Here is a 113,883-nt window from a genome sequence, read left to right as displayed (position 1 = left end):
GACCCACTACAACTGAGAAATTCTACTTTCACATACATCGGTACTTATATTATAATACCATGATATGTATATAAATAATATAGTGTTCAAATCACAGGGGCTATTCTTCAGTTTTTACTGCTTTTAGTTGAATTACTTTATGTACATGTATTTGTCTTGTGATACTACATACATATTTTTAATTAATATCTATTTTCAATGCAGGACTTTCACATTTAACGTTTTTACATTGTGGTCTTGCTACTTTTACTGAGAAATAGGATCTGATTAAGTATCAAAAGTAAAACAGACTAGCACTTATGCAGAATGGCCCCATGCTCTCTCTAAGCCTGTAATATTGTTTTATCGTAACTGATGCCTTCATTTATGAGCAGCATTTTAATGCTGGAGCTATTTTTAAAATATACTATTAGGAGTGGTTGATGAACCCATGCAGCCCACCTCTCACACTCTATGCGTTGTGTACAGCATTCCTATCTTAAAATATTGCCAAAGTCCATGTGCATACAAACTGCTGTTATCTTGTTAGAGTTTTCATCTTCTGAACACCCACAAATTCTCCGATGATAAACTGTGCTTTTATGCTGAAGCAAAGCATACATTTCCTGTACCAGACTTGTTCTTTCGGGCTAGCTTGACCTGCGCGGTAATTAAAGGACCATTGCTATTTCGTTTCCTCTGCGCATGTTCCCGACTCAGCATTCAGAAGAGTGAAGGGTTCAAGCATTTCAGCATAAAGGCAATAAGAATGATCGGTATGTTTTTAAAACAAATGTGGCCAGTAGGTATAAATCAATGCAAATTGTGTTTCCTAACATATCATATACCATGGGTATAATTTATTTATAAAATACATGTATAAAGAGATCATATCATTATTTTATCACTAGCATACTTTATAATTCCAAGAAAGTCGGAGGTGTTACTTTATTGATTATATAAATCTTAGGTTAGAATAATGTCCTATATTCAGATGTAATTATAGAGCCAAATCATTATGTCTGAGTGTGCAATGCATCACTGATGTTTTTAACCATTAGGGTCTTCTCAAAACAGTCAAAAATTCAGACCACAGACATTTTTCAGCATTCCAACTCTTCAAACATCACAACACTGTAGGTCCATATGGGCCCACACACAGGAGCTTTCTGTAGCCTACACCGACCTACTTCAGTATAGTGTACTTAAGATATTGTATTTAAATTCAGTGCTTTATCCTTCATCAATTGCTCCACTACATCTACTTCTTACTCCAGTAGGCTACACCGACACTTTTAGTTACTCGTTAGCCAACTTTGCAATTTGTTGATAAGATAAGATAAGATAAGATAGACTTTATTGTCCCGAAGGAAATTTGTCTTGGAAACATACATACAGTGTCTGCTGTTAAAACAATACAAATAACATATTGCATACTGTTACGTATGGTTCTATGTCCTGCTGTGAATGTTTGTGCTTGGGTGTGTGTGTGTGTACATTACATACACAGACTGTCGCCAGTCCACATACCCGCACACACAGTAGCCTACCTACAGTACATGCAAAAGACTGCCACCAGCCAACAAATACATTTCACATTGCCCGTTGTACAACGCACCAGTAGTGTATAGTTAAGATAATAAAAATAAATTTAAATCGGTGTTACAGGGGTTAAGCTCTGGCTAGCTTGCCATTTTGGGCTTTGATGGACAAGGGGACAAAGGAGTTCTTAAAGCGGTTGAGCCTGCACTGGGGGACTCTGAAGCGTCTGCCTGAGGGAAGAAGCTGATATTCAGGGTGGAGGACATGGGTGGGGTCTGAAATAATCTTCTGGGCCTGTCTGATGATAGTTTCATCAAAGACGGCCTGGAGTGTGGGATGCTGTCTGACTCCCATGATTTTCATGGCTCTTTGTGTTAGCCGGGTGATCTGGGCTTTCAGCTGTACACTGAGGTTGCCAAACCAGGCTGAGATGCCAAACTGCAGGACGCTCCTCAACTATGGCGTGGTAGAAGAGGAGCAAGACTTTCTGGTTGATACCAAAGATGCCAAATATAATCAACAAATAGGCTAAATTATGACGTATTGACAAAGATGAAGCTGTCTAGCAGTACATAAGGCTTAGTTCAGCACAATAGTGCACCAATATTTATCATTAAAAATAAAATATGTTATTCTGAAATGGTCCCTGGTACTTTTGGAATACGTATATTTAGTTACCAACTAACTAACTAACTAACTAACTAACTACCTAACTAACTAACTAACTACCTACATAATTAATTAACTAACTAACTACTTACCTAACTACCTACCTACCCACTTAACTAACTATCTACCTATTTACCTACCTACCCAACTACCCACCTAACTAACTACCTACCTACCTATTTACCTACCTACCTACCTACCCACCTAACTAACTAACTAACTAACTAACTAACTAACTAACTACCTACCTACCTACCCACCTACCTACCTAACAGTGACGTCTATATTTCTTCTTCTACTCCTCACATCAGAGCAGCAGTTGAGCTCGAGGCCGCACATACAAACCGTTTCCACGGTAACGCCAGTCAGAAGTTCCAAACAGAGTCTCCGTTCATCTCGCTCGGCAACTAAAATGTATTCAGAGTGAGTTTTACTGAACTTTAATCATCATAGTCACCGTCATTGCTGTGTTTTAAAACCCCTTTCCCTGCAGACTTATTAGCGCCGTCATTTACAATTTGTATTTAATTTGAGGACTGGATAAATTAGTCAGCTAGTTAGCTTAACCTATGCTAACGTTAATGACGATGCTGTAAGGTAAGTGTTACAAACTGTCGTCGAAGAGGTTGACAGTGTTCCGGGTTTTTGTCTCTATTTCCAATAGAAATGTCTCAGGTGTCACGTGCACCGATCTTCCATCGACTGGCAAGTACAACTGTTTATGCTGACTTAGTTTAGTTACTACGTTGTATGCTACAGAGATCATTAATAATGAGCTACACTTCACTGTGTGTGTGTGTGTGTGTGTGTGTGTGTGTGCGTGTGTGTGTGTGTGTGTGTGTGTGTTTTAACATTACAGGTGTGAAACCAGGGTATCAAGGAATAAATGCCCAGATCTCCCAGATTCCAGGACTGTCCCAAACCATCATCCCTCCTCCTGACGAGAAGGCCCGAGGGCGGAGGTCCGGAGTCCTAGAGAGTGACTCTGACTTTGTCAAGCTTTCCAAACAAGGCGGCCATAAGGGTAGAGCCATCCCGCACCCTTCTCTAGACACACCCCTCTCGCTGGTTGATGCATATTACCTATACTTATTTTTGCCCTTTTACCCAAACAGGACTTTTATGGCACGAGGAAATAATGGCTTCTAAACCCGAGCCATACAAAGCTCCAGGCTGGTTCTGCACTGCACCCGGGCACGAACCGAGGTAACATTTGTCTTGTTTTTTTATCATGCACAAGGACTTGTAGTTAGTTTATGAATAAAAAATACTTTCACCTCTATTACTAACAATACTACCTGCTGCTCATAGCAGCCAAAAAAACAATACAAACAGTAACAATCAACCGCAATAATAACTGATATCTGCTGTTAATCTTCATCATATATTCCAGCTATCAGGATACATGTCATATCTCTATACTGTCTAATTAACAGTGAGGAGGAGAAAAACCCTGGAGCTTTTCAACCAGCAGAGCCCCCTTTTGGGACTGACAACATGTCAACCTGGGAGAGGGATGATAGCAGCAGCAATGGCAAAGAGAAGGTAAACAAAGAAACGCCAGAGTCATTTAGAAAGTTATTCAGCCACACACGCCTCCACAATAAACAATTCATTCTGTGTTGTTTTCTGCCTGATTCAAGGGAGAAATGGGGAAGAGTATCCTCGCTTATGTTGACTCTGCTTTGTGTTCTGCAGAACAACAACGTCCACTACATCCCAACTGCGAGAGAGAGTGAGAACCCGCAGCCATCCAATCAATATTATGAGAAAAAACAATTCAAGAGGATGTAAGTTCACGTGGTCACAAGATGGTGCTGTTGTTCCGTATTGTATCCAGTACAAGCGGCTGCTGTCTCACAATGCCGCCACAACTCCCAGCAACCGGATTACACTGAGTGGAATAGATTTATTATAGAGCAGTGATCTTATTGTGTCAGAGCATATCAGTCATTTTAAGAGGAAGTGATAGCAAACAACACTTAAAGGATTGGTTAGTTAAAGTAGCAACGGATCTCTTAATGGCTAGTATGAACAGGAGGAAAGATTACAGCAAACAAAACCTGTTTTGATAAATATAGGGCACCTATTTTATGACTGACTTGAAAAACCGTGAACTTATGATGAATAAGCAATTTCATGTTTGTTAGCTTTTCCGTCTCATCGTTATTAGCATAACACATATGATATATGGCTGAATTCTTTGTATTTCAGAGCATATTGTCAGTAAAGTCTACAGCATGTGTATACACATTGCTGTGGTGATTAGGCAGGTATGCTCATGGGAGCCCACTCAGGTCAAACGAACAACCTCCAAACACCAGCTGTTTGCTTTGGCTCACTGCTCGTCTGTGCCGTGTGTTCCTTGTACCCGCATGAAAACACCGATGACTTGTCAAAACCCCAAAGTTACCTCACCTCGGAGCTACTGAGACAAAACCCGGTGAGAACTGTGGTTATAGTTCAGATGAGGTTATAGCCCTCAAAGGATCCAGTAAATCCTGTTTTCATCATCGCAGTGAAGTAATAATCTAAACAGTCTTGGTGCAAAATATTGACTTTGAGAGTGTAGAAATGTCCTGGAACAAGCGTGACTGGTCGAATAAAAATGATAATTCAATACCTTCTATTCTTTATTTTAAGGAAGATTAAGTAGGTTAAATCTGAGATTAAATTACTTGTTTCGATGGATAGTTTTGAGGATTGGTGGTTTTGTATAAACTCAACAGTATTTGACTCAGTGCGCTTTACTGGAAGAGATGTTTTGCAATGAGTAGCACAATGTTTAAAGGGTAGGGTCCAGATTGAATGTGTGCACTGTGCCAGCTGTCGTCCCTCATTTGAATCTGATAGACATTTTGTGGGGATGACAAACATTTACAACACATTGGCGACTACACAAAGCACCATTTGGTTTCATTTTGATGAAAAAGTTATCCAATAACTGCATTTCCGTGATATTTGAACATTTTGTCTTTGGTGTTCTCAGAACATTTGGCAAGAATGAATCTCCCGTCGACATGTCTAAGCTGTTGAGCTTTGGTTATGCGGAAGACAACAAACCAACAGACAACATTGATTTGTCAAGTAAGTAGCTCAGCGTTTCTGACAGCTGGAGCTACAAATCTTCCAGGTCACCCTCAATCATCTCCTCTCTTCATCATGCTATCAAAGTTCACCTCACGATAACTACAGGAAATGAAGCCAAAGGGTGTGAACTTGGAAGATTTCAGTCATGAAGAGTTTAAGATGCTTCTTGACAGTATAATGTGGAGAGTATTAGTGAACTGTGATTAGGTGAATGACTTGTGCTTGTACACATTTCCATGTCAACAGATTAGAAGACTGCGAGTGCCGTGGGAAAAGGATGCAGAAACTCCAATGCTTCCAACAGGAATAGTTGCCATCCCTCCATTTATTAACCCTTTCATACTGAGCGACATCAAGTGTTTTACTTAGTTCCAAGTGATCTGTTCTGTCAGATGTTATTACTTAAGTGTGGAAGTGCTTCATTGAATTAAAGCTATAGACCTTTTATTTATTGTGCGTGTTAGTGGTGCCTCATTAATAACTGACTTCCTTCAGTAAAGAAGGCACCAGTCAGTCTTTTGTTGTTTTGCTGTATCTGTAACTCTGTAAAGGGAAGTTTTGATTATTCAAATAAAATTAAAAGTGATTTAAAGTGTTTCACAATCTTTTTTTTTTTTTTGCTTTGGTCTTATATACATATATAAATTGTATTTTCTTTCTTGGGCGGACATTTGAACGTTATGAATTTGGCACATAACACTGTAACATTACAGCAAATAACGGTCCATTTTCTCGGATCAACAATGTAACATTACCGTTAAAACAACCCATAAAATACAGGATTTGATGTAGTTGATTTTTGCAGGGAAAATATTCACTGCAGTGCAGTTGGCTGTACATGAAATTAGCTCTGTGTGTGTGCGTGTGTGTGTGCGTGCGTGTCTTAGTTTCACCACAACAAAGTATGACATGTCAATGTCAGAGATTATCTCAGTGTTCTTTGGGAAAGCTGTGTGTCATCTGGCCACCCTATTCCAATCTGATGTTCCCAAATACTCACTTGGTATAATCTTTGTGGTCACTCCCCATACGGGAGAGCTGTGTGAAAGCTGTGGGAAATCAGACGCTTTTACACTGACGCTCCGGAACTGAGGCAACACATTTCCCCGTGATCTCGCTCCGTTTGTTTGGGTGTGGTGGATGTTTTTGCGAGGGCAAGGACGGGTGCTACCCCTCTTTCGGGAACCAATCAGTGGGAGGGTCAGACGTCACCGCTATATTAGCTCTGTAGCCAGACACAACTTTTATTCAAAAACAGGCGCAACGAGAATTTGGAGGTTTTTTTTTTTGCAGAAGAACAACTTTTGAAGAGATTTTAACCTGGATTTCAAAGCGTCTCCTGGAGTCATGGATCCAATTTCACTCAACCGTATGGGGAGTGACCACAAAGATTATACCAAGTAAGTATTTGGGAACATCAGATTGGAATAGGGTGGCCAGATCCATAACACCAAAAAGGAGGACACTCTGCGGTATTTAGTGAAGCTGTGAATAATTGCATAGGACTCTGGCGTGCTCCCCTCTACAATACAACTTTGTGTGATTGCTACATGATGTATGTGTAACAGAATAGGAAACAAATTAAAGAGTCTTAAAGAGTCAAAAAGTGTTTGTTCACAGTATTTGTATTTATTCAATACATTGTGGTGTTCAAAAACTGACCACTGTGCTGAGTCCAACAAAGCATAACATTTGTGGACTTAAAATGTACAAATTAAATCACAGGTCACATAAATAATAAATAATAAACAGATAAATGAATGTTTTAAAAGCATAAAGAAAACCAAACAAATTTGGTTAACATTTAACGGCTCAAAAAGTAAAGTATTGGGGACTTGTGTGAAGTGTCTTCATCCGTGTATGTGTGCAGCAGTCCACTTGTATTCAAGCAAACTCCACCTTCACTCTGTTCCCGCATGTCTTTCAATGGCAGCTTTACCCTGACTGCTTATGTCAACATCACAGCGACAGAGAGTGCAGAAGCCATGAAAGGAGTCTCGACTGCTTTTTGAAATAAAACCATGTTCTTTGGTCCATTCTGGGTTGAACGACGTCTGACGTGGCATGTTTTCTTCTTATGGGTGCGTCCCAAATCGGAGGAGCCACGAGCACGCTGGACACGCCCCCTCACTGTTTATTTGTTATTTGATTGGACGCTGCAGCTGAGCGGTCTGACGCTGGAGTTTCATACCACAGTGAAGACGATCACAGATTAAACTCAAGTTATATATTAGATCTGTTTTCAAAAAACTTTCTTCATTTATAAAAAATATTTGATCTGTTGTTTCCCTAAATAACTTGTATTATGTAATTAAAATCATAGAGCTGGAGAGAGGAAACACTTTTTACAACATGTAATGAAGAGAAACCATAATCATTGTGGGTTATTTTATAATGACGTCACAATCAGAATCTAAAAACATACCGACGTAAGTAATTAATAAATAAGACGCATTCCGCCGGTAGAAACGATGCTGCGCGTATAAGCAGGACACAGAACACAGTATAAATACACACACTGTGTATAAATACCACGCACGTATAAAAACACTCGATGCAGTTTGTTTAACAGGTAACAGACTACAGAGAAAACATCTCCACTCTGACAGTGATGATAACTGTGTCTTTATTAATATAAGTAGTAGTTTATTAACACCATTAAATCAACTGAAAACATACGATCTTTTTTTTTTATCAATATTTAAAGTGCATCTTTATTGGAATGTTCGCTGAAAACGGCCCTGACCAGAAAAGAACTCTGTACAGTGATCATGTACGGACACAAATGGAGAGGAGAGAAGACGCGAGGAGATATGTTTTAACAGACATGAGACGTCCTTTCCTCTGAAGCGTCACGTGAAGCGACGTCGGTTTCTGATGATTGAGGTCAGTCGGCCTCAGTGCGTAGATATGACGTAGCCAGCACACGGAGCCTTGTTTACGTTTTTAACCAATGATATAGGGCTAGAACCTAACCTAAGCCTATCAGATATTTATTTGACAACGCTTTTAACCAATCATTTGTTAGACTGCGTTCCAGCAAAAATATTCTATCGCGCGGCTCTTTAGGCCCAGTGGAACTCCAAAAAGGAGGACAAATACGCGTCCGGCCAAGATTGGAATTGACTATTGCTTCTTGTTGCTCTTCAAAAGCCATTGTAATATTTTTGGTAATCCATTGGGAGCACTGATTGACCCTTTGTTAATGTGCCGTACTATATTTCCCGTAGACAACGAGTCCAAGTGAAGAATCCCTACTTGGCCACCATGGAGGAGGATATTCTCTACCACCTCAGCTTGAGCACCAAGACTCACAATCTTCCAGAAATGTTTGGAGATGTTAAGGTTTGTGAAATGCTAAAATAAAAAAAACTAAATCACAATTTTGGGGTTTACAATTTCAAAAGCAAGAAAACGGAATTCACTCGTCCTCTTTCTCTTATTTCGCACAGTTTGTGTGTGTTGGAGGCAGCTCGAATCGAATGAAGGATTTCGCCCAGTTCATCCACCAGGAACTGGAACTGCCTGGAAACCCAGAGGAAGTCACAGATATCTGCGAGGCGACTGATCGTTACTGCATGTATAAAGTGGGACCAGTGCTCTCTATTAGTGTAAGTATTACAGAACTAAGGCATGTACTGTCCTAGTAGGCTTTACTTCAGCTGCCAAGTGCTTCAAATATTGCATTACTGGTTAAATACGTTGACTGTTTTGAAAGTAATTTCTATGCTGATCTTGTTTCTATCACAGCATGGAATGGGCGTCCCTTCCATCTCTATAATGCTGCATGAGCTCATCAAACTGCTGCACCACGCTCAGTGCTGTGGCGTGGTCCTGTTTCGCCTTGGAACATCTGGTGGTCTTGGTAAGCACATTGCATTTTGTTTTGAAAGTGTTGGAAAACCTTTTTCAAAAGGGTGCCTTCCCTGAATTTCTCCTCCATCCTGGTTCATCAGGCAGGGCCTTTAAAATAAATCGTATTTAAAATGTCTGCCCGGTGCCGTCTCTAGGTCTGGCTCCTGGGACAGTGGTGGTCACGGATAAAGCAGTGGACTCCTCCTTCCTCCCCCAGTTTGAGCAGATGGTTCTGGGTAAAGTTATCACCAGGAGCACTGAGCTGGACCAGGGAGTGGCCAATGAGCTTCTGCAGTGCTCCTCTGAGCTTCAACACATCCCCACAGTGATTGCAAACACCATGTGCACCGATGACTTTTATGAAGGTAAACACCTCATGCTCTGGTTGTTTTGTGATCATATTCACAGAGAACTTCATCAGAACACAACCAGTGGTCGGATAGTGACAGATCTTGTGCTGCGTCTCTCTAGGTCAAGGCCGACTTGACGGAGCTCTTTGCTCCTTCTCTCATGAAGACAAACTGGAGTATCTGAGGAAAGCTTACGAGGCCGGAGTGAGGAATATTGAAATGGAGTCCTCCGTATTTGCGGCCATGTGCAGTGTCTGTGGACTCAAAGGTATTAGTGTATATAGTGTTTGCGTTACGAAATGTATTCTGTACATTCTGTACAGTGGCACAGATTATTTATGGCTTTGAAGATAACATCTTGCCTCTGCAACACCTCTATATTGATCATAAACTGTACGGAATACAGAGCCTCAATTGATTTATGATTTGACCCAATGAAGTGAGGACCAAAGAAATTAGAAAATAGTTGCACTATATGACCAATAATCTCCCTTTTCTCTCCAGGGGCTGTGGTCTGTGTTGCATTGCTGAACCGCTTTGAGGGAGACCAGATCACCGCCTCGCATGATGTTCTGGCGGAGTATCAGCAGAGACCTCAAGTCCTGGTGTCCCACTTTATCAAGAAACGCCTGGGGCATGTCGCATAAAATCCCTACATCTGCCATCCCAACCCCAGCATCCCAAATAGAGTATATAGCTGATATGTTTACATGTATGTATATATATATATACCGTATTTTAACATGTTAATGTGTAGACAGTTCGATATGAAAGTAGGCTAAAGGGACACAAAGCATATAATTAAGTAAAGGATGAAATCTAATAATCATTTTAAAGCAAGTATGTATTACATAAGAATAATGAAGTGATTTAACAAATGTAAAACTGATAATAATAATGTATGTGTATCTGAGTAAAGTGAAGTCTGTGTGTGTGTGGAAAGAGCTGATGTAAGCAGGGTGGGGGCCTTAAAGGCTGAGATCATAACAGATGTTGGGGTGTTGTCTGAACACATCCACAGGTGTAACCTCGAACATTGAGGAAGTGAGAACATCCACGAGGGAAGTTAGGTGTGTCCAGCACACACACACACACACACAGAAAGTTAGGGTGTTGTTCGCAGCACACACACATAATCAATGATGTCATTGAGTCGTTTGTGCCACACAAGCTTGTTTATGCAAATGCACTATTCCTGAAAGTAACATAAACGGTCAATAAATATTGATAAATGTGCAGAGATGTCATCATCATCTGTTAGAGGTGCATGTTTATTGTCACTCAGTGCTACTGTATGATAATGTATTACTCATGAGGTGAGTATAAAACTTTCAATAAAAGTCAATAACGGTAATTGCTCTGTGTCACTTGGTCACACTAAACTGTGTGATCTGTCCAACTGTAAATATGATTCTTACACGTGCAGCTTATTAAAATGCATACATTTACATTTGATAAAAGCAGAACAAGGGTTGGACTTAATAACGTGACCCCAAACAAGCCCCCGGTCAGAATTTGAGTATGGATTTGGTATCTCGTCTCGGTGGTTTAGGGGGCTTGATAACAGAGAGGAGGTCTTTGGCATACTGGCTGTGGTGCAGACCAGCCTCCCGTAGAGCCTGCTCAACCCGCACTCTTGGATCAGACACAATCTGGAAAACAGAAGTAAAAAGGAAATCCACAATAAATAATACGTATCCGGCTGTTTCACACTAAATCAGCCCGCTGCGATACCATTGTTTGTTTTTATGGTTTACTCTGCATTTAATACCTACAACAAGATTAATCACTAATCCTTCACAGTTTGGTATTAGAGGAGAAGATTTGAATGAGTGACAATCATTAGTCACTGCTTGTGTTACACAATAAGCAAACTCGAACCATGGTGACAAAACCACACGCACACACACACACACACACACACACATTGAGATCAAGGCTGTGTATACTGTACAAGTTTTTTGACATGTGGTAAAACATTGATTGACCAGCCAACCAGCTTACACAATTGTCCTGCCCTGCATGGGCCACTGGTCAGTTTCACCTCAGATGAAACTAAACATTCTGTAAACGGTGGAATATTCAAGGAAACTGGGGAAAGAGTCATACTGTGTGGGAGCTAGGGGCAAAGGACCATGTAGCTGTAGAGCTTTTGTAATAATTCAAACAGAAACTAAAGGTTTCAGGAGGGTAGATGCTATCATGCATTACCTGTGTGTCTGTGTACGTGTTGATGCTATAGAGAGGCCTTTGGAGCTGAAACTCCTCTACATTCAAGAGTCGACCCCTCCAAGCCTCTGTATCTGCCATCATCCTCTCTGGGTCTGCCTCTGCCACCACCCTAACCTGAGGTTATGAGGGGAAAAAAGCATTTAACATCGAGATAATTTTATTTTTATTTACTGCCATAGGGTGGCAGTGATCTCTCAACTCAGATAAGGATGAGTCCAAGTCTTCCCTTTGGGTCATTTCAACCGAGGCAACTAGAGTGGTTAAAAGGGTTAACAAGCGTATATAAAGACCCACCTGGTTTCTGAGAACTTCCAGATGATTCTGTTTCTCTTCTTCTTCTCTCAGCCGCTCAAGCTCCCGCGCCTCTCTCTCCTCCCTTCGCCGCTGCAACATATCGGCCCGAAACAGGGCCCTAAAGGGAGCACAGAGGGTGTGGACATCAGACCCGAACAGCCCCTCTCCTCCTCTGCCACTGCCATGACCTACCTATCGCTCCTGACACAGCAGGCCTCCGGGCGGTGGAGGGTTTTATGGAGCTGCCAGAGTGCAGCTCCTCTCCCATCGTCTTTTTTTTTTTTAATCTGTTCCTCAGCCCCACCATGATTGCTGTTCTCATTCCTGCCAAGTTCATTCTCACAGCCAAAGTCAGCATCATTATCTGGTTTTAATGCCAGACTCTGTGAGTGTCTGCAGAGAAATGCTAAGCAAATTGCACCAAACAGGGTGTTTTAAACTATATAATGCAGTTTTGTCACTGCTCCCTCTGGGCAAAAGTTTCAAGTGCAAGGCGCAGCTTATTAAGGGGTTAAAGGTCAAATCCACCCACAGTCTTAAAATGTATTACAATCATCAAATTCATACAGCTACATACATGCAATTTAATCTCTGCATTTAACCCATCCTAAGCATTTGAGGAGCAGTGGGCTGCTGTAAAGCCCCCAGAAGCAACTTGGAGTAGGAACTGCCATCCTTGTGGTCAGAGGATGACCCGCTCTACCCATTGAGCCAAAGCCTCCCCGTCTGTGACATTCAATCCAGGAGTTATATTGACACGAGGTGCTGTTTATCAGTCTCCTAGTCTCTCTTTCAGTTAAAGGGATAGTCCAGCAATTTTGCATTGCACATCCATAAAGTTGGGTGACTCTACTCTACTGACTTTAACCTCCAAAAACGCCCGGTCCTTTACTACATAGCTGTTACATAAAGAAGAGTAAAGTTAGCTTGATATTGGAAGTGTAGATGAAGTAGTAGTATATTTGATAATAATAATGTATTCTATATAGGCTTATATATAAGCAACTCTTTTAGCATCTCTTTGAAAACTCAAGGTCCCATGGTGCAACACTCACCTTTCTTTATCTCGCCTTGCCTGTTCTTCCATGACGCTCCTCAGATTAGCGAGTCTCTCTTGATCCCTCGCCTCCAGCATCTCCCTCCTCGTCTGCTGCTGTAAATGAAACTGCCTGACCTTGGGGGAAAAAACAACAATTTACAAAGAAAAACAAGAAAAAGTTAACAACAGCCGCCAGAATAGAAGCCACATTTCCACTAATTTGACTCCTACAGAACTCTTTAAGATCGTCATGTCCTATTGATTGTGACAGAGCAGGAATCAGATAAGTTTAAATAGAAAGAATGAGATGATATTTCAATGCCCGGCAGACTATTGTGCTAAATGATATGGAATCCAATGCAGCCTAAATGCTCTCATTAATCAGAGTGTCTCAGGTTGCCCACGTTCTCCAAGCAGACCCCTGAGGAGCAAAATAATTAAACAGTCACACACACAGATTGTGGAGCAGTTGTACCTGTGAGGACAACAACTAAATTAAATGATCAAAATGCCCAGATAATTGTAATAATGTATGCTTTTAATTTGATCTCCATGGGTGCCCGTAAATAAAAAAAACTTTAACGTAGCAACAACTGGGAGGCAATTTAAAGCTAGTCTAATTTTATCTAATGGAAAACATTAATTGAAAACCTTATGACATAGTATGGTAATATGTTTTGTATCTATAGAGAGCTCCAATTGTCCCAAAAGATGCAAACAAGTTATTTAAAAGTGTCTACAAGTGAAATTATAGGGAAATATCTTGTTATTTTTTGCTTAAGATAAACTAGGTAAACAAGGTAATAGGTTGTGCACACAACATATGAATGGTGTGGGCACAGGATAAAAAATACCACCTGCTATAGTATCTACAAAGAATATTTACCGTAAAATACCTATGACGATTGCTTTTTCACCACTTTTTAAATTGTACGTGGTTTGATCATAATACATGTTTTTACAAATATTGTGAAATCATAAAAAAGGACAGTAAAATGTGATATAAACACTCAAATGCACACATTTTGATATGGAGCAAAAATGCTGCAGGAAAACAACCGATACATTCAGTGTGATGGGTGTTATGATGTTTACCTTCTCTTTGTGCTGCGATCTGACAGCAGCCTCCTTCTCCTGCTCCCTCTTTAGCCTCGCCTCTTCGTCCTCTTGTTGTCTAGAAGCTATAGCTGCCTCTAGCTTTGCCACCTCCTCCTGCTGGGCCCGCCACTGCTGCAGCTACGTCGACACATGCAAACACGCACCAGGGAGAAACAAAAAAAAAAAAAAGCAGGTTATAGTCCGTTAACAGCCGTCTTGAAAGAATCACTCACAGGGGGGGGGACCACCAGCTGAGCCCCACTGCCACGGTGCCAACGTGTGGCATGGACTTAGGAGGAGGTGTCAAAGCTTCCTTTCACACTTTGTGTGAGATCACCTCAGGACACGTCAAAACACTGAATAATAAAGAAAACCCTTGCGTTTAAGCTCTATAGCAAATAGAACATATTCTAGTTATAATGCTTATTCTGTCCTCATGCGGCAATTCAGGAAAGGTGTCATAGTTCAAAAAAGTCAAACAAAACTGTCACCTATGCCCATCCAACTTTTAAACTTTAAAGATTCTTACCAGTAACTTTTAGTTTAAAGCTATTAGGCAACAATGGAGATCTGAAATATCAGATTTTAATAACCAAAGGAATGCAACTTTATGACTATGGTTTTTTGTCATTATCCAGTTTGAAAGGCTTTTATGAAACTACGAGAGTGTGCAAACTTCCAGTAATCACCAAACATGGAGATACATTTGCCTTGACAGGAAAGTTGACAAATATTTCTCTTCTAAAATTGTGTTCACGTGCTTCAATGCTTGCAGAGAAAGCAATCTTCACTCACCCAGCTAGACATCTGGAAACAGACAGTCTAAACTTATCACACGTTCACACATTCAGTCCAACATTTGCTGGGGGGGGGGGGGGGGGGGGGGGGGGGGGGATGAGTGACAGGTTCGTTATGCAGCAGCCTCTCTGCGGCATGCTGGGTATTAGAGTGTTGCATTCCGATCGGGCAGACAGATTCACAGATCTATCAGTGGAGAGCTTAGGAATCCCCGAAGGATTGAACTGCAAATTAACAAGGTCTCACACACATTAGCACAAGTGGTATCATCAAGTCAATCACACTTGATGTCCACCTGAGAAAAAGCAGCAGCTGTGTGTTTGAGAGAGGGGACTTTAAAACAATCCAGCCTCTAATCCACCTCCATCTGACAGTGTTGAAGCTGGAGCGGCAACAAGTTTCTTCATTAGAAATCAAAATGTTCCCTCATGCAGACATTTAGGGCTATCATTTCCTGGAACTGGGTTCAATATGCAATCCAGAGAGCAGTGACTGAGTAACACATACCATAACTGTTTTCCAGTAGTCGTGCACCGTCCACTGCTTTTGTCCTTTGTACTGTGTGTTGATATGTAATGTTCACCTTTTGGTGTTAGCGTTGATTCCAATATTGCCTTGTGTAATACAATCTTGTGAATGCGAAAGGTCACAGTAATGACTCCAATAACTACTATTGGTGCCCCGAGCAAAACACCACTCCTTTACAAAACCTAAATAGCACATTCAGGTTTCAAGTAAAAGTAATGCCTATTATAGTATCTTAACTTGCAACACCATGTTTGGGTGTATAACACAAGCCATAACAAGCAATGTTAACATTATGATCCACGAGTGTCGACCTTATGTATAGCAAATACTGCACAGCTCTGTGATGTTTTCCATATCATGCATAAAAAGGGTTTAAACTATCCATAATTTGAGGCGTCCTGTTGGGCTGGGGCTCTAACGCAGAAGCTGAACACCTGCAGTAACAGCCCTGATTCGAGGCCACCTGGAGGCCTTTGTTGCATGTCATTCCTCGACTTTCTCTCCTTCTCTCCCTCTGAAAATGAAATTAAAGAACCTTTGCTTTTAGATAAAAAAAAAAAAGAAGAAACCAGAAAAACTAGCGTCCATAATTAAACCATCCATCAAACTCCAGCCTGGCCCCGATAAGAGATAGCTGTTTGATGTTTGGAACATTGAGAGATGAGGTGTGTAAACAACCTGGTGGGTCTGGAAAACATATTTGTTTTGAGACATACAGACTAAAAAAAACAAAGATTTGTGCACATGACAGCACTATCTTTGTCATAAAGCAAGAATCTAAAGTTCAATTGCACTGGTCACTGAAGGTCACAGAACAATCTGAAATGTATCTTTATAGCCATAGACCCACAGACACAGAAGAAAGCACATTGGTTGAATGCATTTTGTCTGTCTTCCTTGTTTAGGCAGAGATGAAAAGGCATTTTAGGCGGCACAAAGAGAATAAAATGGTCATTATGTTCAGTCTACAGCAATTTGTCACCGGAATCTCATTTTCTGTGAATTCAAAGGGAAACGGGACGCCATCCTTTTTCATGGCAGCACAAAAAAATGACTCCAGAGATGTCAGAATAACAAAAAAATGACAGCCTTTTTATCTGCACACGGCAGCCTGCTCAAAGCCTTTCTTAATATAACTGTACAGTTATCGTGATGTCTTCTATCAGGGGGAGTAGCAGCAGCCTTTATTGTAACTCACCATTGCAGGTCATTTAATGACAAACTTTAAATAGATAACAGATGAGGGAAACAGAATGGGTATGAACTCATACTGATCTTGCACCAATATCAATGCTGTGAATTAAAGCAGCAAACTGAAGACAATGTGTGGTGTATATATATATATATATATATATATATATATGAACAGCACCACTGCTTCATATGTGGCACCACTCTACAGAGTGACACTGACGCATGAGATATATACCGAATCTTTAAAGGGACAAGAACTAGCGTCCATTAAGACATGAGAAAAATGAGACTATGCAATTATCTTTGTATTTCCACAGCTGGCACAATAAGAATGTTCCTGAGGTCCGTAACAGGTACATGATTTTGCAGAGGAACATTTATACACATTTGAGCAATTAACTCCTCCAAGTTGTCAGCTGAAACACTATGTGGCCCACGCATGGTGTCAATCACTGAGACTCTACCTTGTCCCTTCCACCACCAGAGAATGAAGAGTTGTGCTTGTTAGTCACCAACACTCAGTGACAGCCGGGGATCTGCTAACCCACAGTGGCTACAAAACACATAGATTACTGCAGGAAGGACACAGATCATCCAGGTTCACTGACGTTCAGAAGTTTGGAACCTCCTGCTACAAACGCTTGATTTGTTACAGTCAGATGTGGGAGGACTGTACTCAGTAGAAAGGCCTCTTTACAAATAGATGTTATATTGTAGGAAAAAAGTAATGTTTTGTACATGGGGAACAAAACACTGTACAATGGTTCAACCAGACTGATAATTGAAATGGCAGTAAAAGACAAAATACCTCTGAGCCACATTTGAATATGAATAGAAGAAAAGTCACTGGTATTGTGTTTGAGTGCACAGTAATGCCTAAAACAAGCTGAAATTAACCCGGTGCACTAAACATATTATGGACTGACAGTTCACACTAATCTAACCACTGGGTAGAGTGCAGAGGGCCCAAAGAAACACAGGTTTCCAAAATATTTAAAGCCCAATTGCACCGCTGTGGTTCAATAATGATCAAGTGTCACTTACGCTTTTCTGGACTGGAAGACAAATTCAAAATCGAAGGGTATTCGGGGGGGAAAAACAGTATTCTCCCCTGTCATGCAACACTGTAGGACATCGACTAAACAGAAGCATTTAATGATTCATCTTTTGGGGCCAAAATGATCTGAAATGTAAATAAAATACTTGGTATCTAACTCATACTGTTTATTATCTATATGCTCAAATAGCAATTTTTGAAGGAAAGAAGAAAAACATCGATATAACAGGTGATTCCCAACTTGTGAATGGCAGTATATGTTAATCTGTAACGGAGCTTTTTATATTGTAAAGTACTTTGAAGAGCAGGAAATGAAAAAAAAACTAGATTATGCAAAAAAAGACCAAAACCTTTTCTTCTTTCAATTGTTGTGTTGCTTTTCCTGCTGCTGCTGCTGCTGCTCATCGTTTCCCCCCCTGAGCATGTTGCAACAATCTGTCATCCCTCAAGCTCTATTTACTAATGTGAAAAACACAATTGCTCCTCAAAGATGCCTCTTGGTAAGATGTAAGTAGGAGGCAAAAAGAAAGCAAGGACAGCATAAGGCTTGAATGAACAGTAACACCAAGAACAATGCCAGCTAATTACAGCAGCCAGAACACTGCAGAACCAACAGCTGATGTCTTTCAGTGACAAATATGAAAAATTCAATGCATGCAGTGTTGCTAGTTATCTTATTTGAATGTATTTTATTGTACTTTCCACAACACGTATATCACATCTGGATCTGGTGAGCAACTGTTTTTTGATCAATAATGTCGTCTGTGTCCATGACACATGAATCTAGCCAGCCATCTTTGCATGGCCAATCTTTGGTTCTCAGGAAGAAGTGGTTGTCTGTGTGACAGCCTTGCCCTTTCCAAAGTAGAAGGCTACAAGCTCACTCAGAAATCAATTACCCTGGATTTCCTCCCACTGCATGTTCCTCAGCAGAGAGCTGGCAGCACACGCCTTGCTCCCAATCGCGAGGTCAGAAGAACCAGACCAGCACTGACCAAAAACCGTCCAATATACACTCTCATCTGAACCCGTGGAGGCACAGAGAAGACGAGATGTGGAGTGTTTATTTGCATAATCACAGCTAGAAAATATAACAAGGAAACAATTTACTACTTCAGCCGACAGGTACCATCACAGCAGTCCTTTTTGTGTATGTATTACTTTTCACAGATCACTTTTACAGTCAAGATTCACCCCCCTTAAGTTACTTTCCACCAATCAAACCAGTCCGTTGAACCAAAAACAAAGCACATCTGGCCTCATTATGTAAAGTTCTCATGACTTTGTTTGGCTCAAGGTAACCTTTGGCAGAACACATGACTCTTTTACGGGAAATGTTTTGCTAAGTTTGGAGAGATTTATTACAATTTGTCTGGCGCTTCCTCATCACTTCCTAAGAATGTTTCTATGAGCCAGAATGTGTTATATATGCTGTTTACTTGTGAAGCCAAAATGTGTTCAGTTCAATCCTAAATTATATGATGATTTTCTTCAACAATATATATGCTGTGCTGGGATGATAAAGGCAGTGGAAAAAAATAGATTGGATGCAAACAGGCATCCATCTGAGCCTCCACACAAACTCAAATACGTGAACATGCACTGCATAAACAAAAAACAGGTGGAAAAAATCATGGGAATGAAAACATCTGGGTGATTTTATTTTTCTTATTGCCTCACAGAGCCATGAAAACAAAACTCAGAAATGTGTTTGCAATAGTCAGAGGCGTTTAGTTTGTGTTCTGCTTCAGATTTACCCAAACTGAAAGTCAAAGGACCCTGTTGTTTCCAAAAATACAGAAAAAATGAGCTTGCATGTACATGTCACTGTCTTAAATAACATATTACTTCCTTTTAGAAACCTGTGATGTCTTTTCTCCCCAACACAACTTTATTATGCCACGGTTGTTGCAGCTGTATTTAAGGTAGAACTGAATGTGAAGTGTCCTTGAATTTGCGTTGCTATACTTACACCAGTAGAAAATGGCAGAGCACAGTGAAGGATAAAGTGAACACAGTCCATTTAAATGTAATCATCAGCTACATAATAAAAGCAAGTTAGGAGAAAAACTACCTGTCCAACATAATGCATTATGCTAGTCAAAGTGAAAGAATCTGCAAGCTGCTGCTTGATAGAAACTGTAGGAGTATATGAATTCCATGAAATTTGGGGTTAAGTGTCTTGTCCAAGGACACATCGACGTGGACTAGCGGTCTTGGGATCGGGGATCGAACCACCAATCCTCTGATTAAAGGACGACCCACTGTATCACTGGGCCACAGTCGACCCTACGTTAAGCAGAGTAATGCCAGTGATTGCATATACTTCAGCATCTTTCTGCTGGAAGATGAGGCAGGAAATATATATATGACACAAAACATCAATTGGCAACCTCTTTTGAAATGGTCCTTCCAGCCCAACCTTTGTTTTAGGTTTAGCGAGAGAGATTTTGGTGTCAGGCATCAGGTGCGCTGCAACTAATCAGAGTGCTGTTGGCTTTATCTTAAGTGTTTGTTGCACAAGTTGCACATTTACACGCAGCGTGTGAAATGAAGAGACAGTTTTTATGCCACAATTTTGCAGCCGAACTATAAAATTAAATGATAACCCTAAAATAAAAGACGAGGGGAAAATCGAAATGGGGAAAAGATGTAATTGTGACAGAAGGGAAAAATCCACTGTAACAGGCTCCCTGCTACCCGGTGGGTCTGATGAGCACAATGACGCCAGCACACGGTTAAATGACGGTTTGCAATGTTCTTTATTGGTAAGGAATCGGACTAGCTTGGCCGTGTGCTCTCCTGCCTTGCCTCCGAGCACACGCCGCGGGAGGTTTCCAGTCCTCTCCCGTTCTGTCCGTTCCCGTGTCTCTCTGTGCTCGTCCCGAGCTGTCCCTCTCGCCTCCGTCGCTACTGTTGATTAAATACAGCTGTAAGAGAGACTTAATCAGGATCAGTTTCAGCTGCGCCTAATTAAGTCTCTTCCCGGCACCGTTCCCTGAACCACTCCCACCCTCCGTCCCCTCCACAGCTGAGCCACCCACGCCCGCCACCACATACCCCCACCGCCCGACTTAGGCCGGGGAGCCATCCGGCCTGACCTACTCCCCCCCCCCATGAGAGCGGGAGAGGAAGTCGGCCACGGTCATCTGCGCCCCCGGCCTATGGACTACTTTGAAATTAAATGGCTGTAAGGCCAGATACCACCGAGTGATCCGGGCGTTGGTATCTTTCATGCGGTGGAGCCATTGCAGCGGGGCGTGGTCCGACCAGAGGGTGAATGAGCGCCCCAGGAGGTAATAGCGCAGGTAGTCGACCGCCCACCGGATGGCCAGGCACTCCTTCTCCACCGTACTGTACCTGGCCTCCCTCTCGGAAAGTTTTCGGCTGATATACAGCACGGGGCGGTCAACCCCCCGTACCTGCTGGGACAAAACGGCCCCCAGCCCTCTGTTCGACGCGTCAGTCTGCAGAGTAAAAGGAAGAGAGAAGTTAGGAGTATGAAGGAGCGGTTCCCCACAGAGAGCCTGTTTCACCCTCTCAAACGCCAACCGGCACTGCTCCGACCACTGGACCGGATCTGAGGCACCTTTCCGGGTCAGGTCGGTCAAGGGGCTGGTCAGCTCTGCAAAGTCCGGGATGAACCGCCTGTAATAACCCGCCAGCCCCAAAAACCCCCTCACCTCTTTTTTGGTCTTGGGCCGCGGGCAGGCTGCGATAGCAGCAGTTTTGTCCACCTGAGGGCGCACCTGTCTGCCGCCCAAGTGGTACCCCAAATACCGTACCTCCCTCCGTCCAACTGCACACTTCCCTGGGTTGGCGGTGAGCCCCGCCTGCCTCAGGGACTCCAGCACCGCGGCCACCCGCTGCACATGCTCCGCCCAGGTGGTGCTGTGGATGATCACATCATCCAAATAGGCGGCCGCATATGCAGCGTGTGGACGCAGCACCCGGTCCATGAGGCGTTGGAACGTGGCTGGGGCCCCGAACAGCCCAAAGGGAAGTGTGGTAAATTGGTACAAACCAAACGGAGTGGAGAAGGCCGATTTTTCCTTGGACTCTGGCGACAGAGGAATCTGCCAGTAGCCTTTGGTCAAATCCAGTGTCGTAAAGAAACGTGCAGTGCCCAGTCGGTCCAGGAGGTCGTCGACCCGGGGCATTGGGTACGCATCGAATCGTGACACATCGTTCACCCTGCGATAGTCCACACAGAACCGTATAGACCCGTCCTTCTTGACTACAAGAACAATGGGGCTACACCAGGCACTGTTGGACTCTTCTATTACCCCCATCTCCAGCATAGCGCCAATTCCTTCTGAACCACTTTTCTTTTGTGTTCAGGTAACCTGTAGGGTCGTAACCTCACCGTCACGCCCGGGGGAGTCTCAATTTGGTGCTCTATGAGGTTTGTGCGTCCTGGCCGGAGGGAGAACACGTCAGCAAACTGCTTTTGCAACTGGGCAATGTCGGTTCTCTGGGTGTCGGAGAGATGGGCTTCACAAAGGAGCGAGGTGGGATTAGTGGATTTTGACACCTCCGGCCCCAGCTCCTCTCTCTCGGATACCGCGGACACCAGAGAAACAGACTCCGCCTCTCTCCATGCTTTCAGGAGGTTGAGGTGATAGATCTGTGTAGCCCCACCCCTGTCAGAACGCACAACCTCATAGTCGACATCCCCCACTCGCCATGTGACCACAAAGGGCCCTTGCCACTTGGCGAGGAGTTTAGAGCTGGAAGACGGAAGCAATACAAGTACCTTTTCTCCCGGCGTGAATTGTCTCAGCCTGGCCCCTCTGTTGTACAGCCGTTGTTGACGTTCCTGGGCCTGGAGCAAATTCTCACGTGACATCCGACCCAGTGTGTGGAGTTTTGCTCGCAGGTCCAGGACGTATTGAATCTCATTTTTTCCCGGTGCTCGGACCTTCCGCCCAGTTTTCTTTAATCAGGTCGAGCACCCCCCGTGGTGTCCTGCCAAACAGTAGTTCGAAGGGAGAAAATCCCGTGGAGGCCTGGGGAACCTCCCGCACTGCAAACAACAGAGGATCAAGCCATTTATCCCAATTGCGTACATCTTCGTTAATAAATTTACGGATCATGGACTTTAAAGTTTTATTCAGACGCTCCACCAGACCGTCGGTCTGGGGATGGTAAACACTGGTCCGAATAGATTTAATGCCCAGTAAACCGTAAAGTTCTCTCAGTGTGCGTGACATAAACGAGGTGCCCTGGTCAGTCAGAATCTCTTTCGGGATTCCGACTCGGGAGATGACCTGAAACAGTGCCTGCGCGACACTCTTTGCAGAAATGTTGCGCAATGGCACTGCCTCGGGCGGGATATCGTGTTGCGTAATCCACTAGGACTAACACGTACGCGTGCTACGCGTACGACTAACACATACTACGCACGTCCGCGTAGCTGTGCCTCGCTGCCGGTGTCAGTCCCAGGGCCGCTGTTTGTGCCTCCCCAGTGAGGAGAGGCAGAAGCCGGGCCAGCCGCACGCCTCCGCCGTCGCCTCGAATGTGTCGGGATATCGTGTTGCGTAATCCACTAGGACTAACACAAAGCGATATCCACGTGCACTCCGGTGAAATGGCCCGATGAGGTCCATGCCGATTCGCTCGAATGGGACCTCCATTAATGGCAGAGGACGTAAAGGCGCCCTCGGAATGGCCGGCTGATTTACCAATTGACACTCCGGGCAGGATGCACACCATCGGCGCACATCCCCCCGGATACCTGGCCAATAAAATCGGGTCATTATCCGGTCCAGTGTTTTTTCATATCCCATGTGGCCAGCCATCGGGTTATAGTGAGCCGCCTGGAAAATACTTCCCCGACGGCTTTTCGGCACCAGCAACTGGGTGTTTTCCTGACCTGACTGAGTGTCACGACTCACTCTATACAACCTGTCCCTAATCAATGAAAAGTGCGGGTATGACTGTGCTGCGTCAGGGCGCACCAGCTGACCATCAATGCGTATCACTTGGTCAAAGGCTGAGCGTAGAGTATCATCCCGAGACTGCTCAAGTGGAAAATCTTCCATGGAGTGTATTTCGGGACCCGGTGGAGTCTCCACGGGAGGCTCCGCCGGTTCCCCCTCCCCGTCTGCAGCGTCGGACAACCTCGCGTCACCGCTGAGCACAGCACACATACCGCATGACCCTGTCTGTCGTGAACGCACCCCCGCACCCAGCCCCATTAATTTATTAAACCCTGGCCAATCTGTTCCCAAGATTAGGGGGTGCGTAAGGCGGGAGCTAACCGCAACCTGTAGACTATGTTTTTTCCCCATGTATCTAATTTCTACTGGCACCACGGGATATTCGTGAACATCCCCATGCACACACTTAATTTTCACCCACAATGCCTCCACCAATGCCCCGGGCCGAACCAGGCTCTGGTGAATCATAGACTGGGTACAGCCAGTATCCACCATTTCCTGATGTACACCCCCCTGAATCCTTACCGGAATGCGGTACGTCGACCCTGGACCGGGGGAGGGTGTTGGAGGGCCGGCAACCCGAATCACCTGGCCCACCTCCATCAGCGGACATTCCCTCCGGAAGTGACCGGGCTGCCCACACCTCCAACACTCCAGCCCTGGCGCTTGAGGAGCCCCCTGTGGGTTGGGAAGAGTGCCGGCGGATGCGGAGGTAGGTGCCTCGGTAGAGGGGAGGAAGGGGACCGACCGCGGATGCAGCCCCCTCCGAGGTGCTGGCGTCGGCCGGGCCGGCGCCGGCGGGCGGCCACTGTCTCCCGGGCCGCTGGAATGAACCGCCAGATGGTCTTCTGCCAGGGAGATGGCGGTCCCCAGGGTCGTGGGCCGGTGATATCGGACCCAAGCTGACGTCCGAGCAGGCAGCGCCCCGACGAACTGCTCCAGGACCACCTTCTCCACGACTCCCTGCGCCCCCCCTGGACTCTCTGGTTGCAGCCACCTGGCTGCGTCGTCCCTCAGCCGCTGAGCGAACGCGAAGGGCCGGTCATCGGGTCCCAGTCTGGCCTCACGAAATCTCCGCCGGTGGTCCTCCGGAGACAGGCCCAGGCGATCGGTGACAGCTTTACGCACGTCCGCGTAGCTGTGCCTCGCTGCCGGTGGCAGTCCCAGGGCCGCTGTTTGTGCCTCCCCAGTGAGGAGAGGCAGAAGCCGGACCCCCCACTCTGCCGCGGGCCAGCCGCACGCCTCCGCCGTCGCCTCGAATGTGTCCAGAAATGACTGCACGTCGTCGGCGGCACTCATCTTGTGTAGGACCACCCCGGCCAATGGAGGGGGGGGGGGGGGGCGTCACCGGCGGGGCTGCCGCTGCCCGGGCTGCGAGCTGCTCCAGGGCGCGGGCCTGCCGCTCCGCCTGAGCCTGTAGCGCCCCCAGGAACTGCCGGTTCGTCTCGGCCTGGTCCCGCTGCATGGCCGCGATCCCTCCCAGCATCTGGCCCAGCACCATAATCGGCTGCGTCGGCAGCCGATTATCAGTTTCAGCTGCGCCTAATTAAGTCTCTTCCCGGCACCGTTCCCGGAACCACTCCCACACTCCGTCCCCTCCACAGCTGAGCCACCCACGCCCGCCACCACATCCACTATTGCACAAGGCAAGTGGTACAGGGAGGGGGGTGCCCCCTATGACTAATAGAGAGATTGTTATGTTGTGTTCCTATTTTCCCAACACATAAAATATCCCTACAGTAGGCTTGTTGGATTGTTAGTTCACAACATAACTGGTTTTACCTCCCATGATGTAAATATGTATATTGTTTTTAAACTGTAACTTTGGCTGGCATGCCCACAAGAGACGTTTGGGGGCATTTGAGGTTACAAAACACTGAAAAAAGAGAGATTAGTAAATAAAGCAAAGGGGGTGAGCGCAAGCAAACAGATTGGAAGGAAGCAAACCTAGGTCCTTGTTCCTGTAAACAGTGCAAAAAACTAAACCAGCGTTCTGCCTCCCGCTTTGGTGATATGTCGTGTTATTTGACAAAACTAGGCTCAGTGGTGACGGCCCACACAAACCCTCTCAGTACATCAGACTCTTCTTATCTAATCAGCCATAGGACATCAGCACTATTTTTTTTTCTTCAAACTGGCAGGCAAAGCAAATTCAATTTGCACAGCACTGCATCAACAACACATGGATTTGTTCACATGAGTCCTTTTTCTACTCTGTTTCTTAAAGCAGTTAGACAACAGCCCCTTGCCCACTTCCTACCCGCATACTCCTGGTACCCTTGCTTAGACCTTTGAACTCTGCCTACATTTTAGTCTCTACTTCACACTCGTAAAGTATCGTGACAACGTCTATCGCAGTGACAAATTCTCTCCTCAGACAGACAGAAATGAAAACACCTGCCGGTACTCAAAACCGCTTGGTCCTGCTATAGGAGGTGTCTCCAGGACCACATTTTGCCATGATGATAAACACAGACTCACACGGGGGAAATAAAACCAGCGTTGCTGTTGCAGCTGGCAAATACATCAATACTTTATATTAAGCTATTTTTACTGTTTGTCCTTTGCTTTCAGCTGACTATTTCGACTGTTTTCCATTTTCATCCAACAATGTTATCCGACGATCTCAAATGCATATCCGTTACTTTTAAGTTTTATTTAACTAAATAAACTGGCCGTCCAACACTTTTAGCCATGTCACCTATACTCATTATTTACTAATAGCTAACTATTTCAAATGTTTATCCAGATGTGGCTCAGAAGATTGGCCTTTTGGACCTTGGCTCCTCCAGTCCATGTTGATGTAGATTTGGGCAAGACCCCAAATTGCTCCCGAAGAATGTGCCTATGGTGTTTGACTGGGTGGGCATGGTTAGTTTGTCCTGATTGGCAGGTGAGACCTTGGTAGCCCCTGACATCAGTGTATGATTGGGTGTGGATGGGTGAATGACGTGTAGTGTGCTCCGAGTGGTCGGCAGACTATAGGTGCAATACAAGTACAAGTCCGTCTACCATTACTTTGAACTTGTTCAGCTCTGCTTATAGTCCCATTTTAGCAAGTAATGAAGAAATAAGTCATTTGTAAAACACATTGGCCCTTAGAATTTTAATCTATGCATGTAATAAATAAAATATTTAATCTGGAAAAAACTGTCATGATATTAGACATGGAATTGCAATTTTTCGGTTTTATTTTTCTTATAGCCCTTTTCTGTTTTTTATTTTTTTATTTTGCACATGAAAAGTGTTCGATAAGCAAGTTTAAACAAATTTGCAAAAATAAATGTTTACCTGTATATGCATGGTGACCTGTTGGCCCAAGTTAAGTTTACTGTGGCACCAAGATGGCATATATTGAGTGAATTAGACAAAGAAAAATGATGGCAACAAAGTGACAATCAATATTATTGAATAGATTTAAAGTTAGAATAGCAGTGGGAATGTGTTGAATTAAGTAACAATGTGCTAAAATGTGAGTTGATATAATCTATTTTATTTAGTGAATCCAACTCAATTTTACCCAAATAATTAATAAATATGAATCAATTTCATCCAAATATTTAGTAAATGTAAATCAATTTCTACAAAATCATAGCACACTATAAAGCACACACAGTAAAATAGGGATCAAATTTAGATTGTAGAAAGGGAGTTGATCTCAAGAGGGGTAATGACTCACAGTAGAGTCGGTAGAGTTGTTTAGTCAGAGGGAGCAGCTGCAGAAAAGAAAGCGTTAAAGAAGCAGCTGCTACAGGAGGAGAATATTGTTGTGGCAAAAGGACGAGAAGAGACGGCGAACTGAAGTCTGCAACCAGCGGGAAGTGTTTTAATAAGACCAAGCCAACATCAACCAGTTCAGCATATTGAAACAAATCCAAATGTATTACTTTTCACAGATCACTTTTATAGTCAAGATTCACCCCCCTTAAGTTACTTTCCACCAATCAAACCAGTCCGTTGAACCAAAAACAAAGCACATCTGGCCTCATTATGTCATGTTCGCATGACTTTGTTTGGCTCAGGGTAACCTTTGGCAGAACACATGACTCTTTTACAGGAAATGTTTGTGTAAGTTTGGAGAGATTTATTATAATTTGTCTGGCGCGCCCTGATCACTTCCTAAGAATGTTTCTATGAGCCAGAATGTGTTATATAAGCTGTTTACTTGTGAAGCCAAAATGTGTTCAGTTCAATCCTAAGTTATATGATGATTTTCTTCAACAATATATATCTTGTCTCACCGCTGTGCTGGGATGATAAAGGCAGTGGAAAAAAATAGATTGGATGCAAACAGGCATCCATCTGAGCCTCCACACAAACTCAAATACGTGAACATGCACTGCATAAACAAAAAACAGGTGGAAAAAATCATGGGAATGAAAACGTCTGGGTGATTTTATTTTTCTTATTGCCTCACAGAGCCATGAAAACAAAACTCAGAAATGTGTTTGCAATAGTCAGAGGCGTTTAGTTTGTTTTCTGTTTCAGATTTACCCAAACTGAAAGTCAAAGGGAAAAATCCACTATTGCACAAGGCAAGTGGTACAGGGAGGGGGGTGCCCCCTATGACTAATAGAGAGATTGTTATGTTGTGTTCCTATTTTCCCAACACATAAAATATCCCTACAGTAGGCTTGTTGGATTGTTAGTTCACAACATAACTGGTTTTACCTCCCATGATGTAAATATGTATATTGTTTTTAAACTGTAACTTTGGCTGGCATGCCCACAAGAGACGTTTGGGGGCATTTGAGGTTACAAAACACTGAAAAAAGAGAGATTGGTAAATAAAGCAAAGGGGGTGAGCGCAAGCAAACAGATTGGAAGGAAGCAAACCTAGGACCTTGTTCCTGTAAACAGTGCAAAAAACTAAACCAGCGTTCTGCCTTCCGCTTTGGTGATATGTCGTGTTATTTGACAAAACTAGGCTCAGTGGTGTCGGCCAACACAAACCCTCTCAGTACATCAGACTCTTCTTATCTAATCAGCCATAGGACATCAGCACTATTTTTTTCTTCAAACTGGCAGGCAAAGCAAATTCAATTTGCACAGCACTGCATCAACAACACGTGGATTTGTTCACATGAGTAACCCGTTTGTTGTGTGAATGTGAACCAGCACCCCTCAGAGACAGCAACATCATGTTTGCAAGACCATCCTTATTAGCTTGTTTGCATTCACAGCCCATCCCAAGTGGCAGCTAAAGCGAGAGATGCTGTCAGGCAGCCTGGAGTAATATGCAGCCTCGTCAGCAGATATACTGTACACAAGAAGGCAGTCAGACACTATTGCCTGTCTGGACCCTCACAACTACCACATCCACACATGGAAAAGGTTGTTAAATATATACGGGTCCACTCCAGCAGTCAATGAGAGTGAGTGTGCCTTAAAAAATAAGAAGTAGATCACAGAGAGCTCATATTGGATTAGCTGCAGAAGAAAACTATCAAAGTTATGCATCCACTTCCTGCGCATATTACATATGGGACGGAGGCACAGAACTTTAGCATAAATTCTAACATAAAAAGTGCCGTCTCATGAAGATAGAAATGTTCCTGAGGTTTGACAGCCCCTGGTGGGAAGGTATACAAGACCCTAACCTTCTCTCTGAGATGCGAGCAGATGTCCTGCTGGTGCTGGTGGCTTCTGTGGAGCTCCAGCTCCTCCTGGTGGGCATGTCCCGCCTCCTGCAGGGTGAACAGGGCTCTGGCCAGCAGCTCTTCCTGGTCTCGCTGACATTGCTGGGTCACCACTCTCAGCTGTGCCTGGGTGAAGCGCAGCCAGTCCCACACACGTTCATGTTCCACCTGGAAGAAGAACATGGCATGGAGAAGGCAGTGTTTGCACATGTGATGGGGTCAAGTGTGTTATTTATTCTTATAAGCATTGAACAAAAAACATCACCTAAAACACAAAAATGGATATGAGGAACACGGTGTGCAAGAGGGACTGACACCCAAAGGGCAACACTGCTGTATTATTCATAGTGATGGTCACAATTGATGACACACAAACAGAAATCAACACCACTACATGATATACTGTCTATAATAATGGCAGCAGGACCACAGGGGAAACTCTGTGTCAGATCTGGCTCTGCTGGTGTATAAAATGGTCCCTCTCTCCTGGCTGTGAAATGCCCTGGAGGAAAACAGTTCCTTTCTGTGTGAGGGCTGCCTGTAACAATTCATCATTGTGTCAGCAGTCACAGTGGCTGCATCACTTGGCTGCTTCATTGGAACAGAGGGAATGATACTCATCTACGGGCTAATAGCGGCTAACTGACGGTGGGAAGGCATTAGACGGCTGACTGGTTTTATTGAAAATGAGTGAGCTGACAGAACTGCCAACGGAACAGAAGTGCCAGAAGCAGTCAAGCAAATCCTGTTTATTAATGCACAACTTTAGAACTTGAGATCCACCCTTTGTTATTTACTACCCTTGTCCTCTCCTTCACTACCCTTGCCTTCCTTGTGATGTTGCGAGTGGGCAAGAACACAGTATGTGTTCATGCCTGCTGTATGTGTTCGCACATATTCAATTCAATTCATTTTTGTGTAGTCCAAAATCACAAATTACAAATTTACCTCAGAGGGCTATGTGCATGTGCACATGTGCAGGCATGCACCTTAGCCAACACATTAGATCCAGTATGTACGTGGAACCATCCACCGCGCTGTGTCTGCAGTGCACACTTAAAGTGGCACGACATCTAGTTTAGCTGCTGCATCCACATTCCCTCTGCGGAGTGCTGTCTCCTCGAGGACTGAGCCACACAAAGGGGAAAATAAGAGTGGCTGCCCAGACACAGTCAGAAAAGGTAAGAGGTATAAATTATTTCCACTTTTGCCATGGAACATTATGAGGACATCGCTATGAAATGGCCTACTTGATATTAGAGAACATCAAGGAGTATGTCATAATAGAACCAGAAAAAGACCCCCATCCAGCAGAGGGAGATGTCCACTTTGGGTGGAGTACCACCATCTGATAGTAAAACTGAGAAACTAGTTCTACTTTAGGTCAGCACAAAGAACACAGAAAATGTCCACATACTTCTACATACTGTATAAAGAGCCTCTTTGCTGAGAGAGTGATATACACTGGGATTGCAGCTGTAAGTTTCATGTAAGAAAAACTGCAATAAGAAAGTATTTTGTTGGAGAAAAGTAAGTAAATGTCACTAATTCTCTAAACCCTATGCTTCTGCTCTATATTCCTTTGGATATACAAAAGAAGGTTCTCTCTCAAACTATTCTTCTTAATCCTACCCCTCACCCCCACAAACAAAAATGTTTTTAAAAGAATACAGGAGCAGATTTATCACCAAGGCTCTTACATTTTTACACAGCACAAAGGCGTCAACTGTGATTTTATGTCACACCTGCTATCTAGCTAAAAGCAGAGCTGCTGTATCGTGCATTAGAATTTAAAGCAGACTGACAGCAGCAACGGTAAATAATGTTATCATTCTGAAATGATTGAACGCGGATGGAACTAAATGGCAGGTGAGGAAAATATTAAGGCTCAAGCAGGAGAAGCCTTCAACGCTCTGAGGTTGAAAAACCAAAATAAGAACGGCTGAAAGCACAGACATTGACTTCATAGAAACAAATTTTGCCATTACAGTGCTAACTTTAGGATTGCCAATCGACCCATAATGTCTGCAAGAGCAATGGGAATAATTTTCATCTCAACGAATACGAAGGATATATCTGCCCAGAGCAGACTACTGCTACTGCAGACATGATTCTTTTTTCATTTTATTTAAAGATAAAAATGTGCAGGTGCAGTCAGAGGACCATCCTTTGAGCATACTGGATACCGATGTCACAGTTGTTCACTTAAGATGCAGAAAAAAAGCCTGTAAAAAAAAAAATACACTGGTATCAGCCTGGCTGAATGATCTCAGCTGTCAATGCAGCACCCAGCTGGAACTAATGTGAGGACAGGTCTCTGGGTGCGGGTGAGGAGGGAGCGCGGTTGGCGGTTGTCATGACAATGCAAGGTGGTGGCATTAACTAGTGGTCCACAGTGGGCGACACGGCACATCCTGCCGCGTTTTGAGTGGCTCAGTGTCCAGGCTTATCTGTGCGCCTCTCTGCTCAGATCCGATCTACTGAGCTACATTGATCAGGGAGTCTGGGAGTCACACTGCAGGGGGGTGGTTCAGAATGGGGGGTTACATTTTTAGATGGGTGCGAGTGGAGGTGCATCGATATACAATATGTGAATGTGTGTTCCCATCCATCAAGGGGAGCATATATATATATGTGTGTGTGTTTTTTATGTGCACTAATGTTATGGAGAAATATCCAAAAGGGCAGCAGGGCCCAGGATAAATACACATAACCTCCAAATGCTCAGTGGTCAGCAGATCAGATCAATTTGTTCGGCAGCTTCAAGGTGTTAATGAAACTGTGTCAGTGTGAACAGGACTCCCCCAAAAAAAAGAGCATTTCCCCAGCGACACTTCCCTAGATAAACAATTATTTTCATCATCAAATAATCTTCCCAAAACATAAGAGGGCCTTGAACAAGCTTTGGCGTGAAATATACCAATAATTGATTGTCAAAATTGTTTTTATTCAAAAAAAATTCGAAAGTATATCAACAACTATCAGTATTTTACTATACGTGCTCAGTGCGTTTTGCCAAAGTACTAACCAGCTCTTGTCTAGTTTTCTCAGGGAAGAGTCTTTGCAGCATGTCCATGTAGAGCGCCCTGTGGTTGGGTATGTCATGAGTGTACTGTGACAAAGTGAACTGGAAGCGTTGGTGGTCATCTGCACACCAGCCACAGAACCTGAAACAGATTCCAACCCAGACAACATATGACCATATCGAAAAATAGATAACACAATGACACTAGAGGCTGCACTCTCGGCGGCTCAGTCGATGTGATGTATCTTCCACTGCTCAGAGGATTGTGGGCTTGCATACTGCAAAAGAAACGCGACCAGATGCAGTCGGACATCCTGGTGTTTTTGGCGTACTACATTTGACATATTATATATTGGGGCATACAAAATAGTATGGTAGTATGGTTATTGGAACGCATCCTATGTTCACCGTCCTTTGTTTCACTTCACTTAACTTCCAAAGGATTATGTATTGATAAATTGCAAACTACTTATAGGAGCCAACATAGAGCGACCATATGGAAATACAAATCAATGGCTGAAAATGATTAAAAGCAGCAAAAATCACTACAATTTTCTTGTTCAATCAATATGCACGCACTTAGAATTATTAAAATAAGCAAAGCTGAACTTCAGTTATACCTGTCAGTTGTTTGCAGTTGATCTTGGAGATTGTGCAGCCTGCTCTGGTACCTTTCTGACAGGGAGTGGAAGGCCTGGATCAGGGAGTCCTTCAGCTCTGGGTAAGGGCAGTCTGAATTCAAAACCTCCTCTGGAATGTTTTCTATGCTCACCAGATCATCTGAAGTACTCGTAAGATATTTCTGCGGAGGACAATATGACCAACTTTGAGATATAATAATGAAATGTTTAGACTTTTGCTTTTGTGACACACAGTAGCAAGTTCTTCTTAAGCTCAAGTGTGAGCTATGATACAGAATGGGAATTGGTCAGAAGGAGGATAACAGCAGTGAAAAAAAAACTTACTTCTAAACCAAGGCCAATGATCTCCCCCTCCAGGGACAGGTACTCTGCTTGAAGTTTTGCAGTTATGTCATCTTGCTGGTCCTTCACAAAGTGTATCTGGTGATCAAAGGATAAAAAAAAACATTAAAAATGTATCCTAAATACAAGCTTAGAAACAAACAAACATGGCTGTGGCACAGTTTGAAGGGGAATAAAACTGGCAAGTATGAACTGTCACTTTAGTATCACATGGACTAAATTGTTCCACCTCTTGCCCTGACCAGGAAATCCTTTTATATCAATAATGCTTCGAGAAAACTCTCCTTCTGCAGACTGGGACTGCAGACTCAAGAGATCACAGCTATCAACTGTAGCACTCTTTCCCTCTTATGCCATGTCTGCTCAAATCAACAGGACTGATTGAACTGAGGTCCAGCCTGGTCTTGCAGATGTCTAGATACAGAAACGTTTATCATGAGAATGATATAGTAAGAGCAAGTTATCAGAAACTGCTTATTTTGCAAGATGCTAGATATCACAAGGAGGAAAACAGCGGAAAAAAAAAATTCTAATTCATAGATATGCTCCATGTTCTGGCTAAATTTCACTCTTATGGTACCTTTTGAATTCCCTTTTATAAAGTAGCGCTTAACATAGTGCCACTTTTCTTCAGACTCTGGTTTTCATTTAACACTCGGGGATGAGAGTGTAATTATATTGCACCTGAAAAGGATCTCTCTTTGATTTGTTGTGAGTCAGACAGTTGAGTAACCTGGTGAAATAAGAAATAGAAAAAATTGACATGAAAAAAAAAGATAGAGGCACCGTGGCTGTGTGTGTGTGTGGGTGTGTGTGGGTGTGTGTGTGTGGATGGGTTGGTTGTCCTACTGTGCCCATGCAATCAGTTGGCTAGGGGTTTTGGGCCAGCAAGAGTAGAGGGGGGGGGGGGGGTCATGGGAAAGAAACAAGCATGAGTGAGCCGCACAGAGGTGACAAAACGTCTGGCAGACGGTTCATTCCAAGTTTGGTCTGTCTTTAAAGACCCCTGCTTACTCCTTAATCTCACCATTCATATCTAGAGCTTGCAAAACGCTTCTGAGAGTCAAAGGCAGGCTGGGTGACTTCTAGGGACTGTGGATAACTAACAAACAAGAGATTCGTGGACAATGAACACGTCTCTGTGTGCAAGCTGAGATCATTGTGTGGACACGCAGGACAGCTTACATTTCTGTTAGATGTACCGGACCGACTGTGTGGTTCGGTACCTGCGGGGAGTGAGCACAGCTAAGATCCATCGTTGATCGCTGTGAGTATACTGACGGGATAGAATGCTCCCAAATGGTTCGCTACCAGCCACGGACAAAGTACTCTCAAAGGCTGAACCACTGCATTTTTTCAAACCAGGTGCAGCAAAAGACTATTTTTCTGAGATAGATTTAGAAATCTTGCATTTCTGCTAGTTTTTTTTTCACACTAAAGCTCTTTTGTGAAAATCACTGTGGACATCCAGACACGTCTTTATTTCGTATAACACAGATACCTGTGGTATTACTTGTTCCCAGTTTGATCGATGGGCAGTGAGCTGCTGATGTTGAAGTTCACTCAGTCTGAAGCGCAGGTCATCCTTGAGCTGATGAACAGGCTCCACCGTGGCCATCCTGAATGCCTCCTGCTCTCTCTCTAGAAGCTGCCCTGAACCCGAACACAGACATGCAAGGACACGTATTAGTACAGTACTCGTAAACAAAAGAGACTGATGAAGATACAGCTGCTGATACAATCAACAAAATTAGTGTTGCTTACCATAGTCTTGAAGAGAGAAGATGGCAGTATCTGTTCTACCATTTGGCCGGATCTGTTCTAGAAAATCCTGGATGTCATTCTCAGCCTTCTCCCTGTTCCATGAGAGAAAGAGAAAGCGGTGTTAAATACAACCGCATTAGTTCATTTAGCCAACAGTTTACATAATACAACATATAACCTGCATATACAGCAAGATAATGTCAATTGTTTGCTGGGGAGAATAGAGAAAAAAAACCTCATAATTCTGGGCACATATATAGCTAAATAAATTATTGACATGTACACTGGTAAAGGTGGAGATAATTTGAAATACTGCTACGAAGCTAAATCCACAATTATCCATCCTGACTAAAACTGTGAAATAAATGTAGTGAAGTAAAAGTATGAAGTAGCATTGAATTGAATAGATAAAATAAAGTATGAGTCCCTCAAAATTGTTCAGTATTGAAATACGTTTATTTTGTTATTTTCAACCACTGCTGCTATGATTAGTTTTTGGAGATATAGGGGTGGCATGGGGACCAGATCTATCCTTCAACCTGACTATCACACACAAGAATCTCTCCAAAAAATGTGATTATGATGTGGGCAGCATCACACTAACAAGCCGACGGAGGATGCTACAGTGACGGTTTACCCTTTCCTTACTGGTCATGGGGTTGATTGTGAATAAAGGGAGTATAAACCATATAGATATACCTGCCTGTTTTACCATTTGACAAGGTGGCTTTTGAATCCCATGATATTCTTACTGGATATGTTGAGAGTTGCAAGCTGTGACACATCTTTATGATTGGGCTCATTACTGGGGCTCACGCTTGTGTACATCATTAACCTTGGGTGGCTCAGACACAGTCATTACGCAGCCAAACAAGCTGCACCCCAGAGCTAGCGCTGCCCTTCTCACTTCAGAAGGCATGACACCGCTGGGGCCCCAGCCCCACACTTCTGCCTCCTCAGCACGCAGAGGGAGAGTTTTCCTTCCATTCGGTACACTCCTCTGCCCACACATAGCTCAAACCATCCACTTCTCTCTGTTTCTCACCCTTTAATTCAATGGCATCACTGCAAGAAAATCAGCTTAAATGCCCCCCCCCCCCCCCCCCCCCCCCTCTTTACACCCTATTTTTTTTCATGCAGAGTCCTGTCTGGGCTCAATGGAGCTTAAGTGGAACGGCTGCATGGTGTAATAGCAGATCCAGAAAACTGCAGCAGATAATGACAGGGAGTAATAGGGGGCTCTTACTCAGCCTTTTGCTGCCTGGGGCACTCTCTGCTCCACACCTGTCTGTGCTGCCGTAATATGGAGCTCTCCTTGGTTGCCTTGGCTGCACAACGAGTCTTCTGAACCTATAGGACAAGGTTTAATGCACAGCAGGAATAAACCCAACAACTAGAATGAGCACTGAGTGAAAAAAAAAAAAAATTTGCCGGAGTGTTGCTTTTAAATGCACTTTAGCCATGACATTTATTTCCTCCTACAAATAATTGACTTCATCTGGACAGACCTGAGTCTGGAGTACTTTAATGCATCAATTATCTGGAGCATTTTATAACACAGGAAAAGCATAAGAACTATAAATGGAATTAATTATGATGTTGCAAGGACGGTAAAACATAGAAAAGGTGATTTTTGTATCCTATAGTGAAGGATAAATTCCCTTCCTCTCTTTGCCTCAGCCTTTGTTAGCATTTTGTGTCTTTGAGAGCCTCATAAATGTAGGTAATTCAACCGAAACAGTATCACTGTTAAAGCATGAAAGCAAAGTAAACAGCGGCAAATTAAAATAATCAAGTAGAAAGATGCGTGACATGCATGTCGTTAGGAGACGAGGGGGAGGCAGAGGTCTTAATCTACTCTCATTTGTTTTCCTTTTTCACCGTGAAAGAACAAGGGCCCTCCTTCAGAAATGTCTCCATGAAGCGAATTATTGTCCTCCATCAGTGTTTTAATACACAGTCCACTGGCTCAGAAAATTGTACAAAAGAATACTTCAACTAACTAATATGTGGGTACAATCAATTTCATATTAATAGGAAATCTAAAGGAGTAAGGGTGTTGATTTATGTTGCAGACTGTCTATCTGCATTTAAAGTTGCTACTGCTTTTGTTGCGTTTACCCTCGGGGAGACGTCCATCTTACAGTGAAGGGAATCTACGATGTTCAATCTGAAACTAGTGCTGCTCTGAAAGACAAAGGCTAAATCGAGGTCACCCCATGCCTCCTTCAGGCCATGTATCGTAGGTGATGTTAATTTGCATTGGCTGTCTAATAAGCTCAGCTGGAGAACAAAAACTGTGCCTGAAGCTAAACTTACATCAGCGGATTTCTAGTCTTACTTAGTCAAATAAAACTAATCTATTAACATCCAACCTTATCTATTTTATATTGGCTATTAAACCACACGTCCACCCTTTTAATGGGCATTACTTTTTATTTGTATAAAACCCCCAATCCCCAGTGTAATGCACATTTTCATGCATACAACACCATTTTACACCTCTTTTTTTATGTAATCTTGCAGATTTAAGGTCAGATGATGGTGCCTTTCAGATATCTCTTATCAGAAATCGGCACATTGCATTGTGGGATTGTCGCAGAGAGTAGTGCACCTGCCATGGACACAGAAAAAACAATCTTGTCGATAGGCAAACTTTTTAAGGTTTTTAGTAACGTTGCCGGTCCCTTCCTGAACAAAAAACGATCCTGCTTGAGGTGACTCGTGGTCATTTATTCACCAATGGGAGGTGCTCAGAAAGCCTTTCAGCAGGGCAACCCAACGTGAACATAGCAGGTCTTATCTAGCTTATGCAGAGTGCTGGGTTGGAGGGAGCCACCGGCAACCATAATGATACTAAAAGACTTCTGCCACAGTTTACCAATTAAAGCACCGCAGGTCTCACAGCCTTATCTCCATCGCCCCTAGCATTAACTTCTTGCTCTTCTCAGAGTGAGACGACGATGAACTTCAAACAAGTTTATAGAAACCCCGTGCAACCAAATGAATATTCATGAATCTGGCAATGCTATTGCGTATGGCAGTGATATTGTTGCTCTGTTTCATGTTGTTAGACAAACTCCAAAGCTCATGCAATGCCTGTTTTCATATGGAATGAAATCCCTTTACAGTATGTGGTGTGTAAAAGAGAGGAAAGAAAGGTAGACAAACAGAAGCAAATTGCACTGTTTACCACTATTGCAGACATGCTGTTTTATCACCTCACATTAAAATCAGGTTTTTGTCAGTTCAAGCTCTTCCTGTGGTGGATAATGAGCACTGTTTGCTCTCTGAAAAAACAAACACATTTTCCGTCCCTGTGTCGTTCTTCTTCATTTGCTGTTGAATCACCTTGTTATGAAATGTAATAAGAATGGATTTTATAATAACGTTGCTGTTTTAGGCACAGGCACAATATTGATAACAACTCAAATGTACCTTTATTCCAATTAGATCAGACTCCAGGCGTTTGGCATCAACAATGGCTTGAAGTCTTTTGTATTCAGCCGGTTTGTACTTTGAGCTGCCAAGACCATATTTCATCCGCAGTGTCAGTTGCTCTGCATGGATGGAAGCAAATGATACGGCTGTATTAGGATCATTTGAATCGTCGAAAACCCCGTCACTCTCAACGTCTGAAGTAAAGTATTTATGCTGACTTCAGCAAAGAAAGGAATAGACAGTAAAGACAGTGTTTTTTTTGAGTAGTTCAGCTGTGACTCAACGAGGCAGGTGAATAAACACAGGCAAGGCTGCCTCTAACAAAAGCATCAAAGGCTTGACACCAATTCAACTTGGGGACTAAAGGTCAAATCTGTTCAACAGATCAATGGGCAACCGTGTCACGAGTGAGTAATGTTTCAGACCTAGTTGCTGCTGACTTACCCACGTCTTCTGCTCTGTAGTTTGTAACGAACGTACGCAGATCCCTTCCACTCATCACTGTAGAGCCCTATTTGGACGCATTAGTGCCTGCAAAATAAAAGACAAAAATACTGAGGTTGCATGACATAATCAGTGGACTCTTAACAAGTTTTAGTGTTTGGGAGGGGACGGGTGGTGAACCCGGTGTGATCAGATATTCTTCTGCAACACTAAGGGTTAGTGAGAAGTATGCAGGCCAGGATTTAATCCACGACTAAAATGAAACTGAGTTCTGGATCAATTGATGACAATTGCTATTTCTTGTTCATGTCAGTAGCAGACATAAAGGCCTCTTTTCTTTAAAAAAAGACCTATATTATTATTTTGTAGATATTAACACAAAATGACAAGCTAATGTAAGGATTCAGAATATAAAAGCAGCCTTACATTTGCTTTTGCTTTAGCTTACTTCAGGATGATTGTCCATACCTGAGAGGGACATGTAAATACCCAAAACAGCTTTTCAAATGTGAACATATTATATTACAATATATTAGCTGGTCCTCTATGATAGCAAAGTGAAAGCCCTACCTTTGAATATCTCACTGTTGTTTGGACAAATTGAGCAAGTCACGTTAAAACAACAGAAATGTTACTCAACTAAGAAGGGAAAAAATCCATAATAATCATGATAATAGCAGATAGCTGCAGCATTGTTATAGTTCGACAATAATACTGCAGCACACAAACTTATGCACACAAATACAAAAAGGCAGGTGAGCTGGAGAGAGTCGAAATATGACGAATATTGTGAAGTTTACCAGAGCCTCGTAATATAAATAAACACAAACAGCCGCACGAGTAGTATGACGTCTTTGCTGTGTAAGTGAAATGAACATTTAACCCACTGAACCCAAGCTTACCTCGCGCTCCTGCTCTCTGTACAGTTGACAAAAATTTGTAACCAAGGAAACTATCAGCTCTTCCGTCATTGGGTAAACCGGCAATGCAAACACCATATGGGAACGCCCCCTTGCTGCCATCGGAACCAATCAGGAGTGCGCATGGCTTTCCCCCACATTCCCACTGACGTCATGCACGCTCGCATTGCACTGGGACCGCTGGTGGAGGCAGAGGGACAGAGGAAAAGGGGTTGTCTTCTTCTCCACGAGTATGGAGGCGCGATTCACTCCTCCACATGCATGGGACTAAACGAGGGGACTTTACCGATGAAGTTACACCTTCCAATGTAGATCCGAGCCGCAGCTCAGCCAGCGGAACAACAGTCCTCCTAAGGTAATTAATTGATTTTTATGTCGCCCGCTCCCTCACTAACTGCAGAATAATTGGGGGAAAACGTAGGGGAACAAATAAAAGCATCCGTGCGTAAGGCAAACGAGGGTATGGACTAACGTTACATACTTGCACTCAGAAAGTACTGTGCAAAGAACGTGTTAAGCCTTTGTGTTGCGTCTGTGTGTGGCAGAAGGCAAAACTTATTTCGGCTTCTTCACGGCGGGAGATAATCTAATACTACGCTAATCTTGATCTTGTGACCGAGTCATCGCCAACAACGCGCACCTTCTCTAGGGATCCTCACGCGCTGCCCTCGATGCCCAATCCCGTCGGGATGAAAACTTGGCCGGCTTGCGTGCAGGGAACAGTTTCGGTGTTAGTTTTCTCCCCCGGCACCGTGAAGCCTCACTTTTTCCTCTGATTTGTTGCCCTTGAAAGCGTGCAGGTGAGCTTGGAGTGTGGGAATCTCTGGAATGCGAGGTCGGCGAAAAGGGGCGGAGAACCCGACTCTGTGCTCCCGCAGGATAAGCTTACCTTTACCCTCCGCGCTCACTCGCCACAATTCAAACTACGCCATATTTAATGACCCTAGTCTGCATTTTAAGCAGGGGCGTTTCTGCGAACGTGTACCGTGACTGCGGTGCCATTGCTTAGCAGTGTGAAAGAATAACCTACCTCTTAGGAAAACGATGGACTCACCTTTATTGCCCCGGAAGCTAATAATAATATACAAAGTCACATTACCTTACTTAAATGCAGCATTGTTTTAGCATGGTTAATGAGGTAGATATTCTAACTCACTCATGTTTTACACATGTTTATTGCCTTGTCCCACTTTGGTTTAAAAAGTAGGTTTTGTTTGAAATGCACATTATTATACCTCTCTCACATGCAACCTAAAGCCCTTTGCGCTTTCTTCAACGTATATGTTCTAATAACCCAGTACTTACAATGTCACTACAATCTGAGTTTGAGACATGTTATTTCAGGGGGAATAGCAAATTTGCCATTTAATTTGAATCGTTCTGTTTAAAAGTCTGGCTAAAACAGAAGAAGACACAAGACTCAAGGAGCCGTTATTAACTGTGTTATGATGGCTATTCACCAAAGGTCAAGTCCCATTCCCCTCTCGCCACGTAAAAAGATGCTGGGAGCAGTGCTTCAAGCCTCCTCTGTTGCCATGCGAGGTGTTGAAAGGTTATCAGCCTGCATCACCGATGTTGCCATAGTGCAAGTTTTATTTCAGCCAACAGTGGAAGTGCATGAGGTAAATGAGATCATATGTGAACTCTCTCTCTCTCTCTCGCCCAGTCTCTCACACACACACACACACACACACACACACACACACACACACACACCAATAAGGAATCGCTAGTTTGCTCCCCTCGTGATTCACATTACAGTAAAAGACACACACTGCCGCACAGCTGACAGCCATTGGGAGTGGGTTACTGTGGAATTGAAAGAACAGCGGGGCGTTGGTTCGAAGAGTCAGACTGTTTTTGCTTCTCTTTCTTTCTTTCTTTTTTTGCAGTTTGGCTCAAGGAGAGAGGTTTTAAGCGAGTCGGGCATTCAACCAACCCACTGTCAGTTTCATTTGTCACGCTCCACGTTCTTTATCATTCTTGCTGTACAAAGATGGTGATCCGTGTCTGTGAAACTTTCTGTATTGATTACGCGGGTAGGCTGCTTATAGATGTAAGGAAAAGTTGCATGAAGAGCGACCGTCTACTCCTGTAGACACAAACAAGTTGCAAATGGGCTTTTGTGTGCTGGTGTGATTATTTGGCCCAGGCTTCAGGGTGAGTTCTTTTTAATGTGAACTGACAACAGTTGAATAGTTTACGCCCTTTGGCGGGCCTCTCCTCCTTGTACTTTTTTCACCCCCTAATTCTGGCTTGAAATCGAGGCTTAAGTCCTCACCCTTATTTTACATTTCAGATTTGCTTTTTTTCTGGTATCCCCCCCCCCTCCCCCCTCTACAGGGGGGAGAGAAGGAATTTCCAGTCTGCGCCTCACAGTCTGTTTGCCTGGAAACAAAATGGTTATTTGTCTTGTGTCTTTGCATGGCTGTATTTAAAGTAAAGTGCTGAAGTATCAACCTCTTCTCTCGGCAAGTCAAGAGAATGTCAGCCTCCCTTGTGCTCTTAAAAGTAGAGCTCTCACGGCGGCAGTCAGCCTTTTCTTTACTCCGCTACCAACCATTAAATAAACAACGTAATATTTTTATTATATCGGTGTATTCATAACACGGATGCAGAATTTATAGCCTTACAGATACTGATGCAATGCTCAGACTGCTATGATTGAACGTTCGTGTTTATGTCGCACTAAAATAGTTTACTGTATACAAAACTGCGAGAGAGATATACAACACATTTGTGATTTATTAGTTGTTTTTTGTGTGAAGGACTCTCAGCTACCGAGGTGTGGCTCCAGTGTGGGACAATAATAATATTTACTAGAAGCACAAATCCCACCCCACATACTGCAGCTTCTTCCCTTCCCACATTTGCATGGTGCAGTCTAAAGAGAGTTTCTCTCCTGCCTCCCTTGAGAACAACCACACGATGTAGCAGAGTAGGGAATTTCCATCGTGAACCCTGTAAAATCTCTTTGTTTTGTCAATGTGGAGACTTAAACCAGCGAGCAGATCTGTTATTATTATTCTAAAATAGTATTTCAATATCTGAAGTATATTGTGACGATTCAACATAATACGCAAGCTTAATTGTTAATTATGAATTAGTAGCACGGCACATATTACTTATCATTACCTATCGTATGTAAAAAAAAAAATCTAACAAATTAAAGAAGCACACTTCACATATTCAGCTTGCAATGGCTTGTGTGGATACGCCTTGACATGTGCGGCTGATTGTTGATCTAACTAGATATGTACACAGATTCCTGAAAGAGCTCTTTAATGCTGTGGTTGGATCCCGGACAGCTAAAGATAATACAGAACACAAAGCATGTCAGCACTTTCAGAGATTAGGAGCACAATAGATTTTTTTGGGCACGGTAAAATAGCCCTCCATAGGCCCGCCATGCTGAGTCTGAAAGACTGCCCCTCGTCGGTGTCTGCTATGTGGACAGCAGCAGCGAAGGCACAGAGCTTTCCCACTGTTGTTAGCGCCACATGCGGCCCTACTATATACTAAAGTCTTCCTGCGAGCTCATTGCTCCAACAATCCCATCTATCTAAAGGCTACGTGGCTGCAGAATTAGCTCAGCAGGGCACATGGTACCTTGTTGAATATTTCAAAGTGCTACTCACATTATCGCCCCAGGCGAAAGCTCTCTCTTTGCTGATGGTAGAAGGAGGAGTAGAGTCCATCCCAGTGGAGCGCATGACTTCATATACAGAGACCCTGGAAACACAGCCGTAACCTCTACAGTCATAAAAACATCTCAGAACCTATAGGGTGACATTTAATGCTCAACGGTGAATCTTTGATACGAATGCCATACTGTTGTAAATATCTCAACAGTCTTACAGACGGAGCTGTTTAAAACTAGGGCACTTCTAGATGTTTCGATGGCAGCAACTAGCGATTATTGATTATTTTTAGTTTCATTGATTGTTAAGGCTTTGAAATGTCAGGCAAACGAGTCAAACAATTAGAGCTATCGCTTAATTGTTCTGTTTCAGCACGTAAGTTACAAACATAAACTTAGGCTGTGTGCTTCTTGTTTTAGACTTTTAAAATCTGTTGGGTCAGGTGTCCTTCCAGTGTGGTATGTAAGTGCGCTCGGTGGCTGGATTTAGTCTGAAGTTGAAGGCATCTCCAGCAATGTCAGGTGACATTCTGACCACGAGGTTTACAACTGAAAACTGGGACAATCTACAGGACTTGTCTGCCTCACCTGCTTCCGTAAAACCTTCCCGAGAAGCAGAAGATCCACTTCTTAAAGGAATACTTCACCCACAAAATGACCATCTGTTCAGTTACTCACCCCGCGTAACCTTGAATTTATGAAGAAAATGTTTTTTTGGCCTCCTCTGTAAACTAAGAATCAAAAAACAGAAACGTCTGGATGAATTGACGTAAAACGGGGCCGCGTTTAACAACAAGAAAGCTTTATCAAAACATCCAATTCTGAACTTTCACACATGTGCAGTAGAACCCAGACTCATCCATTCATTGTTTGCTCAAAACATCCATCTTCACTAAAACCGTAGCATTCAAAAGACTTCTGCATAAACTCATACTTGCGCAGGCGGGCTACTTGTCCGTGTGAGTCCGGAGGAGTGTTTTTAAATAGTACGGTTTAAGTGAAGATGCCTGTGTTTGGGAAGTATCATGTGATTGGAGACATGAGACTTTGGATTGTACTGCACCAGTTCTGCAACAGTTCCTAAATTGATGTGTAAATATAGTGTTGCTGTATTAAACGCGGCCCCCATTTACTCCAATTCAGCCAGGCGTTTCTCCGCTTTTTGATTCTTCGTTCACCATGGAGGCCCGGAAGATAAAGTTTCAAGAATTCAAGGGAACACGGGGGGAGGAATTGATATACAAATCATCATTTTGCGGGTGGAGTGTTGATATAAATGTCAAGGCATTTAAAAGTCTGCAACAAAGTCAAATTAACTCCTGTTGAACCAATTTTCCCAACTCGGGAGTTAATGAACAAATACAGTTCAAGCACATGACATTTAAAATGGCATTTTATAGATCCTAAGATTTGCATTTGGTTGTGGAGTTGTGAGGCAGGTGTGGGCTGTGTGATATCAGAGATATACTCCATCTTTTCTTTCTCTATCGGAGTAACGATAAAGGGACAGCATCAAAGCTGACAAAACCTGTAGCCTTAAGGCAACTCTTTAAGTTTTCTTCACTCTCTAGAACAAAGCTGAGTGAGCAGATCTACCCAGAAAGAAATCCCAGAATAATGTTTCACTAGAGAAACTGTGACTTCAATGCTACCGGCTTACAAACCCATTTAACCTGTTAAAGGGCTCATTCTTGTCTCAGGATAATGTGTTTTTGTGGCACCCAAAATGCACTCTCCTCTGCATGCACCAGTAAACCCCCGATCAATGCCAAAGCCCACTTATTTTGGGATGGACATTCACTCCCACATCATATACATTTTCCTGCTGCAGCCAATTTAAACACAGAAAAAACCCGTTACCCACACGGCGTAGAAGAGGTGCACATGTTTTGTGGCTACCGAGATAAGAAATAGCATATTGTTATGTCATACGTTGGATACAAGAACAGATTTGCAGAAGTATATCTGTGGCATATGATGAACGTGACTGCATCCACACTAAAAAAAAACAAAAAACGTAACTCTGCACCGCTGAAAACTCCTACATGTCCTCTATGAATCATTACAGCTAAAGGGGATTTTATTTTACCAACATGAGGGGTGTGATTTATTTTTTCAATTAAATCCCCTTTGATAGATCATCCATATGGTGCCATCTAACAGGACACCCTGCCTTCCCTTCAGTACGCAGTGACTTTGCAGTTATTCAGTCTATATTCCCAGCATTTGTTAGTTAAACTCACCTGAACTAAGTCACTGTTTTAAAAGGCCAGCTGGTGCTGGTCGGCTGACCTGACATTTACTTAAATAACAGCAATAACAGCATTCCTTCTGTCTTCCTGCATCATGGTTCAATGCATGTCGGTTTCCTGATGGTTACAGGAAATAGATTTCTGCACATTTTAATTGTTCCAGTTGTTACTTTGGTTCCTCAAGGTTCATTCTCAGTTGTGTTAAGTTCTTTTCAATTCAAATTTGAATGCAGATGGATTTATTGTTCGACATCCAGCAGTAAGTCTGGATTACCTTCTTTAATACAGTAATTAACAGTCCTTTTGCAACAAAACAAAAAACCGCAACTCAAGCACTCTCTGTTAAATGGAACTGACAATAGTCACTGAAATATTCAAGTCTTTGTGTGTATGCTAATTCTGTCATCAGTTATAGTTGCCATTGACTAAAGGAAAGCAGGTGCAGGGTTCAGTTCATTCAGTCTGAGGTGCACAGAATTATAGATGAGGTTTTTTCTTCCTCGGGACTCTTAGAGATCACTTTCCAACCTGCAGGCCAGAGCTAATGGAGGCTAAAAGAAGTTGTAAATAACGAGTTGGAGTTCTGGTTATTTCAATTAATGTCGTTAGCTTCGGGGCATTTCTCATTTGAGCGGTCAAATGAGCGAAATTGTTAAACTCTTGCCAACATCAAGACGAAAGGTGTGGTCAGGAAAACGTGAGATATCCTCAGATATACTTTCAAGATTCGCCTGCTTTCGAAAAGATTGTAGATGACAGGCAAGAATGTTTGCAAAAGAACAGCAAAAAACAAATGTGACATGTTTTCTACTTTTGAGATGAAGTAATTGATTGATTGCAGACACCTTTACCAGTAGTGTTTACCAATAAATGTAACTCCATCTGTTACCAAGCACCACATTTACAGTACACAGTGCTGATGGAAACGGCATGATATTCCAGTGAAAGGAAAATATATTTATCAGCCAGTCGTGGGACTTTAAAGGGCCAACAAGGCCTTGAAACTGTGCATATTAACTCCATGACTTATTGAATAACCGGCTTGTTTCATTCCGGAGGACTTTGCTTCATATTGATCAATATATTTATGTTTGTTCAGCTCTTACATTTGAATGGGCAGCAGCACGACATTCATGACCCCCGCCTGTCCACCCAGAAGCACAGAGCATTGAGCAGGCAGTGCTAATGTAAATCAGCTGTCAGGAAGTACATGATCGGGCCTCTGCTTATCCATCTTCGTCATGAAGTTGGTTTCAAAATACTTCACAAGAACAGGGGTTTTGTTTTTCCAAGTCAAACAAAGTTCATAAATCACTTCGAAGCAGAATTTAGTCTTTCAGTAGAACCTGTGCAGTGCATTGAAAATACATTTTTAGCAAAGCTTTAAGCCAGAAGACCAGATGTACAGATGTACAGATGTAGAGCCTGAAGCTTGTCAGTTAGAATCGAAAGAGTGGCAGATTTGTGTCAACATGAAATAATGATCTTTACACCCTAAAGCGGAAATACTATCATGATTTCCACTGAACATCAGAATATTCTGAGGTAAAATGACCTAGATTATCATGTTTGGTTCCCAAAATTCATCTCAGATTGTCAATCTGTCGGCACGTTTTATACATAGTTGTTGTGCGAGTAGAACTGCTGTAGTAATTGCTGCATTGGCTTTTTACTTCTACTGCAGATGTTTTTTGTTTTAAATGACAGGCAGCATACTGACAGTGATGTTGGAGAGCTTCTGAGGTTTGTACCTTAAAGCAATTTAAATTGGACAGGCCTTGCCAGCATCGCTAGCATTTGCATACTCTGTCGCTAAGGGATCCTCAAGTTTCAGCTATGTGGCTGTATTTTACCACGCTTTTAACACTGAAATATGTCCAGCAACCATTGGAGTCATAGCCCAATTGATCAGAACACACCCACAGAATTGCCCTTTTTTATCAAGAAGCAGTCAGCGAAGCTAAATTTATACAATTCATAGCTTTGTTACTGATCATCTCTTGCTGAAATCAGTCTTAATAGAAGGTGCTGAGCGAGATCCGTTGTTCACCTCAGAGACACCTTATATAGTTGGAGCCAGGACACTGCCAATAGCAGGACATTTGTTATGCTAATTCTCAATTTCTCACGTTCAAATAGTCAGTGTATTTCAGTCATATATGAAGTCTAAACACAATCATTTGATGACTGTAGGGTTGATTAAACTGCAGCATTGATTAAACACTTTTTTTTCTTGAGCTGTTAAATGAGGTTAACTAATAAACGTCCCAATCCATGACCAAATTCTCTAACTCAACTTTGTCAGTTATCTTAGTTCATGAAATCTTCTGTTTACATTTGTTTTGTGGCACATCCGCCACACAAGAAATGAGTTTAGTGCATTGACTTCTCTAGAGATGCACAGAGCACTGTGCTGTAATTCCTTCTTCGGAAGCGTTGCTGCTGCTGTAGTTGTTGTGTTTGCATTGTAATTGCATGCAGAAGAGAGGCATTGGGGGTGTTGAATGTATTCGTCTAACAATGTGTGACAGGATGAAGCACGTCTATCTAGCACAAACTGATTCTATTTAGAGGATTTGCATGCAATCAGAATAATTTATGTCCTCTTCTGGCACGTATTACTGGCGGTGACATGTTGGAAACAGCTGATGGGACAGAGCCTCTCTGCTCCCCATTAGTTGAGGTATTGTCATGAGGAAATGATTTAGAGGGTGGATGATCACAACAGGAAGTTGGTCGCGGAAAGTTAGTCTTGTGTTTTTACTGCTGCATAGTGCAAACATGGATTATTTGCAGCCATCTTTCTCATGTCCTTGTATATTGCAAGATAAAGGAGGAGTGTGCGTAGGGCATCTGGGCATGTAGTATTAGACAGTTTGTGTGTTGAATAGATTTTATAATGACTGTTTCCTGCTGTTACTCAGAGGAAAGTCCTGCCCTGTGGATACACATGTTCAGATAGGCCTCCGGTTATTGCAACATTTGTCGGGGTGCAGTACAAGGTGTGAGGTAGGCATGGGTGCAGCTTGTGAATGATTTATTTTGCATGTCCGCTTTGTAGAGGAGGTTTGAGGAGATGCGGTCGGACTATTGTCTCCTCTCCGTATAGCCTCATTCTTGTCACCACGTTTAATCCTCGGTCAACGGAAACAACAGGTAGGTGTCTATTTGTGGCTGCATCATTCTCTTTAGCCTATTCAGCGTAATGATTGATAGGGTGATTGAATGTACATGTAAGACAGTTTCTGCTCTGGAAAGGAGACATTCCTTTTGCTGCTGGGTGTGTCAATATGAGCAAAGCATGTTCAGCTGTTGAGAGCAGCAGAAAGTGAAACATCTAGGGATCTAATAATAACCTTTTTTTTTGTGTATTGCTGCTGGCTAGTCCATCATGTGCTTACAGAAAATGTGTCATCCTCCTCAAAAGAATTGTCCACATGTGGCACCTACTAAGAAGTCGCAGTATGCGGATACTTAGTAGTGTACTGTCTGAGGTTAAGGTTAATCAGTGACATGCAGTGTGTGCAGGACCATTGGTATATTTGTGTTACCCACATTCTCAAATCAGCTCAGAGCAATTACTTTGTCAGGGCTTCGGTCAGCACTTCCTAACAACGTGTCTCGCCTTAAAGTAGTGTGTGCAGTTTAGGGGATTTCAGAAATTGTTTCGGAATTCATTGACTTGCTGTAAAAACATAATGCTGCTGTCGTGAATGCTTTTGGAGCGAAAAATGCAAGAAGTGTTTTTCTACCTCCGTCTTCATTCTGGGGATTTATTGAGGCGGAAATATATTTTTATTGTTCATCTTGGTTAATTCTGATAAACTACATTGGACCACAAATGTTAGTTTTATTCAAGGAAGTCAATACAGTTTGTGAAAGAAGCAATTAAGCATTGGGGGGTCTTTGGGGATGTAGTTGTAGCTGCTGAGAGATTAGTAATGGGACTGTATTTCTCCCCACAAAGCTTTAACATGCTACATAACGCTGCTTGGTCACTCTAGTTAAGTGCCAATGGGCAACACTGTTCCACAGGGGCCTGAGAGCATGTGGGCTTTCATAAAAAAAAAAATCCATCAGATGATTTCACTGATCAGCTCCTCCTGCACAAGTTGCTGTGTTAATCAGTGAATATCTAATTTGGTGTATGGATGAAAACCTGCACACTGTCAGCTTAGAGGTGCTTGATATGCAGCGGAATGTGTATTGGTTCACTACACAATGCAGCACTGCATGGATTGCCATGTTTGGTTCTGTATGTGGAAATAAAAACGAGTTTTAAAGAAGAAGGTAATTAACTGTTATCACCCCTTTGTTTCCAAAAAAAGAGCTGCAGTATATGAGAAATGGAGCCTGCTGTATATTCCGCCAGCAGCTCTCAGCTCTGTTTGAGCTGTCGATTTCCCGGACCTTTTTTAGCTCAGCAAGTCGGAGCAATCAGCGTTTGAACTGCTGCTTCTCCGAGACTCCCTGCGATTGAAATTTAGGGTAATTTATAATTATTTCTCAGCTCATCTCCATTTGTCTGTGTTGAATGTCTGTGACCTGGTGTCGCTCAGCCTCCTGAAGACAAATGTTCCTCCCCCTGAATGACGAGACAATAGAGCTTTTGACTTGGGCTACATCCACACCAATACGTTCCCATTTAGAACCGGGGTTTTAAAACAAAAACGATCCACGTCCACACGGGCGTTTCAGCATCATTTTCGAAATGATTTCTGTCCATACTAGCACGACTGAAAACAAAAATCACATAACTGTTCACGTACACTGGGCATGCGGGTGCCGGTTTAAACAGGAAGTAGATTGGTTGATAAGTTACAGCAGTATTATAGTACTCCTTAATAATAAAAGGTTGTGCTTGATACTTCAATTTCTACCTCTAAGATCTTCCTCTGTATACTCAAACAGACAAATTTCCAAAACGTATGCATTTACGCCGTCCACACTAGGAGGTAGCCCCGGATCTTTCAAACGTAGCCGTCCTCGGGAGTGTTTTTAAACTTATCCGTTTCCGGTGCTCTAAACCTCTGAAAACTTAGCAAAAGATACGCGTTTTAAAATGGAAACGTAGTAGTGTGGATGTGCACGGCACGTGTTATAGTAACGGCTGTTTAACTCTCCAAGAGTTCAAATGAGAAAATAAAGGAATACATCAGTCGGTGCATTAACATGCACTTAGGTCACTAGTCAGGGTTCTGCAGTAACCTGGTTGATTGATTGCTATGTAGGGATTAAGAGAAAACAGCTTGTAACACAGCTAGAGTTTTACTGGAGAAACCTGATTTCTTAGTGTTTAACCAGGTTTCCAACAATGTCTTTATAAAAGCACGTGTCAGAACGTATGACGAACGCTACAGACATGTATCAACGTGACAGCAGCACGAAAGGAAAGATTACTAATAGTGGTGCATCCTCGAGTCCAAAATCAAATAATCAAATAGAAAGTCAGACGAAAACAGAAACTGAAATGAATAAGTTAGTTATAAACGTTTAAGTGGAAGGATATTTTCAAAATGCAGACACATGAACACAGTCATTAAAGACAACAATTCTTCAATGCTATATCACTGATGCACATGGATATGCAGTTGTATTCCCTTGGAGAAGTGTGCTTACTGACCAGCTGCATGTGAACACAGGAGTTACAATAATTGTATTACTATGGTGCCAGTAAACGTGTTCTCTGGTTTCCTGCTTTAACCTGATTTCTCCCAGTAAATCAGGTTTCCCGTGTGCATGTAAACGTGGCCTGTGTGACAGCTGATGTTACATTTGCTGCTGCAGTGCTCTTGGAGAAGGTGACACAAGGCACAGGTGGCTTTCAGAGGAATCAGAGAAATGATGAATTCATGGATGCGGATGAAATTGATGCAAGAAGGCAGTATTTGAATCTGGGCCAGTTGATCCGTTTTTAAGCAGCATTCCCTTCAGAACAGCTCTTTTTAAAACACTCTGTTGCACTCTAGCTTCCATTTCCCTTTCATCACTTGAACCATAAACTACATTTAGTCTTCGAGACAGAGAGTCACGGAAACAGGGATTGTGTAAGAAGCTCCGAGGAGTGGCCGGAGTCTGAGGTCAGTAGATCAGATCACGTGGTCCGAGTCAGGGTGGGGTCAGGCTAAGACGTTTCTTGGCAGACTTGGAGACTTGAAGATTAAGATACGTTAAAGGGGAGATTTAGCTGACTAGAAAGAGCGTCTTGCCAAGGAGATGCTTATTATTGCACGCTGAATAGTTGGACAACTCTGTCACTGAAAGTTTATTTTGTCATTACCTATACTCAAAGATGGTATGCAGAGTGTTTATTTTCCACTTAGTCAAGGGAAATAACCATAAGGCTAATAATTAGACGCTAGTTAGCCTCATTGTTGAGACCAGAATGAGGTCATCTTTACTCTGTGGGAACTACGCAGTACGGTCCTCAGGCATTACCCTAATGATAGCCTTGAAAGCTGCTCAGTTTGGGCTTTCCACCTGCTTCTCAGTGTGTGTGTGTGTGTGTTTGGGCTGCGGCAGTTGGGGATCCTGAAAAAACAACAACAACGCAGCGGCCTGCGGTGAAAAAAAGTTGAAACAGAATCAAGTTTTGGAGAAATGCAGCGCGGCGTGGAGCCGCGGTGACCAATCACGCAAGCAGTGAGTCGGTGAGAGAGTAACCTACAGTTAACATCTCTTCCTCTCGCTGCCTTGGGAAAGGGGGCAGAAAGAAACGTTAAGGAAGTAAAAAACAGGGTGTAAGACAAAACACGAGCATTTACCTCAATTGCCCAGGTGTTTGTGTAACAGCTGACTTCATGGGTGCCCGTTGGGAAGTGTTTACTTCAAAGTGTTTACTGCAAAGTCTAGCTGCTGTGAATTGAATGAAGCTGCCTTCAAGTGTGGTTGTAACTGTCAATATCATAAAAACGCTCTGACTGACAACAATAATTGTGATACATAAAGTCTAGTTGTGCTACATTTGGGGGGTTGAATGTGTGTGTGTGTCTGTTGAGTGACACTCTCCCGCTGCCACACAACCCCGCGGCGGTCGGCGGCACGCACCTGATTTGTTGTGAATGCAGCTTACGGGCATGACAAACCAAATTTTTAGCGAAGGCAGTCCAGCAAGGTTATTTCCATCCCCGGGCATTTTGGAGCGAAACACAAAGGGTAATGTTGAAGAACCAGTCAGCCGTGTGCCAATAGGACTGCGGTAGGTTGGCAGCAGCTTGGTTGTCTTCACTCGCATCTGACAGCTGCCGAGAACTCCAAGCTAAGCAGAGTGAAATCATTCTGGACCCGATACAATGGGGAATTTCATAGGTAGGCTCGGATACACAATGAAGGAAATTGATCTTTTCCCAATGCTGCCTTCGGTAGGGGGTTTCTTTTCCTTTTTTGTATGTTGTTTTTTTCTGATTCTACTTCCTACAGTCTGCTTAGTGTGTACTCTCCTACAGTCAATTTTAGACTGCTGAGAATATTCATTTGGACAGATTATGTTCACATTTTGGTGACGCCTTGATGAAAATCTGTGTTTTTTTTCGACAAGCTAGTAAGTCCGTTTTTTGACGGAGGGCGTGTTTTATCAGACATTGAAGGGTCACAGAGAGGCCAAGCTCGATAAGGCCCATTTTCTACTTCTATGGTGATTTACATGACAATCACCATAACTGGCTCCATAGCTGCACTCCTCTTTTTTTTGTTCTTCTGTGAGAACATACCGAGAGAGAAAGAAGAAAGGATTTTTGCCCTCCCCGACCGGGCTGGCAACTTCTGCCAGCTTAAAATGTGCGCTCTGTCGGTCCTGTCTGTGTTGTTTCTCTTGTGTTTGTTCAAAAGTCAAGGAGGAGGAGCTCTGTCAAATTCAAACAGCTTTTCCCGTTTCCTGTCGCTGCGTTTTCTGGGAATCCAGCGGCGTGTCCTTGATTCAAAGGCTGCAGTGGAAGTGAGGGAGGAGGGGGGGGAGTCAGGGCGGTATGTTGCAACACTATGAATGAGCAGGAAAGGAATTTGAGAGACTGACAGGGGAATACATGGAATATCCTGTGTGGACAAACATACTTTGGAGTAGTACAACCTTATCTGTCATTTAACACCGCGGCTGCCACATGACACCGGGTCAGCTCAAACACCTTGAAATGCTCGCGCTGCCTTGGTGACAGACTCCCAGAATACCTCAGGGTCACATTTCACCCAAGTGTCTGGGGGACCTCCCACGTTCTTCTACTCCCTAGAAGTAAACAACAGAACCGGCTCACACAAACTGGCTGTCAGCCTGAGCTAAATGATCCCTTACTTGTGTGCGTGTGTGGGTGTGTGTGTGGGTGTGTGTGTGTGCACATATGCAAATTTAAGTCGGGGGGGTGCTTTTACATGACAACAAATGACCCTTTAACCCTTTAAAAGGATGTCTGTTGGCACAACTTTGACTCATTCAGCAGAGCTACTGTATAACAAGTCTATAACAAGTCACCCTGAGGCACCCATTATGAACCAGAGGTGCTATAATACACACTTTCATGGGGGGAGAGTTCAGTTGCTCGGGGCATGGCTCTTTAGTCAATTACCATATGGTTATTTAATGGGGATTTTTCGCAGCTACTTTTCCTCTCCATATTCACATGTGGCGTTTCTGTATCACGGTGACTGCGTGCTGTGTGGTTTAGCGAAGTACAGCATGTAGATGAAGATGTACGTGGAGTGGGCTGGGGGTGGAGTCTGTCTTTATGTTTGTATCTTGGAGATGACAGTGGCAGTGGATCTCTACGGCAGTAAAAGTCATAGTAAAATCCCTGTTTCCCTAAAGTCACATACCTCCTGTGTTATTAGACTCCTTGCTTGTGTCTGCTGCCGCAGCCCTGAGCTATGAGGCAGCCGTCGCAGCCCTTTTCGCTGCCCTGTCTGGCTCAACAGGCTCCTTCTAGTATGCATCCACCTTGAGCAGCGTTCCCTTGACACTCTCTCTGTCAACAGATATAATGAGACCATAACTATTCGCTCTGCTTTCTTATTTCAATCTCGGACAAGAGGCCAGAGAGAGCAAAGGAGACAGGGAACACCTTATCTCTTCCGTCGGGGCTGCTGACTTTTTTTTTCTTCTGTTTTTCAAAAGCCAGCCCTCGCTCATCTTCTTCTACCTCTCCACTGCATCTTATATACGCAAACATGTATTGTATTCACCTCTGCGCACACTCGCTTGGTATTTCAGGGCAGCTTCTGCATTGCTAAGATTTAAATTTCTGTTGTATTCTTAACGTGAGAGTGTGTTACATACACACTGGTCATCATTTAAAGTTGTGTGTAGCCTTAGTCCATGTGGCATTGATTTGCACTGTCACAGACGTGAAACACGGACAGCCCTTTTTGTCTTTGGTCCATATGGCGTGTGCGGGTGTGTGTTTGTGTATTACTGGTCGTGGTGTGTGACCATTGATTGTCACTTCCCAGCATTACTCGCCTCTGTGTATCGAGGAGTGGTTGACTCAAGTGTGTATTTGTGAGTGGAGCGTGTTTGCACACACATGCACACAGTTTGGTATGTGTGTACAAGATTGTGCTGCTTTTTTTTTTCAGACCAGATCATGTTGTGTGTGTGTGTGTGTGTGTGTGTGTATGTGTGTGTGTTTGTCCTCACAGGAGGAATGCCAGCTCCTGAGCAGAGCCCAGTGACGGAGGAGGGGCTTCTGCTGACCATCTGCAACAGTTCAACTGGCCGCAACATGGAGGCAGACAACACCGCCAACAACATCCTGGCCTCCGTCAAAGAACAGGTAGTGTGTTTCTTCCGTTCACACCCTGCTAAGAGCCCTCTGATTCATGTCTCATCTCTCATAGCACTGTACAGTGACATTTATTGAACGCAAAGTTGTCTGGTGACTCACACCCATTGTGTTCAGAAGAAATCCACCGGGTCGAAGTATGTGGACTTTCTTTTTTCCTCCTGTCGCAGTTGTGCCACACACCCTGTTGTCACTGTAATCATACAACTTTTATTAGGAAGTAGAAAGTTGTCATTTCTCTGCGTGCGGGATGATTTATGTTTAGAGCAGAACTGTGGTTGGATCGGACTTTTGTTTACTTTGTTGCCTTGAAGTGGAATAAGTTTGACTGGGAGCTTTAGGTTGTTTAGTGGCTGCAGTCGTGGCCTGGCTTGCGTCAATGGACAACCAGGAAGATCGTCCCGAGCAGGGTTTGTGAGCCTGTGGTGGGACATGCCCTCTGACTCACTCCCTCTCTATGATTCATCCACACTACCTTCTGTTAAACACACACACATGCACACACTCCTCTGCTCTGGCTTCGTTCCAGTCCTCCATATTCCTGAGAATTCAGCACAGGGCAAACTGGGTTCAAGAGATTTAGTCTATTATTAATTATGATAATTTCCCCCTGGGACATCTCGCATACCTCTTTACCCCCCCCAGAATGACACTTAAGTTGAGTTAAGTTTGATAATATATACCAGAGAAGGCAATTCATTAATTTCAAATAGCCCACGGACGTCCCATTTAGGCTTGCAGCAGGAAAGCGGGTGTTGTTTACATGAGTAGGGAAGGAAGGAAGGAAGGAAGGAAGGAAGGAAAGAAAGAAAGAGGGAGTACCTGTCGATGTCACTTCCTTCCCTAGAGTATTCCTCAGCGGCTCTTCCGGTTAGTGCAGATATCCCTGCAGGCAAGCAGGAAGAGCGAGTAGCCTGCTTGAGCTGTTGCTTTTAGAGGGACTGGCTGGAAACATGCAGTCAGGACTGTAAAAAGATTGTTCTCCTCCGTATTTAACAGAGTTGGAGAGGCAAATCAGAGGGTGAGTGAGAGTGTAAAGATGGAGGTCAGAGACTAGGCTCGTGTGAGTTTGTTTTTTTCCTTCCCTCTGTGCTTTCGCGTGAGGTTGTCCTGTGATTGTTGAGAGAAAGACCTTCGAGGGATCCGGCTGTCGATGTAAACATGCAAGTCTGCTGCGCTGTAGCTGTGGTCACGGGCTGGGGCTTAGCATGACTGGGTGTTTGGTAAGTGTTGACTCTATCGCCCTACTATCTTTCGTTTTTTCCCCCTTTTTCTGCCTTTCTTATTGGGTGATTTCCCTCCCTCCTCTTGTCTTCTTCACTCCTTGCCTTACTCCTCTTTTTCTTCGTCTCTCTTTCCAAACTTCTGTTTCTGTCACTGCTGTAGTTGCAGCTGCACAGGCTTTGCCAAGATGCCCAAACAAGGACAGATTCACCAACATATTGTGACTGCATTCTCCTGTTGTGTTCATATCCGTGGACTTAAGTCTTCTCTCTGTACTACTACTACTAACACGTCTTTTTGCCATTAATCTGAGGATTTGGTCCTGTCGTGCAGCAGTTGCTGGTTATTGGAGTCCTGTCTTTGCTCTGTCTTTAAAAGCACTGATCCACCATCAGGATGACACATCCATAATGGTTTATTACAGACCCCATTTAAGTGTTTAAATGTCAATGTTTTTCTTGCTGCACTGCACAACTTGCTTTGAAGCTCAAACTGTATTGTAATTTCAAATGAACTGTACAAATTTCCCCTTTTCAGTATTTATTATCTTTATTCAAATTTAATTTAACCAAAGGGGGTTGTTTCAAGGATTATCTGAGACCTAGTTTTTGTTATCTGTTTCATCTTTAGTGTAATTGAAGCAGTGGGAGGCGGCGGCACTCGTTCAGACAGTCTTTTGTGTGGATTCAGCAACCACAAGGTCCCTTGTGTGTCTTGTCAGATGTAGTTTACTTTTTTAGTTTTTTATTATTACATAAAACCACAGATGTCTTATTATATTTATTGGAATATTTAAGAATATTTAGTTTATTATAAATTGCAGCAGGAAACATAAAATCTGATTTAAAAAATATGTTATTTCTTATTTCTTTGACTCGTCTATAAAAAGTGGTACCGTTTTGCGAAACTCTGTTGTCAAAGAAATGACTCTGAATGAATTTCAATTATGATTTTAATTTCATCCTTCCAGTGTGATGTATTGCCAAAGAACAATGAAGCTGTTCTGGAGGCTCGTGGTAGCAAAGCACCTTATCTGTCACCGATCTGTGCATCTGTAAAGAGCTGACAGTGACAGACTCGTGTTGTTAGCCATAAATTAGCGACTCAGTTGACATCTCAACTAACATTTTCCCGTGTTAAAATGCTGCTGGAAATATCCAAACTGCAAGTCGAGTGTGTATGAATGATACAAGCAATGAGGTTAAGCTGTAAAATTAAGATCTCCAAGATTTCCAAGGTGTGATTTATGGAGAGCATGAAAAGCTCGTCGATGACTAATGACGATGTGGACTGTCTTTAATTAGAATAGAATACCCGACATCGAATCGGTCTCACGATGACAGGGAGACGCATGAGGACAGGATTTTCCGTGTTTTGTACATTTAAATTTAATCAGTTTAAGCTCTTCTCCTTCAGTTATTGAAGACTTTTGGGAAAGTGCTGACTAATAAAGCAAATCGGGGAGCCTAATAATAGTGTTTTCTTTACATGTCTGCGTCTAGTATTACGGTAAAATATTCAACCTCCACTGGTAGACACATTGTGTTATTACAAGTTGTTAGTGTACCGTTTATTATTTTAATAATAAATAACAATTCTTTGAATTTATATCTATTTATATTCTATTCATTTATTTGTAATATTTTGTTTTACTAAAGCAATGTTAAAGTCAAGCCTGATGTCGCCTTACACACAAAACAAACTGACCTCAGTCACTTCCACACAGTGACGCAAACAGCTTATTAATTAAACACTGGTATCGGATCGGCCGATGACTGAAGCCCAGGTATCAGTATCCAGATTGAAAAAGTCGGATCAGTGCATCCCTACTGATGTGTGCCATTACCTCCATATTTAAACGATTATCACGTCGAACAACACATCATGTGAACTAGTTTATTTGGAGCATAACCTGGCCCTTAATGTCGGAATCAGCTGGAGAACTGTTCAAGCTGGATACAACTGCATCTTATAGTAATATTTCTCGTTTGACGAATAAAATGCTTGACCGCGTTTTTGTCTGAGCCAACACTGTGTGTGTTTACATGCATATAAAAATGCCACGTCATGGCCCGATTAGGGGTGCTCTCTGCGGTGATTTAATATTCGGCGTGAAGAACGCACGTTTACAATGTCAAATTCTTTTACATTTGACATTTTCTTTCCTGCCTGGTTGAAGTACTTTGCAACAGCAGGACACCGAACAATTTGCAGTTGAAATGAACAAAAGGTCATAGATAGATGTTGACAGGTATGAAATGTAGTAAAAAGTTGAACGTGTGGAAGGGCCCTAGAATGTTTCTTCCAGACCGATCTGCAAGATAAATGGCTTGAAATACGTCTTTGTATGTTTCTACCCAAACAATATGCTTTCGAGTGAGTTCTTTTTTCAAACCTCATTCGGTAACTCCCGCTGGGAAGCGCCTTCGGGTGTGACCAATCATGGAAGGAAGCGCCAATGTCAGCAAATGTATCAAGGCTGAGATATACTGAAACAAAAACAAACTTAAAGCCAGGTTTTTTTTAGAATCGCTACCTTCAAATGTTCAACGCATGTAAGTCTCTTTTCTTTCTCACAAAGAATAGGAACGTTTGACTTCCCTCATGGGCAAGAGCTATCGGCTACAAAGGAAACACGTTATTATTGCTAGAGAATGATTATGTGTTAAAGCATTTCTGGCACTGCCATTCAGGTGTTCTTATGCTCGAATTTAAATGCACATAAAGTAGTGTAGATGAAACCTTTTAGAGGCTGTAGATGTAGTTGGCTCCCACTGATCAGGCATCAGTGAGTGTGAGGTTAGCCCTTTAATAAAGAGCATGTCAGTGATCACTCTGCCCTCATCTCCGCTACCTACCGCGTCTCCCAGGAGAGGAGTAGCTGCGTCAAATTTGATTTCATCCTCGCCAAGCACTCCTTAATGTACACACACACATCTTCAGTGGCTTCTCAGTATTCCTATTTTGATTATGTTGGTGTTGCAGCATCAATAGGCTGGGGAAGCTGAAAGAGTGGGAGGGATGGTAGGTGATGACAAGAGAGTAAACCTCGCTCTGTGTAGTTGGCATAGGGCTATTAATGTAAGCCTTGAAATGTCAAGGCTTTTTGCAGCAATGCTGCACCTTTGCAGCCCGTAAAGGACTCAACATATGAAGCAGCATCCCTCAGCAACTTTCTGTGCTAATGTCAGAGATGAACAGTTTGTACCTTGATGGAAACAGCTGGCTAATGTCCATTATGTCCACCACAGACAGGTGTCATCCAGAGCGATGAAAGAGGTTTTGTTTTTGTTGTCGACATTCATCAGCCGCACACTTGCCACATTTTGTAGTGAGTGTAGTGACTTCTGTGTTTCTGTTAAAAAGGCTCTTATTTGGCAAGTACCTTTTTAAAAGTGTTTACAGCCGGCGTAGGCAACATTAGCCACCACTGGCTAAACCAATAGCACACTAGCAATAAAGCCGTTTGCAGTTTGTGCCCTATTGTTCATGGTAGTTGGATTGATTGATTTTATTCCCAACCTGCATTACGCTAAGACCCGCCCTGCTCTGTTTCTGATTGGCTCGTATTTATCGTCTGTTTCGCAAAATGTGTTAAGTTTATTGCTGATGAACAAGATTGGTGGAAAGTTGGTGATTTCAACTCCGATGTGGATGTTTTTATATATCGTGCTCTCACATATACGTAATTACTATGTCCGAAATATGGAGACAAATGTTTTTATTTTTCATTTTATTTTTTTTAAATGTTGCTATACACGTTGCCTATAAAGATGTAATACAATCACAGATCCATTGGACATTTAAGTTCTGATTTGATGTCATAATCAAACTTAATCGTAACCGTAATGTTGATATTGCACACTGAGCAACAAGAACATTTTAAAATGGCCCCTTGTTTACAGCTATAAGAGTTGCAGACAGAGGCAGAGATTTATCCTCAAACGCAAGTCTGGTGTCAAATTAGTCCTCGCGATCCTAAGCGCTGATGAGCAGATCATTTTCTAGAATCAAGATTGTGGTTTCTTACCCGTGTAAAGCGCTGTGTTTCGTTGTGTGCTCCTCTTCCTCCCCCATCATGGGGCTTTGCCCTCAGAGTAATGCTGTCATTAGCTGTGCCTGGACATGACTACATGCACCACACTACTGGCAAAAAGGGGCCTCTTAGGCGTTGCCGCACTATGGCGTTTCAACACAGCGCCTTCCAGAAAACACCACAGTGGAATTTTCCCACTTTGTTGGAGGACCCGTTCCACATGAAAAATCTGTCTGCCTCCAGCTTCTCCCCGGCAAACTGGAGCTATACACTCTGTGACCCCGTTTTCCTCCGAATCAGGCACAGGCGCACACATATGGACTCGTCGCAAAGCCAATGAGCTGACCTTGCTTTGAGAGCTACAACTCCAGCACCCTCTTCTTCAAGGCTTGATGAGCTGGCTGAAATATTACCCTCTTGTGATACCAGTGCAAGTCTCCATAACGTTTTTTTAATGAAGCCAAAGTCATCTTTGTCTAAGTGACCCCAGCTTAAGGACTTAACAGGCGGGTCGTGGGCAAAGCTTCAAGGCAGTGCTTTTTCCCATTTATGCAATTCCATGCCATGAGCACAGCAGAAAGGTTGAATTCTCTCTGCAGGCGATAGTGTCTCTTCCACCTCCATAGCAGAAATAAGGACTCTAATTACAATCGACTAGTGATTTTCTCCACTCCTCGGGGCCTTATCTGCCTTCCTCTCCCTAGCGCTGCCTCTGTGACACAGGCAAGGAGAAATCTAAAGGCATAAGCATTCTGGCCTTGATTATAGTCATAAAAATGGAAGCCGGGCTCCGAGCAATTACCCCACGGGGGAGCAGAACAAGTACGAGAGAGAGAGAAAGAGAGAGACCGATCGAGAGGGGAGGGATACAGGTGAAGGATAGTGCTCGGGTATACAGAGGAAAGACAAAACGCTCCGATACAGAGGGAGGGAGCAGAGGGTGGTGAGTGAATGGAAGAGGACAAAAGAGAGCGTGAGCGTGATGGAGAGCGGCAGAGTCAGAGAGGCTGTCACCTGTGAATGGTGCTCTGAAGCGCTGTGGCAGGAGGCTGTCAATGCAGCGGAAAACAGAAAGGAAAGGAAGCGAGGAAGAGGAGATAAATGTGACATGGTGTCAAAGGAGCGCATCTGTGTGCAGCCTGGGCCCGGCACACTGCTGTCGGTTTGATCTCCCCCCCCCCCCCCCCCAAGCTAGCCTGTTAATACTCATCACCGTCACTGTCATCAGCATCATCGTTATCACTATAATCATTGCCACAGTCAACAGCGCACACGGAGGGACCCGGTCACCGGGGAGCAGGAGTTGTGCTCGGGAAGTTGGAAGCACCGTGTAAGATGCTGCTGGGGCCGCCCTTGGAACGGCACGCGGTCCAAGTTTTAGGAACTCCACCGGGTGAATCACCAATGAGCTTTTTACGGCTCTGTTTCGTCCTCTGCCCAAACATCTCTCGGATGAGTTTCTCTAAATGATCTTGAGGTAATCGCACGAGTCACTGCAGTCTTTGTTCACTACAGAAACCGCCGGATTGACAGCCCCTGGATTGCTTACTCTCCTCATCTTTGCCCAGAGCAATGTTCTTTTGTGTCTTGTGACACAACGCTGTTGATCTCTCAGTGGAATTGTTTGTTCACGGGTCTGCGTGAATTGCACTGGCTGTGTGATTGCACTGCCGCAGCATTTTGGGTTTTTTTGTTCCAGCGGAGGAGATACAGATTGCCTTTTTTTTTTGTGAGTTACTCTTATTTACTATCTGCCACTATGCCTTGGCATTACTATCAGCAGCGTCACCTACGAGCTTTTGTTGAGGTTCAACAGCTTTGTAGTTGACTTTTGTAATTTGCAGCTGTAAGTCCTGTTTTTGAATTCAGTCTTTGACACTTGTGCTAACAGCACCAATGACAAGATGATGCTGTTAGATTAGAAAACATCGCTTTCACACACAATAATCAGGTGCCACGTGCACTTGAAGCCAGGTTTATTATAGAAGTCAAGGTTTTTGAAAGGAGAAATTGTGTCCACCGATTCACAGAAAAATTGCTAATTGGTTCCACTAGTAATGCTGCATAAATTGTCTTTTAAGGTGTAATTATGTCTGGCTTTGAATGCTAATGAGGCAGAAATGCAAAGGCGTTTACTGTGAAGATTTAAGTGTGAGGGGGAAGAACACCCACCAGCCTTTGCATTGAGCCCTATTTCCAACATGTTCCTTTTTCGCCTAAACCACCTGTACCAGTCACACCTCGCTTACAGGGGCCACAAACAAATCGTTCAAAGATTTACTTTAGTTCACTCATACACATTTTAAGATTGTCGTTGGATCTGTTGGGAACTGACATGATGTTTCTTTTTTTGCGCTCGCCCCCTCGCACACAGTCTCTCTTTGTTATTGACGGTCTTTCTTTCGTTGTCAATCTCCGGCAAGTGCTGGCTGCAGTACTTGCTAATGCCGATGACAGCTCCTTTTATTCAGCATTCACCACACAAATGACAGTTTCTATAATGGCATTTGATTATCAAGCCAAATTGTAATTTCCTTTTCATGCTCAAATATATGGGGTCTTATACTCCTCCGTGTCAGCAGCAATGTTTTATCTCAAATGCCGCCAACATGAAATTATTTTTGGAGTGATGAGGTCTGGTGAACAATGTTTTTAGTCGGTGCGTTTTTTTTTTTTTAATAGAGTGCAACAACTAACATTCTTAAAGATATAGTAAAAATGAACAAAGAAATTTCCAGCCACGGATCAATGGATTACACTGTATTTTGGTAAACACAGAATCATAAGCAGCTAAAGTGTACCGGTACAACATGGAGGTCATCACGGAGTGAATCATTATTGGACATGGGAAGCCAGCAGTAAATCAATTTTCTAACAGTATTCATCCTGCTTTTACCTTGAATTCCATGTCTGTATACAACTGCCGTATGCCAATTTCCTCTCGATAGAAAAAAAAAATAATTTTAGCTGCTGCTCGACAAATTCCCTGCTATAAATGCTTGCAATGCCGCATTAGAAATCCTGGCAGAAATGATGTTCTATTGTAAACTTGCTTTTCCATTATCTGAGAGTGAATGATGATTTGCATTTCTGTTTTTTTTTGTGGCCTCTTGTCACATTATCAGCTTATACAGTACAAAAAGCTCTGGTGCAGCTGTGGGTGCGAAAGCAATTTTCTCCCTTGGATTCACCTATAGCTGCCGTACACTCTCTTACCTCAGCAAGCCACTTTACAGTATTTATTAAATGTCTTTCTATCCAGTGTGGTTATTATAATTCTGCTGTGGTGGCATGACGCTGCAGCCAGTTTCCTCAAACCTTTAGTATTGTAACAAGGTGACTTTGTGGCAGTTTTTGTAAGTAATTGCACTGCGTGGTTCCTTCAGGTCTGGTCACACAGCCTCTTCTGAGGCCAGTTCTTTTTTTTTTTTTTGCTCACACCTCAGGCCTGCTTTTCTGTCCCTGCTGCTGCAGAAAATCCTTTAACCTCTGTTGTCATTCTCCCACTGCGCGACAGCGTCGGGCTCTCGTCGGGAATGGGTCTGCCACACTGCAGTGAGGATGAAGAGCTGTCAAGCCTCATTGCCACTTAATGAGCAAACATATTTCTGGTAGATTCTCATCTTTGGTTAAAAGGGAAAAAAAGCCATCTGCACCAGTTATGCAAAATGGATCTGAACATCACAAATGAACATGCAAGCCCATATCTTTCCAGGCCCAATTCACAGCACCACCGAAACACACTTTGCAACAGATTCACATGGGCGGCGCTCAGGCTAACGAGAACTATTAAGGATAAGATCTCAAGTCTTAATTAATAGAGGGATTTGGGCTCTCACTACCAAGGATTAGGCAGCAATTGCTCTGATGTATTGCTCACAATTATTATTCTGTCACATAAAGGAAGGAGCCGAGTTACCGAGCATAATTTCACACATCGCTAGCACAGCATTATATTATCCTAATTTATCATATGTGGCATGTATGATGTTGTAGGTTTCTTGTTTTGCATACAGGAGGTGAAATGATGCATCTGTTCGGTAACTAGGTCGTATGCATGGTGAATCTCGCATGACATGGACATGCATTCCTGTCCAGACATTGACCGTAAGAGAGGTGGCATCACAAATCTAGGTAAATGTTTTGTGAATTATTTGGATAAATGTAAATTATAACTTTGCAACCACGCTAGCTACAAATACACATCGTGTTACATCTGTTTTGGACGTACAAATATATAGCCGTAAGCGAGTGGAGCGATTTTGGGACACGGTGTGGGTGTTAAACTCTTTTGCCCGCCATAAATTCATGTTGCCCATGCTGACTGTGTGCTGTATGCGAAGGAACTACCAACATTTAGCAGCCAGCTTTCAAATCAAAAATATTTGATGCAATAACTTTTTATTCTGCAAGGTTGTAGCAGAATGACATTCCTATATCATAATATTTCATTTTGACTTAACAGAGAAACATCTGGCATAATCAATCTTTACATTCATGCACCCAAACCTGCCCAACAAAGCATTAGATATGCATTAAAATGTATTCAATAATGTATTCAAAGTTCCCCAGAATAGAAAGTTGTAAGCAGAAAAACACGGTATAAAGCAGGGTACGGTGCATTGCTGACGCATGTTCCATTTTCTGTGGTTGTCCAATTGAATGAATTTAGGAGGAAGTGACGCAACGATTAATGATTATATGGTTGTATTCTTGATTGCTAGTTTATGCCAAGGTACCGTCTTTCTCTGGTGAATTCAAGTATACTGTCAACAAGGCGATATATTACCATTTACTACGTCGTCGTTCTGGAGACAGCCCTGGAAGGAGGCATTCGTTTTTTTAGGTTGTTTTATTATTTGTGTACAATTTCACACAAATTGTACACTGCATATACAATATTTCAGTTATTGATTAAAAATCAATCCACGATGGTGTAGTGGGGCTGTTTGTGTATGTTATGTCGATATAGCTGTATGACATTTGGGGGTTTATGTGTGCGTAAGCTCCCTCGCTTATCTATGCTGCACGGGCGTTCATGTGCTGAACCAGCAGCGGGCAGAAGCCACTTCAGGCATTTCAGATGGGTCTTGTACTGTCAGCATCCATAAAGATGACAAGGGAGCCTGTATATTGGTAGCGGGGGTCTGCTGCCATGTGTCATCTGTTTCTTTAGGGCCCATCTGAGGACACAAGGGGGACAGGATCTGATTCAGCTCTGGGACTAAAGGCAGACCAGCAGGCCCAACAGGCTCATTGTAATGTCGAATAAAAGCGTTGGAAGCCTTGTTGGTACAGAAAGGCCGGCCACCCATTGTTTCTGTCCTCCCTCTTCACGCCTGGTACCGACCAAGGCTGCGCCCCCACTCGTTAAATAAGCATAGGCCTTGCTTAACGACCATTACCACTGTGCTCAGTCTGACTCGGTGGACTGTTACGGTGAATAGATGTGTCCTATTCTGTGCTGGGGCCAAGCATGGAATGAATTACACAGAGTAGAGAGTACTCCTTCTCCATGGCTAATATGAGCCCCACTTAGGAGTGTGATCCTTGTCCCCGTTCCATCAGACCAGGGTCCACTTTGGCACACAGCCTTTGTGCTATCACAATCTAATTATGGATATTAGCTAAATCTATTATAGATGTATCCTTGTTCATAATAGTCTTAATGAGTCGTTGGCAATAAGGAAAGTCTATTGAAATGTGTGTGAGAGAATCCAAGCTTTGGAACATTTGTCTTTTGCTCAGGAAAGCCTGAGGATGGGATAGTAAAGAGGCATGGCGGCAATCCTCCATGCCGTCTGAGAGGCCAGTGAACTGTTTCATGGTTGGCTGTAGGATTAGAACGAGGAGGCCACCTGACCTTTTGCCATTCTCCAGCTTCTGAAAAGGGCTCCAAGTTTAATGAAAACAACTAAATGAATATACATAACGGTATATAACAAAAACCAATACAGCACACAGTGATTCTACAACTGATACCGGCTGAAACCAATTTATGAAGCGATAGAAAAGACCTGGAGGACAGAGCTCCACGCAGGAAGCTTTGGACTTCCTCCATGCACCTCCAGAGTAAGAACACAGCAGGGTTGGGCCGGGCATACGGGCAAGATGCCCGACCGCTATAGCCTGGGAGCAGCTTTGAATATCACGAGTGACAGAGACTTATTCTGCCTTACGGCTGCAACAGATGCCTCTTTCGGCTGCGCTCGATCAATATCGCAGAACGTCTAATCAGCCGGGTTGAAGGCCCGGCCACTCTTTTTGTGTGAAGTATCAAGAAAGGCAGAGCTGTTTATTTCTCTTGTGGCTCGCATGTGCAACTGTGTAATGAGAAGTGCCGCATAAGATGAAGCTGCCGGACTTGACGAGGTGACGCGCTGCCAAACAAAACAATTGGATTATGAGCTTAAAAGAGGGAAGGCACAGAAATGGTGGGCCAAGAATAGTGACATTTGCAGGAGCAGGAAATCCCCGTCTTCATTTAGAGAGTGTTTACTGTCTTTTCTTTTCCCATAAGCGTCTGCTACGTATTCATACATGACTCGCATACAGTAACTATAACCTTTACACATGAAGGATTCATTTAATCTTTTAGTTGTATGTATGGGTGTGTGTGTGAGGATGAGTGGAAATCCATATTTATGATCATTTGTATTTATACTGTATTTGTCTCATTTGCACTCTTCTACAATGGCCCAGTGCTCCCAGACTGACATATCTAGTGGGAGTAAACTGTAGTCAAATATTCGGATGTTAAAATATTCTCTCTGTCCTTGCTGTTTTCTGTGCGTGTGTCCATATGGATTACAGCCCTCTCTTGTCACTTCCACCATATGTTCTCTCTCTTGCACATTGGTGGCAGAATCACACACTGGAGCAATTCCAGATTTGTATCAAGTAGACTGTTTTTGAGTCATCTCTCTCTCTCTCTCTCTCTCTCTCTGTCTCTCTCTCTCTGTCTGTGTCTCTGTCTCTGTCTCTCTCTGTCTCTGTCTCTGTCTGTGTCTCTGTCTCTCTGTCTCTCTCTGGCTCAGTCTCTTCTCACTACTATTCAGTGTCATCTCTCTCTCTCTCTTATACATTGAAGGTGAAGCATTAAGTCCTATTCCTTGTTTGCACCGTAAAGTCATCTTATTACCACAGCACTGTAAATGCACACAAGATACAGGCGTCTTTGTGTGTGTGCGCGTGTGTGCAGAAATGGTGTCTCAATCATTTAAATCTTTTGACCGTCTCTTGTGGGAAACAGTCCTCCGACTAGCACTGCCCCATTGTGCATCGCTTAGTAGGACTCAGCAAGAACAGTCCACGTTGTTTGTGAACTCTGAGTGTATTTCTATGAGGAGGAGTGCGTGCCGGACCAAGAGTTCAGAACTCAAGATTTCTTGGTAAAAACAAAAAAACGGCCAATTTCTTAAAATGAATGCTGTGTCAAAAGCAGCCCATGAATTGAATAAGTCCCTCTTCCCTTGACATTCTGCGCATACATATAGAAATACATTTCTGTATTTTGATCACTGAGCCACACAAAAAGTAAGACTGTGAACAAGAATGATTGTTTGGAATGGAAAGTTGAAATTGGCAATTTTCATGGGACTAAATCACTCAGAAGGGGGTTATGTGTCACAAAGAGGATTTATTGGCTCATTTCTTCTTCTAAGTAAATCAGTGTTTTGGCCACTCTATCTCTGTCCTCCTCCTGGAGCTGTGATCTGCACTCTGTTAGCTTGTGGGTGTGTTTTATGTATCAGGGATAAGCAGGCGTCGGGATGATCCCTGCTGTTTCCTCAGGAGTCTGGCCTGTGCTCGGCGATTAAATGATTGGGATAATGATCTCAAAGTGAAAATGTAATTTGCTCAATCATTTTTTAACACACAGAGGAACTACACTGCTTTCTGGAGTGTTTCTCCAATAGTGATAGTTTAAAGGCAAGTACGAATGGTCTTCCCTGGTATAGTTACTTACATATGTGTTCTTTGTAACAGCTAATGCAAGCTTAACATTTCCTGCCGCTGCTTCACATCACAAGCTTTCCACCAGGAACTGCTGCCAAGCTTTTATTGAGAAGCAGCTACAGAAAACTCATTTTATTTGTCATGAAGATAGAGCGGTGCTTTGTTATAGCTGCACTATTGCTCAGTAAAAAAAATTGGTTTTCCAACAAGATGTGGACATATTCTGCACTGCTGTGTCAGTGAGTTGAGTTTGAATATTGCAAAAAGGCGAACGTGACCGGAGGGTAAATCCGCTGGCATGTGAGCTGCAGGCTTTTACTGTGCAAACCAACACACCTCCACCACGTCGTGAAGGTAAACAATAACTTGTTCTGTACCAGGCTGTCCTTTTTAGTAAATGTAATAATAATATGGATGAATGAAGGTCTATCTTATCTCATCTTATTTGCCGAGCAGCACAAGACGTAATCAGGGTTGCTCGTAGCACTGCGCGTGTATCTCAGCGAGATGGAAAAAAAAAAAATGTCATTAAGGAAATAGGACTTAGCAGCTTTCCCTCCCGCATGCTCCCTCTCACTGCAGTTAGGCTTCACATATCTGCAACTGAGGTAGAGGAGAGGAGAGCAGTGGAGGGTAAAAAAAAAAGCAGCAGCATGGGGGGGGGGGGGGGGGGTGAGTAGAGCATGTCTTCAATGTAAAGGAGCATTGAACAGTAGGTGTGGAAAGTAGGCTGGTCTTGGCGTCGTAGAGTGGCCAAACTTCCTCAGAGGTCACAAAAGAAGCTGAGAGTCGATTTGTGTGGGTGTGTGTGTGTGTGAAGGCAGCTGACTGTGAATGTAACTGACCATGGTAATGGCCATTACATGGCACAACTAAAGATAGCGGGGGCGAGGATCCCGCCATCTAGAGTCATGGTGAGTGAGGCCTTTTTGCAAGAAAAACATGAATGTTGGTGCTAGTTTGAATTTTCTCTTTATACTGCCGTGGTAGTGGTATGGGTGAATAAAAAAAAAAGTTGTTTCTACAGCCCCTTTCACACTGGTCAAATAACAGCTAACATCTTAGGCTTTTGTATTTAGTGGGAATGGTTACAGTTGGCATTTATTCTTAGGACAAATGACTCTGCAGTAGTCACAGGTATTAATTGCTATGTGACACATGTTGTAAATAAAATCAACAGGGATTTGAAACAATTACTATAATTCATTAATGTACAAAACATATATAATTGCTATGCTCTCCTCACAGCCACCGGACTCTATTCAGACAACAGAAACAAAATAAAACTCATCAAAACCATCTTTTAGTCTTTCCACTGTTCCAACCATCACAAACTCTGGTTTGGGAATTTGATAGAGTGACTGAATAAACAACAGAAGTAAAAAAAAAAAAAATAGAGGTACGCAGTAACATTTTCACTGCTTCCGGTGCATCCATGCTGTTGAACATGACCCACAAGAAAACAAGAACACAGAAAGGCTTACCAGTACTGCCAGTGGAAATGAGTCTATCGCGTGTTTTCCCGTGTTTAAAACAATCTGCATATACAGTCTAATTTTAGTGGAAAAGGGTAGAAGGTATGCAAATTAGTGCCCGTGTGTGCGTGTGTGTGTGTGTGTGTGTGTGTGTGTATGCAATCATTTTTTCCGTGTACTAAAGCCCCTGTGTGGATCTTATGAGTGTCATGATGCAGTGCTTGGAGCTAGAGAGCTGTGCAAGTAATGGCCTCGCTCGGGCTAGATAATTAGTCAAATGCTGATTTCTACTCGACTCCCATAGGAACAGTGCCACCAAGGCTAAATATCACCCACTGAAGTGGTGCTTATCTCTCTGTGTGGGCTGGGGAAATAGCAGTACCATATAGCCTGTGTGTGTGTGTGTGTTTGAATGTACACGTTCCCTATTTTTTAACCTACTTGGGAGCTAACATTTATATTTGGATTTAGCTTGTTTGAGGTTCCTTAATCTTCTATTTTGTGTCATCATTAACCTACATGCCATGATGGAGCACAACGCTGTAGGAGCTAGCTGTCAAACTGTCAACCTGCCTCCCTCGTATTGACTTCACATTTGTCATTTCGAAGTACGCAAAGCTCTCTCTGATGAGAATGTCCCTTGTCTTTTGTGTGTGTGTGTGTGTGTGTGTGTGTGGGTGCGTGTGTGGGTGTGTGTGTGTGTGTATGTATGCGCAGGAGCTCCAGTTTGAGCGGCTAACCAGGGAGCTAGAAGTGGAAAGGCAGATTGTGGCCAATCAGCTGGAAAGATGCAGACTCGGGGCCGAGTCGCCAGGCACTGGTAGCAGCAGCAGGTAATGAGAAGATGCACTCACGCACACACACACACACACACACACACAGAGCAACAATCCAACACATGGCGTTTTCATCCTTCACAGCAGTGACCATATTCCATAGTGTAACCTTATGGCATAGTGATAGAGCATCCCAGTTTGCTCAAATATGATTGGACTGTAAATCTGAAAATGTGCCCCTCCTGTCCTGTTATTTAGAAACAGACAGGATTGCTCCGGTCTTCTCTTGGCTTATCAGGAACACGGTTGTAGCAGTTAGCAATTTAAATCTGCAGGATTTTGTCCTGGCTGATTCACTCAAATCACTTTTATGTTGAGCTGAAATGAAAATGTAAACGGCTGTCTCTGTGGGCGAAATATTAAGCCTATGTTTATCAGTGACAGAATGTGTTTGTGAATGTGCGTGATAGTGGAGTGTCGTTTGCTCGGTGAAGCGCTGCTGGGGAGCTTCTGAGTTTGTTCTGGGAACTCATTCCCATTTCATCAGCTAAGAGACTACCAGGCTTCATCTTCATCACACCTCAGTGACCGCGCATTCTGTCCTGTGGGCTGTGCCTCCGACGTGCCGGGTTCATTTGTACAGCTCGATACCACATACAATATCCCAATGGGCTTCATAGAACTCCTTTTGAAGAAGGGTTGACACCAGCCTTATATTGACACGTGGCGTGAATGTTCAACTCAATTTCATTTGGCAAAGATACAGACGATGAGGAGATACACTGACATTGTACTGCTAATAAAATACTGCAGAATAAAACATCACGGTTGAATATTTACATACAGATAATCTGTAATAATATGTATGTCTGCGTAAAAGTCATAGCAACATGGTTTGAATTGTTGCATGCGTGTTTCATAACTTTCATTCATGCATCACTGGTTTCAGTTGCACTTAATTAAACGATTCATAGGTGGACTGTCTTTCAGGTCTTGTTAAAATGTAATTCCTTAAAGCGGCAAGGGAAATTACAATAGAGGTTAATAGACTGTGGCATTTAAGAGATTGCTTAATGGTCAGATTTGTCAGGCACTGTTAATATTATGGTATTTTATTGTTGCTCTTGCCTATTTCCTTTACGGGTTTTGATGGCACAGCATAGTGCTCTGTTGTGTGGCTATTTTACTAACCTATACGCTGGTCATACGTTTCATTAGAACGTATGTATGATTACATATAACGACGTAAAGGTCAGACTTTGAACTAAACATAGTCTCTCAAGCCATATTTTGATGTGGCCTTGAACACATGTGCTGACTACATGTTTGTACGCCCCTGACCACTGAGGGTTTCTTTGTTGTTTACCGTGGTGATAAGACGCTGGTACACCCCAGTACTTCCAACAGTTAAATAGTGTTTTCCCCCCAATATCCCATCACACTGGATGCTTACTGATATGGAGTATTGTTTCATATGAGAGGAATAGCACTGTAGAAGGCGTTGATTACTTTGGTGACATACTGTTGACAACACAGTTCCTCCGGTCAGCTCAGTTTGGCAGCTTCTTCTTTCTCCCTTGTTCCCTGCTGTATTTATAAAGTATCCACTCTTTTTATAAGTGCCTTACTGTCCGAAGTCTATCTGTAGAACACTGAATACTAATGTCTTTAAGTAATGCTAGCAGAAGCTGTACATGAACCCCAAGGTACCATCCCAGGCAGAATTTGTGCATATTTTTCACAAATGCCAGGTTTGAGCCGCATTCGTTCTCAAATGGACCATGATGCAATATGTGATATATCTGGATACATGACACTTGGCTGTAGTGTAATGGCTCTCTGTGATCTCTTCTGGCTTTTTAATAATAAGCCCTGCGCCCTTACACGATGCGTTCTTGTACTCCAGCCTGCATACCTACAAAAGCACCCACCTATCACCAGCAGATTGCAGTACTCGGGACTAAGAGTGTCAATTTCCCCTTTCTTCATTTTTAGAGAGATGCCGGTATGGAGCAGCTTCTAGTGCTGCCAAAAAAGGTCTGAACAACAGCTCTCTGAAAATATACACATCCAGGCTAGTTACTTTCATTTCCTCTTACGGGAGTTCTGTGTTTTTAGACCCCAGGTTTAGTGTATACAACAACCACGCCAGTGATCATATTTGGAGATATAAGCGACACATTTGCTTTCCGGTGGTTGTCCCGTAATCGCTCATGAGATTTAACAAACTGAGTGGCAGCTCAAGATACATTTTAGAATAAAAGCTAGAGAACTAGGCAATCTTTCTTTGCGATATATAATGACTGCTTCTATTATAAAAGGGTTCCTTTTGTGTGCCAGTCACAATGAAAATTAGCAGCCCAATTTGTTTTGTGAAGCATTTACCTCATTGTCAGCGACAGGTTTAACATTTAGCCTGCCAAAAGAAAAATAAGACAGCAATAACTTCTACATTAGTCGGTGGACTAAACAAGCCAAATACCAGTAAATATAGAACATTGATTTGAACTCTCGTGAGAAGGCAATTGTCTCCCAAAACGTTTAGTTCCTGGAACTGTTCAGTCAAAAAAGGGGGCTCTGGTTATCAGTTAAGTGATTTGAGGCTGCAGCTGTTTTGCAACATTTGGTTTGACGGTGCTGATAGCGGCTTGACTGTTGTTGATGAGCAGACTGTTTTCCCTCACCGTGCCGGTGTGCTCAAGGGATTTTTCTTCATGTTTTTTTTGTTGTAGCAGAAAAAAAAATCATTCCTGCTCCTTTTTTTCAGTAAAATTGTGGACGCAACCCCAAAAAGTAATAAGTGGTTAAGTACTTTCCTTTGCAAGTTTATTTATATCGCACATTTCAACAACAAGGCAATTCAAAGTGCTTCACATAAAACCATTAAAAGCATCAAAACATACGGCAAAAGAAAAGGAGATTTAAAAACAATTAAGAACATTGAAACATTAAACACAGTCATTAAAACACTAAATACAGTAGTAAAATGCAGATATTGATTAATATCCTTGAATCTGGTTCAATTAAAGGCATGCAGCAAACAGAAAGGTCTTCAATCTTGATTTAAAGGAGCTCAAGGGTCTCAAGAGAAAACACGCAACACCATTGTCGCACCTTTTTTAATTTAAAGACAGACATGGAAGGACAATTAAAATGTCACTGGACATCTGTGTGTGAATGGAGATTAGCCTTTGACCATTGAGTTCACACTGCTTGGCTCAATAAGCTCAGCGGGACGTCTGCAGAGGCGATGGTGCACTTAAAGGGTTGTAATGGGAGTCATTACATTTCACGACACCTCCGGAGTTGGCCGCTCCCTTCATTTCTACAAGCATACAGGGTGCGGTCATCAAACTTCACCTCTAGCAAAACTACTAAAAGATGCAACCTCCACCCGGCCAAAGGGGTTGATGGGAAATAAAGTGTCCTGTCAGGTTTAGGCCCGTAGTTTATCGGCAGTTTATCGGCAGTTTTACGACCTCTTTACGCTGCCTTCATCCAGCCAGCTGGTCGACATGCAGCGCGCGTGTGGTGCATCGTCACCATGGTCACCATTCCTCCACTTCATCTGCCATGGTTCAGTGGAGCACGGCTCACCCAACTTCCTCTCTTTTAATTGCCTACGTGCTCATTAAAAGTCGGAGAGCCGTGCTTCTTAAAGCTCACCTTAGATGGGGAAAAAATAGCAACATCAGGTAACGACCAGAAAGTATATAGTCAGATTTATGCACAATCCTTGGGCCTAGCATTGCGATGGTATCAGCGGATGAAATACAATGCTTAACTATTAATCAAAATATTCTTTGCAGGTTTCCAGCGGGACTCTGTTTAGCCCCTTGCGTCTATAAATTCAGCAATGCAGTTGCCAAAGCGGGCCTGTTTTCTCTCTTCCTCTCATAGCCTGCTCTACTATTGGGTGGAAGAGGAAACTTCCAGCACTAGTGGGTTCACCAGTAAAACTCCAGCTAACGGTTGGACTTTGCGCTTTCCTAATGTCGGGTGTGGATGCCTCAGGCCAAAGGTCCAGGGGATTTTTCGTCACAAAACAAATCTCACATTTCCCAATAGATTGAACGGATTTCGGCCATAGTCTGCTGGGAACTTGGCCTGATGCTTTCCTGCTCTTATCTTGCAATTAAGAATGATCCCTCAGCTACTGACTGAGGCCGATTCATCATCGATCACCCACACACCTCGATCCTATCTGTTTTTGCTGCTTGGTATATCCTCAGTGTTGTGGCCGAGCGCTCGCAGACTGCGATCGCTCTCTGGCTCGACCATTATTCAGCCACGACATCCTCTGGAGACTGAGTATCTCTCTGAATTGCTCTCTGTGCTGGAATATACACTGGCTTGCATGTCAGGGTTACTTTAGGGTGTCAGGATACTGTGGGCTTGTACACTCGGTGTGTGTGATTGTACTGTATGATCACTTCTGATTTCACTTGTCCTTGGGCAGTTTCAGCTCCCATCAGGATGTATCCAATCCCCTGGCCTTTTTTTGGGGGGGGGGGGGGGGGCTTTGTTTATTAAAGCTGCAAGTGGAAGAACAGCTTCCAGTCCCACAGTTTTAGAACATCTCTTATTGCTGATGGCTCCTCGAAACACGAGCTGTCACCAAAGGCCCCTTTTAGGTCTTGATGAACACAGATGACAGGAATGGACTTTACATCTGAGTTGTAAACATTAAATCTGCTCTTAGGCTGCATACTCTGAATCTCCAAGCTGTTTATCTCAAACAGACATTACCATCTCTGACCCTGTTGTTAAAGGCCCAAGGAAAGAAATGCACGAGGCTAAAAAGTGTCTCTTCCAGATGATTTCACACATGTCTTTCACCGTGGTGTCTCTGGTTTTGTGGTGTGCATGTATTCACTGTTCCATCTCCTGTTTTCTCCCATACAGCTCGTCTGAGAAGTCCCTGCCGTGGAAAACTGCAGGTATGTCAACTCAAACACTTAACGATTGGATAGCTGCCCCTCTTCCTAACAAAATCTGTTTTTGCTGTTTACATGCATTCAGATCACATGAAGTGTCCTCTGCACTCACTCATTGGTAACCTGATAGTTACGCATGGTGCAATATTTGTCAAACACTTAATATGGAGCAACAAATCGGTGCTCAGTGTATGTATGAGCAACAGAAACACTTAATATTTCATATCTCACATGTGTATACAACCAGCCAATCTGATCTGTATATTGTATTATTAGCTTTTGTTGTTTTTTACAATACACTTATTTATTATACCTTTACTTTTTGATCGCTTATTGTACCTGTTTTGTTTTGATTTCTACTGATGTTTTATACTTGCTGCCGTGGACATCATTCAATACTAAAATACATAGACTTATTCAGGTGTCCTCTCTAAAGGTTTGAAGCAACCTTCATTAATTCCTGTTCCTGTTCGACCCTGACTACACCAGTCGGTGATCAATAACCACCGTTGGACATGAATACCCATCTGCTTGGCTTGATTCTTGGTTTACTTTATGAGGTCCACACTAAATGATAGTGGATTAGACCGTTCTGTTCAGTATCACACTGATGTAGATAGTAAACAGTGACATATGTGCTATCAGTAGGGCTTAACTGTTCCGCTAAGTGCTTCTGAATTATTTAATATTGGCAGAAAGTGTGTGTATCTTTTTTGTACGGGGTCTGTTAAGGGTGTGTGTTTGTGTGTGTGTGTGTGTAATGCAGTTTAGGCATGTTTTACATTTCCTTAATAATCATAGCTACCATGAGACATTTCAACCAAGCTCACATTAATGGACAGCCTAAGGCCTTTTCTTGTTTTAATATTTATCTAAGCTACGTCTGCCCACTCGCACACAGCACCACAGTCAGTGATGTGGAGCGGAAGGATCTCTGTCAGACCCCTTCGGTCTCTTTAGTGTTTGTTTAGGGATCTTCACCAGAGACCTGATAATGAATTGAATATACTAATGTATTTCATGGCTTATTTATTGCAGAGTGGAACTTAGCAAATTTCGGCAATGGCCATTAATCTTTTATTGTCAATCCTGTCTGCAAAGCCTAAAGGGTTATACTTGTACATATGCACTGGGAATATTAATTCTACACCGTTTTCTCCTTTGCTGCCCATTCCCCATTTCCTCGCTGAATGCTTTTCATTAGGGTTTGAACAGCGCCGGGGACTAATCACAATCACTGTTTTTGCTTCGCATTGATTTCTCATCGTAGTGTAGATGATAAATGACAGTCAGATGTGGCAGTGTACTCTTTCCAATCGAAATTAATTAAAGTGTAAACGTGTGGCACACAGCGTAATGGGCCACGTTTGTCTGTGAGGCCTATTGGCGACGTGAGCCGCCGTGTGTCGCGCCCGCTGTCTGAGAGTTTCGGATAGAATTGTTAGTGTGGAAACGGCCTTTTAGCCGCAGGAAATGTCAATGCAGTCACACCTCGTGTCCACCGAGAGTGGAAAACAGCCCAGAATGAAAGCTTTCTGTCCGTTTCTGTCCCCCGTCTTCTTCTTTCTTCAGCTATTTATTCTCTCAACATGCTGACAGTTTAACATGTCATCATCACACTTGCCAGACTTGAGAACTTAAAAATGGATCCCGAAACCGGAACAGGGGGGAGGGGTATGCCCCCCAGAAAAAGTTGACTGTCAGATACGTAGTTTCCTGCAATCTTGTGATTTTTAAATAAAGAAAATACCAAAATAATAAGTACAGTCAACAATTTTGGTGTTAAATAGCCTACTTATAATTTGACTGTTTTGGTTGATGTCATTGGTTACCTGCCCAGCTCCTCAAACCACAGCTCGATTTCTCACAGACGACAATTATTTCCACTCACTTATTCTTGTTCCCATTGGATGCCTAGCAGGCTCATAATTATACGCCTGTGGTCCTTTTACATGCTTATAAATATGTATTTTTTAAACCTCAAAGTTAGCACTAGAATTCAGATTTATTATTAGTTAACCTGTGACACGTCTGGTTTCTTTGTTTTAAAGTTAAAATGAAAAGTGCCTAACAAAAGCTAGTCCAGATTTCACTGTAGTGTATATATAGATATATCTTTTTAAAACCCACATCATTTTCCAACACATTAATTAGAAGTAGTGAAATACCTACAAAAAAGCAGTGAGGGAAATGTAAATACAATTCTTATGAGCTGCAGACGTGCTCAGTGTCTGCATGGGTGCCGCTTGACTGTAAACCGTATTGTGTAGTTTTATCTAATACATAATTAATTTACAAGAAAATGTTTTGGGGGGGGGGGGGGGGGGGGTCCACAGAGTGCGTTGACAACTGGGGTTACTAAAGTGAGCATAAGTAGTAGAGATACATATTCAACTGCAAAATAAGTTTTAAAATCTATCTCCTGTGGAAGAACTTACAACTCTGTTCTTCAGCTTCGTAGAGAAAAAAACGAAATACTCTATCCAGAGTGGCCATGTTATGGCTGAAAACGGCAACATTGAAATTGTAACTTATGGGAGACTTTATTGTGAATGTCAAAAATCTACTGCCATGCATAGCTAACGGAAGCCAGTGATGTTTAATCTTCAATGTGTGAAAAAAGGGGCTTCTGTCTCTCTTTCTGTCTTTCCAGTTGTCTCCCTCTCTTCCTTCTCTGTTCTGGCTTTTTGGCATCTCATTTATCAAACAGGGTCAAGGCTCAGTATAAAAACCCTGTGGTCTGAAAGGACACACTGTGTGCCAGACACAGAGTCACTGCTGGGATCGGAGGAGACAAAGCACTAGTTCAGTCCTGTTGTTATACGTTTACAGGACATATAAAAGCTTCCTGGTCTTATAAAACCTAGACTCTCATTGTTTTTCTGTAAATACTTTAACAAGTCTCTTGTATCACCCACATGAAATTTTAATGACGTTCTCTCTGTATGTCAGGGCCCGTCGCCAAAGAGCACTGGGGTCCAAAAAAAGTTCATGCAGAGAGAGAAAAAAAAGAAGGTGGATTAACACTTGCTGCATCCTCTGCAATGTGTGACAATGTATTATTGAGTAAAGTTTTAATGACCCTGTTAAAGAGAGGTGCTGAGGGTGCTGCAGCAACAACAACCCACCCCCAGGTGGGTGAGGTATATTATGCATATCATTATTACTTTTTTCCTGTCACATTACACCCCACCTCTCCCGGTTGCTGTCACCTGTGATATATTTGTTATCCAAATATATTTCAAGCAGCGCAAGATTTCCAGATGGTTTCCACAAAAATCTTTTTTATAGTGTGCTGTAGTAATTCGTCTGTAGGCCTATTAATATGAGGCGGCAGGAAGGTTTGGACCAGATTCAGGCTCTCTAGCATGAAGAAAATATAATTAAAATCCAGCTTTTAACCAGCAGTTGCATTAAAGAAATGTGGCTTAGTGCTGTCAGTGTTGTTATACGGACGAGTAAAGTAGCCTACATTTCTTAACTGTGCTGTTTTCATACGGCCATATTGTTTTTGCTGACAAAACATATGGGTCTGTCAAGGTGTGAGTTACATGGTTGCATGGTTGGTATGAAAGTGAGGGCGTTTTGCACAAGTTTAATTACGTCCAACTGTAATACTGTGGTTTTATTAGCTAAATTACAAATTCATTGCGTGCATAAATTGAGAAAATCACATCGTATCAAAAGAATATTGTGAATCTTGCACAAGGGTCATGATGCTCCCTAATTGTAACTAGAGGTGTTTATCTTGTTAAGAATAAAAACAGAGAAAAACAAGGAGAGAGAGAGAGACGGTGCAAAAGTGAGATTGAGTGGGCGAGCAGGAAAGCGAGACTAAACAGAAACAGAAACTTTAATTTATACGGTTGTCATTTTAAGCAGGGTTATGTATTCAATTAGAAATAGCAGCACTGTTGAAAGGGACACAACTGGCAAGGTGTTTTGCAAATAGTGAGGATGTTTGAGTCCGACTGGACCTGCCGAAGTCACAGAGGAAAGGCGGGGCCGACCGTCGCACAACAAGCCAAATGTGTATTCTGGCAATCTGACCTGTGACCCACTTCAGTCCCATCTGTAAATGGGCAAACTTCCTTAGATCTTCAGAGGTGGGAGTGCAAAATGCCAGGTGGTCAAACACCACACTTCGCTTAAGTGTCAACAGATTTACTCAACAGGTCAGTTTGGGCAACAAGGCGGCTCCTTCGTGGGATTCAACGCTTATTTTCGCACCCGCTAATCGGGCAGGATTTTAAGAAAAACAACCTGGCTGCCAGTGTTTGCCTCTCTGTTCCCCTCCACTTGCTGGCTTTTGTTGCAGTGATTGCAGAGTAACTCATTGACACTGGTCACGCTTAACTAGATTGGGATTACGGGGGGGAACATTGTGCACAGGGGACATAAGAGGGCTGATTCCAGTTCCTGTTTTCCACACTGGTTGTTGTCCTGAAGAGAGGAAGATGTAGGGGAATGTTAGAGCAGCGAAACTATTCCGATTTAATGACTCCACCGTACACAAGCGTGAAACTAATGTCGCGGAAATCATTGTTCGTTGTTGTTTTCTCTCAACTCCATCAATTGTTCACTGCTTTAATGACTATTATAATCTTTCCATGCAAAGCCCGAACTCTTATTGTTTCAGACTCGAAGCCTTGCCTCTTTGTCTGACTCCCTGCTCTGCTGTGTCTTCCCAGATGCCGCCGCCTCCGCCGCAGCGGACACCAAGTCTCGGGTGACTGACAGCTCCCAGTCGCCCAGCTACCGCATCAGGACCGAGTCAGAGCAGGTGCCTCTGTACTCCCCGGAGCAGGCCTCCCTCCATGAAAGTGAGGGTCTGTTATTGCCTTCTCTCTATCGTGTGCGGTTTTCTTTTCTCTCACTCCCACCTTCGTTTTCTTACCTCATTCTATCGTTACTTCTCCTTTGATGATACAGAAAGCCTTTTTCCCCCCTGCAGCGTTGTCCTTTTCCTACTTTATACTTTGACTGTCATTTATAGCAACTGATCCCTCATCACAGCTTATGAAAGGCTGAATGTACCACGGCACACTGAATTACAGTGGTGGCAGAACAGTTCTTCCCCGCTGTGCCATTTGTCATTAGCAATGCTGTCTAGGTAAAGGTCATGTTTATTATGAAACCACGTATGATGTGTCTCCTGTTCCTCTAACCCGTCCTTCTACTCTCTCTCTCTCTCTCACTATTTCTGCATTTAATTTTTGGCCTTCTTTTTCTGTCACGCTCTCTCAGAGTCCGCGGGGAATTCGCGTAGCTCAACTCAGATGAACTCGTACTCGGACAGTGGCTACCAGGATGCCGGCAGTGGCTACGTCAGCAGCCAGAACCTGGGCAAGGCTGAGCTGAGGATGCAGCACTCCTTCCCTGGCGCCGGCACAGGTACCCTGGGGAGGAATACCAGGGCCGAGGGCCAGGCTTCAGCCCAGGTACTGCCAGCAATCAACAGACAACATATTGCAGTTTTCAAGCACAAAATGTATTTTTAACGTATTACCTTCTGAGTAACACCAACATATATTCAGTTTTTTTTTAGTTTTTTTATTATTAAACAGTCACTGCTCACAATGTCCAAGGCCTCATAAAGTTTAATTAGATAATTTACTATTAGCTTTTATAAGACAACAAAAGAGAAACACCAAAATTGCTGTTATATATTTTTTTTCAGTGGCGGTAGTGAAGTAATGCTTAAAGAAACAGAAGGCACACAGGTCACTGAGCACTGTGACATGATCATGCTTCATACAGCGCTGTACACACAGACCACTGAGAAACCAAATGGCGCTGTCACACACAACAGAGGGGGGGGGGATTAATATGGCCCAGAGTGAAGTCATCCCCTTGTCATGAATTGGTTTATGTAACGCTGTGTTTTTTAGCATGTCATGCTTGTTAATGATTTTATAGCTCCTGAATGAAACAAATGAAGCCATATTTGGGTTTTTTCTGCAGGGTCCGGCAGTAACAGCAGCTGTGCCTGGTCGTGCTATGCGGAGGGTAAGCTCAGTGCCTTCTCGCTCTCACTCGCCAGCCTACGCCAGCAGCATGTCCCCGTCCCGCGGCTCCTCCCTGCGTACCTCTGTTGGCAGTGCCTACGGCTCCCCCATTGTAACTGAACCCAAACCCCTCTCCAGCATCTTCTCCACCACCTTGCCCTCTGCCCAGCGCACCAGTAACAATGTCGGCGGTAGCGGCTCGCCGTACTCCATGCAGAAAAACTCCCCTGCTGCGCTGCGACGCATGGGCTCCACGAACTCACGGTCGGGAGGCGCCAGCCGCACAACCTCGCCTTATCAGGCCTCGGCGGGGTCATCATCAGGCCGCGTGGGCTCGCCTCTGACCATGGTGGAAGGCATCAACTCTCCGCTGACTAAGCAGCCCACTCACTCGTCGTCTCCAGTCAGGGCTAGTATGACCGCTGTGCCCCAGCACTTCAGCTCCACTCTGCCCCGCTCCATGATCCACAAAACCGACCCCTATGGACCCCAGAGTTATGACATTTACGAGAGGATGACACGACCTGACAGCCTCGCAGGTGCTCAAATGCACACACACACACACACACACACACACACACACACACACACACACACACACACTCACACACTCACAGACATTTACAGAGTTTCAGCTCAGCAGCCTGCTCAAACTCACTTTTTTATTCAAGCCGTTAATGTAAGACATCAATATTAGTCAAAGTGTTTATTACCTTAAAAAAGGAAAACATTGATATAATGAAAAGTAACAAAATATCTTTTAAAAAGGTTATTTTGAGTTTCATAGCATGTTCAGCTTGCCATCTTTGCCACATAATTGCTTTCCATAAATTCCTCTGAACTCCTCGAGTAGAGGATTTGTATTGCGGGCTGTCAATATTTGGTCAGCGGGACATTTCTTGTTGGCTTGTCATTGGCTCTGTGCTCAGCATAACGAATCCGAAAATAAACAGCGACTGTGAGGTCAGCGATTGTCCTGGTGTGAAGCCAAAACAGAGTTCCTGCAAGAAGACAAATATTAGCCCAAGGAGAATAATAGACTGCTAATCATAGTTAGTTTTGCTGTTTACAAAAGAACAGGAAACCAAAATAGTCGTCCTAAAGTAGAAGCCCACAAAGCTAACATGCGGCTAAGAAGTACTTTTTCGAATTAATATTCTAGAGCTTTGGAAAACACTTTAACCTTAAACATTTCAGTCAAAGCGAGATGTTTCACCACTGGGAGCCAAGAACAAGCTTTTTTCAGCTGCAGCTAAGTTGCGGTTCAAGTTGAGCAAATGTATCAAGAATATTGCTGGATGTTAAGTAAACAAGGAAGTTTTAATTTGCAGGTTAAATAAGTGAAAGGCAATTTAATTTTATACCTCTGTGGTGTAATAATACTAAGTTCTGTGGGAATCCATTACTTTGATGAGTGCATTACCGCGGCTATATCGAATGCACTCACCAAGGACAATATGAGGTGACTGTTTAACTGTGTTTGTGTACTTTAACCAGAACAGTTGAGATCAGGAAGATAACGATTGGGAAACCTGCCTGCCGAAACTGGCTTGTGTGTGTGTCATCCTTTTAGGACACACGCTGACTCATGTTTTCTAGCTGTTCAAATCTGGAGCCAGCTAATTTCCCCCCGCAGCCAAAGGAAGAGGCCATGCCTGTACTGATTCATTCCCAGCTCTCACTTCTTCTTCAGGTATCTCCTGGAGATAAGAGCGTAGCTATGACAAAATAACGAAAACCATAGTTATTACCTAGCAAAATCTATTCTCATTTCAGTATCGTATTATTATATTTTCAGCTGGAGGAAAAGAAAAAAAATCAATGTAGTCATTCATAACAGGTGAAAGCAGGATTCCACCGAAAGGCAAAAGGATCACTCTATATGACGGTTGCGAGGTTAATAGACTGTGTTGTGCTTGTCTTCATGCTGCCTGGGGATATCCTCAGATGCCCTGCTTGATGATGACGTTCAAGGTGATGATTTTTGGTTGCTGTGTGACGTCTGTTTCCTGTCATCCTCACTGTGCCGTGTTTGCATGTACAGTAGGTGCTGCATGTGCACATTTTTACCATGTTTATTGTGTTATCGGCTATAACATGACATGCTACCTCGTGGTCTAACTCTGTACTCTACTCAGAATATATTGAAAGATATTGTCACTTGGTTTTTTTTCACAGTATACATCAAGGTACGTGCAGCCCTCATCTTGAGTTTGAACCATACGTAAACAAACAGCGTTGTTAAACATTACAAAAGATAAACCAGTTAAGCTGTATATCGGCTATAACGGCGAGCTCGTCGCTCTACTTGGTGGGCCGGTTGTTGTTTCCCAGCCTTCATTGGCACACGCCGCCTGTAACAGATAACAATCTGTTCATAATCCAAACCGTCTTTATATCACAGAGCTAGTGGGACCTCTTTTTGACAGAATTCCTCATCTTACGCGTTACCCTTCTGCCAAACGTTCATTGTCACGTGCAGGTTCGTGAAAGTAGGCATTTACGTCACAAACGGGGTTTTCAGTCTCTGTCCTCTGAGCAAAGGGAGGCGCCAGCCTTGTTCCCCTCCTCTCCCTCCTGTCTTTCTCACCCCCTCCGTCTGTCCCTTCACTGCCTTCCTTCCTCTCACATACACCACAGTGGAGCCTAACCTCTAACACAGTAATTTGTCACAAGTGTTTGATGAGCCATAGTGGAAGGAAATGGAACGTTCACGTGATCAGGCTCAATTGCAAGCATTTGGCAAACGCCTTCCGACAGCCTAACCTTGATATTGTTGCTGTTGGCGGTTTTCTGTCAGTATCTATCAGAAGATGCTTTGTCTCCTTTCCTCTTCTCTCTTTTGCTGTGTCACGCATTGTGCGGTTTCCTTTTATTTTCCTTTCAGCAGACTTCTATCCCTTTACTTGTATTTGTTGTTTCTTATCTTATGCTCATCTCTTTTTCCCACCACCCACCTGGCTCCCCTCCCTCCCTCCACTGTCAGGAAGTCATATCTTCCCTCCGCTGCTGAGAAATGGGAAAATGAAGACAAATTGTTCTTAATAATGTGCCCGTTAGGTTTGATGTCCGTTTCAGAGCAGAGTGGGACAAACTGAGCGAGAGGAAATGTTCTCAGCCAAGCCGCCATGGTAGTTTTAACAGTTGTACACTTTTTGTTTACACCTATTCTCCCTTTTAGTATTACGATTTTTTTCACTAATGATCATTTCAGTTCTCCTGTTAATCTGGAGAGGTTTTTTTTTTGAAAATGATTCTTGTTGAGAAATGCAGTCAGATGCATCCATTTAAGTGTTTGTTTCTCCAGAGCAAGCACGCGCCAAGCCCGCCACCGCCCTTCATCTAGCCTCTGCCAAGTGCAATCTGTTAAAGCCACGGTGAAAAGGCTGAGGGGGAGAATTAAATGACTATAACGCACCAGGAATGTGGGCCATTCATCCTCAATAGACGGCAGTATGTTATTTCTCTCCCCGACAATTTGCAGATGCTTTTTTAGAAGTCACTGCAGCCCTACTACCAGGGGAGCAGACTAAAGAAGGCAGACGGATTAGTCTCCTCTAAGGTTGTTTGAATGTTGCTACGTTCAGGAGTCAGTGCTGCTGAGTGGCAGAGATATGCATGAAGGCTCCTGTGCCTGGGAGATTCTGTCCCTGTCGCTCGGTCACAGCCGGGCTTTACATGGGATGAGAAGTCTCTGGTGGTCCTAGACGGCCTCATTAACCCTCTTTTCATTTTCATCCTTTCTTGTCCTCCCCCCTCGCATATTCTCCCCCGCTTTCTTCTCCGTTGCTACCGCCCTTTTCCTTAAGTCTTCCCACTACCTCCTCTCTCTTCATAGCCTCACCCCCTTTAAACCTTTTGTGCAACTGAACTGATTTCCTGCCAAGCCGCTGCTAGTGGCTATTGTGTGCTCTGCCACAGAGTGAAAGGCTTCCTGCGCTATTGAGGGTGCCACTACAGCACTCGGCGGCAGCGGCATTATTCAGTTTTACTCCCTAACCCTTCACAACAACATGCCTGCCATTTCAGAGTATTTGTTTACATGTAATTCGTGGTTAAGTTTAACCACGAATATGAAATAGAATTCATTGATGAGCCTGACATTGTGAACCTGCACTATATTTTCCAGCCAAACTGTTTCATTTAGCAAAAAGCCAGAAGAGAGGACACTAAAAGCTGAGAGACATTCACCCTGGAGTGCCTAAAACCCTCTAAGCTGCTCTGAAAGCATTGCATTAAGTGGATCATTTATTTTATTTAATACTGTTTAAAAACCATTTCTTTTGAATAATGTAAAATAAAAATGAAAAACTAAATGAAATGTTATTATTTCCCCACCAAGCAATTTTTAAACAATGGAGAAACAACCCTGGTAGCAGGGAAGAGGAGGCGGGATGCTATAGGTAGGGGGCCTATAGATATAAAGATCTATAAAAGATCTGTTAATATAGTAACAGACAATTCAACCCAAAAGCATTTTGATGTAAAAATGTTACATGGCACAAAATATCCAAGCTATTATAGAGCAGTTAGACATGTCGTTTAATGGAATGCTACCAAACCTGACCAGGACACCCACTGCTCAGACTTCAGCTTTAATATCTTTAAAAGGCGTGGGTAAAAACTAACCATTAATCTAGATAATTCATCCTCCTATGCTTTAGTCATGCAGCTAGACGTTGGCTGGGTCTTTTGATGCCCCCCCCCCCCCCCCCCCCCTGCAGAGCTCTGCTTCTCAACTGCTTGGTCCTTCAGAGGTCAGAGTCAGTCTGGCCCCGCTATCTACATCTAAAAATCTTCATGCCGGAATTACAGCCATTTTCAAGAATTAGACCTTTTATTATTTGGATTTTGCAGCTTTACAGCCCATCATCCATCTCCTACGCAGCAATTTGTGAGTTAATGTGGTCATTTTCAGCCTGTCTCAAAAGACAGGACCATTCGATTTAATTGTGTAATATGCTTTAATCATAACATACTTTTTACTTATTGCTGTTTAGTTTGTAATGTGACTTTCTCCCTGCAGACCCTAATGGGGAGTAGGGTGTAGGAGACCAACAGGCTCTTTCTGACTGTCAGCAATGGGCTTCACTCGGAGGGTTGTAGCACACAGGAGGATTTCAATGCTCTAGAATTACCACATCCCCCTTTAAGAAAGAGCACGAATATGTGCTGTGCTCATGTTGTGATTTTAAGGCATTTTGAGGTTGGTTTGGTGAGGGGTCTCATGGCGGTGGGTCTTGTTTATGTGGACGGATTCAGAGCTACAGATATTGTTGTTCATTCTGTTATTGTGGACTGATTCTGAATCAGACAGGACTCGCTGCTTCACGTTGTCCCTGCAGCCGGTTGTTATATTGACTTTTGTGTCATTTTTTATTTATTTGCGTAAGTTCTGATTGGATCACTCACCTGTCAGACCTGTGTGTTTCCTTTTCTCACCTTTCTCAGGTTTGCTTGTTGCTGATTACAGAAGCTGTTTCCCATACCACACTTTTCCTTTTTATATCAAGTTTATAACTAAACTGTTATTTAGTTTTGTTCTTCTCTCCACAAAGTTCTTTGTTGTACAAATACAGACTACTTACTAGCTATTTCCTCTCCGGCTGGTGCAGAACATACGTGGATGAAGGCAGTTGACTGTGGTCCTTGTGTGTTATTTTTGAAGTCTATATTTGGGGCGACAAAATCAATTTAAAAAAGGGATTCCATTATTTTTGGACATAAATTGTTCCGGCAGGTGTGTCAACTTCATGTAATGTGGAACAACGATACACAGAAACAAGGAGAGCTAACAGATCGTTTTAACTTTTTCATTGTCTTAAAGAATCATGTTTAATTTTTGGAATGTTTTAGCCAATGCTTTTTTTTTTTAACTCATGTATACATTTTTTTCCTATTTGTTTACATTCATTTTTCATCCTGTGTATACATTAACTTACCAACCTGAAACTTGAGAGAGGTCACAGTGAGCATCATGGCTGCTGATGTTTTGTCCGTGTCGTGTTGTTGTTTGTGTGGTAGTGCGGAGCAGACGTTGCATATCAGTGAACCGCATTACCACGCAACAATGACATTAGCTTTGACAACAATTAAAGGAGACATGTGCTCTGCTGTGATTGATTGCCAAAATCAAGCAAATATCTAAAACTGATTTTCATACCGCAACGGGGAGGAGGGGGGGGACATGGGATATGAATGACAGAGGGCCCAAACCTTTGACACTTTACTTAGCTGTGTGTGTATCACTCTGCATCTAACGACTCATCCGCTGACCACTCTCCTTCATCTCCAGGAGTACGGAGCTCATACGCCAGTCAACACAGCCAGCTGGGCCCGGACTTAAGGTCAGCCATGTCCCCAGACCGCCACATCGCTCCGATCTACGAGGATCAAACGTTCCAGGGCCCGTTGTACCGCAGCCCCAGCCACACCCAGCCGGGCACCCTCTACAGGAGCGCCTCAGGTTGGTCCCACTTTATTTAGTATGTAAAAACCAGGAGGCAAGGATAAGTAAGGATGAAGAAAAGACACCCACAAGGGACACGGCACCAAATGAAAGCTGTCTGAGATGATGTGAAGGAAAAGTGACGTGATTGTGATTGAGACATTTTAGGTGGTACCTTTTATGTCAGTCGAGTCAAGTGTTGAAAAGTTCTCCAAACTGGTTACCAGAAAGAAACGTGAGCTCACGAGTGTAGGACTGAAGTTGAAAACGGTAACAAAAAGCAATTGTCAGTAAACTGTAGATTGGGAGTTTTTAATCCTAAATGTGCAATGTCATGGTAACTCTAAAGATACATTTTGTCAGTTTATATTCTTGTGGTTTTCACTGCTGGATATTTAGCAGAACAACCCTCAAAGTCCCAGTGAAACGGAAGTTAGAGCGTCTTTAGCTTCTGTACTGTTATCTACTCTGAAACCAATTATTTAAGTGGTGTGTGTACAGTTAATAGAGGGATTTAAATCAAGTCCTTCACGTGGTCAGCTGAAAAGTGGGCAGGCTTATAGAGCAACACGGAGCTGCAGAGGACTGTGCTGTTGAGTAATAATTTCACATCTTTATAGGCTATTTGTGTGGTTATTTTCTTAAACTTTGCAAAGTCTGTCTGATTTCGATTTAGTTTGTTTGAGTTTGATATCAATACAGAAGGTAAGCGGTCTGTCATTAGCTACCAGCAGGTACTGTGTTTCTATTACTGTTGCACCTAGCTAGCTAGAACCTATCGTATCATATCATGTGATATCCTAAATAAGGTGACGTTTAGGCCGGTTTGCAACAGTGTTGTCAATATGATAATAGTCTGTGTGTGTGTGTGTGTGTGTGTGTGTGTGTGTGTGTGTGTGTGTGTGTGTGTGTGTGTGTGTGTGTGTGTGTGTGTGTGTGTGTGTGTGTGGCAGATCAGACTATCAAATATATTTCATTCATCATATTCAAAAACTCCTTTTGGTTTTCTTACTTATTTATTTATTCTTATTTAAGCACAATTCTTCTCCCGTACCATTTTCATTTCAAGCGGACCCATCTTTGCATTCAGAGCACCTTCTTTGCTCTTATCAAGTGCAGACATTCCCTTTTTCTTCAAATCTCTTCAAAAACCGTCTTTTCCTCTTAATCCGCGGCCCCTTGACTCTGCAGTCTTTGCCCTTTTTTTCGGGAACACCATTTCTCTGTCCATCTGCCCTTTAGCAGTCCCGCTACCGATGTCATGTCTTTCTTCCTTGCCTTTTTTTTCCTCTTGCTTTTCTATTTTCCTTTCACTTTGTCACCCTCTCCTTCCCTGCCTCCCGTCTGCTCCTCCCTCCACTGCCAGCAGAAAGGGTGAGACATGAGTTAATAGGCAGGTACTGATATGTCATCCTGCCACAAAGGAGTCCATTACCTGTGTGTCACACTGAGAATGAAAAGAAGGCTGGGGGACAGCTTGGTTACCCACAGCCCACAGCCTGCTTTCTTCCAGCTCTCCTGATGTTGGCATTCTCGTCTCATCCCTCCTGCCTCAGATACACATGCTTAGTTTGCACTGGCACACACACACACACACACACACACACACACACACACACACACACCATTCAGCTTTCTCCTTGGCACACAGCAGATCTGCTTAGACCGATAAGTTCACTAATAAATGCTATTGATGCTGCGAAGAGGCCCCCAGGCGGGCCACTATAATGTGTTTATGCCGGCTGCATCGAAGAAGGCGAGTGGGGCGGAGCTGGAGAGGGGTGTTCAATATGGAGTCTTTGTAAGAGCTACCTCATTAGAAGAATCCAATTTGATGCCAGAGTTTTCTTTGTTATGTTGTAAAATGAAATTTCAATGGGCCACCCCCCCCCCCCCCCCCCCCCCCCCACCGGCTTTCCATGCATTCTTTGATTTTTTTTCTGGAAGCTTGCACTTTTTATTTTTTGCAGAAATATTGATCCTTGGCTGAAAAGATGAGAAATGGAACCCAAATAGTTTGACTGAAATTGCACTGCTACACTATTCTGTTCCTAATTTGTCCTCCCGTGTCTTTGGCTCTATTTTGGGAGATGACCATATTGCAGGGAAGTGCTGCTGCCCAACATAGAAGTGCACTGATGTGAGAAATTGTGTTTTTGGAGCGGCCCCACCAGTCGAAACGTCTCGGTTGCTGGTAGGAGGGGGCAGGAGCACGCACATGCCCAGTCCTGCTGGCACTCTGAAAGTGATCTAACCAGCGCAGCAGTCAGGCTGCCACACACGTCACGTGGCTCTGACGAGAAGGAGGGCTAAATACAACCAGCTCGTTTATGCAGTTCTGTGTTTTTGACCCATTGTGTTAAAAAAAAGTAGGTCATAATATGACTTGGAGCGAATGAAAAGAGGAAGACGACTGTTGTCGTCAGGACTGAATATTGGACCCTTTATCTGCATGCTTGTGATGCTTCTGCTCTACCAGTGTATCTCTGACTGTTCCGGAGCCGGTCATGGTTCACCGTTGCCTCTCTGCTGCGTTTGGCAAAGTTAGCTGAAGAACAAATTGGCGCAAAGGAGCGAAAAGGATTTTTTTTTGGATCTTCAAGCAAGTTGAGTCCCAGCAGGATCCCTTTGGTGGAACGCAATCTTGTAAAAGCAAAACAACATGCAAACAGCCCCTTGAAGAAGAAGACTTCTGCTTTGTGGAGCCATGGGAGCTGTGTTTTATCCTCATCATTAATTGGTTCCAGGTTTTAGAAGTTGCTGAGTCTGAAGGAACGGCCGCATGTTTTTTATTTTCAGCTCGGTTTGAGGTGGTATTCTACCGGTGAGCACAGCTCGAGAGTTTAGCTGAAAAGGTTTGTCGGCTCGCGTCTGTGTTTTTCCTTTTTAAACTTTCTGTCTCAAGCTTTTTGTTTTTTTTGGCCCTCAGGTGTGGGGAGTCTCCAGCGGACACCCAGCCAGCGCAGTGCTATGATCTACCAAAGAAACAATTATGCTCTTAACACAGCAGCCACCTATGCTGATCCCTATCGCTCAGCACAGTACCGGCCCACTGATCCCAACTACGCTCGCCAGGCTGCCGTCATGGATGACGGTGCTAACCGCTCACCCTCTATAGACAGCATTCAGAAGGATCCCAGGTAAGTACTGCTCACATTGCCGTGCTGTATTTCTTAACCATAAGATGTAGTCAGTGGTTAGTAACCAGCGCAGTGTAGCAGGAAACAGTCAACCGAAGGGTCTACGAATGCTTACAAGGCATCACTGTTCTGCTGGGTCAACACCGGTGTCCTCTTTCTATTCAAACAGGGAGCCCCATGGGTAGTTACATGCAGCTCCAGCTTTTTAAGCTGGCTCTGCCGTGCTTGGCCTCTCAACAATAGACTCTCACATACGCTAAAGTGCTGCGTCTGCTCTTGTCGTTCAGACGTGTAAGTGCAGAGAGTGGGTTGACTTCGGCAGTAAAACCCCCCCCTGACGTTGCACATCGGGAGCTTTGTTTACACCCCTGTATGTTGTTGTAGTGTAGCTACTTGAAGAGAGTGCTTCAGGGGGGGCCCACCGTGACTCAGGTCGGTTCAGGAAGTCAAATTTCCCCCGAGAATATCTAACTGGATCTCTGTCCAGGGTGTTTTTCAGCTTTGTGCTGTGATTTATTCAAAGCTAAAACAGTTTGTACAGCCTGGGTTCTTGCTGCGCGTAATTCACTCTCGGTGAGGTAGAGCACACCTGCCACAACTCGAACACAAGTAACCTCATCGTGTCACCTAGTTTCAGATACATGTACTGTATGTAAAAGACGGAAGTACATTTTTGATAAGTAACGTGCCAGAAGAGAGCAGTCGAGAGGCGATGCATTCCTCACTTCTGTGTGACCAGAGTGGATTGTTATATAGAACCGGATGTGAATGTAATTTCCTTTTCTTATTAGTTTGCCCTTAGGTGCTGAAGTATTCATTTTGATCGAAACTGTGCCCGTGTTTTTAAGGAGTAACTTAATTTCTTGCCCGTCGTCACGCTGATGCCTTTGCACCCCCCACCCCTGTAATTCTAGGGAGTTTGCTTGGCGTGACCCAGAGCTGACTGAGGTGATTCACATGCTGCAGCACCACTTCCCCTCAGTGCAGGCCAACGCAGCCGCCTACCTGCAGCACCTGTGCTTTGGCGATAACCGGGTTAAGACGGAGGTAGGTATTGTACCACCAGTGCCACACTGTGTCTTATTATATATTTCAAGTGAAATGTCTTAACTTGTCACAACCCTAGATGGATTGCACAGACATGCATGCCCCCCTCAGGATGAATTGTAATACCTTAAGTGGTCCCTTAAATGTTACTTACTCTGACCCAGCAGACAAAACCGACGGCAGAATCACACACGTAGACACATTCGCACTGCTCGCTCATGCCATAAACCATTAAAAGAAACAACCGTACTGCTAACAGTTAACTTAAAATAGACACACAGGAATCCATCGCTACGCCCGTTTTTCACTCGCAACATTAAAGGTCAAGTTTGTCTTTTCTCAACGTAAAGCTGAAAGAGAAATAAGACTTCAGAGATGAAGAATTCTTTTATCCAAATGTCAACATCTCACAAAATGATTCATACTATGAAAAGCAGGAAAGATGGAGCAATCCTTTCCTAGTACGTTTCATTCCTCTCTCAAGATGAAAGTGTTAATTTAGTCGTTTAAACCACCGTGTCCTTTGGTAAAGGCTTTTTTTTTGTAGACATAGATTATAGACAGTATGATTAAATTCCCTGTGTCTAGATTCTCTTGTCACATGAATAAATGCATGATTTTGCGCTCCACAGTATATAAGATGAAAAAAAAAAAGGTTTGTGGTCAGAATCTTTTCCCCACCTGATCTCACTCACATCGTCCACAGGTGTGTCGACTGGGTGGAATTAAACACCTGGTGGACCTGCTAGACCACAAGGTCCTTGAGGTCCAGAAGAACTCTTGTGGAGCTCTGAGGAACCTCGTTTATGGGAAAGCAATGGATGAGAACAAGATCGCTGTGAGGAACGCAGGAGGTGTCCCAGCTCTGCTCCGCCTGCTGAGGAAGACTGTGGATGCTGAAGTGAGGGAGCTTGTCACAGGTGAGTCAGCATGTGTGGAGGATGTATCTGCATTTCAAAACACTGAGGTGAATTCCGAGCTTGTTGGTTTCCCTTTTAGGATGTGGGCATGTAGTGTTTACATGCTTCCACATAACTATGATCCGCTATAAAGCTCCTCCTTCTGCCCTAACAAGAAAGCAAAAGTACACTTCCTGTCATCTAATGATTAGTTTCATTATCAAAGAATTTTTCAGCTTTAACAATTTTGAAAATTGTGACAAAATTGGCCGCCTCAATTTCCCCCATGATCAAAGTCAAACATCTTTATGTTGCTTGTTATTTGAAACCCAAATATGTTCAATTTTACACTCATTTAAAACAGAGAAAGGGGACAAATAGTCATATTTAGGAGGCTTGAACCAGAGCATGTCTGCTGTTTTTCCTTGGTGAATCACTAAAAGCAGTGATCATTTACATTTTATACCAAAATCAAATGATGAGATGTGAGAGGAGCTTTTGGTGATGAACCTTCAGATGATTATCACCTGAATCTTCAACTCCCCTCGGCTTTTACTGAGGTTTATATGTAACCAAGTTTCAGCTCATTGTTCAGCTCTCCGGCATTAAACGCTGTTGTTGTGGGTCACTCTTGTAGAGAATCTGATCTTTAGGAGGTTTAGCGCAGGGTTACAGGAAGGGAACATTCTGCAGGAGATCCTGAATTATTTACCTGACAAACCTGCAGGTGTCACTACTGCTTATCATATATGCAAAGAAATGAAACCACATTTTCACAGGCTGGAGAAGAGATTTAGTGCCGTCTCTGTCTGAAAACAACTGTCTGTGACAATCTGCTTGTCAGTCTCCTCCTCTCTGCATTGCACTGTGTGCAGCTCAGTTGTATTTGTGCGTTGTCTAATCTCTGCACACAGGGTATAAATCTGTGTTGTCTAGGATCAGGGTGGAGCACCGCAGAAATGAGCAAGCCAAGTCGTTTGGCTCCCAGGTGGCTGAGTCAGCCGCTTGAGCTCGACTCCAGCCCCCCGCACTAATATGGTCTCGAGTGTCAGTCCAGCGAGGCCCCCGCAGGGAAACACTACAGTCGGAGAACGGACACAAAACACATGTAGCATTTTTATTTTTATTTTACCTCGTCCGGGAGGAGATCGTCTTCAGTAACACAAACCAAAGGATCACCATTTTAAAAGAGCGCAAGAGCAGAATGTGCCTTCTAATTTGTCGCTCATATAATTAAGTACACAGGAGTCAACGGTTGATATCCAGTGAAACTTCTTTCGCTCCCTTCATTCACATTTCAAAAGGTTACCCCACCAAGAGTAAGCAGCTTTAATGTGAGGTCTGTTTAAAAGTCTTTTCCCCGACTAGCCTGAGAGCCTGCTGCAGCTAATTGTGGTTCAGGCCCCAAGACGGGGAGCAATTAGAAAAGGTCAGAAGTGCTGCATCACCTCCGGTTAATTAGGGCTGATGAGAACAATCCACATAAAGAGCTTTCAGCTGGATGACAAGGGCATCCCACAGCAAAGTGGAGCAGCTAGAAATCACTCACTCACCGGCAGCTCATCTCTACTTACAATGCACTGTTTGCATAATGTTGTATATAAATGACTTATAACACCCTAGAAAGCCAGCCAGGTGTCGGAACTTAGCTTGAGAAGCGTTTGGGGGGGGGGGGGGGGCTCTCATTTGTGTCAGTGGCTCCTTCTCGACTCCGCTGGGAGGTCCAGGTGTCACCTGTGCGTCATTAAAAGTAGCTGCACGAACAGGCCAACCGCCTGCTCCGGGTCAGAGGTCATGTTGTGGGGGACACAAGAAGCGGACCTTACCTGCCATCGTCTCCCAGCAGCTGTTGTGGTTATTGCTCTGTCCTGTAACAGCCCCTCAGATCAAAAGGCCAAACCGAACAGCGCCGTCATTAGCTCAGATACTGGGGACGCCTGAAACCAGCATGCACACAGAAAAAGCTATGTTTTTGTTTCCCTTTGTTAGATATTACACGGCTCCATTATTTTGGCTTTACTTTGGAAACTGTAACTTTGGAAACTTGCTCTGTAAGATTCTAACTTGTTTTCATAATTCTAAACCTTCGGCCCGACATAGAAAATAGTGAAAGATGAAAGAAAACACCCAGAATGAAGGTAACATATTTTAACACTATCCTGTTTTTTATTGTTTATTTTTTGCTCCAGTCTTGCTCTTCTTGAGAACGGATATTAAATCTGTAGCAACTGTTTTTATTTTTTTCAGTTTTATCAAACTCAGCACTACTCTGAAAAGTTCAACTTCTTCCATTTCCCTCAAAGGTGAATAGTTGCCGAGTGTTGGCATCGATTACTGCCTTTGTTTTGTTTGAGAAGAAAGAATAAGGAGGTTAAGACCTCTTGATCAAATGAAAAATGAGAAAGTGAATTTGATCCAAAAATAAATCCAGCTATAGCCGTAAGCAGCATTGCACCGACTTCCGCTGCATGAAGGGAGTAAATGAGAAACGCCCACCAACCTCAAAAGTACACACCAAGCCGGCTGTCTGAGGTTTAGTAGAGATAGCTGCAGCCTGTGTTTAGCCTTGCGATGCGGTGACTTTACAGTGGGGGATAAACAAGCAGCTTTTTTCTTTTACAGTGTAAATGAACGAGCTTTGAATATGAACTTACTAGTTTGTAAGCTTGGTGTTGTGATAGTTGTGACAATTTGACTGTTGGGTAGATGGTGTGAACTTTGGGCCCTTGGACACAGAGAGCCCACCTCAATGAACCAGCTCTGCAGGCTTAGGAAACACTTTGCCACCCCATGTTGTCTGTTATAAACCTCTCACCTCTTTAATGGCAAAAAATGACATGACATTGTCTACATGCAAGTCTGGTGATTGGTTACAGATAACTGCAAACTCGACGGGCAACGATCTGCAACAAGACACGCAATGACGGCCAGATGGTCCTTCTGAGGGGCCACCTGACCGCTGGCTCCGCGTGTCAGGGCCGTTAAGTCGCCGGTATAATTGCTTATCGGATGGTGAAACGGCTTTGGAAACCATGAGAGAGGGCTTCCGGGAGAGACTGTCTGAAAATGTGTGTCGATCACAGCTGAGCTACCTCAAGTCAAGAGAAAACGTCTGCTCGGTTTTCAGTTGAGTCAGCTCTTGGATCAATGCTTCAACAGCTGTTAGAGATATTCTAACCAGCTTCTTCCTCCATCTCTGTATTGAGCCTCTCCCTCCTCTTGCTCTCTGGAGTTTAGCGCTGGATAGAATTATTGGCCCTGGTGTCACAAGAGTGTTTACATTGGGTCGCCGTTTCAAAGCTAGGGCCAAGGCACCTGAGAACATGAGCAGAGAACACCGTTTGGTTCACACGCACACACACACACACACTGACAGATTTGCTCCATCTGACTGTCAGATATGACTTATTGCCGCTAGTGTTGCACCACTGACAGCGTTGTCAGTCACACCCCAGTGATTTCGCCTGTTGGTTTTTCTCTAGCATGCCACCGCCTCCACGGGACCAGGCCTGAAATCCTGCAGAGAATGTTTCATTTCTGGAAATTGCCATTAGATTGGGTGTGGAGGAGCTGGAGTGGAGGGTTGTGGAGTTTGAAAGCACCCGTGAAGTTGGTCAGCAGGCGTGTGAATTTATGTGTTGTCGCTGCATTAGTGGTCCTATTTCAGGGCATTCCTTGTGTGCATCGGAGTATCCCGTGAGAAAGGAAAACACAGAACTGGCTGTGCTTGCGCAAGGAGCAGAGCTCTATCGCCACAGTGGGATTTGATTGAAATGTATCCCACTGCCTGAGCAGAGCAGAGACGGTAGCCCCGTCTGATGCTAGGGTTTCGGCATTCAACCCCTCACACGCTGCTAGCAAGCTCTAATAAGAAGCACATGCTGCATGCTGTCTTTCTCGAGAGCCCAAGTATCACTTAGTGCTCAGCTTTGTATTGACATTTTGTCAAAATACAAATGGAATAATGAAAGCTCACTCCCAGATTTGAATGTTTCTTTAAAGTGCTTTGATGTTTGTAGTAATAGCTGTTGATTAAATGACTGGCAGAAACACTGCTTGGCAGACTCATATCTGTCTATACAGCTTCTTGCCAGCAGTGTGTCTGAATTGGGCTCCGGGGCTATATTATAGACTATTATCGTCTCTGTTGGTTCAATTAGAGAGAGAGGGGGGGGGCAGCGTGCTAAGAGGAAATAAAAAAACGAGCGTAAGCGAGAAGGAGTCAGGAAAGCTAATCATTATTTTCTTTACCTCTACCATTGAGGCGTACTTGTATACGAGCTTCAGATATACACAGAGAGAGCTCAGTCTGATAGCGTGCACTGGTCTGTAGATCATGTACTTTGTTCTACACTTACAAACCCACGGTCAAGTTGAAGTGCAAAAACAGCAGCATAATTGGACACGAAGTGACCACTAACACACATGCACTCTGTAGTTTTTGTTGCAGCAGCATTTTTGGAGTATTAACCGTGTACTTAGCCGCAGCATCAGCCTCCTCCAAGGTTGCTGGTGGCCTGCGCAAGTCAGCCCTGGGCAGCAAGAGGCAGCTAATTAGAAGAACATTGCTACATGCCGGCTAATCCTTGACAGATGCGGCATCAAAGGCTGTGCATAATTATCAGTGGTTACCAAAAGTCTATTTGACTTCAGTGAAATGACACAATTTCTAAATGTTTATATTTCATTTTGAAATAACTTGAGTCTTTGCCATATGGATCTCCGCCTCGTCCTCTTTCTTTTTTTTGCCGTTTCAAGCAAATAATCTCAGCCCCGAGGATATTCTGCCCCAGATGAAATTTGATGTGAATGTCTGATGCCTTGATGCTCGAGCTGTTCCTTTTGTGAGGAACACCTTTTGTGTGTGTGAGTCAGTCTCCGTTTGTTTCGTGGACACATCCACACACACACACACACACTGAGCTATTAAAAGCCTAAATTGTGGCTATCTCTGTTGGGTTACCCTAACTGCACATGACAGCTGACAAAACGGGAGGTTTGCGTGCCTGCTTCTCAACGCCTGCGTTTGCGTGCGGGTTTCTCCACAGGGGTGCTGTGGAACCTGTCGTCATGTGACCCCATCAAGGTGACAATCATTCGGGACGCCTTATTGACCCTTACCAACACTGTGATCATCCCTCACTCTGGATGGAGCAGCTCCACCTTCGATGACGACCACAAGCTGAAGTTCCACTCCTCCCTGGTCCTGAGGAACACCACAGGCTGTCTGAGGTAAACCACCTGATGAGCACACTGGGCACTAGCACCCCTATGTGGACAACTGACGCCATTACATCTAGTGGGGAATGAGCTCATAATGTGGCTCTTCTCTAAAAGCTCCGTTACTGTTGTCTTTGAAGAATAGGTAAGACTGAAGTGACCTCATGAATGAAACATAAGTCAATTTTGCAGACCAATGAAGAGTAACATTTATATAATAGTGTCAGAACGGTGTGTTTTTTGTCAAAATAAAAGATTTTAATGAGCAACATCAAAAGAAAAAAATACCTAAACTCTTGTAATTGTGCATGTTTTAGTCAAATAGCTACGACCCGTCATGTCTCTATTTCAAAGTCATCATTTCATAGACGATTTCAGTCAATTATGTAATATTACCAGCTTTTCTCCCGGGGCGACTTCCTTTGAAGACAGTGTGCTGCATGTAGAGTTTAGCCTTTAATTGCGGCTAGTTGTGTGTGTGTGTGTGTGTGTGTGTGTGTGTGTGTGCGTATAAATGCATAGATGCGGTTGTGTGTGTGAGAGAGAGCACACTTAGTTAGTTCCTTATTTACTCAGCAAAGTGCTATAATGACTTCAGTCAGACCACACAGACACTTCATACATTATGGATGGTGTACACATTCAAGTGGGACATACACACACACACACACAGCTGTCATTTTGTGTATTTGCATATGCTCATTTGTTTGTTGAGTGAAGCCCCAAATCAAAGGCCTAATTTTTGGTGTGTGTGTGTGTGTGTGTGTGTGTGTGTGTGTGTGTGTGTGTGTGTGTGTGTGTGTGTGTGTGTGTGTGTGTGTGTGTGATGTGCTTTTCAAAAGGAACCTGAGTTCAGCTGGTGAGGAGGCCAGAAAACAAATGCGTGTTTGTGAAGGCCTGGTTGACTCGCTGCTCTACGTCATCAAAGCATGTGTAAACACCTCTGACTTCGACAGTAAAGTATGCACTAAAACACTTCCCACACACGCACACACACACACACACACAGGAGGAAAACATGCTGCCACATGATAAGAGGCTCTGGGGGAAAATCCCACTTAACCCCGTTTGAATCATTTTATTGCCTGTGACGGAATGACCTCCACATTATCCAGCAGCAACTATTTCATTTACTTTATCACCCAAAGCACAACTCGTACATGCACAACATGTAGAATCCAATAGCCTGTAGCTCATTGACCTGCTATAGAGTGTGCCAACATTTTCCTATGGCAGCTGTAGAAATTAGTCCAGATCTATCAGACGTGCATCTGTGGACTGTAAAAGACATAGAAAGTCAAGTGGCTCATCTGTAAAGTGGAGATCACATCCCCCTGGGAACTGGGCCCCTTAATTTTGTCAGACATGTATGCTCATTGACATTCTGTGAGGCAAAGCCTGCACAGAACTCAAACAGCGTGGAATAAAATTAGCTCTGGTCCAGATAATCTTTCTTGCTGGAGACCCCTTGGATTCCATAACGAATTGATTTGTGACGCCGCAGATAGCAGGCCTGTGTACCACACACTGGCAGCATATAGTGTAGCATGCTGCACGGAGTTTATTGTATTGTAGCTTTTGTCATGGTGATTTGGACAGTCGCGACTGTAACCACTCACCCAAACACCCCCCCCCCCCCCCCCCCCCCCCGTCTCCTTCTGCCCGCCAACAGATTGTGGAGAACTGTATTTGCACTCTAAGGAACCTGTCGTATCGTCTGGAGCTGGAGCTGCCGCCATCCCGGCAGATAGAGGGGCATGAGGTAGACGGCTTACTGGGCAGCGAGTTGCCCAGTAAAGAGGTGGACTCCAGCTGCTGGGGCAGGAAGAAAAAGAAGAAGAAAAAGAGCTTGCAGGAAGACACGGTGAGTGTGGTGCTCAGTGCAATATTCAAATCAGCAAAAAGTGTGACGCGTCCACATTTATTCAACATGTACGTCAAAGTTCGGACCACATATGGAAAACCTTGCAGTCGCGTCCTGTTTGTTCTTCATTGTGTACAGTACCATCTTTATGACAAGAAAAACATCTAACATTATTAAACACTGTGATTGTTCGTTCAGTGGGACGGTGTCGGACCCATCCCCGGCTTCTCCAAGTCTCCCAAGGGGGCAGAGATGTTATGGCACCCTTCGGTGGTTAAACCTTACTTGACACTGCTGGCTGAGAGCTCAAATCCCGCCACCCTGGAGGGCGCCGCTGGGTCCCTTCAGAACCTGTCAGCTGGCAACTGGAAGGTACAGTAATGTTTGTGTATGTATGTATGTACACACAAACAAATACACGCACTCTCCAGGAGACTATTTATCTCAAGCATCTATTCCCAAACAATCTAAATCAACCGTGTCAGACATAGCTGACGTCAGCTTTGCGTTAAAACACTTTAGGACCATCCATTCCCCCCCGTGAGGCGTCCAGACCCTTTTGGAGGTTTAATGCCTTTTGTGTGCTCAGTTTGCAGCATACATTCGTGCAGCAGTGCGTAAGGAGAAGGGACTGCCCATCCTCGTGGAGCTGCTGCGGATGGATAACGACCGGGTGGTGAGTTCGGTTGCCACTGCTCTGAGGAACATGGCGCTGGATGTCAGGAACAAGGAGCTCATAGGTCAGTCACACGGTTTCATTTCAGACTGTAATTGACTCTGATGAGTTGCATAAGATGAATATGAAGATTCTTAATTCCTTTTCTCCTTACCATGACTTTGTTTAAGTTGACAATGTAGCTCATGTTGCACTGATGAGCCATGTTGTAAACGGGTTCATATAACGTGAATATAATATGTTGATTTGCATTACAACTACTTTATTTAATTGCTCAGTACAGAAGTGTATAGGATTTATGGGGAGCTATATGCAACAGGATCCTTTGGAAACTGGTAAAACATGAATCAGAATTGAACTGATACTGAATTGGAATGGGTACTCAGCACATTACATCCCAAACAGTTACATTCTTTGTATATTATAGCTACTGACAAGATAAACACCGCTAAACAATGTGCTTAAAATACTTGTGAACATTTTAACTACTGGTTATCATTTTTCATTCCATCTCAGCCCATTTTGTTCCATTAAACTCGCATTTAATGAAAAACAAGTTTTTACGCGCTCGCTGTGTGGAATTAATGAGGAGTTACAGTTTCAGCAATGCAGGGGTGACGCCTGGCAGATGGGGGAGGAGTTGCAGTGTACTGTTTACGGTGCTTTTGGTTTTGTGTGTGTGTGTGAGAGAGAGAGAGAGTCAATGCTGCATGTATTCAGGTCCTTCGGCTAGGCTGCTCTGCTGAAGGAGAGATAGGGGAAACAATCCTTTTTTTTTTTTTTTTTTTAACACCAGCATGCTCACACTCTGACGTCCTTGTGATGATAACGCAATGTCATTTAGGAAAACTGCCTACCTCCCCGCAGTCCCGAGCAGATATTAATATATCTTTCATATAGCAAGCACAAGATATCGTTTAGGTCACTGTGGCAGGCATTCACTTTTTCATTATGTAACATGGAAAGATAAATGCAATGAAGTCTGTGTGTCTTGTGTCCGTGCATAAACTGCTGTACACTGCGTCATAATGAGGTAGCTGCATGTCTCACCTCCTCCCTCCTCCCTCCTCCCTCCCAGGGAAGTACGCGATGAGGGACCTGGTCAATCGTCTCCCCGGGGGAAACACCACCCTGCTGTCAGACGAGACGGTGGCGGCCATCTGTTGCACCCTGCACGAGGTCACCAGCAAAAACATGGAGAACGCCAAGGCCTTGGCCGACACGGGCGGCATCGAGAAGCTGGTCAACATCACCAAGGGCAGGGGAGACAGGTGGGCTCCAGCAGCATGTATTTGTCCCAACGCGTTTGGTGAGGGTGTCGAGTGCACACTGATGTAAACCGCTCTCGCTAACATATGCACATGCCCAAATGCACTGCTAGGATACACAGAGAGCCATATGTGGCTGGTGGCAAGGCTGTACAGACTGTCCTGGACATTGGACAGTTTTACACAAACACTTACACATTTAATAAGCGCACACACACACACGAACATTTAAATGCTCAGAGAAGGAGAGACCGGAGCCACACAGGGAAGGTGGTTTCGTGTGCATTGAGGTTCTATGTCCCTGTGGATTGATGTACCAGCAGCTATTTCTAAACCCACTATATATTCAGTGATGTTCCAGGTTACAAGCCACTGAGGACACTCGCCTCCTTCAATCACGCTGTCCTGTGATATCTACAATGTGATTTGAAATGAGGTTGAAGTAATTCGGGAATACTCAAAAGTACACGTTTATGTTTTTGTGTGTTTTCCAGGTACTCTCTGAAGGTGGTTAAAGCATCTGCTCAGGTGCTGAACACACTGTGGCAGTACCGGGATCTGCGTACCATCTATAAGAAAGTAAGAGCATTGGGGCTGATGGCAAGGGCCCATGATGGTACTGTTTAGACTTTAAACAGTCACATACGTTTGTCTGTTCACAATCAATTGATTACCTTATGCAAGGAGAGGCAGTTTAACTGTAAGAAAGAAACCGTTGAACATTTGTTACATGTTGTAATTCTCAGTGTGTACAACATGTTTTATCGATATGGGCTTACTGCGGGCCACACAGCAAAGGATTCTTTTTATATATTCCCTCTGTGACCAAAGACATTTTTAAAGATACCACACAAGAGTTTTGCAAAATCCAGCACTGCTCTAGTTATTCAAACCACCACTTTTCCTCTCTCTCTCTTCTTCCCAACAGGATGGATGGAACCAAAACCATTTCCTCACTCCAGTGTCAACACTTGAACGGGACAGGTTCAAGTCCCAGCCCACCCTCCCCACCAGCACCATTCAGATGTCCCCAGTCAACCACCCTGGTAGGCTCTAGTTTCCTACAGACACTGCCAGATGAAAATAAACTCCGCCAGTGCAACAGGAAAACCTCTGGAATTTATTGTTGAAATGTGTTTTTCTCTTCACAGCTGCCAGTGCCACGTCGTCTCCTGCCATGCTGGGCATTAAAGAGCATAGAGACACTAACAGAGATTACCAGAGCTCACAGTCAACTATGCAATTTTATAATTACCAAGGGGACAACAATATCCATAAAAAACAGTATACAGGTACTCAAACAACGCACACATCTGAAAGCTATTGAAAGTCCGTACAGTTTGCATATTAGTGGTCTTTAAAACTGTACTAAAACTGTATCCACTTTCTGCACCAGACTGTAATCCCAGGCTACCCTTTGGTCCTCTCGGTGCAAGGCTTTATCTATGTTATCCCTCACACCGCTCCAAGCAGATTCCATGGCCAGTGTCGTCTCCCTGCCAAGGCGGTCTCTTTTATCATCTCCCCTAATGCCTGCCAGCCCTGAGACAGTCAGTCATTTCAATTCAGAGCACTTCAGAGCTGGTGTGCACAGCAGTGAAGTCAACTGGTCAGCCAGTGGAGGACCCTTCACAACGGTGCCATTGTTAGCTGGCCCAAGCCGTAGCATGCAGACAGGGGGCAGTGAGTGAGTGGGTACCCAGACATACTACAGCCAGACGAGAGCTCTTGCCAGCCTACGCTGGTCGGCGGGAGCAACGGGAGGGAAGAGTAAACAAAATGAGCCGCAGCCTCAACGGTCCACGCTTTACATAACGAAATAGAAATTGAGTTTCCGGATTCCACCGGTCGGGTTAAGTGCCAACAGAAATACCCATCCCGTGGGCTATGCAAACAACAGAACAGCAGTGGCCAACTCTATTATTTGGTGTTATTGCTCTCCACAGCATAGAATAGCGCTTCTTGATCCTGCTCTATCTAAATACAGACATTTTTTATCCTATGGGGATGTGCATACTTGGTATGAAATGAAGTAATGCAGTGTATTTGCTTCAAGTCCCACTGAATTTCTCTTTATATTTATTTATTTTTTCCAGGGTCTGGAAAGCCTTCTCCATATTACTACTCATCCCCCACAAGAGAGGAGCCCAGAAGAACACAGGTGAATACAATCAGTCTGCATAAATGTTTGGTTCTGTTTCACAAGCTCTGCATTCATATCCGCTTGTGTTTTCTTTGCTATGATTCAACCCTGCCATGCCACCTCATTAGATTGTTTCCACAATGCAAATTAACTCTGTTTTTACCTATTAAGTTTAGTTTATTTGTGCAGAATATTGTATTGGCAACAACGAGCAGCGCCCCCTGCAATGATATAACATAATAGCATCTTGTGTAATCGCATACAATAACACACATTTGAGGCATGTAGGACAAGGTGCACAGAGGGACATGTGTACACAGTTTTCTATTATTCCTTATTATATGTTGTCACTATACTTTAGGTGTTAGCTGAAAGCTCTGACAATTTTGCATATTGCATGAGTCAGCAGCTAATCAGTGCTGCATCCACGATATTTATATTTTGGTAGATTTAATTGCATCAAAAACAACAAAAATACAACCAAGTAAAGCTTTGCACTCTTCATTATTGTTTTATCTGTGGATTCTGAGTCAACCAATTAGTCATGAGATGCCCGAAAATAGAGAAAGCCTTGGGTGAGAGCTTCAAAGGGTTATTTTGTCTGAACAACAGTCTAAATATATTTAATAGCCAATGATTTACAAGGCAGAAAAGCAGCTTGTAAAAGAGAATGTTTAACATTTTTGCCTGATAAATGACTCAAAACAATTAAATGAATTATACTTTTTTGTTTATTTTTTGATCAATGTTTGCTTCTAGTAAGTGTTTGATAGCAATAGTACAACGCCGGTGTTTGAGATCCTTCCACCGTTCTGTATCAACCCGGCTCTTCCACCCCACTTGACTAATACAAAGAGACTGACGCGTATTACACTGCGGATAAATGGCCGATGCCGGGAATGACCCAGCACATCAGCTATTGTCTGAGCGAGAGTGATTGTGACTGCTGGGATTGGGATGGTCTGGGTGCGTCTCGGGCACCTGTCACTGCGGGACACATCCATGTGTGCCCGTTCAGATAACAGGCACAGTGAGAAGGAGGCAGGAGGGAGGAGATGTCGGAGACAAAAGAGAGAGTTCTCTTGTGCCCTTCATCCCATCACATTTAGGCCAGTTAATGTTCGAGGACAGTCGTCACCTCATTTATTTCAGATAAATTCCTTCTATCTTCTGGATTTATAGCATTTACCTTGAAGCAGTTTTCTGTTGCGTTAGTGTCTCGAGACGTGTCGGCTCTGAGGTGTTTGATTAGTTTACTGGCTTAAAAAAACAACTCCTCCAGCCAGACAAGAGTGCGTTTAGCTGAAACTGCAGAGATGTCAGCATCTGTTGTTTCATTTTATTACCAACAAGTGGACGTATCTAACAAAAACATTTGTGTTCTTGACAGTGGTGGAAGAAGTACTCGGATCCTTAAATTGTTGGAATACTTAAAACTACATTTTAATTTATTTACACCTCGTTTTTTGTATGGATTGAACAAACAAGAGATTGTGCTGTCAGGCATATTTTGTTTCCATTGGACAGAGCAATGCTTGCTGTTTCCAGTCTTTATGCTAAGCTAAGCTAACCTGCCGGCTGCAGTGTTCAATTCAACAGATAGACATGAGTAGATTAGTGGTGTATCAATCTTCATGTCTAAGTTAATTGTATTTACTTGATATGCTAAAGGGTGATGATGCATCATAAAATTGGCATCTGCAAAGTAGCCACTAACTTTACCAGCACGATAAATGTAGTGGAGTAAAACGTACATTTCCCTCTGAAATGTAGTGATTAAGTAGCATGAAATGAAAATACACAAATACCTCAAAACTGTCATTTGAATCCTTAAAATGTCCGTCCTGGTTGATTTGGCATCACCTGTGACTCCTCATCTAACTGCTCCGCTTTCCTTGGACTGCTTCACAATAAAAGCCTCCTGATATTTTACCAGTCTGAATGCTTTTAATATGAGGCAGTGGGAAATGTTCGGTTCGCATTAAGTCCATATCGACTCTGGTGCGGTGTGAGGAGGGTGACCAGTAAACAGTTAGAAACAGATACACTAGATTACATACAAGGATCATTTCCTGTGAATATCTTGTGATGGCGATTTGACTCTTATAGATTCCGCCACTAACATTGAAAACTAAAGATTTCACGATTTGACTCATGAAAGTGATTTCATGAGGATTATAACTTTTAAGTACGGCACTTGAGTAAATGTGATTGCCACATCATATTTCAGTGAAAATCAAATCTGTCTCTTGTCCCTTGCAGCCCGTGTATTACACAGAGGAGCCGGGCAGGAGGAACTACGATACGTACGGAATGTACCTGCAGCATCCCCACGGCTACGACGACCCGTACTTGGAGGAGGTCATCGCCTACCCGCCCACGGGGGACTACAGCTCCCAGTCTCACGGACCGAAATCCACCACCAACTATGTGGACTTTTACGCTAGCACACGGAGGCCTTCGTACAGGGCAGAGCAGTACCCCGGCTCTCCTGACTCCTGGGTATAGGTCCGAGGGCCCGAGGAGCACACGAGAACCGACAAAACTTTTTTCATGAACTTGGCTTCATAAGTGTTTGTTTTTAAAGTGAATGCGTGTGTGTGTGTGTGTGTGGAGGGGGAGTTCAACTGAGCGATGGCAGATGGAAAGATGGAATGTGTGCCAAAGAAGGAAATCAAGGAATGTTCTTTTTAAATTATTTTTTATTTAGTAGAGGAAGATGGAATCATGCTGGGGGCCTGTTGAGGGACGATCCCCTACACTACAGCGAGGAGACGTGCGTCCTGTCGAGATGTTAGTTTTATTTTCTTTATGAAACTCTTAGCTGTGATAGCATGTTGAAAGGTGTGAGTCATGTGAGCGAGGGTCCGCGGTAAGAGTTGAGATGGGGAATGTGTATGTGCTGAAGCCAAAATGGATCATGAACTCGTATCGGTTAATTAAAAAAAACACACGCACACAAAAAAACAAAAATAGTACACTGATGATGTTAGACTGTACAGAGGGATAAAATTGTATCTGTACTTAATGTTGAAGCTGTGTAATGCCATGAAGTCTTGTACATTTCTTTCATTTTATTGTAAATACAGAAATAAAACATGTTACCTGGTTTACACTCATCAGCACTGGTTAAAAAAAGAAACATGTGCCATGTTAAATCTATAGATATATAAACATATGAAGAAATATGTGGACAAAGATGGCATCATAACACAACCATGCTAAAATAATAAAAGGTTAGTTTTGTTTTTTAAACCTGTGGTGTAGTTGCATCTTTTCACAGGTACAGTGCAAACATATCTTTCGCACTTATTTCTGTTTCTGTACACAAACAGAAAAGAGTGTGAATGTGGGAGGAACCCAAAAGAGAAATCAAACTCTTCTCTCTCTTGGACATTTTGTTCTCTGCAGTTTCCTGTCAGGGGGGAAAAAAAAAAGTTTCATTACATTGCGTTCACACAAACATGAGTGGAAGGAGGCCAGCTTTCAATCAGCAGCCCTGTGTTTGATAAAACGTTCTAATAGGTCCACATGAACGTGTAAACGTCCAGATTTTTAATTGTTTGCGTGAAAGCTTTCAGTTCAAGACGCACCCTTTATCCTACCATAAGTGCATGTTCAGAATGTGAACTTTCAAATAAGCTCATCATATATAAGTGCATCAAGGTACACTGATCATGATTTCCGCTTGCCACTAAATGCAAAGGGCTGGTATGTACCTATCGGTGCGCTGGAATTACATTACTTCTCTGTAAAGTAGTGATCAGGGTTGTTTTCCAGTTTTGTGAAGAATAATAATCACCATATTGAAGTAAACTAATTGACGGAACCATAAGAATTGACTACAGACATGACACCATCCCCCTCTGTGTAGCTACGCTTAAGCAGAAAAGTAGCAGGAGTCCTAAGTACCAGTAGTATAGTAGTAGGAGCAACACAATGCAAGTTAAGAAGATGATAAGAAAATAAAACCACAAACAGGAAGAATTCCCCCAGGTGGTCTGTGATTGTCCTCGACCATGGCAGGATTAATATGCAAAAAAATCCTTCTGGTTACCTATTAACCCCTCACTGTGCAATATATACAGTTTTTCTCTGCTACCTGGTCCGAGGTTTGCTGTGTGATAACTGGCTTAAACCCAAAAGTACCAAACTGACATGATGAAAGGTCTTAAAAACTAGCCTCAGGGTTTTTGGACAAAACAAGGCTTTAAGATCAGATAACATCCTCAAAGCCCTTATCGTGCCAGTGGATGTTTTACTGTATATTCCCAAACAAGTGTGTTAGTCATTTGACAAACAGCAGGCTTCCTGTTCTCTGCACTTAGCGCAAGAACATATTGTACAGACTCAATCGTGCTAATAAGACACAGAATACAAGAGAATATGTGTTTGTTTACAGAGCAGTGAGTCTGACACACATGCACCTGCTGTAACCTGCGGCAAAGCAATCGGACTAAGTCATGTAGGACAACTTGGAGACACAAAAGATTTTTGTTATTTGTATGTGTCGAAGCAAATGGCAAATCAAATGGGATTTTTTTTTAATAACATTTGTGTTTGATTGGCATCCTCGTGACTCCTGTTAGACCTGAGTGACACTTCTAAGGAAGGAGAGGTCTTTTAAAAGAAGATAAAACATATTAAGCCAACCTCACCCTGAGGATTATTCAGCCAGAGTAACTGAATACAGCAGTGAATATTTACAGCTGTAGTCATACACAGTGTAGGTCTATACTGATACCAATGTTTACTTCAACTAAAATTAAATGAATGTGTATTTTAAGATACCTAAGAGCAACTTGCATCAAATCGTGGCAGGGCATGTGCATTTTTACACAGAAGCACAAAGATAATTTCCAGACCCTAAAAGAGTTTGTTTTGGTAGTTGTATTAGTTGCACTGAGTTTATTTTTTATACATGAACTACGCTTGTACGCTTGTGTTGCGAATGTGCATGTATTTCAGGTCCGCTGTTTCTGTCAGGCAGCCACAGAGCATCGTGTGGATTGCGGCGCGTCTTAATTTCACAGTTTACGGCTTTGCCTAGATTTTCAAAATAAGACAGTCCTTCAAATAAAAATAAAAAAAGAGCAACTTCAATAAAACAGAAATACAATCTTTTTCCTGAGAAATTAACTGTAAGTAATTGATCAAAATGAGACATTGTATCGTTGTTGCTGTTCTTTCGTTTTATCAGTCAGAGCTCCACATTCTAAGCGTCTCTCTGACTGCGTGCTTCCTGTTAGCCAAACAGGACGTCATCTCGGTTTGAGCATAAAAACAACCGAGTGGGCGTTGAGAAGAGTTGTTAGTGTGGTGATTTCTTTGCTTTGACTCCGGAAAGTTTTTCAACAATGGTGCAGCAACTCTCCAAACCTGGAGCGAAGGAGACTCCTCTGCTGAAAGCTGGTCATCCTCCTGCAGGTAAACTGTTGTTCGCGCACACTTCGTGCTGCAGCGTGGAGTTTTATTTTGAAGACAATGAAGCCAATACGTTGTTGTTTTTCTCGGTTCTCGACCCAGATAGAGAGAGAGCCGTGCAGATTGAAAACGTTGAATCAAGTAGTTAATCTGTTTTGTTTTTTAATCCTGTTATGATGCACATTGTGCTACAGTGTGCTCGTGTCGTGTAATGCTAATTGCATCCATCGGGCTACTTTTGTGTTCTCCCCCACGCACGTTCTTTACAAGCAGGCCCCCGTTGAATGTAACACGATGTTCTCATCGGCTGAATCCTCATACAAGCACGATGAAACGCATGCAAAACCCTCGTCGTGCAAACCGACTGTTATTAGAAGCAATTTCACAATCAGTGGGTGGGGGGGGGGGGGTCTCTTTTTTTTTTATTTTTTTTATTTTTTTTTTTATTTTTTTTTTTTTATTTTTTTTTTTTGTATTGTTTTGTAGGCAGCCTCCCTTTTTGCATGTAAACATACCCTCGATGCTTTACTTGTTTGCATTTTAAGTGCGCATTGCACGACTTATGGAGAGCTGCTTAAACGTCTAACTCACGTCGTAATGTCGAAAAGACGTTGCATTAGTTGCTTTGTAAAAATGAAGTAAAGTCTTCTTGTGTGGCCCCCCCCCCCGTCATCACAGCCTGGCTTTAGTGAGGGCGTGACTTCTAAGTCGATAAATCAAAGAAGGATTTTTTTTTTTTTTTTTTTCTTGTTTTGATTTCAATGATGAGGCCTAAAGAGGTTAGTAAAAAAGGGAACAAATCAAAAAAAAAAATCTTTGTTACTGTTTTAATCCTTAGATTGATCCCTGACCCACAGGTTGGAGATACTGTGCCACTTGCTCAAATTGGATTCCAGTTAACTTAAAACAATACTTTGACCATCTGTATAGCATTGTAACGGCAACATAACTCCCAAAAGTAATATTTCTAGCCTGCAAATAGTTTTGTAGAGGACTTTTCAGGTTTACAGAAAGTAAAGTTTAGTAAATCTGCTAAACACAGGGGGCTACAGAGTTGATTATATTTTGTTTTTTGTAGATAACTCTAATTTAAACCGTTTTCTTCTCTGGGTCAACAGTGAAGGCTGGAGGTAAACGGGTAGCCAAGAAAAGCATGGAAGATGGCACCCATGGGACTCCAGAGAAGGAGACCAAGAGGTCTGATAAACCAAGGTTGGCAGTGCTCATCTTTTAAGATATAATAAATGGGTTTGAAGTGTTAACTAAAAGGGCTATTGTCTCACACCATAAAATCTTAGAATAGTCAGCAGTATTTTTGATCTAGTAGATCATTGAAATTTGTTTTTATACGTGTGATCTTGCTGCAGGTCCCTCGCCACATCCAACAGGATGCAACAAGTTAGTATGCTTCTGGCAGGAACTCTCGACAAGGTAAAGACAAAGAAAAAAAACATTGCCTTTTTTTTTTTAAAAGTTGCGGTGCCTCTCATGCCACAGTGTGTAATAAACTCCTGCCTGTTTGCAGCTGAGCCATGACTTTCCAGAGACGCCAGTGAGCGTGAGGCACAGCAAGCTGCGCCCCGCAGTGGAGAAGCCCCACTCCCCCCGGACCTTTCTCATCCAGCAGCCGAGGAAGTTTTGAACAACATGCGTTTAAGAATGTCCCAGAGGGAACCGTGTCAAGCCAGCCGTGTAACACGAACCTGAAGTGTTAGACACGTGAGGGGACTGGCATGTTGTCTGTAAAGTGTCCGTGTTTATAGAGAGAGAGCGAGGGAGAGAGAGCTTTCATCAAGCTCTGTGTTTACTTTCTGGGCTGTGCTTGTTTGTGAGAATACTATAAACCAGCATTGAATGAGTCTTTTCTAGCGTTGTAAGAGAAATGCTGTAGTTGTATTTCCCAGCTGATGAAAACCAGATGGCGTTTGGGTATGTTTAATATGGGGGTTGTTAAGTGAGGTTTTTGAGAAAGCTTTTTTTTTTTTTCCCAGTGAAATCTTCACTATGTATTGCTTGGCTCTTATTAGATTTGATTAAAAAAAAGAATACAAATAAATAAAGATGAATAATTTGCATTCCCTTGCTAGATTGCAGATCTTCTTTTTCCTCAATGTTTATTTTTGCTGTAAGCTACAATGACCACTAGGTGGAAGCAAAGTGCCATTTATAACAAACAAACAAAAAATCTGGTTATTTGTGACCTTCAAAAATCAAGCGATTTCAACCTTCATTGCTTTTTCAGGCATTTATTCACTTTCCTCCGTACTCCTGTGCATTGCAAAAACTGGTGTAACAAGTGGCTCCAATGACTAAATCCGGACTATCGTCATGATCCAAAAACAAAATCCCAAATTGTCCTCATTGTTGCCAAAGGAGCTATTTTAGTATCATGCTTGAATGAAGGTTTCCATTGTTTGGTGATTCACCGTTAAGTGGTGTGAATATAAGAACTCTTGGGGAACTTCCCATAAAGGCTAGCTAGGTCTTGTAAGTGAACAAGAGCCACAGAAACTGCTCAGCTTTGCTTGAGGGCAAATTACTCCCAGCAAAATGTTGCATCTGCAAGAGAGGACGGCGGTTAAGTAAAACAAAGAAGATGCATGCTGATTTAGGGTCAGATTTATGAGTAAAGTTGTATCCTGCAGGCTGGAGTCAGGCATCTTTTATATGCATGAAATCATATAGCCAGCCTGAAGTTTGTTTTGGAGAAATACCACACGTTGGGCCGGCAGAGAGCATTTCCTCCACGACAGATTCGATTTTCTGCATCCTGATTTATAGCTATATGGTTTTGTTGCCCATTTTCTTTAAACATCCGAAAAACTAAATCATTTGTTTATGATTTATTTCAGAATGTATGCTCTCTCACACCTTATTTTCGGAAATAAGTTGTGCATATACTACGTGGGACTTTATAATTGACAGGAAGTATCAGCTGCCAGACCGTGGGGCATGAACACTGTCTTTTAGTAATGCTATACTTCTGCACACCCACACTGCAGAATGTGCCTTTGTGTCCAAGTTATCAGTTTCAATAAAAGCCCTGCGAGCGTGGAAATAAAGTACTCCAATCCTAATCCCCGAACAGGTTGAGTGTGTGAGCATGCAAGTGTGTTTGCCCCCGTTCTCGTGTGTCATGTCGTCCATGTGTTCGCTCGTGACCTTTGTGTTTGCATCAGAAAGCCCTCAAACAATATCCGCTCGTTTGTTTCGCCAACAAAGTACTCGACGATAGCCCTTTGCAAACACAACGTGCCGACCTTAAACTCTCTCTGTGATGCTCATGCTGTTCACACATGCCTTTGATGCCATCTGTGTGCAAAGTTCAGAGGCCTCTTCTGCTCTGATCGAGGAGCGGAGCAGTTGGTGGTCTTCGTGACTTGCAGACATGGGGCATTTCACTGCCAGTGTCTGCCCATTCCCTGCCATCTGAAGAGCCTCGCTGACCCTGTGACGCCCACTGCACTGCTGAGAAAACACTGCACACCGAGTGTATAACACCGCCTCACACAGAGGGGGTGGGATGACTGAGAAGATGTGGTTTGCAGTCCTAAAATATATATATCCCTATCACCACAGTACACTTTTAAAGTATGCAGGTTAACTCCTTACATTACACAAGAAACAATACAGAATTACAATTGACAAAAGACACAGTTATGATGTTGTGGTACTACACTTCTGTTGGACACATCTTTGGTGAGATCTTGCACATGAAACAAACTGCATACAATATTGTCACCTCATGAGGTCCCCATAGACTAAGGTGTGCTGTGAGCGTCACTCGATGGAGCAGG

At 43.3% G+C, this 113,883-nt stretch overlaps 5 protein-coding genes across 6 annotated transcripts; 4 read left to right on the top strand and 1 right to left on the bottom strand.

The window, feature by feature from the left end:
- Positions 1–2,856: 2,856 nt before the first annotated feature.
- On the top strand, positions 2,857–5,531 carry LOC142971440 (uncharacterized protein C7orf57 homolog). Its single transcript, XM_076111960.1, has 7 exons — positions 2,857–2,899; positions 3,050–3,214; positions 3,306–3,395; positions 3,614–3,735; positions 3,889–3,980; positions 5,180–5,277; positions 5,527–5,531. The coding sequence occupies exons 1-7, from the start codon at positions 2,857–2,859 to the stop codon at positions 5,529–5,531; spliced, it is 615 nt and encodes a 204-aa protein (XP_075968075.1).
- A 930-nt stretch (positions 5,532–6,461) lies between these two features.
- upp2 (uridine phosphorylase 2) lies at positions 6,462–10,839 on the top strand. Its single transcript, XM_076108265.1, has 7 exons — positions 6,462–6,680; positions 8,511–8,625; positions 8,733–8,891; positions 9,031–9,145; positions 9,291–9,500; positions 9,607–9,753; positions 9,990–10,839. The coding sequence occupies exons 1-7, from the start codon at positions 6,628–6,630 to the stop codon at positions 10,130–10,132; spliced, it is 942 nt and encodes a 313-aa protein (XP_075964380.1). The 5' UTR covers positions 6,462–6,627; the 3' UTR covers positions 10,133–10,839.
- A 75-nt stretch (positions 10,840–10,914) lies between these two features.
- On the bottom strand, positions 10,915–39,018 carry LOC142968396 (coiled-coil domain-containing protein 148-like). Its single transcript, XM_076108254.1, has 14 exons — positions 38,964–39,018; positions 38,517–38,638; positions 36,325–36,428; positions 35,079–35,170; positions 34,816–34,967; positions 33,297–33,392; positions 32,952–33,133; positions 32,335–32,473; positions 29,268–29,474; positions 14,146–14,286; positions 13,067–13,185; positions 12,012–12,129; positions 11,697–11,831; positions 10,915–11,137 (listed from the first exon to the last, which is right to left on the bottom strand). Exons 1-14 carry the CDS (start codon positions 39,016–39,018, stop codon positions 10,994–10,996), a joined length of 1,806 nt encoding a protein of 601 aa, XP_075964369.1. The 3' UTR covers positions 10,915–10,993.
- A 16,207-nt stretch (positions 39,019–55,225) lies between these two features.
- On the top strand, positions 55,226–107,781 carry LOC142968377 (plakophilin-4-like). 2 transcript variants are annotated; one of them, XM_076108219.1, is made up of 21 exons: positions 55,226–55,533; positions 70,954–71,069; positions 75,918–75,952; positions 80,641–80,772; positions 81,197–81,390; positions 81,914–82,496; positions 88,253–88,423; positions 91,335–91,545; positions 92,460–92,592; positions 93,299–93,512; positions 98,540–98,723; positions 99,554–99,671; positions 100,384–100,575; positions 100,774–100,947; positions 101,165–101,315; positions 102,330–102,522; positions 103,014–103,098; positions 103,448–103,565; positions 103,671–103,811; positions 104,616–104,680; positions 106,925–107,781. In XM_076108219.1, the coding sequence occupies exons 1-21, from the start codon at positions 55,285–55,287 to the stop codon at positions 107,168–107,170; spliced, it is 3,705 nt and encodes a 1,234-aa protein (XP_075964334.1). In that variant the 5' UTR covers positions 55,226–55,284; the 3' UTR covers positions 107,171–107,781. The 2 variants fall into 2 exon arrangements, with proteins under 2 accessions (XP_075964334.1, XP_075964344.1); XM_076108229.1 differs by lacking the exon at positions 55,226–55,533 and adding an exon at positions 56,479–56,765.
- A 2,148-nt stretch (positions 107,782–109,929) lies between these two features.
- Positions 109,930–112,161, top strand: dap1b (death associated protein 1b). Its single transcript, XM_076108242.1, has 4 exons — positions 109,930–110,089; positions 111,205–111,298; positions 111,454–111,517; positions 111,612–112,161. The coding sequence occupies exons 1-4, from the start codon at positions 110,020–110,022 to the stop codon at positions 111,726–111,728; spliced, it is 345 nt and encodes a 114-aa protein (XP_075964357.1). The 5' UTR covers positions 109,930–110,019; the 3' UTR covers positions 111,729–112,161.
- The last annotated feature ends 1,722 nt before the right edge of the window (positions 112,162–113,883 follow it).

Source organism: Anarhichas minor, unplaced genomic scaffold (assembly GCF_050575085.1).
Source record: "Anarhichas minor isolate MPS153535 unplaced genomic scaffold, ASM5057508v1 ptg000004l, whole genome shotgun sequence".
Classification (NCBI taxonomy): domain Eukaryota; kingdom Metazoa; phylum Chordata; class Actinopteri; order Perciformes; family Anarhichadidae; genus Anarhichas; species Anarhichas minor.
The sequence above is the reverse complement of the archived record's forward strand: the minus strand, read 5'-3'. Positions and strand labels throughout refer to the sequence as shown.

What these genes read in the sequence shown, in the direction of transcription:
- LOC142971440 (XM_076111960.1), top strand. Translation starts at nt 2,857, where the DNA reads ATGTCTCAGGTGTCACGTGCACCGATCTTCCATCGACTGGCAA. An exon ending in CAAACAAGGCGGCCATAAGG is followed by an intron (nt 3,215 to 3,305) that starts GTAGAGCCATCC and finishes TTACCCAAACAG; the next exon opens with GACTTTTATGGCACGAGGAA. An exon ending in GCAGCAATGGCAAAGAGAAG is followed by an intron (nt 3,736 to 3,888) that starts GTAAACAAAGAA and finishes TGTGTTCTGCAG; the next exon opens with AACAACAACGTCCACTACAT.
- upp2 (XM_076108265.1), top strand. Translation starts at nt 6,628, where the DNA reads ATGGATCCAATTTCACTCAACCGTATGGGGAGTGACCACAAAGATTAT. An exon ending in GACCACAAAGATTATACCAA is followed by an intron (nt 6,681 to 8,510) that starts GTAAGTATTTGG and finishes TATTTCCCGTAG; the next exon opens with ACAACGAGTCCAAGTGAAGA. An exon ending in TGGAACATCTGGTGGTCTTG is followed by an intron (nt 9,146 to 9,290) that starts GTAAGCACATTG and finishes TGCCGTCTCTAG; the next exon opens with GTCTGGCTCCTGGGACAGTG.
- LOC142968396 (XM_076108254.1), bottom strand. Translation starts at nt 39,018, where the DNA reads ATGAGTGGAAGGGATCTGCGTACGTTCGTTACAAACTACAGAGCAGAA. An exon ending in CTGATCTAATTGGAATAAAG is followed by an intron (nt 36,429 to 38,516) that starts GTACATTTGAGT and finishes CTTGTCCTATAG; the next exon opens with GTTCAGAAGACTCGTTGTGC. An exon ending in GATCGCAGCACAAAGAGAAG is followed by an intron (nt 13,186 to 14,145) that starts GTAAACATCATA and finishes TTTTCCCCCAAG; the next exon opens with GTCAGGCAGTTTCATTTACA.
- LOC142968377 (XM_076108219.1), top strand. Translation starts at nt 55,285, where the DNA reads ATGCACACAGTTTGGTATGTGTGTACAAGATTGTGCTGCTTTTTTTTT. An exon ending in GCAGGCCTCCCTCCATGAAA is followed by an intron (nt 80,773 to 81,196) that starts GTGAGGGTCTGT and finishes ACGCTCTCTCAG; the next exon opens with AGTCCGCGGGGAATTCGCGT. An exon ending in CCTCTACAGGAGCGCCTCAG is followed by an intron (nt 88,424 to 91,334) that starts GTTGGTCCCACT and finishes TTTGGCCCTCAG; the next exon opens with GTGTGGGGAGTCTCCAGCGG.
- dap1b (XM_076108242.1), top strand. Translation starts at nt 110,020, where the DNA reads ATGGTGCAGCAACTCTCCAAACCTGGAGCGAAGGAGACTCCTCTGCTG. An exon ending in AAGAGGTCTGATAAACCAAG is followed by an intron (nt 111,299 to 111,453) that starts GTTGGCAGTGCT and finishes ATCTTGCTGCAG; the next exon opens with GTCCCTCGCCACATCCAACA. An exon ending in TGGCAGGAACTCTCGACAAG is followed by an intron (nt 111,518 to 111,611) that starts GTAAAGACAAAG and finishes GCCTGTTTGCAG; the next exon opens with CTGAGCCATGACTTTCCAGA.